At 44.5% G+C, this 144,179-nt stretch overlaps 1 protein-coding gene across 1 annotated transcript in view; it reads right to left on the minus strand.

Moving 5' to 3' along the window:
* LOC134582635 (serine/threonine-protein kinase N2-like) overlaps positions 1 to 5,392 on the minus strand; it is a 20,435-nt gene extending 15,043 nt beyond the window's left edge. The window contains exons 1-4 of the mRNA XM_063439297.1: positions 5,356 to 5,392; positions 5,119 to 5,273; positions 3,210 to 3,300; positions 723 to 850 (exon numbers count right to left, since the gene is read on the minus strand). Coding sequence (XP_063295367.1) covers positions 723 to 850; positions 3,210 to 3,300; positions 5,119 to 5,273; positions 5,356 to 5,392 — 411 coding nt within the window. The remainder of the gene's footprint in view (positions 1 to 722; positions 851 to 3,209; positions 3,301 to 5,118; positions 5,274 to 5,355) is intronic.
* Positions 5,393 to 144,179: the final 138,787 nt, after the last annotated feature.

Below are 144,179 nucleotides of genomic sequence, written 5' to 3' on the forward strand. Positions count from 1 at the left end.
AGTAGAAAAAAGATGAAGGATCAACAGAACGACAGACATTATCTGCTGCCAAAAATATCTGGAAGTTGCTGTCTAACATGAGCTGATGTTCAAGGTTAGACACACAAGTCCTACGAGTGTGGCTCATACTTTCACTGTATTTATAAAGGGTGTTATAATTCCACATCATGTTCAATGTATAAAACTCAGGATTAATCACTAAAGTCTGAAATCTGAACTGCAAATATTTAAACTAAAAATAGTGATCTGGAGAAATTCCATCTCGGCTTTAGCCAGAGCTGCTCTATGTTTGTCTCAGTTTTGTAATTCAGATTTGAATTCTCTACAAGTTAGAGTTTATTGAAAAAAAACCGTAAATAACTTAAATGCTGAATGGAAAAGAGAAAACTAGTTGGCACGGATTTCCATAGATTGATATTATGCTATTGGCTTTTAATAAAACTAATGGGAATTAAACAATTGGGAGAATTTTAAATAGAGCACCATAGAGACAGAATAAAATACAGAACAAATGGTCCAATAAATACTTCAAACAATTGAAGTCTCAGAAGAGAGAATATAAATTGTTCATAAAGCAGATTTTGTTGGCGCTTTATAAGTCATAATAATATTCCATGGCTACTTGGCTAATGCCAATAAACTTCCAACCCCTTGACAGACATTGGAAGCCCATTATTCATTCTGGGGATGAAATGGTTAAGAGAATACACTTTGTAACTGACCTCAACAAGTGGCTTTCCATCCAATTTCTGGATGGCATGTTTGGCTCCTTCAGCCACGGCACGCTCGATCACAAATCGGTGGCTCAACTCCTCAATGCGTTTCTCCAACGGACTAATTGCAGGTGTTGCTAGGACACAAATTATTAAATTGTATTATATTAATGGTAAAAAGGAAATCGACATGGTAGTTTCAGGTGTCACAGTATTAAAAGGGTAATTTCTATAAGGTTTCTCTACATATTTCTATATGTCTCAGTGCACTGTTTCAAACACAAAACATTTTAACCGCTTTCCGACCACAGACAGAAATGTCCCATCAAGTTTGTCATTGCCTAAAGGAACCTTGGAAAAGTTCTGTCATTTATTAAAGTTAACCCCGGATCACCGCAATCGCGGGGTTAACGCTCCTCTGGTCTGTCTCGGTATTCAAGGCAGACCGGGAGCCCCCGATCGTGCTGTCCCTGCAGCTGTGATCGCTCTGACAGTCTCTGACTCTTCTGCGGCCAGTGTGAAGTGCATGGAGACGGATCAGTGATGATCTGCTTCTCCCTGTAAATAAAAGTTTTTAAGTTAAATCCCACCCCCTTCCACCTGCTTTAATATAATTAACCCCTTTCATGCCAATTGATCACTGACTACAGTGGTCAATTGGCAGGGACTACATTTTACAGTCATCAGATTTTTATTTTTTAAACCCTGAGGGTTAATTTTTTTTTTTTTTTTATCCACAGGGGTTACATTTATTCTATTAATTCATTAAAATATTTTAAAATTATATATTCAGCTAGCTGGGGTGCGTGGAAGTTAGTGGGGAATTGGTGAATTCGGTGTTAGGCTAGCTTGCCTGCTAAAAAGCTCCAAAGTGGGACATGGACACATCAAAACTCCATGAAAATTCACACTTAAAAACCTGTACTTGTCACGTCTCGTTTACAGCACTGTAACATCACAAAATAGTGTCTAGGTCATACATTGGGCATATTGGTTTACTCAGAAGATGTAACTGAGCATAATGTTGGGGATATTATGACAGTGACAAATATCAAGTGTAAGAAATATTTTTTTTCCTTTCACCATAAACATTGGCATAAATTAGTGAAAAAATGGTGACAAGTTAGGGCACAATATACGCCATATAAAATACCCTGGGGTATCTGCTTTATCAAATGAAAGCCCTTTGTGGGGTTAAACAGTTAAACTGCTATAATACTCCAAAATGAGACATAGGCCTGTCAAATCCATCTATGAAAATTCTAATTATAGAAACTGAAATGGCCTTGTCTCTTATATGGCATTGTAGATTCACAGAATAGTGCCAAAGGCATACAATGGGGGTATCATTATACTCATCAGATGTAGCTGAACACAATAGCACACACTAGCTTTACGAAATACACATTACAAAACCTTGTTATAGGTGTAGATGCCAAAATAGAGAAAAAACACACTTTTACTCCAATATTTAGCAGAGATTGGCGATGAAATCGCTACGTTAAAAGTGTCAAGATAACCGTGGGTAAATAGCCTGTGATATCTACTTTATATAAATATATACTTTTCTGTGGCAAATTTTTTTCTGTGATGGCTACTAAACCTACAAGAGAAACATACCAACTTCTAAAATTGTCTCACATTGAAATGTTATTTTAGTCCTTGATTTTGTGTCCTGTAACTTTCATAATAAGATGAAATCCTACACGTATTATGTAGTCTATAGATCAAGATACATAAAGGAATTTATTTTAAATTACTTTTTGTAAGCTGGACATAGTATGCACACGCTATCATTGCCAAAACTGTGAAAAAAAATGTTTTTTTTTTCCATTTTTGTTTAGGATTTTTGTTTTAATAATTAATCAGAATTTATCTACGTATATGTGACATCAAATCAAAGCCCCTTTTTCCCTCTAAAAAAAAAAACCCGGTATATATTATGTGTTGGTGCAATAAATGACAGAGATGCAAATCGAATTTAAAGACAAAGAGCAAAATTCAAAAATAGCTTGTGTCCTTAAGGGTAAGACAAGCTTTTGAAGCTGTGTCCTTAAGGGGTTAAAGGGATATGTTAGACACCCATTCTGGAATAACTTGTCTTATACGGTTTCTTGCAAGCATTATTTTCTTACATTATTTGCAAATAATATAAGAAATAACATTTGAATCATAGCTGAATTCCCTTTGTCTGACACTTCCAAGAGCTGTATGTTTCCCCATAAACCCTTAGAGGACTATGGGATATATACAGCTCTCTCATAACTTTCTATAAGAGAGCAGAACACAAACCACATTCACGCGCACCCTTCACGCCTGACACATAGATCACCACATTTAATAGCTGGAACCCATTAAATTCTGACAGAATTTTTTGACAGAAAAACAACCAACCTCCCCAGGCTTAACCCGTCAAAAACTTAAAATACTGTTTCTTTGTTTCCCAACAATTTTCCTTTACAATACACAGAACATATGACATCACTGAACCTTTACCTTTATGTTGGAGAATCAACATGCGCAAAATTTCTATTTTTATTTTGCTGTCATGGAGTATTTTCTGAGCATCACTGAGATGTTTCTGATCCTGTAAGCAGAAAAATCAAATGGATAATTAAGATAAACAAAAACTGGACGTTTAGGTTTATTACCCCACATCGCCATGTATACATGAGCCAAGTTTAATTTTCACTGTCCCTTAAAACCCTTTTAAAGAGACAATGAAGTCACCAAGGCACTTAATCTCAGTGAAATGGTCTGGGTGCAGAGTTCCTTTCCCTTTTAATCCTACAATGTAAAACATTGCAGTTTTTTTAGAAATTATTGCTAGGTTAAAGTCACCTTTAAAGGCTGTCATACTGACAATGATTAGAGGTGCTTCCACAGCAACAAGTAAAAATCGGTCATGTGTCGCGGAAGCTCATAGGAAAGCATCAGATCTCCAATGCAACCCAGGAGGAACATTGGATTGGACCATCAGGAATAATGCCACGTTTCCTCACTGATGTTGCGGGATGTAGAGAGGTGGAAAAGGTAAGTAAAACTTTACTATTATTTTTTATTGCACATGTGGGGAGGGGGACGATGACATGTATTTGACTAAGATCCAGCGCACTCATCCATTCACCAAACAGCAATCTCAAGGCTCATATAATGTAGTTGCTTTATTTAAAAACACCTAACCTGGGCAAAAATAATGGGAATTTAGTTACAGTATATGATCATACATTGCATAAGCCTGCCACAACGTCAATGTACCCCATTCTTGGCTGGTCCTAATCTAGCAACCTAATGTATGCTCTTATGAGATTAATCCACCTCAACTAGGCAAAAACATTGGAGTTGTGGCAGGCTTATGCAACGTATGATCATATAATGTAACCAATCCCCCATTATTTTTGACTAGGTAAGGTGATTTTAAATAAAACGGTTACATGTTAATACATAAATTATTGTTTAGTGAGTGCGCTGGATCTTGTATGTTGTATGAATTGGCCCCCAGCACCCTTATAAGTATGCATGTTTAGGTGAGTGCCTCCCTCTTGGTTTCTTGTATTTGACTAGAGACAGGGGCACCTCAGCATTAGGGATACAGGTTTGTATTTCTAACACTGTAATGTTCCTTGCATTTCTCCTCTATTGTTGGTCTTCACCTAGAGATTTAATACATTTCCCTCTTTACCACCAAATTACTTCATATTTTCAGAACGGACACACTATTTACAACAACGGCAAAAGGAAAGCTAACAAAAAGGATTTTGCAAATGTGGAAACTATACATCAACATATTGTACCCCTCCGCTATTAACAAACTATTTTAAGACAACGTCATGGTAGATGGAGAGGATGTTGGGGAATACTCGTTTCCCAATCACCTTGATCCCTAACTTATCTGAAATGCCAGCCCCTTCTAATTAGACAGAATGTGCTCACTGGGACGTTTCGATTTATCCTGTATTTTACTTTCATTCACTCTTATGGTATTTACTTATGGCTGCCTATTCCTTGCACGTCCTTTATATCCTTTTCTATCATGTCTTTCCATGTTTTTTTCACCCCCCCAATATGTCCTGTAAATACATTGATTCAAACTAATTTAAAAAAACGAGAGAGTTGTGTATATCTTTGCACTAAAAAAGGGGAAGGAAGAGCCTTGTACTATTCAGCTGAGAGAGAGCCGTAGGCGAACTCCACAAAATGATGTCTTTTAATTTCAGTCCGATCCAGGAGCAGAAAGAGTCCATCAGCTCCCGGATCCCCAGCCTGCTATCAACTAAAATTAGCTAGGATGCCATCACGAGTGGGAAAAAGTCACACATTGCAGAAAGTGGAAGGAGTTTTCTAAAATGTAAATTAATAAAGATATAGTTGATCTTTAAGATGAAATAAAATGTGCCCAACATACTTTGGAGCGGCCGGTAGAATACGCCTTTATCAGCTTTTCTGCTTCGCTCTTAACTTTGTACTCATCTTCGAGTTGTTTCTCCAAAATGGCTAACTTGTCCTCATCTTGTGAGGAGCATGAATCACTATCAGAAGCAACTGGAATCTGGGGACCATCTGCAAATTAATAATAAGACAAAATCAGAATTACAAATGGCAGCAGACAGTATCACTCAATCGAGGTTAATGAAAGACAGACATCGAAAAGTAAAACCACGATAGCTGAAGCAAGTCATGATAGCAGCATCTAGTCTACAGTAAGTCACAAAGTGGATATAAAAATGGTGTAAGCAGGTTAATGATGGGTAATCTGGTCACTTTAATGGGATATGTGATATGTATCCAATAAATATTTATACATTTACAGAACACACACACAAAGTGTTTTAATGTACCTGGGTGTTCCCCTGCTCCTTGCTCGATAACATCGATTACTTGTGTTCCGCTGACCTGAAAAGGCAGAAATTAAAAGAATCAGAAAAAGTCTCTTTGCCAGACGAACAGGATCACAAGTTATTTGTGGCTCTCAGTGTGGTTACTATGTGCTGGATTGTCTGCGAGGAATCTCTGGTCCTGTCTGGTGTGGTAGACTCTGCTTCTATTAATATGGTGCAGATTGCCTGTTCCTGTGCTGTTAGTATTAGTGTCTCAGTGCTGTCTTTCAGTCCGGATATATTTATTATATACATGTACAGGATATATGTGTGTGTATAAGCATCCTAATAATACTCTATAGTACTTTCACTTGACATACCAGTAACTGAAATGAATAAGGGTCAAGGAATTCATACCACAAAAACCGATACAGTGACCATATGCTGTCACTGTGCTTTGGACATTAAAAACTGGAGCCATGAAAGGGTTAAATATTGAAGAAAGAATAAAATGATAGACCTGAGTGTAACCTCCCCAGTGTTCCCCATTACTAATCATATAAAGTGTCCAATCTGTATTCTCTTTATCCCCCATCCTGGACTACACTGGGGATTTGGTTAACATGATAAAACTCTCAGTTAATTATATGAAGAACTGGAATCTCATACAGAAAATCAAGTCTTTTACTTACATCACAGCATACACATGGAAAACAGGAAAAAAATGTTCTACTATTTGCCATCTTTAGCCACGTGATCACCACAGCAGCTAAGCAGTGACTACTGTCTAAGCAGTGTGTACTGACTGAACTGTGCTCAGCAAGGATGATGTCACAGTGATGTCACAGCGAACAATCAGACCATCTGTAGCTATCTCTGCCTTTCTATACTCCGTATAGGAGGAAATGCCCTAAATACTTAAAAATGTAAATAAAATGCATTCCCCAGTGGAAATTAAAGTTTAAAAGTATATATATATATGTATACACACACACACACAGTGAGGGAAAAAAAGTATGTAATCCTCTGTCGATTTTGAACATTTGTCCACTGACAAAGAAATGATCAGTCTTTAATTCTAATGGTATGTGTATTTTAACAGTGAGAGACAGAACAACAGAACAAAACAAAAGTGCAGAAAAACGCATGTCAAAAAAGTTATAAATTGATTTGCATGTCAATGAGTGAATTAAGTATTTGATCCCCTATCAATCAGCAAGATTTCTGGCTCCCAGGTGTCTTTTATACAGGTAAAGAGCTGAGATTAGGAGCACTCTCTTAAAGGGAGTGCTCCTAATCTCAGCTCGTTATTTGTATAAAAGACACCTGTCCACAGAATCAATCAGATTCCAAACTCTCCACCATGGCTAAGACCAAAGAGCAGTCCAAGGATGTCAGGGACAAGATTGTGCACCTACACATGGCTGGAATGGGCTACAAGACCATCGCCAAGCAGCTTAGTGGTGCGATTATTTGCAAATGGAGGAAACACAAAATTACTGTCAGTCTTCCTCTGTCTGGTGCTCCAGGCAAGACCGCAAAAACACAAAGCCAAGGCAACAAAGGAGTGGCTCAGTCTCCAGACGTTAATCCCATAGAAAATCTGTGGAGGGAGCCGAAGGTTCGAGTTGCGAAATGTCAGCCTCGAAACCTTAATGAATTAGAGAGAATCTGCAAAGACGAGTGCGACAAAATCCCTCCTGAGATGTGTACAAACCTGGTGACCAACTACAAGAAATGTCTGACCTCTGTGACTGCCAACAAGGGTTTTGCCACCAAGTACTAATTCGAAGAGGTCAAATATTTAGCAAAACATACAAAAAGATGGGGTAGACCACCAACTCCAAAAGAGGAGGTGGGATCTACTCCAATCCACAGATACCTCCAAATGTAAGTATAGCTAAAAAATGGTGGGGACCTTTATTGACAATCAAAAAAAATATATATAAATTAAATTAAAGTAAAGTCAAAATTGCTAGATACCCAAATGAACTCCAAAAAACAACGTGTAGCAATCATGAGAAAAGTGAAAACTTCACCTAGTTAAAATACCCGGTAACTAATGTCATGAAGACAAAACATAGGTAATTAGGGGCTAAACGTAGCTCATACTATATGGGCCTTAATAGATCCCCAAGTAACGTCACATTAACCCCAGACACCTGATGGTACCGTTGGAAACACCTCTAAAGATAGTGAGGACCCAACCCAATAGCCAAACACAAAAATCCCAGTAACTGTAAAGGAGGTAGAAGTCACTGGATAGGTTCCTATGGGTACTGGTCTACCTATTTAAATCAGTCGCAGAGGCAGTAGCTAGTGGACCTTACTAAGTATAAGTGGTAAACAGCCGGTATACTGAAGTGGCTGCTAGTGGCTGGGTGCAGAACTCAGTTGATCCATAGAAGTGAACGAAATTGGAAAAGGGGGCCGGACTTCCCCCCTAGTACATACCAAATTGCACCAGTGAAACCCATATAGGGGTAAAACGCCCTGAATGAAATAGCCTAGAGACACTGCACCCTAGTATTCCCTAGCCAGCTCACTAACTGAACTTAAAAATAGCTAAGCTACCTGCTGCTTCGAGGCAGCCTCAAGCTATCACTCATAAGTAGAACAGAGGAGCACAGTCCACTAACTTTGTTAGGTACACATAAGTACAGGCATCATGGTAACCCAGTTAAAGATAAAAATAAAGAAAAAAATAGTTCTAGCAAATAATATGCATCGGCATGGTACAGCTCGAAGCACGTTTCAGCGTTTACATACGCCTTTGTCAAGAGCAAGCCGGTCAATGAGAGGAAGACTCCTTATAAAGGGACGGAGGGAGACCCCTCCCCTTGTCAGCGTCCAATACGGACTGGTGGGTGGATCAGGAGGCAAGATGGGGCGTGTGAAAGTTCCCTCTCCCCGCCCATACTGCCAATCAAATGGCGGTAATGAACCACCCCTAAAATAGTCATATCCAAGCAGAGTTTTTCCAGTTGAGCTATTTTTTTGTGATACTTTTAATTCACTATAACTGAATTATACATAACAGTGTAGAATCTGCATTTGGCCACAGCAATAGGCAAAATACACAACATCAGCTAGAGCACCAGATTGCTCCCACATCATCATATTGCACCCACAGCACTTTATAAACGCCAGTAATAATAATAATAATAGAGAGACCCCTCTCCAGGGCACATTAACAGAGGCCATCTCAGTATTAGAGCAGAGCTTTCCAAACTTTTTACGTTGGTGGCACACTTTTCAGACATGCATCCTTTTCCGACACGCAGTTCTGTGCGCTCAGTGAGCGATTCCTGTCAGACCGGGTAGGGGAAACAGAAGCTCGACAATGCTAGAAAAAGTGATAGCAGGAGGGTAACATTGTGCAATGTGCTCCCTTTCCTGTCGGACACCTCTGTGCGACACACTCAAACTGTGTGGCCGACACACTAATGTGTTGCACCACAAAGTTTGGTAAGCTGTGCATTAGATGCATTAGGTGCATTTAGAAAAAAATCTATCTATCTTCACCTGTGTGTCTCTTACCACTTTTGTGTTTCTTATCCCATCTTTAGTCTTAAAGGACCACTCTAGTGCCAGGAAAACATACTCGTTTTCCTGGCACTACAGTGCCCTGAGGGTGCCCCCACCCTCAGGGACCCCCTCCCGCCCGGCTCTGGAAGAGGGGTAAAACTTACCTTTTTCCAGCGCTGGGCGGGGAGCTCTCTGCCTCCAATCCTCCTCCGTTCCGCCCCGTCGGCTGAATGCGCACGCGCGGCAATAGCTGCACGCGCATTCAGACGGCGCATAGGAAAGAATTTACAATGCTTTCCTATGGACGCTTGCGTGCTCTCACTGTGATTTTCACAGTGAGAATCACGCAAGCACCTCTAGCGGCTGTCAATGAGACAGCCACTAGAGGATTTGGGGGAAGGCTTAACCCATTTATAAACATAGCAGTTTCTCTGAAACTGCTATGTTTATAAAAAAATTGGTTAACCCTAGCTGAACCTGGCACCCAGACCACTTCATTAAGCTCAAGTGGTCTGGGTGCCTAGAGTGGTCCTTTAACTAGTTTTGTGTATCGTACCACCCGTTTATTGTGTTATCCTCCATTTTTTTCCATTCTGCCCAAAACCTCCTCCATATTCACCCCACACCTTTTGTCCCTTTTCTCATAATCTGCCCTCAAACCTTCACCTTTTTCTATATTCTCCAAACTTTGTGTCTCCTTTCTCAGTCCCCCGTCCCCCTACTTCTCTTATATAATCAGACATTCAACAGTGGCGTTGCTAGGGGGGGCATCCCTACATCATGCTGTGCCCCCCCAAATGGGCAACTTGCTGGCCATGTGTTTAAATTCTATTCCCTCGGACTGTAACAGTCTGTTACAGCCCGAGGGAATGCAGTGCTGGGTATTGTCTGTGGAAAGATGCTGGGGCACTGACAGGCTCCGCCCTCAAACCAAGCCCCGCCTCCTGTACAAAGGCCCACCCCTTGCTGCTGTGTGTGTGTGTGTGTGTGTCGCCTGCTAGTGAGGAAGCTTTTGTGTGTGTATGGACTCTGCAGTCTGTGTGTGTATATGGATACAGTGCGAACTATCGCACTGTTTCAAGGGAAATGTGTTTGTTTTTTTAATAATCCCTGGTGGAAAATAATAAATCCTCCACCAGGGATTATTAAAAAAAACAACAACACATTGTGTCGGGGTTGGGCTTAACATGCGGCAGGGGCGGGGTTACACTGTGGCGAGGGTGGGGTTAAATGTGCCCCCCTACTTTTGTCCCTGGACCACCATGTGCCCCCCCTAAAAATGAATCCTAGAGACTCCACTGGGAGCTAGACATAATAGCAGGAGTATGGGGAAGGATGAGACATGCAGGACAGCAGGATAATGGAGAAGGAGGAGCCAGGCAGGACAGCAGGATAATGGGGAAAGGAGGAGCCAGGCAGGACAGCAGGATAATGGGGAAAGGAGGAGCCAGGCAGGACAGCAGGAGAATGAGAAAGGATGAGCCAGACAGGACAGCAGGAGGATGGGGAAGCAGGAGCCAGACAAGACAGCAGGAGGCTCTAGAAGGAGGAGCCAGGCATGACAGCAGGAGGATCCAAAAGGAGGAGCCAGGCAGGACAGCAGGAGAATGGGAAAGGAGGAGCCAGGCAAGACAGCAGGAGAATGGGAAAGGAGGAGCCAGGCAAGACAGCAGGAGAATGGGAAAGGAGGAGCCAGGCAAGACAGCAGGAGAATGGGAAAGGAGGAGCCAGGCAAGACAGCAGGAGAATGGGGAAAAAGGACAGGTAAGGCAGCAGGAGGATGGGGAAAAAGGACAGGTAAGACAGCAGGAGGATGGGGAAAAAGGACAGGCAAGACAGCAGGAGGATGGGGAAAAAGGAGCCAGGCAGGACATCAGGAGGATGGGGAAAAAGGATTCAGGCAAGACAGCAGGAGGATGGGGAAAAAGGAGCCAGGCAGGACAGCAGGAGGATGGAAAAGGAGGAGCCAGGCAGGACAGCAGGAAGATGGGAAAGGAGGAGCCAGGCAGGAAAACAAGAGAATGGGGAAGGAGGAGCCAGGCAGGGAAGCATTAGGATGGGGAAGGAGGAGCCAGGTAGCACAACAGGGAGATGGAGAAAAAGTTGTCAGGCAGGACAGCAGGAGGATCCTATGTGAATAAGTTTTCCCCTCAGGATGTACTGCAAATCAGCAATAAAGTATTACATGCATTTACAGTAAAATAAACACAGGTACCCAGTATGGATACCTGGATGGTCAGGGTGCACTTCTCTTGCTGCTACCCCACTGGATCCACATCACCTGAGAACAGAGCACAGCACAGCACATAAAAAATAATAGCGGCCTTTGCATTGCTGGCATTTCAGCACCATCCATACAACCTTAAATACCGGCTGTGCTAGTAAAATACCAGTTAGGTGGCAACCCTACATGTGAGAGATTTATGAAAGTGTCTGTTCTAAACAGTGGTACAAAAATGTAAAAAGGGAGGAATCACCATTAGAATATGCCTGCTGGTTCCAGTGGCTTCATGATGATTGCCCCAATTCTAGTTCTTTTGAACACTCTTTATAACAGAACACTATGATATATGTTTTCTCCTTCACCAATGCAATGTGTGTCCTGTCTGCACCTGAACTGGATTGTGACGGTATTTGATAAATCCTAAATATAATGGATTGGCTAGTGATGCTTCTTTGGTCCACTATGATAGGATGCTTTAGTGTCTTAGTTCTCAAGTACTTAAAGTACTCAAGTTCCTAAAAATCCACTTATCCATCTTTCTATATAGCTAGCTAAATATGCTTTACAGCTTTGGCCATATAAAATTATATAGATATCTGTTGCTACAGTCAAAATAAAATATAGTTAAAATACTATATAACTCATAGAAAGGCTCTGCACTAACATAACATTAAAAACAAGCGCCCTTTAAAAATAAAAAATAAAATAGTCAGAGCACTATATCAGTTTAGTAGATATCCCATTTTTATAAAAATGGCCATTGATTTCCAATCAATCCCAGATGGGGTCCCTCCTGTACTATATACGTGTTTGGTAAATGGCTTGAAGGATCAGTAATACATCTACAAATTCGACATTCCTGGATGGGAGGCGGTGTCGCACATGAGAGCTACCCACATTGTAAATAGTTTCTTTCCCCAACATCATATGTTATAGGTTTCAATACAGACAAGCAGGTACTGTTTAGCCAATGTTCATGAAAACTGGTTCGTCTCTGCCACACAGTCACCACCAACCTTCACACACACCAGCACAATTCTACAGATCCACAGCACAACATACCCCATATGTTACATAAGATGTAATGGCATAATAAAGAGTACATGGGGTGGGAGAAGCCAACTCCTGAGACATGGGAATAAATCTATTTAACATATGCCTACATAATATATGAATATGTGTACAATTACCCGAATTGAACAATAGAATGCAATATCGAGGGGCGTGGCCAGCGACCGCATGGAGTAGTCGCATAGGGAGAGAGCTCCGCAACCACCGAGCACACAGCGTCACAAAACGAGCCACAAACGCAAGTTAAACGGACCCACCGGGTGCTGTAACATCCCTGACCACCATGGCACCGTCCAAACAACTCAAAATGACAGATCCGATCCGGAATAGCAAAAAAGATCGCCCGCGACAAAAACAAGATGGCGCCGATCCGGAAATACATCCTCTGAGCTTCGAAAATAATACGGAGAAGGAAAATGAGCAAATGCCCCACGGAGAAGCTCCAGTCACTAACCACAGCCTGCACATTATGCTGCAAGCTTTAAAAGAGTCCCTGAGAATGGATTTCAGACAGATCACTAAAGAAATCCGTGAAGAAGTCCAGGAATTGGGAGATCGCACAAACCGTTTGGAAAATAAAATGGAGGAACTCTGCTCAGCCCACAATGATGTGGAAGACCGGTTACAAACAATGGAAGAAGAACAAAAAAGCATGAAAATTAAAATGGCAGACATGGAAGACACGGTGCGGAGAAACAACCTCCGATTTAGAGGCATTCCAGACGCAATATCCACGGAAGCATTACCTCAATACCTGCGAACCATGTGCTCCACTCTAGCACCGCAGCTGGAGGCCGCAGCCTGGACCCTGGATAGGGTTCACAGGCTTCCTAGACCGGCCAGATTCACAGCGGACACACCTAAGGACGTGATAGCACGCTTTCACTACTACACGTCAAAAGAAGTTATCTTATCATCCACAAGGAAAATGGAACATCTACCGGAGCCCTACCAAAATATCAATATCTACGCAGATCTTTCAGCGTCAGCCATGGCTAAAAGGAGATAATTCATTAATATCACCAAGACCCTGCAAAATCATCAGATACCATACAGATGGGGCTACCCAACCAAACTACTGGTATGGCACAAGGGCAAAACAGAGGTAATTCTGGAACCTGAAGACGGCATGGTGAAACTTAAAGAATGGGGCCTACATCATAACATCGGACACCAATCCCCTAAGAAAACACAGCCGAAGAAAATGAGAGCTGAATGGTCCATGGTGGGCTCTCCCTCACGTCCAAATACGCACACCGAGGACTGATCGCATAGGCCCACTGTGACTCCCCGAATCCGCAGCATCACTTGAGTATCACTTACTAATGTTTATCCCATGTTGCTTTTGTTCTCTTTATGACATTACGTTATTTTATTTATTATTATAATATATATATATATATATATATATATATATATATATATATATATATTATTTATTTATTATTTATTTTAGTTATTTTGATATTATCTTTGAGGGTAAATGACATGTTGCTATGCAAACGTTTTATTGCTCCAAGGAATGTATACGGAATATGTATTTGTATGTGAATAGGGCACTAGAAGAATACGGCCTAATGCTAGTACGCACATAACACATATTTAGCCAAATAATGTATGACCAAGTAACAGCACAGTAACTAGCAACTATTAGACATAGGCCAGACGCGCGATGCATCCATGCGCCACTTAAGGGTAAATGACATGTTGATATGTAAACGATTTATTGCTCTAGGGTATGTATCCTTACTATGTATTCATATGGGAATAGGGCACTAGAAGCATACGGCCAAATGCTAGCACGCACTTAACGCATATTTAGCCACATAATGTATGACCAAGTAACAGCACAGTGTCTAGCAGCTATTAGACATAGGCCTGACGCGCGATGCATCCATGCGCCACTTAAAGGTAAATGACATGTTGATATGTAAAAGATTTATTGCTCTAGGGTATGTATCCGTATGGGAATAGGGCACTAGAAGCATACGGCCAAATGTTAGCACGCACATAACGCATATTTAGCCAAATAATGTATGACCAAGTAACAGCACAGTAACTAGCAGCTATTAGGCATAGGCCTGACGCGCGACGCATCCATGCGCCACTTAACTGATACGACTGCTCAAGAGAAGAAACAACCATATGTCTATTATGCAGACCATAGTGACATAATGGATCGATAGGGCTGAACAGCATAGGAGGTCTTAACTAGGAGAACTGTCATAAATGTCTAATACTGTTTGAACTTTAAGTGATGGTTCGGGGATCAAAACACAGGCTGCCAAAACAGCAACCCGCATCTACGAAGTGTTACTAGACCCCTTCAGACTAGGAGGCTCAATAGAATACCCTGTTAACAATACCAATATCGGTGGTTACTCTCACCCCCCACCCCTTTCTGCCCAACAAGGAGAGAGAAAGTTTCCCATCCGAGGCAGATCTTCTCCCTGCACAGGATGCAGGACAGGTTAAGTTTCCCCTGCCCAAGTTCCACTCCCCTGTTACATCCTGGAGTACTACGCTCAACGCTACCCACAAGTATCAGGCACAACACCCTAACACAGGCACACACAATATGCGGCACAATAGCCCATAAGACTCTGGCTCACACTGGGCATCCACAACACAACGGTACAGATCTATTGGGACAGATGAAACCCCACATTAAGCGAAACCAACATACACACCTAAAATGACGAATACAACGTTCAAAATATGCTGATTAAAGGAACACTATACTCACCTAAATCACTTTAGCTAAATAAAGCAGTTTTAGTGTATAGATCATTCCCCTGCAATTTCACTGCTCAATTCACTGTCATTTACGAGTTACATCACTTGGTTTCTGTTTATGCAGCCCTAGCCACACCTCCCCTGGCTATGATTGACAGATCCTGCATGAAAAAAAAAACTGGTTTCACTTTCAAACAGATGTAATTTACCTTAAATAATTGTATCTCGATCTCTAAATTGAACTTTAAATCACATACAGGAGGATCTTGCAGGGTCTAGCATGCTATTAACATAGCAGGGGATAAGAAAATCTTAATTAAACAGAACTTGCAATAAAGAAAGCCTAAATAGGGCTCTCTTTACAGGAAGTGTTTATGGAAGGCTGTGCAAGTCACATGCAGGGAGGTGTGACTAGGGTTCATAAACAAAGGGATATAACTCCTAAATGGCAGAGGATTGAGCAGTGAGGCTGCAGGGGCATGTTCTATACACCAAAACTGCTTCATTAAGCGAAAGTTGGTCAGGTGACTATAGTGTCCCTTTAAATGTGAAAGGGCTCAATAGCCCACTTAAATGACACCTAGCAGTCCAAACCATGCATAAATCCAAAGCTGCCATTATATGCTTCCAGGAGACCCATTTCTGTAAACGCAAACCCCCCCCAAATCCACTCCAAACAATACCCCCAAGTATTCCATGCGTACTCCCCACACAAATCCAGAGGGGTCGCCATATTTTTCCATAAAGACTGGCTGTTCCAAGAGATTAAAAAATTCACTGACCCAATGGGACGGCTTCTAATTTTGGTTGGCAGCCTCAATGGCATGCAGATTACCTCACTGTACGCGCCGAATGAAGCCCAAATCCCCTTCATTCGCAAAGCCTTGAAACAAATAGAATCCATAAAGCAAGGTCACACCATAATATGCAGGGACTTCAACTGCACATTGGACCCTGCCTTGGATATCAAAAGAGAACTTAACAAGCCACCCACTCCGCACGCTGTATCAAACTGCACTGAATTTACCAAACTACTCTTCTCCAATAACCTCTATGACGCTTGGAGATCCACATACCCAACAGAGAAAGACTACACTTTCCTATCGCAGGTGCATAGAACATACACTAGGATAGATCTCTGCCTGGTAGATAAAGCCACCTTGACCAACATTGAGGAAGTACGAATAGGGCAACGCACATGGTCAGACCATGCCCCACTGACCATCACGTTTCGAGCTTTATATCAAGCAAGAGGGAGAGGCAAATGGAGACTCAATGAGAGCCTACTAGACAATACTAAAGTACTAGATACAATTCTCAAAGAAGTATCAGAATACTTCTTGCACAACATGACAGACTCCATGCCAATACAAACTGTATGGACAGCTCACAAGGCGACCATACGCGGAGTATTTATTAGAGAAGGATCAAAGCAGAAAAAATACACAGACGACAAGTATAAAACGCTACAATCAAAACTACAATCCCTGGAAACACTGAACAAATCCAACCCAACTAAATCCACAAGAATACAAATTAACGAGATCCAGAAGCAATTGCAAACACTAGATCTTGTAACAACTGAGAGATGGATTAGATCACTAAAAGTAAAACACTATACTTTCGGCAATAAGGCAGGAAAAGCACTAGCTAACAAACTCAAAACTGAACAATTGCAATCCAAAATCCCATATATAGACTCTGCCACGAAAGGTAAACTATACAATCCCTTAGATATTGTCAATGAGTTATCATTACACTACGAGAAACTGTACAATTTGAAAAACGACACCAACCTACCACAACCAAATACCAAATACATAGAATCCTTCTTAAAGGACCTACCCCTGCCGCGTCTCACACCACAAGCAAGTGCACAACTAGACACCCCATTCACTGAAGAAGAAATCCGTAAGGCCATCCTGTCCCTGCCCAAACAAAGCCCCTGGCCCAGACGGATTATCTAATTATTATTATTATAAAACTGAGGCAATGCTCACACCTCATCTCACCAACCACTGCGAAAACTGCAGATATAAAACTCTATGCTAAACTTTGGGCAACACGACTGAAAACACACATACCAGATTTGGTCTCAGAAGAACAGGCAGGCTTTGTCCCGGGCAGGCAAGCGGGCGATAACACCAGACATTTCATAAACTTAATCAATTGGGCGAAAACTAGCTGCCAAACAGGTACGGTTCTAGAGCTCGACGCCGAAAAGGCGTTCGCTTAAATTGGGAATACATGGAAGTAACACTTCGCAGAATGGGTCTCACACCTCAAACGCTAACAGGGATAATGGCCCTATACAAGTCCCCATCAGCGAGAGTATTCAACTCGGGCTTCCTCTCAGATACATTCTCAATTAGCAATGGCACTCGCCAGGGGTGCACGCTATCCCCACTCCTATTTATATTGTGTTTAGAACCGCTCATCCTACATATTAAGACCCATCGAGGCATAGAGGGTCTCTACCCCAGCAGGTGTCCAAAAATTAGCGCTTTTCGCTGATGATGTGCTCCTATTCCTTACAAACCCCACACTCTCTATCCCAAACCTGATGAACCTCCTTACGGTATACGGTCACAATTCCTACTATAAAAATAACTTTAAAAAAAACACAGGCATTGCCGATAGGCGTCCCTTCCAATACGCTCCACATACTTAAAACGCGTCACCCCTTCGATTGGAGGAAAACCTCCCTAAAATATCTAGGAATCAACCTGACCAAGTCAACCTCACATCTCATCCCGGAAAACCATACACCACTCATATACAAACTACAGACACAGCTAGATGTATGGCAAAGTCTGGAAATATCCTGGCTATGAAGGGTAAATGTCGTCAAGATGATGGCACTTCCTCTCGTCCTATACTTATTCCGCACCATACCTATAGTATTGGGAGACAAACTTCTAAAAAAAAATTCCAAAACCTCTTTAACACATATATATGGAAGAAAAAAAAAACAAGAATAGCCAAACGACTAACATGGTTGTCACCTAATAAAGGAGGTCTGGGTGTCCCGAACGTCAGAGCATATTACAGAGCAGCGGTTATGACTCAAGGGCTAGACATACTCTCCCGTCCCACACCACCAATATGGGTCCACTTAGAAAATGCATGTATACGGCCATATACTTTAGACTCCCTGCTACGCTCATTTACACTATGGGACACCTCAAAACATAAACCTATGGGAAGCACTAAATTTCTGATATGCAGCTGGAGGAAATGGGCACAAACCCTCACAGGAATAGGCAACACTCTATATTTTGCTACTAACTATCTCGGAGCTCTCAGAAAATATTAATATGAGCCCATGGATCCAAAAAGGCATCATATCAGTGTCACAGCTTTATACAGATAAGGGACTAAAACCCTTCCCCGACCTTCAGAAGGAATTCACACTACCATCTAGAGATTTATACCTGTACATTAGACTTAAACACATTCTTCATACGCTCCAAATGACACGTTGCGACACCTCCCAACTCACTCACTTTGGTTTATGCTGCACGAATGTTGTAGAATTATTAGACCCCTTATAACCTATAACCATTAATAGGCCCCTTATAAACTATATAATCCTTACTGGGCCCCTTTAATACTATATTCTCATATTCAGCTCTCAGGCCTCATAGTTTAAGCTTTACAAGATTCCTTTGTTCGTAGAAACAGCATGTCAGCAGAAAGTGCTAGAATCTTCTGATTAAATGAAACACTGTAGCAGATAGCCTTGATAGAATGTATAATTGCTAAAGAAGCCTCGAGATGCTAACCTTGAAAAGACTAAGGTACCAGTCACTCCTTATGGAAAGCTGCCAAGCCCCCCTCCCATCGAGAAAGCTCCCTCGTGCTAGCAAAGATGGCGCTGAAACCTGGAGGAGCTCATCATGACGTTAGTTATGACATAAGACGTAACACCCAACAGGGAGGGCATCTGACTGACCACTTTACACCTTTAGCCAATTGACAATGTTTTCTTACTTTTTATCTTGATTTTACAATGATGTAATTTTGCCTTTAAAAGAGCTTGCAAGCCTGCTTTTTACCAGATGCCATTAAATTTTCTGAAGTTATTTTAACCTGAACTGCATGTGTCAGTGTGAATTACTTCTGCGTATACGCAATTTAATCATCTCAGATTTGGACAGGAACAGATAGTCATTCAAACATATTTGTTTGCTTAAAATAATCCTTTATCAATTTGGCGCATCCAACGTGGGGGCTGGGTTATGCCCTGCTAGGACAGCCGTCTGAGAAGACGTGGGGTAGGTTGGTCCTGGGGGAAGGAAGGAGATTGATCACCTCTGAATACACTGTAGAGTGCACCTGTCCGGTATGTTCCAGCCCCTGTGATTTACCTGCCTCAGCGTCTGAGATTGGCTGCCAAGAGGACATCAAAGTCAGGTAATATCTTGCCCAGAGACCCCTATACCTTACCTGTTGACTATCTGTTGCCTGAGTGTGTTTGGTTTGTTTTGTCTCTAGTATGTGCCCGGGTTGAGTGATTGCCTGTTTACCCCTTTTAGGAACCACGTGGCTGTGGTTGTAAGGAAAAAAGGGGGGTGGATCTGTGGAAGTTTTCCTGGGGATCTTCTGTTTGCCTGTTTTCCTCTTTTAGGTGCCGAGTAGCTACGGCAGTAAGGAAAAAGAGGGGGGGGGAATTTGTGGAGGGGTGTAGACTCACTGCCTCATGGGGGTTTCCCATAAGTGTCACTTTGACTGCTAGCCTCATTGGACATCACTTTACTCTGCTTGTTGTGTGCAGAGAGGTGGAACACTGCAGCCTCGAGCGCTGACGCTGGGTGTTCCAGTTTAACTTTTATGGCAGGTGGATTCAGGCTGGTATTGCTGTTTCCATCACCACGTGGTAGTGGTACTTGCGGGTGGGTCTGCAGGTGTACTACGGGATTGAGTTAGGTGGCTTTTGCCACACGTGTAAGGAAAGGGATTTTTGTTAACCCTGTTTAAACTTATTTGAACTGTGATGCATGCACTGTATTTTACTTGAAATGTTGTCTTAATTGTCTGTCACACAGATTCCTGTGTTTACTTTTATCTTACTCTCTGTACTATTTTCACTTCCCCCTCCTGTTTCTCTTTCTCTGATGAGAGAAGTGATTGGTCACACACTTCTTGCCACGCTCCAATCCTTTGGTAGACGGAATCAGTGACTAGTCTACGTTTTGGGAAGACGTACGTTGGAATTTATTCTTGCGTAGCAGTCGAGCATTGTAGACGTTATCTTTCAATATATCTCTCTCTCCCTCTCCCTCTCTCCCTCTCCCTCTGTCTCCCTCTCCATCTCTCCCTCTCTCTCTGTCTCTCTCTCTCTCTCCCTCTCCATCTCTCCCTCTCTCTCTGTCTCTCTCTCTCCCTCTCCATCTCTCCCTCTCTCTCTGTCTCTCTCTCTCCCTCTGTCTCTATCTCTCCCTCTCCCTCTCTGTCTCTCTCCCTCTCTGTCTCTCTCCCTCTCTGTCTCTCTCCCTCTCTGTCTCTCTCCCTCTGTCTCTGTCTGTCTCTCTCCCTCTCCCTCTCCCTCTGTCTGTCTCTCTCTCCCTCTCCCTCTGTCTGTCTCTCTCTCTCCCTCTGTCTGTCTCTCTCTCTCTCTCTCCCTCTCCCTCTGTCTGTCTCTCTCTCCCTCTCCCTCTGTCTGTCTCTCTCTCTCTCCCTCTCCCTCTGTCTGTCTCTCTCTCTCTCCCTCTCCCTCTGTCTGTCTCTCTCTCTCTCCCTCTCCCTCTGTCTGTCTCTCTCTCTCTCTCCTTCTCCCTCTGTCTGTCTCTCTCTCTCTCTCCCTCTCCCTCTGTCTGTCTGTCTCTCTCTCTCCCTCTGTCTGTCTCTCTCTCTGTCTCTCTCTCTCTCTGTCTCTGTCTCTCTCTCTGTCTCTCTCTCTGCCTCTGTCTCTCTCTATATCTGGGATGCCTTATATAGAGGATATGGGACAGAAATTAGGAAAGCCCAGTAAGGGGTGGTTTGCGTGTGATTTGGTAGAGGATAGAGAAGGGGAAGAGATGGTTAAGAAGGTGGATAAGATTGCTAAAGTGTGTGGAATTACCGTACCTCCGTGCGGCAGATTGCAGCCAGAGAGCTGGCGTAAGTTACTGACAGAGAAGAAGGGAAAGCTTTCAGATCATGATTTAGTCCGGACAGCTGAGGCTTGGTACCGGGTGGCAAAGGCTATTCAGCAAGAGGGATGGATTGAGGAAGAGGTAGATCATAAAGGTGTAAAACTGTTTGTGTACTACAAAAATTTTGTTCCAGGGAAACTCTCCCAGCCAGCGCTTAGTTGTGGCGCACACGAGGTGACCCCGAGTGAAAAGCAACTGACCATAGCTCCCGCTCCTAGTCCCCTCTCTGCCACTGCCCCCGTTTACCCAGTCCTGAATGCTGATGGATCCATATTTTCCCCACCATCAGTCCCACAACTCCCATCATCCTCATCCAACCCGTCACCCCGTCCATCTCCCTCCAGCCCCTTCCACCCCTCCAACATGACGTCCCTCCGCCCGTCCCCACCTACACGCCCCCGTGCCCGCCCATTCTCCACTTCTTCTCCCACTGCCCCATCCCCTCTGCCTGTCCCTCCTCCTTTCGCCTCCCCTATTTCCCCTGCCCCACCTTCTCCTCCTCCTACCCCTCCAGCCCCGCCCACTCCACCCTCTTCCCCACCTACTCCAACCGACTCTCATCCCTCCTCTTCCACATCCTCATGCCCATACCCTCTGTATCCTTCCGCCCTTCCTAGTCCCTACTCGTCACCTCCGCCCTACGCCTACTCCACCCAACTGTCCTGGCCCCTCTCATATCCCTATCCGTCACTTCCGCCCTACACACCCACTTCCCCTGTGCCTCCCGTAGTCACGCAGTCAGCCCCTCTTACTCCTGTCCTTGTCATGCCCACATCCAACATGGCCGCCACTTCCTCACTGAACCCAAACGTCACTTCCTTCCATGCCTCCAATATGGCGTCCCCCAGTAACACAGCACCTCTTATACCAGTCCTTCCGAATGATCTACTTCCATCAACTCTTAGTACACCGGCAGCCCCAGCCGGAGGAGTGCCACTTCTGCCCCCAGCCTTGACACCCCAAGTAGTGCGTCCCCCAGGCATCCGGGTGACACAAGCAGATGAATCTAGCTCGGCCAACTCGTTTGGCTCTGGCCACTCATTTAGCACTCATGGCTACCAGGTGCCACCGGACGCCAGGGAATCTTCACCCCAATCATCCCGGCGCTCTTTAAATGACCCTTTTGGCCGCAGGCTTCAGGGAGGTGAGGCCCCTGTAATGTATGTCACCTTTAACCCAACACAAGCCAGTACACTGATGAAGTCACTTCCTGACCCTGAAAAACAGCCCATGCCCTTCTACAGGGCAATAGTTCAGATCCAACAAACTTACTCCGCCGCTTGGCGAGACTTACTGAGCCTTTGTGCCATTAAAGCTGGGGATGCCTACTGGCCTAGCATTGCCCGTCACCTCTGTACTACCTGGTTAGTAAGTGACACAGATTATATGTCCGGTATTGAGTTCTGTGACCAGCTTAAGACCTGGGCTAAGGATAAGCTTGCAGATTTAGCAGCAGGCCTTAACGACATTATTCAGGAAAAAGGTGAATCTGTAGAAAGATTTCATGCTAGACTTTTCCAAGTGTTCACTGACCTAGGGTTTGAGCTCAGTATTAAGATACATGCTCAGATGCTTTCCGGTGCCTTTGTCCAAGGCATCAAGGACTCTATACGTAAGGGTATTATTGCTGCCCGCCCAGAGTATAGAGTGGTTCCCCTTGATAAGCTGCTCCTAGTTGCCAGAGGCTTAGAAGCTGCACAGGTTCCAAGGAGACCCCATCCCACTCCCCTTATGGTATCACGTCCCCCCATCCCCAAAGGCACTAAGCCTGCAGATGGAATCTGCTTCAACTGTGGAGAAAAAGGCCATTTTAGGAGTGACTGTCCTGCACCCCTTAAACCCCAAAGATCTAACAGGCCCAAATCTACCACTAAGGCCCCGGCACCTCCTTCACCTGATTCAGCCCAAGAAGACTAGGATATTGGCAAGCCTGTATCATTAACCCCTGTTATGGCAGTATCTGCAGGGGAACACGGGGGGCCATTAGCCACTGTAACTTTACCCATTGAAGGCCACCCCACCACATTCCTTGTTGATACAGGTGCAGCCCGAAGTGTTCTGCGAGAACAAGACCTGCCTGATTCTTCCTTTTTGTCCAATATTGATGTCTCCTGTGTGGGAGTGGATGGTCTTCCAAGACAAAGCCCATTAACTACTCCTTTGCGGGTTGGCAGCTGCTCTAGTCTGCTTGCCCGTTTTGTGGTGTCATCCACATGTCCCATTAACCTGTTAGGTGCTGATGTACTTTCCCGCCTACAGGCATCAATCACTTTCACACCTGATGGCCAAGTGGAATTATCTTCAGCCCTCTCTGACTCAGATACCTCAGCCTTATGTTCCTTACCCCTGATGCTTCATCTAGAGACTCCACAGGGCTATGCAGAAGGCATGAGAGACAATTTCCCCGAATCTCTAATGAACAGTGTCCCCAAGACTTTGTGGTCCTCAGGCCCAGAGGACATAGGCCATCTTAAAGTCCCACCAGTGATGGTCAAGCTTATCTCAGGGGCAAAGCTACCAAGAAAGTCCCAATACCCATTGAAACCTGCCCAGGCGGCAGCCATTTCCAAACAAGTCCAGGCATTACTTGAAAAAGGGGCTCTTGTTAAATGTGAATCTCCATGTAATACTCCTTTATTTCCTGTGAAAAAGAAGACGCCCAAAGGTGAACCAGAGAAATACCGAATGGTCCAGGACCTCAGAGCAGTAAATGAGGCAACAGTCCTGGACACCCCAATTGTGCCAAATCCGCACACACTCCTCTCTGGCGTTCCACCTTCTGCCAAATGCTTCACAGTGATTGACCTGGCCAATGCATTTTTCAGTGTTCCCCTGGAACCAAGCTGTCAATACCTGTTTGCCTTCACACATGAAAAACAACAATATACATGGACTGTTATGCCCCAAGGGGCACATAATTCCCCAAGCCAGTTTGCAAAAGCAATGAGTATCATCCTTGACCCCTGGCAGTCTGACCATCCAGAGGTTGTCCTACTCCAATATGTAGATGACTTGCTCCTTTGTGGAGATGATGTTCCCACAATAGAAAAATGCTCTCTGGATCTCCTCTGTTATCTTGCAGATCAAGGATGTAAAGCGTCTCTCATCAAACTTCAATTCTGCCAGCCTACTGTGATCTTCCTAGGCCACTGCCTGTCACATGGCACCAGACACCTCACACGTGACCGTGTCAGAGCAGTGTTGGCCATTCCACCTCCAAAGAGCACAAAATCCCTACATGTTTTTCTAGTCCTCATCTCATACTGCAGAGCCTGGATCCCTGAGGCCTCTCTGCTCATGCAACCCTTGTAGGACGCTCTCAAATCAGACCCCTTCTGCCTGTCACCAGAGGCACTTGACAACTTCTACACTCTTCAGCGAGCAATTGCCTCTGCCCCTGCTCTTGGCCTACCAAATTATGACAAGCCTTTCAAATTGTTTGTGTCTGAAAGACAAGGCCATGCTACAGGCGTCCTCACTCAACCACATGGTCCTGGCGGACGTCAGAGGCCTATTGGATTCTTCTCCTGTCAACTGGATATCGTAGCCAGAGGCACCCCTTCCTGCCTTCGTGCTGTCTTCGCGGCTCAAGAACTTATTGACTGTACTGGGGACCTAGTTCTTGGTCACCCTCTTACTGTTTTGGCACCTCATGACATTTCTGCAATAATCAACCAAGTCCAAATCAAACATGTCACAGCTGCCAGACACCTTCGACTCCAGTGTCGTCTTCTACTGCCTGACAACGCCACCCTCCAAAGATGCCAGGTTCTAAACCCGTCCACTCTTCTGCCACTCCCTGAGGGGGTACCTATTATGGATTCATCATGGATGAAGGATATGTCCTACTCCTTACACACACCCTGGCGAAACTGCTACCCAACTTGCCTCCCTGTGACGGGCCTGAATATGCTTTTTGCACCATGTGGTACAAACCAACCATCAACCCTGAACCTCGCTATGAGGATGAACTTTTTCACTTGGTTGAGATAACACTCACCTTACAGGACTTTTACTATGATACTGAAGGTAACAGCATGACTTTAGTCCAACTGCCACATGAACTTAAACATCTGTACCATCATTGGGACACAGCTATTCCACACGTCCCTGTAACCAAGTCAAAGACTAAGTCATGGGGTGATCTTGGGCCCATGGCAAAACTATGGGCCACCATGGATGATTTACAACTCCAAGAAATAGGTGTTGCCAAGTATGCATCAACTGAACGTGAACCTGTAAGAGCATGGCCACGTTACTTTCTGGAAGAAGAATTTGAAGACCTGGTCATACAGCATGACTATGACCCAGAAACCCCCCATGACTGCTTTGAACAGATGAAAGTGGAAACCACACATCTACCAACTGTGCATGAGCATCCACTAACAGATCCTGACATCACCCTGTTTGTGGACGGCTCCAGATATGCTGATGAAGAAGGAAAATATCATACAGGATATGCCGTCACCACAACAGATGAAATTATTGAGTCATCATCACTACCTTCAACAAAGTCTGCACAAGAAGCTGAATTACAAGCTCTAACTTCAGCATGCAAGATTTCTGAAGGAAAGCGCGCCAATATCTACACAGACTCAAGATATGCACTGGGCGTGGCTCATGACTTCGGAGTAATTTGGAAAACAAGAGGATTTCTTACCACTGCCGGTACACCAGTCAAGCACAGTTTTGCAATCAAGGAGCTGATGGATGCCCTCCTACTTCCAGAAGAAGTGGCTGTTTTGAAGATAAAAGCACATGGGAAGTTGGACTCAGATGAAGCAAAGGGCAACCATCTAGCTGATCAAGCTGCAAAGCAAGCTGCAAGAGGACCATAGGAAGTGGAAAGAAGAGTGTCCGGAAATGAAGAAATTCCAAGAAAAGAAGAAACTCCAAGGAATGAAGAAATTCCAAGAAAAGAAGAAATTCCAAGAAATGAAGAAACTCCAATATTCACTCTGCAGACTCTTCCAACCGACCTAAAGATCTTACGAGAACAACAGGCTACAGTAGCCCCTGAGGAAATACAGAAATGGAAGAAGAAAGGAGCAGTCCTAAAAGATGGAGTATATTACAACAACCTCAGATTCTGTCTCCCTAAGAGTTTGTACCCAGCAGTTGTTCAATGGGCACATGGCCCTGCACACTTATCAAAAGATCTGATGAATGCTCTTGTACAAAAGTACTACGAAGCTCCTGGAATTACCACGCTAACCAATAACTACTGTAAAGCTTGTGTCATCTGTGCCAAATGTAATCCTGGGAAAACAGCTAAAGTCCCCTCGAAGCACCTGGCTAAGCCCATGTATCCATTCCAAAGAATCCAGATAGATCATATCCAGATGCCAAAGAGCGGCAATTACGAATATGCACTAGTGATAGTGGACATGTTCTCAGGCTGGCCAGAAGCCTACCCAGTGATTAACATTACCGCCAAAACAACAGCACGACGTCTACTTACAGAAACTGTGTGTAGATTCGGATTGCCAGAAGTCATTGAAAGTGACCAAGGCCCGGCCTTCACAGCATCAGTTACCAAAGAAATTTGGACTGCTCTAGGAGTAACTCTTGCTTTTCACACCCCTTACCACCCACAGAGTAGTGGTAAGGTGGAGCGTATGAATGGTACCTTGAAAACTAGAATGCTAAAAATGTCACAAGAGACAAAAATGCCCTGGCCAGAAAGCTTGTCAATAGCCCTGTTCAGCGTCAGACATACACCCAGGGGAAAGCCCTCATTGTCCCCTTATGAGATTCTATTTGGTACTGCACCCAGGCTAGGTTGCTATTTTCCCCAACAACTACAGCTTCAGACTGATGTTTTAGTAGATTATGTTACTGAACTTGCAAGTGCCTTAAACAAAATCCATGCCCAAGTTTTCTCTTCAATTCCAGATCCTGATTCTGACACAGGCAACCACAGTCTGCTACCCGGTGATTGGGTCCTAGTCAAGAAATTTGTGCGAAAACACACTCTGGAACCAAGATTTGAGGGACCATTCCAAGTTCTCCTGATCACCGCTACCTCTGTCAAGCTGGCTGGTAGGCCACATTGGATTCACGCCTCTCACTGCAAAAAGACACCTGCTCCAGAAGAAGCTGATTCCGCACAACCATGTACTTCTGGTACCTAATCCCCTTGATTGGTCTCCTTAAAGCACAGCAGGTGGCCATCACTAAAGATGCTAGTGGGTACACCTTCTGGTATAATTCATCATGTACCCGTGTGGCCACCTTTACCTTTGATTACTGTGATATTGTAGATTGACCATTTCCTAAATCACAGTTTCAAGCCATTTATAAAGATATACCACAAACAAAAGACCCCTACATTTGTGTAGTTGACGAACAATGGGGGCACAATTGTAACCATTAGGGGGCGGCGGGATGGAATACCGGGCCTGCCTGGGGTTACAAACCAAAAAGTGCTTTATCAAAAGTAGATGATCATGGTAGATCCCTCCTCCAAAGAATGACTTTAAGAAAGCCTGGAGGAAGTACACCTATGAAATTAATGTTAAATATTGAACATCCTGGCCCAGAGGATGCTGGTCAATATGTAATGGGAATGTACTGGAGAAGGGGTTCCTATAACAAACTAGGACATTTCTACCTCAATGATATGTGTCACTCTCCAGAGTGGCAAGGAGCTGTACATATGGTCCCAAATCCGCTGAAACCACATATCCAGTCCTTTAGAGACATGATGGCCATTGCCAACCCTAATTTTGAAGATACCATGGCCGCTGAAACTGGATTTAATGACATTAATTTGTGGTTAGAGTGGATGAGATATAATGCCAACAAGCATAATAGAACCGCATGTTATGTATGTGGTGGTGCCCGACCTCACCTTGGCACCGTTCCCCTAATCCTCCCTTTAGAAATAGAAGAGTGTTTCTTGAGTCTTTTTGCCTACCGCTATGATTTTAATAGATCCCTCTGCGAAGCATGGACAGTAGAGTACCCTATCCTAGTAGGAAGTGTTAAACCCCCAGATGGAATTACAATCTATAAAGGTAATTACACTTGTTACACCATGTATGAGGGGATCGGTAAATTTATGGGTAACTTTTCCAAAGGTTATTGTGCTACCTACAGAACTGTTCCTGTGCACCTGTTACAACACCATACTAGGTCACTAGGAGATATTTACTGGTTGTGTGGGGATTTACAATTAAGGTCTAGACTGGAGTCTGAGTGGTGGGGAGAGTGTACCTTAGTCAAAGTCATCATGCCCATCCACATTATTTCTGATAATCACCCTGACACTCATAATCCAGCACACACATCAGCCAGAGCCAAACGGGAAACCCCAGTAAAAGGCAGTTTTGACCCACATGTTTATATAGATGCCATTGGGGTACCTAGGGGGGTACCTAATGAATTTAAAGCTAGAGATGAAGTGGCAGTGGGGTTTGAATCACTCTTCACTATAGTCACTGCCAATAAGAACCTTAACTGGATAAATTATATCTATTACAACCAACAGCGCTTTGTTAATTATACCAGGGATGCCCTCCAGGGTTTAGCCGAACAACTACAAGCCACATCCCAGATGACCTTTCAGAACAGACTGGCCTTAGACATGATTCTAGCCGAGAAGGGGGGTGTATGTAAAATACTACCCGACACCATGACTTGTTGCACTTACATTCCAGAAAACACAGGCCCTAATGGTAAGGTCACTTTGGCCATAGAAAAATTAAATAAACTCTCAGAAGAGTTGAAAAAGAATTCTGGGGTGACAGATCCCTGGGAAAAATGGTTTGGTTGGATGACTGGTTGGCAAAAAGCATTAGTTCATATTGGTATGGCTCTACTAATTTCTCTTTTTGTTCTCGCTCTTCTCGTTTGTTGTGTCCTCCCATGCCTCAGAAAATTCCTCCAGAAGACTGTAGACCAAACGACACCAACCTTTACTCATCTGGAAATTGGTGATCAAGATCAAGATCTCACATCGCCCTGCATTCCGCTACAATCTCTTCCCTATGACGACAAAGTGCAAGAGTTTTAGGTAGGGAACCAGCTTAGGGACAGCGTCCGTCTTTATGGATAGACTGCCGTGCGGAGATGTGGTGGACAAGCCACTGCGGGATACCAGCGGAGTGAAGAAAGTTCCTGACCGTATTGACGGATGAGCTGTAGTCTATTAGGGACAGGAAAGGGACAGAATTGCACTTTGCACTAACACCAAAGTAGCGGACATGGGGTTTTATGTGTCTTTGGGCTAACAAATCTTCTGATATTAACAAATAAAGTTTATCTTCTTTTAGCAATTAACACTCTATAGGGGGGACTGTTGTAGAATTATTAGACCCCTTATAACCTATAACCATTAATAGGCCCCTTATAAACTATATAATCCTTACTGGGCCCCTTTATTACTATATTCTCATATTCAGCTCTCAGGCCTCATAGTTTAAGCTTTACAAGATTCCTTTGTTCGTAGAAACAGCATGTCAGCAGAAAGTGCTAGAATCTTCTGATTAAATGAAACACTGTAGCAGATAGCCTTGATAGAATGTATAATTGCTAAAGAAGCCTCGAGATGCTAACCTTGAAAAGACTAAGGTACCAGTCACTCCTTATGGAAAGCTGCCAAGCCCCCCTCCCATCGAGAAAGCTCCCTCGTGCTAGCAAAGATGGCGCTGAAACCTGGAGGAGCTCATCATGACGTTAGTTATGACATAAGACGTAACACCCAACAGGGAGGGCATTTGACTGACCACTTTACACCTTTAGCCAATTGACAATTTCTTACTTTTTACCTTGATTTTACAATGATGTAATTTTGCCTTTAAAAGAGCTTGCAAGCCTGCTTTTTACCAGATGCCATTAAATTTTCTGAAGTTATTTTAACCTGAACTGCATGTGTCAGTGTGAATTACTTCTGCGTATACGCAATTTAATCATCTCAGATTTGGACAGGAACAGATAGTCATTCAAACATATTTGTTTGCTTAAAAGAATCCTTTATCACGAACAAACGGCCACAAGCGAAACATTTATCCCTCTGCTACAGGGCACTCAACGATAGGGACCCGCTGACTAAACACAAATATATATTACAATGGGAGAACGACCTTCGCATCAACACCCCCATCCCGATCTGGTTACAGGCCATGCAGACAACAAAAAAGTCATCCCACAGCCTATCCATGTGGGAGGCCTACACAAAAATGATAATGAGATGGTACTTAGTACCGACCAGGTTAGCAACTATGTACACGTCGATCTCACACTTATGCTGGAGATGTGAAATACATACTGGCAATATGCAACACATATTCTGGGATTGCCCACTATTGGAGAATTTCTGGAAAACTATTGGCAAAGCGGTTAACAGCATATCGACTCACAAGATCCCGTTCACACCAGAATGCTACCTTCTCCACATATCCCCTGAACTTCTCTCTGACAGGTCCAACCATGTCATTTTAAACACCCTGACAGCAGCAAAAACTAGTATAGCTGCCCATTGGAAAAGCAAACATGTGCCTTCTCCCACAGAGGTCTGGAACAGACTTGAGACTATAGCGGACTTTGAACAGATGGCATACAGACTGGACGGACAAACTGACGCTTATGCCAAAACATGGCTTAGCTGGACAACCCACAATGTAATGCTGAAAAAAATCACATAGGGAACACATCATATGGGCTGAATATGCCCTCCCCCTCCCTACCCTTACCCCGTATAAGGACCTGTTAGGTAGACCTAACGAGCAAACACAGAACTTACCAAGCTGTACAAATTATTCGCTGCTCGACCGACCCAAGATAGAGAGGGTAGTTCAAATGTAGTTCAAATGTAGATCAATGCTATGATGCAATATGTACAACTGACTAATCTTTCTATGGCATGTGCCAATAAACCGCACTCAACGTCTGATGTCAATGATTGCCAATAATTGTCTATGATGTAAACACAATGCAGTTGCTGATTCGTTGTGTACTATGGATGTAATGTTATCCCCCTCCTCCTTTTCTTTCCTTCTGTACCCCCATGTATTTACTTTTCTGCAAAACCAATAAAAACTAAACATGGAAAAAAAAAAAAGAATGCAATATCGATTTTTTGTTACTGTCTAAAGTTGTAATGTGCTGTTGAACAACTACGATGCCACTTAATACTCACTTTGACGTCACCAAAGTTGTTGTAACCTGTGTATCAATAACAATTGTAAAAGGCGAGTTCTAATATGTACCACAGCCTGTTTCATATTATATGTTGCCCTAAAGGCACATTATACTATGGGTTACCATTTTGTTTATTGTACTGCGCTCTATATTATGTGTTTAACTTATTGACGTACTACAAAACGAATGACGATGTTATGAATGTACCAAAAACCGGTCAATTATGTCGACAAAGTAATACCTGCTTTATAAATTCCATTTTCCCATTTATTTTCTGTACCCCATATACTTTTACAAAAAAACAATAAAAATTGTTTCTGACTGTCCTGGGACAGCAGGGAGCGGTGGCCATCTTTGATGTGGCAAATCATGGCAGTGCCCCAGTTTTGTTCTCGCAGAACCCTAGGGTTCCGCGGAACACCAATTGGAAAACGCTGCATTAGAATGAAATAAATGTAATGTTAAATGAAAACCACATGCATTTATCACATTTACTTTTTGCCCCCCCCACAATATTATTTTAAAAGCGCCAGCAATTTCAGCTGCATTGTACAATAGATTCACAAGATCTATAAATAAATTAAAAGGACACTCCTTCGCCCAAATACAAAATAAATAAAAAAACGCTGTTTTGTAGATATAGCCCATATGCAAAAATACTGTGTTTAATTAAGCATTTTTGCTTGCGGTATATCAAAAATCAGCTTGTAAAAGCTGTAGATCCTTTGCGTTCTCTATGTTGTTCTCACGCAAAAAAAAAAATCAATAAAATACAAGTTGAAAAAAAAATGAAAACAGTTTGCTAAACCTGCAGACCTCTTGTCAGCATCCTTTGCAAGGTCCCCCTCCCCCCCCCCCCCTTCTAACCCTGCCAGACTTTCTGTGTCTGTCCAATCACAGACTTCCCAATGCAGCTCCATGAGAAGTCTTTGCAAGGCAGGTGTTCTAGGCAATTGCTGCTTGGCTTGGCTGACATAGGGTGATAGCACTGGAAGAGAGTGATGGAGGTGGCTGGACTGGCAGAGAGTGATGGAGGTGGCTGGACTGGCAGAGGGTGATAGGAATATAATAATGAAAAGAGGAGCACAACCAATCAAAATGCAAAAAACTTTATTGTACAGGCATACATATAACAAGTATCAACAAGGACATCATAGAGTATCAATATACTTAAACATATCTACCCAATATGTAAGCAATGACTAGGACCAAAGAAAAAAAGATCAAAAAGAAGAAAATTCTGATCTAAATAAATCAACAATACGTGGTGTAACCACTGATGCAACAAAGCAAGGTTATGATACCTGTATAAGATAGAGAACCACAAAATACATACCAAACACAGACCCTATCAAGGAACATGAGAAGAGGGTGAAATAGCCCCCAATGTTTCGGCGCTATCAGCCTTTATCAAGGGAGCATGCTTCACCCTCTTCTCAGTAAGGTTTTTGAATTTTTATTGGTTGTGCTCCTCCTTTCATTATTAAATGATTATATTAGTAGCTCTTTGGAAATGGAGCTTTTGGAGTGAGCACCCTTTTTGTGTATTAGTTTTCTTAGTCCACCGTTAATGGCTATTAATCGGGTGTGCCTATCTTTCTTTTGTTAATACAGATGGTGATAGGGATGGCAGAAAGTGGATGGCAGAGGGTGATGGGGTGGCAGAGGGTGATAGGACTGGCAGAGGGTGGATGGCAGAGGGTGATGGGGTGGCTGGGGTGGCAGAGGGTGGAACAGACGGTTACTCACCTGACTCTCTGGCCACCTCTCACAGAGAGGCAGTGAGTGAGAGTATGTATGTCAGCGAGTGTGTGTCTCAGTCAGTCAGTCAGCGAGCGAGTGTGTGTCTCAGTCAGTCAGTGAGCAAGTGTGTGTCTCAGTCAGTCAGTGAGCGAGTGTGTGTGTGTGTCTCAGTCTGTCAGCCAGCGAGTGTGTGTGTGTCTGTCAGCCAGCGAGTGTGTGTGTGTCTGTCAGCCAGCGAGTGTGTGTGTGTCAGCGAATAAGTGACATGAGGGGGCGGCAAAATGGATCTTTGTCTAGGATGTCAGAAATCCTTGCACCGGCCCTGAATGTAGGCTCTAAAACTTACCTTTAATCCAATGCCTGGTCAGTCTCTTGGGAGCAGACACTCCGCCCTAGAAAAGATGACTGTTGTACAATCCAATGGTTCCCATAGAAGAGTACTGGGGAGAGGGGCACAAGGGAAAACTGGAAAAATTCTCAAACTATTCAGCTCTTTTTGATATTCTAGTTAACATTTGCCATTTTCTTATAATTTCTCCAATATTCCGCTATAGCGAATTAACCCATGAATCTTTACAATATATAAGGCAAACTTACTAATACAAAGTCCTTTCCATTTCCGCTGGGAGTTCTGATTACTGAGTTACTTACGGCAAATCGTCCTTGATCAGTTTATGAAAGGATTGTTGGGGCAGTGGAGTTCCTTCCAAGATAACTTTCCTAGTGTAAAGAGCAAGGCATGTCAATGAAGGTTTTTAATGAATCAAAAAGGTTTACTAAATAAATAGTTTCATTAATCACCACAAAAACGGTTGCACCCGTGTATCACTTTCATACTGAAGTCTTCACATTCTATTTATTATAATCAGCAGCTTACACACAAAGGAGGAAATCTTGGCACAAGGATTTACACTGCTGGAGTCTGCAAGTCTATACGGAATTATAAAAACAACTGAGACGTAACAACACATTGGTTGGGACTATAATAACTCTTAAAGCTGCACTGTCATTCCCCAACCGCTCCTCTTCTCTTCCTCGCTGAGGATCTGTTCTTTTTTTCCAAACTGATCTAGTTTTCTTTAAAGGAACACTATAGTCACCTAAATTACTTTAGCTAAATAAAGCAGTTTTAGTGTATAGATCATTCCCCTGCAATTTCACTGCTCAATTCACTGTCATTTAGGAGTTACATCACTTTGTTTCTGTTTATGCAGCCCTAGCCACACCTCCCCTGGCTATGATTGACAGAGCCTGCATGAAAAGAAAACTGGTTTCACTTTCAAACAGATGTAATTTACCTTAAATAATTGTATCTCGATCTCTAAATTGAACTTTAAATCACATACAGGAGGATCTTGCAGGGTCTAGCAAGCTATTAACATAGCAGGGGATAAGAAAATCTTAATTAAACAGAACTTGCAATAAAGAAAGCCTAAATAGGGCTCTCTTTACAGGAAGTGTTTATGGAAGGCTGTGCAAGGCACATGCAGGGAGGTGTGACTAGGGTTCATAAACAAAGGGATTTAACTCCTAAATGGCAGAGGATTGAGCAGTGAGGCTGCAGGGGCATGTTCTATACACCAAAACTGCTTCATTAAGCTAAAGTTGTTCAGGTGACTATAGTGTCCCTTTAAAACATAATTAAACATAGTTATAAGAGCTTCCAAATCACACACAGAAGAGAAAATAGCACAGCCAGTAAAAAAAAAAAAAAACAGGGACAAAACATTTTTTTAGATACATACATGAGAAAAGGAAAGTAAAACAAGGATTAGTTAGATTAAAAACAAAATAAGGAAGGTATGTAGAAGAGGATAAAGGTCTAGCTGACTGCCTCAATGAATATTTTTGTTCAGTATTTACAGATGAAAATGAAGGAAATGGGCCTCATTTAGGGAAAGGACAAATGAGTCATATGTTACATGTGAGTTTACAGAGGAAGAGGTTCTATTTCAACTGTCAAAAGTAAAGACAAATAAGTCAATGGGACCTCATGGAATACACCCAAAGTTATTAAAAGAGCTTAGTGGTGTACTAGCAAAACCATTAACAGATTTATTTAACCAATCATTGATAACAGGAGTAGTCCCAGAAGATTGGAAGTTAGCGAATGTTGTGCCCATTCACAAGAAAGGTAGTAGGGAGGAGTCGGGCAACTATAGGCCAGTAAGCCTTACTTCAGTGGTGGGGAAAGTTATGGAAACCATGTTAAAGGATCAGATTGTTGGACATCTAAAAACACATGGATTTCAAGATCAGAGACAACATGGGTTTACTTCAAGGAGATCATGCCAAACTAATCTTATTGATTTATTTGATTGGGTAGCTAAAATAATAGATCAGGGTCTTGCAGTAGACATTGCTTACCTAGATTTCAGTAAGGCTTTTGACAATGTTGCACATAGAAGGCTTATCAATAAACTGCAATCTTTGGATTCCAATATTGTTGAATGGGTAAGGCAGTGGCTGAGTATATTCGAAGCATGGGCTTGTCACCAGTGGATCGCCGGCGGGGGATACCCAGCGAGCAGCTAAGTCCCTTGTATGGTGGGGACGTACTATGCCGCCCGTCGGTGATTAGAGCCGGGTCCCCAAGGACGGCATAGTACGCCCGCCGTCCTTAAGGGGTTAAATGAATGTGCTTAGTTTCCTGAAATCTGTCTAAAGACACAAGCAGGATATCAATTACTTTTCCATTTCCCATTAACCTTTTTAAATACAACCAATACCTGCATAACTTGATTTTAACCGTCAGTCACGTTCAGCCATGCCTTTAACGTGGAATATTTCAAACTGTGTGCAAATCAGAAACATTACAAAAAACAAAAACAAAAAAAAAAAAACCTAGCAAAGAGAAATACAGACCTAGGAGAATTGTTTTATTATTGAAAATTATATCAAGCCATATCATCTTCACCTTTATTACATAAAAAAAAAAAAAAAAGGAGGGCAACACATAACAGTATAAGGTAATCTGCACACAGGGCATACGTTTCCTACGTTCGCTGTTTAGAAGTGACTGGAGAAAATATATATACACACATACACACACAGGTATATGTATATTATTGGAATATTTATTTTTCAATTCAAAATATTAGTCCTTTTAGGGTAATTACAGTTGCAAGAAAAAGTATGTGAACCCTTTGGAATGATAAGGATTTCTGCACAAATTGGTCATAAAATGTGATCTGATCATCATCTAAGTCACAACAATAGACAATCACAGTCTGCTTAAACTAATAACACACAAAGAATGAAATGTTGCCATGTTTTTATTGAACACACCATGTAAACATTCACAGTGCAGGTGGAAAAAGTATGTGAACCCCTAGACAAATTACATCTCCAAGAGCTAATTGGAGTGAGATGTCAGCCAACTGGAGTCCAATCAATGAGATGGGATTGGTCACAGCTGCACTGCCCTATAAAAAACACACACCAGTTCTGGGTTTGCTTTTCACTAGAAGCATTGCCTGGTGTGAATGATGCCCTGCGCAAAAGAGCTCTCATAAGACCTACGATTAAGAATTGTTGACTTCCATAAAGCTGTAAAGGGTTATAAAAGTATCTCCAAAAGGGGGGCGGGGCCGGACCGCCGAGCGGGAAAGTCGCATGAGAGAGCAGCTCCTGCTAATTTACAGCCAAAACCGTGCATAAATCGACGAAAAATGTTAATTTTGGACCGACAGCAACAGTACTCAATGCCGAGGAGGTGCTGGTTCCAGGGAGAGGACGGCTATTCAAGTTTCAGTCCCCTGGAGGGAAGGTCGCCGTCAGACCGGGCGAGGCCTTCACCGGCGGTGAGTGGGGCAGACGGCCGCTGCCCCACTATCCTGCCAGAAAGCACCCGGCCAGAGACCCATCCCCGGGCGGAACCGGCCCCGTTTCCCCCCCCTATGGGCCGGGGGGGTGATCCCGGTCCTCACCCAAAGGCTACACGAGCAAGGCCCAGGGAGATTGTCGCCCCGCATGGGGACCCGGGCGCACTACCTAAAATGGCGGACGCCATGTGCACTGCAGCGGGAGAAACGGGCCACCACCACAACGAGCCCTCAGCAATGATCAGCACTGCGGGTAGGAGCCTTGATGTAGCGGAGAGGCCTGCGACCCTCATACCTCGCACCATAGCTCACCAAGCGAGGTCTACACTATCCCGCCACCGAGAGACACCACGGGTAAGCGGGGCACGTAGTGGGACGAAACTGCTGAATGTGCTTACCTACCATGGCGTACAGGGACTACTACACACAGCGACATGCCCTCACAAACTGACCACAAGCTTGCCCGCTGACCATAAGCTCTGCAAGGCGGCAGCCCAAACGAAGGGGCGCAGACGACACCAAGCAACAGACCTCCTCGGACTTAAAATGTATCCCAATGGACGACCCGGGTGGCCTGCAGGACACCAAACACTGGACTCTGCCCAAACTCCCACTCTGGTGGAAAAGTGTACCCGGCAACCCTATCTAGCCCAACGAGACATCAGCTGTGCAAGAAGCGACGCATATCGAAGAGGCAGCTTCTCCGTCCCACGGACATTTCCCAGGGCCTACACCAGCATGCGCAAATCAGACCAACCTGGGTGATACCACTCATCTAGACCCATCTTAAGAGCATGTTAAACCTCAGAACTCCTGAGTAAATATATTGAGGCTAATACATGGTTAAACATAGCCCACCTAAATGCCACGTATAGCCTAACCAAGCGCATGACCTTTATTTTGGCCTACCACTTATAAAAAAAAAAAGTGCATGACTTATCGACACCCTGATGTAACTAATGTATCGTAACCTACATATGGAATGCCGTTGGGGTACCATGTGTATGCCTGTAACAAACATCGCAAAAAAAAAAAAAAAGTATCTCCAAAAGCCTTGCTGTTCATCAGTCAACGGTAAGACAAATTGTCTATAAATGGAGAAAGTTCAGCACTGCTGCTACTCTCCCTAGGAGTGGCCGTCCTGTAAAGATGACTGCAAGAGCACAGCGCAGACTGCTCAATGAGGTGAAGAAGAATCCTAGAGTGTCAGCTAAAGACTTACAAAAGTCACTGGCAAATGCTAACATCCCTGTTAGCGAATCTACAATACGTAAAACACTAAACAAGAATGGATTTCATGGGAGGATACCACAGAGGAAGCCTCTGCTGTCCAAACAAAACATTGCTGCACGTTTACAGTTTGCACAAGAGCACCTGGATGTTCCACAGCAATACTGGCAAAATATTCTGTGGACAGATGAAACCAAAGTTGAGTTGTTTGGAAGAAACACACAACACTATGTGTGGCGAAAAAGAGGCACAGCACACCAACATCAAAACCTCATCCCAACTGTGAAGTATGGTGGTGGGGGCATCATGGTTTGGGGCTCCTTTGCTGCGTCAGGGCCTGGACGGATTGCAATCATTGAAGGAAAAATGAATTCCTAAGTTTATCAAGACATTTTGCAGGAAAACTTAAGGCCATCTGTCTACCAGCTGAAGCTCAACAGAAGATGGGTGTTGCAACAGTACAATGACCCAAATCATAGAAGTAAATCAACAACCGAATGGCTTAAACAGAAGAAAATACGCCTTCTGAAGTGGCCCATTCAGAGTCCTGACCTCAACCCGATTGAGGTGCTGTGGCATGACCTCAAGAAAGCGATTTACACCAGACATCCCAAGAATATTGCTGAACTGAAACAGTTCTGTAAAGAGGAATGGTCAAGAATTACTCCTGACCGTTGTGCATGTCTGATCTGCAACTACAGAAAACGTTTGGTTGAAGTTATTGCTGCCAAAGGAGGTTCAACCAGTTATTAAATCCAAGGGTTCACATACTTTTTCCACATGCACTGTGAATGTTTACATGGTGTGTTCAATAAAAACATGACAACATTTCATTCTTTGTGTGTTATTAGTTTAAGCAGACTGTGATTGTCTATTGTTGTGACTTAGATGATGATCAGATCACATGTTATGACAAATTTGTGCAGAAATCCATATCATTCCAAAGGGTTCACATACTTTTTCTTGCAACTGTAAATTATACAGCAAGGCATACTCACATGCAGACACAGACAATCTTACTGATGCACACAAATAAGCTCATTGACAGACAATCTCAATGACACACACGCAAGCTTACTACAGACAAGCTCACTACAGATAGGAGCAGACACACCCATGCTCCCTACAAACAAGCGCACTAACACACACACGATCCCAACAGACAAGCTCACTGACACACATACAAGCTCACTCAATAGCAGGCACACACACAAACTCACTAGCAGGTGCATACACACAGAAGCTCACTCACTAGCAGATGCACACACACATACACAGAAGCTCACTCACTCACTAGCAGATGCGCACACACACAAAGACATCCACAGACACAGAGGCAGGCACCCACACACACACACAGGGACAAGCAGACAGCCACACACAGGCAGATAGCCACACACTCACACAGGCACATAGCCACACACTCACACAGGCAGATAGCCACACACTCACACAGGCAGATAGCCACACACTCACACAGGCAGATAGCCACACACTCACACAGGCAGATAGCCACACACTCACACAGGCAGATAGCCACACACACACAGGCAGATAGCCACACACTCACGCACACACAGACAGTGTCACACACACACACACAGTCATACATACACATAGAGGCAGACAGTCACACACACACACACACACAGGCAGACAGTCATACATACACACACAGACAGTCACACTGACCTGCTTCTTACCTCCACATCCCTTGGAGCTCCTGGAGACTGGTTGTTGGAGAAGCAGGGACTCCTTCCTGCTTCCCATGCTGCATTAACCAGGCCCCCCTGCCGCACGCTAAGGCCCGCCCCCGCCGCAATTTTTTTTTTTTTATTCCGTCCGGCCATGTGTGAGCTGTGCCGGCCGCCTGGCTCCCCCTGCTCCCATGGGGTCCTGTCCACACAGCTTACACATAGCCGGCCGGGATTACAGGAGCCTGTTCAGTTCTGAATGGAGCTGTCAGCCCAGCCCCAGGTGCCGAGGCCCACCGGGAAATTTCCCGGTATCCCGGTGGGCCAGTCCGGCCCTGATTGGGGGTATTCTTAACCTGACAGCTTACAGATTGGTGAGTGCAGGCAGACACTTAGCAAGAACACCAATCATTTTACTTTCAATCTTCCACCCTGTGACACAAAAAAGTAAAATATAAGGGATGACAATGTTAGAGTTTATGAGTTTCTCTTTACCGTACCAGGTGTTGTAAGCCTTGCCATGCATTCCCCCGGATATCACAGCCAAACGTCATGTGTCCCCTGAAAGTAAATATCACTGCAAGGAACTTTAAATATAGCTCTACCCACCTTAATTCAGGTCCTGGCCCATTTTGTATTATAACTTGATCTACACAGTTATGTGAATGGAGCTAAATCGTATCCATAGATGGGTGTTAACAAGAATAAACAAACTTGGTGAGGTCTGATTTTTGTTACACAAACGGGAGAGATTTGGTTGGTTGTATAGAATGAAGGAAGTGTATACATTTCTACAAACAGGACAGATGGACAGACATACCTCTGATGGAAAACTAAGACCCAAAATGTATTAAAGAGATTTCTATTACTATCTGTACTTTGGGTTTGAAGTAAGAGAACATATCAGATGCTTGACCTGATCCGACCTGGATGACATCTACGCATTCTGAACGTGTCCAAATTGTATGGTTACAAGTACATGTCTGTTAAATAATAACATATTAATAATCTGTTAGACACAGAGATCAACAATTAAAAAACACTTAATGTTCTCCACAACAGCAGAAGGCCCCTGGATGCCCCTAAACTAATGAATATATGATCAGTTCTAAGCAGAGCAATATACACTTTTCCCTACTTGGTCCATGATTTGGCAGAGTGTTTCAGCTTACCAGTCTTTCAGATCCTGGCAGTGACGGGTATGCAAGGAGTACTGGAATTTCAATATATCCAAGTCGATAACAACGCTCGGTAAAATCTTGCTCCAGGAAGCCAATGCACTGGTAATCCTCAGTACAAAATACAACAATGACACTGTGTACACGGGATAGGTTCTTATTACAGAAAATACTCAACTCTCTAGGAATCAGGCACAAAAATGCACATGGCAGAGAGTTGTGAAGGGTGTTACATGTTTTAAGACAAAAAAAAAATTAAACCTCGAAAAAAAATCCAGCAAATACTTTTAAAAATGGCTAATAATAAAATGAAAGCTTTGAGAACAAACTGATGATGCAGAAAGAACAGTCGTGTGAATATAAAACGTAAAGATCAACAAATTACAAAATATAAACAAAATTTTTAAAAAATTACCAAAATGCAGCAATATAAAGTAGTTATTGTCACTAGATGACAGAAAAAGCAAATGTACATCACTCAAATACATTGACTTTCCTTGAAAATTGTCACATTTTAAAAATCTTATAATGGCAGCACAATTAGAGGCTGGTTATAAAATGGAGCAAACAAAACTATTTTAGAGGGATTTCACCTTTATTAATATGAATAATAGTTAATAATAGTCCTTACCTGCAGTCAGTTGTGTCCTATCCAGTGTGATGTCTGCTGCAAACAGATGTGAACATAGTTGTTATAACAGAGACAGATAAACAGTGACAAACAGGTACAACAACACATAAAACATTATGAATCTGTAAAATGTGTGGGGGTTAGCAGAATTTGGCAAATTGCTGTTGACACTAATCAGGCTACTATCTCTCAATTCAGAGACACTAACAGAGTTATTTACTAAAGAGGGAATTAAAGTCAATTTCAAATCTAAGGCCAGAGTAGCTGAACTGGAAGCATACATTTCTTTCCAGCTGAATTTTCCAGTGTGGGTATTTTTATCTTAAAGGGGCACTATAGTCACCAAAACATCTTTAGCTTAAAGGGACACTAGAGTCACTAGAACAACTACAGCTCAGAATTTTGTTCTGGTGAGTACAGACAGCCCCTACATGCATTATGCAAACACTGTCTTTTCACAGGTGGGGAGAAACACACTGCATGGAGGGGAGGTGAGGGGGGGTTCAAGAGGGTATTAAGGTGGGGAGAAAAACCCTTTACAAATAGAAAATTGCAGACCAATATCTCTCCTGATAACCGATATCAAGCTTTTGACATTGTCAGTTGGGGATTCATGAGGAAATCCTTACAATATTTTGGTATACAATATCAGATGCTTCAAGGCAAGAACAGTCGGACATGGTATTTTGGCTGAATGGTTCCCGATAAACCATTAGCAATGAAAATAAGAAATAACCAAGATATAAAAGGCTTTGTTATCAAACAAAATCAACTTAAAATTAATCCATATGTGGATGATGTTCTTCTAACCATAACCAATCCAGAGGAATCATTACCAAATCTTATGGAAGAATTTCGTGAATACAGTAAAGTCTCTAACTACTAAATTAATATAGAAAAATATATGATTCTTCCTACAAATATAAAAAAAAAAAAAGATCAACACAATCTGCTCAAAAGTCTCTATAATTTTGATTGGATTAAACACAGCTTTTCATATTTAGGTGTTAAAATCACCCCATAAAATCAAAATAGACTACGGTACGGTAATTGAAATAAACTTTCTAGAGATGCTAAAATCAACAAACCCTTCTCTTAAAGAATGGAGGAAGGTGGAACTATCATGGTCGGTTCGCATCAACCTTGTTATCAGTATCATTCTCCCTAGATGGTTATATATCTTCCAAATTATTGGCTTATGTTACAATCTAGCCTAACAAATTTCATATGGAAAGCAAAGCAACATAGGATTAGCACAAAGATTCCATCAATGAATAACAAAACAAGAACAAGAACAAAAGAGCTATAGAATTTCCAAATATGAAAAAGATATATCAAGCCAGTATAATGACCCATATATACCGACTACAAATCCAAAAACATAAATAAAAGAATGAATTATGTTGGATCATAATCATTTATCTTCAATTATATGGAATGTAAAAAGAAAAAAATGTTAATTTCTTATCTAAAACAACAAAGTATAGTATTAAGTGAAATATTAGAATCCTGGATAACTATCAAAAAGATAACTTAAGAATTTCCTAGAAATTAAAGGAGTACTATAGTGCCAAGAAACAAACTTGTTTTCCTGGCACAATATGGTCATTAGGCACCCTCACGGCCCCCCTCCCGCTGGGCTGAAGGGGTTCAAACCCCTTCAGCCACTTACCTTTCTCCAGCGCCGGGCTCCCTCGTGGGGACGTCTAGCGTCGTTTAGGCGAACAAAAGTCGCCTTCAAGACCAAAAGTTCCTCTACTGGCTGTCTGGTAGACAACCACTTGAGGAGGAGTTAAAATATTTATAAATATTGCAATAATTACCACTCTTGTTTTACGGGTGATGGGAGTTTGCACCAAGACCACTTCAATAAGCTGAAGTGGTCTGGGTGCCAAACAGTGTCCCTTTATGGCGGAAGTATTTTTATGTCAATTTTAAATGTGTCGGTTACGGCTTTATCATGTAGTAACAGCGAATTCATCACCGGAACATGGGTGGCATTACAGTCTCCACCGTTGATGAGGTGAGTGTGTTGGAAGAGTAGTAAATGTGCCTGAGAGGAATCCCATAAAGGTTGGTCTGGATAGGTCAGAGCATACAGCTAGCAAAGTGTGAGCTGGCATGTGCCTATATTCCTGGTCTGCCTTTTGGGTCTGCTACTGTCGATGTGTCAGTGAGCACCTTCTTATACATGCTTTCCTATGGGAAAAGCAACAACAACAACATCCCTCATGACAAAGGACTACAAGCCACTTCTTATTATTTAAATAGGTCCTCTAAATATAGCCCACAGCAAATTAAATTGATTTTGTCACTTCTAGAATTCGTCTTAACTCACAACTATTTTGTGTTCAATGGGGTGTACTATCTACAACTACGTGGCACAGCCATGGGCACGGCTTGTGCCCCTAGCTATGCAAACTTATATCTGGGGTGCCGGGAAGAAAATATCTTTAAAGATCCAACAATCTACCAATTCCACCAATTTATATTTAAATGGGTAAGATACATTGACGACATCTTAATATTCTGGACAGGCTCTGTGTCCAACTTCACTGATATGGTGGAACTGCTCAACAACAATCAAATTGGGCTACGACTAACACACGTAATACATAAAACGCAACTCGAATTCCTGGACCTCAAAATCCTCTTAAACTTGGATGGTACAGTAGATACTGTTCTACACAGGAAAATCACTGCTTCTAACAGTCTCCTCCATTGGAACAGTTGCCATCCGTACCGCCTTAAGGCTGGAATACCATACGGACAATATCTGCGAGTGAGGAGAAACTGTTCTAATGACGAGTCCTTTAAAATTGAAGCAGACAAATTAAGAACTCGCTTCAAAAGCCGTGGGTATCCTAACAGAATTCTAAAAAAAGCGTTACATAGGGCCTCTACCCAAGATAGAAGCTCTAGTCTCCACTCTCAAAAAATTCCTCCATCTAATCAACTCATTAGGTGTGTTGGGACTTTTGATAGACAATGGACACCCATTAAAGAAATATTTTCTCATAATTGGCCTATCTTGCAATACGATACTGACTTAAAACCTGAATCAGTTCAATATCCCAACATCACAGCACGTAGATCTAGGAATTTGAGGGATTGTTTGGTACACAGCCACTTGGAGAAAGTAAGTGGCCCAAAAAGTTGGCTCAATGCACCTTTGGGAATCCATAAGTGTGGGCACTGCAAGGCCTGCCCTTTCATAAATCAGTCAAAATTTGTTAAATGTACCAAAACCCAAAAGGAATTCCAGATTAAACATTTCATAAACTGCAGTACCACACGTGTCATATACGTCATTACATGCTCATGCGGCAAGCAGTACATTGGCAAAACTTACCAAGAACTTAGGAGACGAACTCTACAACACGTGAATTCTGTGAAAAATCCTAATTTAAGCACCCCTGTAGCAAATCATGTAAGGAATTTTCACGACGGCAATCCTAACCATCTTTCTTTTCAGGCTTTGGAAAGAGTGATTCTTAATTCCAGAAAAGGGAACTATAACCGAATACTTCTCTAAAAAGAATCCAGATGGATTTATGAATTTAAAACTTTAGCCCCTGAAGGTTTGAATGAAGAATTTAATTTTACCCCGTTTATACATTCACAGTAAAGGTTCCACTTCTGTTTCTTTTAATTGGGTACTACCACCAGTATATTGTTTTGGATCTGCACCAACGGACAACATGTCCCTCTTTTTCCCCTTCCCCCCTTCCCCCCCTTCTATAGTAGTAACCCAGCAGGGACTTCATTCACATCTATCATTGAAGGGTGGTACAATTACTCAGTACTGTACGCTACATGTTGCAATTGTTACAATAGTGTTATCATTATTTTTCCCTAAGTACTTTGACTCCCAGAGTGATCATATTATTTTGGGCCACTACTATTATTTTCACTAAAAGTATCTCTAAGGCTGACATGCATATTACATTAAGTGTCTAATGTACAGGGGACACAATACCCGATACCCAGCATAGTAAGCCGATCTGCTTACAGCCGCACACACCACGGCATCTAATACTATCAAACGAAACTTGGAGGTGCCTTATTGAATGTAGGAAGCACATTGAATATGACCGAATTGTGTTCAACACCCGGTCATCCTGAAGAAATCGGCTTGCTAAACTTCTTACTACATTCAAATTACCATTTTAATTCACTAACTCGGAGGTCCCTCATTTGTAAATATACCATGTCATGGCAATAGAGTCTCAGTCAACGTCATTCATTTATTATCCTCTTATTTTTTCATTATTTTTTAATGTTTCCCACGAGCGATCATGACGAGAGTGAGGGTTAAATCCCTTCACAACTTTGGACTCAATTTATGGCACTAAATACTGTGACGTTCAACTTTTAATCACACTAAGTCCTCTGTAGTCTGAACATAACTAGAATAAAGGGATCTAACTCTCTGTCAGTAGGCTATGTAAGCGTACTATTTCACTGCCCCCTTCGGGTGGGTTCCAATTTAATTTTCTTTATCTAACTCTGCGGTACACTTTGTATATATTAAAACATCTTTGAGCTTCTATAATTGCAGTCAATGTAACTTACCAACATTGACTAACTGTCTCTATAAGAGCGATCGAGCTTTAAACTCAGAAAGGGTTACACACCCTTTCAGCTTTGGACTTATCTTACGTCACAAAATTCCTTCACTGCCATTGGCCAATCGAAACAGCGTTTTTTTTTTTTAACCCTCCAATCAGGTGACTGTATCCCCTTTAAATACTTGGCCATATACCACACATCGGTTCCCCTCTGATGAGTTGTGGGCGAAACGCGCGCGTCAGGGGACATAGGTGATTCTGTGCTAACTTGCAGTGTGGGCTCAAGACCGCTTTTGCGCCTACTACCCTCTGAATCCCGTTCACTGAATACTGGCTTGGCTATACTTAGAGGTTTTTTCCTCCATGATTTTAGACCATGTTTATGTTAATTTGGTTTAGCCAATTCGTCAGCTTCTACTCTAGCAGACCACAATTGCAACATTGTCTTGTTGCAGGTCTGTAATCTCGGAGGTACACTGAAAACTTGTGAACAGGTCCTCCTATTTTGCTACATTATTGCTACGTAAATGCTACTTAGGTTAATACGCAGCATCTATTAGTTTTTGCAGAGGCTGCAACTACATTACGTGATTGGTCTACTAAACTGGACCAGGGGGACATTGGTGACTCTGTGCTATCTTACAGCCTCTGAATCCCGTTCACTGAATACCGGGTGAGAAAACTATACAGCCCGATTTAATCCACAATCAGGTCCCTCACAGGATGCCTGTGCACTAGTCATCTGATCTGATTGGCGATATTCAGAGGTTTTTTCCTCCATAATTTTAAACCACGTCTATGGTAGTTTTTTTGTTCAACCAATTCGTTAGCTTCTGCTTCAGCAGACCACAATTGCAACATTGACTTGTTGCAGGTCTGCAGTCTCGGAGGTACACTGCAAACCTGTGAACAGGTCCTCTGATTCTGCTACATTATTGCTAAAACTGTACCTAGTCTACACACAGGCTTCACATACTTATATTACGCTATATCCATTACCAATTTATAGTGGGAATAATTTGGCTATTATACCCTATTCTCACATGTATATAAGTTTATATTCACTTTTTGGTTTGTATATAGTACATGTATTTATCTCTTTTAAATGTATTTAATAAAAGTTAATTTTTAATCAGGGCACTCAATTGTTCCTCTTTTTGTTATTACTACCGTGGTAGTTTTTGGTGGGTTAAGCCCACTTTAGAGTGTTTCCCTTTATGCTTCCATTCCTCCTTTTTTTTCTTCCTGCTTTCCTATGGGGTTTTGGGTGACACTGGATGTCTCCATGCATAGAGTGAGCATGTCCAGTGTCAGGCGACCAAAAGTTGAGTTAATTAGATGAGCAATGAATTAGAAAACTGGAGGATCAGACAAATGAGTAGGTTGTAGGTATACAGGTCATTAACTTATGGTAACAGAAGAGGAACGACTTATTTTGAATTTTGGTATTTATTTTGAATCTCTGTCTAAGTATATTAACCTCTATCTGTCTCTCTCTGTCTGAGTATATTAACCCCTATCTGTCTCAGTATATTAACCCCTGTCTCAGTATATTAACCCCTGTCTCAGTATATTAACCCCTGTCTCTCTGTCTCAGTATATTAACCCCTATCTGTCTCTGTCTCAGTATATTAACCCCTATCTGTCTCTCTGTCTCAGTATATTAACCCCTATCTGTCTCTCTGTCTCAGTATATTAACCCCTGTCTCTTTGTCTCAGTATATTAACCCCTGTCTCTTTGTCTCAGTATATTAACCCCTATCTGTCTCTTTGTCTCAGTATATTAACCCCTATCTGTCTCTCTGTCTCAGTATATTAACCCCTATCCGTCTCTCTGTCTCAGTATATTAACCAATATCTGTGTCTCTGTCTCAGTATATTAACCCCTATATGTCTCTCTCTGTCTCAGTATATTAACCCCTATCTGTGTCTCTGTCTTAGTATATTAACCCCTATCTGTCTCTCTGTCTCAGTATATTAACCCCTATCTGTCTCTCTATCTCAGTATATTAACCCCTATCTGTCTCTCTATCTCAGTATATTAACCCCTATCTATGTCTCTCCTTGCTCTCCTACTTGTGTCCCCCCCATCCCTCAATTACCTGATCTGATGACTGATTACAGGCTGGAGCTGAACTTGCTGCCTGATGGAGTTCAGAGCTGCTCCCCCGCGGAATCAGAGAGTAGAGAGAGGGGGAGGTGATGTCACTTCCTATCCCTGCCTCTCTCCACACAGCGCCACCTACTGGCCGGCGCCGGTATTGCAGTGGAATTTCCATCAGCAGCGTCTGGGAAACCAGGGCAACCGTGCTAGGCATCCCGTCACCATAGCAACCAAAGAGGAGGTGAAATGCTGATGTCAACATACGTCAATCAGAGTACTAGCCGAGCAGGAATACTTCAGAGGCCCCTTTGGAGGTGACTACAAGAAGGTATTTATTTGAGGAGGTTTTTGGATAGTAATGTCACTTTTATTATAATTTTCATAGAGCAGATATATTATATGCATTGTGAGTATATACATCAGAGCACTATCACTTTAATTATTTAGTTTAGACACTGAATTGAATTGTATTTATCACATTAATATTGCATTATATATTCCCAATGCTCTTACAGCAGATTATTAAAATACACTTTAGTTTATTTAGCACTAGCACTATTTAATCTGTCTCCACGTTGGAATTAGTGTAGGACCCACCGATATTGGGGTACTGTGAAGTATTGGAGGGTTTAATGCAATATGGCAATACGGTTGAACTGAATCTTCATATTTGTTCGCTAAGATGATTTTAAGTAGCCTTATAAAATGCAAAACATTATTTTTATGTGTGCGCTGTCCTTAATCTGTAATATAATAATAATAATAAGAGCTGGAATACTAGCTGGTCAAGATTACTAGCAAAGCTGGAGTACTAGCCTAGAGCTGGAATACTAGCCAAGAGCCGCAGTACTAACCAAGCCGGAATACTACCCGAGAGCTGGAATGCTAGCTGAGCAGGGGTACTAGCCTAGCATGAGTACTAGCCAAGAGCCGAATTATTAACCGAGTCGAAATACTAGCCAAGAACCGAAGTACTAGCCAAGAACCAGAGTACTACTCGAGATGGAGTAAAAGAGTAAAAGTACTAGCTAAGCAAAAGTGCAAGCCATGAGCCGAAGTACTAACTAAGAATCAGAGTACTAGCCAACAACCAAAGTACTAGCCAAAATTAAAAGTACTAGGCAAGGAAGAATACTACTCAAGAGCATAAGTGCTAGCCAAGCAAAGTACTTTCCTAGCAAAAGTACTAGCCATGAGCCAGGAGTACAAGCAAAGAGCAAAAGTACTAGCCAAGCAAAAGTGCTAGGCGAGCAAAAGTACTTGCCATGAGCCAAAGTACAAGCCAAGGGCCAGAGTACTAACACAGAGCTAAAGTACTACCCATCAGCCAAAGTACTAGCCAAGAGCAAAAGTACTAACAAAAGAAAGTACTACTCAAATTGGAGTACTAGCCAAGCTAAGGTACTAGTCAAGAACCAAAGTACTAGCCAAGAGCAAAAGAACAAGCCAAGCGCAAAAGTACTAGCCAAGCTGGAGTACTAGCCAAGAGCCAAAGTACTAACCAAAGAAAATGCTACCCAAATTGGAGTACTAGCCAAGAGCCAGAGTACTAACCAAGAGCCAAAGTACTAGCCAAGAACAAAAGTACAAACCAAGCGCAAAAGTACTAGCCAAGCTGGAGTACTAGCCAAGAGCCAAAGTACTAGCCGAGCAAAAGAACTATCCATGAGCTGAAGCAAAAGCCAAGAGCCAGACTACTAGCTAAGAGCCAAAGTACAAGCCATGAGCCAGAGTACTAGCCAAGAGCAAAAGTACCATCCAAGCAAAAGTACTAGCTGAGCAAAAGTACTATCCATGAGCCGAAGCAAAAGCCAAGAGCCAGAGTACTAGCCATGAGCCAAAGTAATAGCCAAGGGCCAGAGTACTAGCCATGAGCTAAAGTACTAGCCAAAAGCCAGAGTTCTAGCCAAAATTAAAAGTACTGGGAAATTAAGAGTACTAGCCAAGAGCCAAAGTATGAGCCAAGAGCCAAAGTACGTGTCAAGAGCCAAAGTACTAGCCAAAAGCAAAGGTACGAGCCATGAGCCAAAGTACTAGCCAAGGGCCAGAGTACTAGCCAAGAGCAAAAGTACTACCCATGAGCCGAAGAACTAGCCAAGCTAAGGTACTAGTCAAGAACCAAAGTACTAGCCAAGAGCAAAAGTACTAGCTAAGAGCAAAAGTACAAGCCGAGAGCCGAAGTACTAGCCGAACTGAAGTACTAGCCAAGAGCCCAAGTACTAGCCAAGAGCTGAAGTGCTAGCCAAGGGCCAGAGTATTAGCAAACAGCCAAAGTACTAGCCATAAGCAAAAGTACTACCCATGAGCCAAAGTACTAGCTGTTGCACTTACCAGCACCTATGGGTCGCCACCGACGTACCGACCCACAGCAAACACCACGGAGCTCCCAGCAGAGCCAGCCGCATGGCCCGATGGATGGGTTTCTTCAGCCCGCGGCCGAAACCAGCGGGGAAGCTGGCGGATCCAAGATGGCGCCGGCGGCTTCTCCTCCTCGGAAACCGCATGGCGCGGCGCTGGAAAGGATCGGAGAAGAGCTCCGTTCCCTAGCCACAGCGATGGCTACCAAGGCCGACCTGCTAATCCTCACCACTACCATACAAGATGCTCTGAGATCAGAAATGGCAGGCATCAGGAAGGAGGTGACGACCCAGGCAGTCCGCTTACAGGACATTGAGCGCATGCAGGAGACCCACGCCACGAGACACACAGCCACAGATACTGCCTTAACCCGCCAAGGTGAGCTCATACTATCCATGAGAAGGGCAGTTGAGGACCTGGATAACAGGGGGCGCAGGTGCAATATTAGGATCCGCGGGGTCCCTGAGGCAGAGGAGAGGGAAGAAAATGTAGAGGAAACCCTCACGGGCCTATTTCACCTGATACTTGGGGAAGCCACGCCACTTACCGTCACATTTGACAGGGCACACAGGGCACTATGCCCCCTGTCGCCGGAGGAAGGCCCCCGAGATATAATATGCTGCCTACATTCTTTTAAAACAAAGGACGCCATTATGAAGGCCTCCCGCTCCCGCCAATCCTGGGCATACAGAGGAGCAGCGATTACCCTGTTCAACGACCTCTCACCTATCACGCTGGAAGCCCGGCGGGCCCTAAAACCTGTCACTACAGCCCTGCGGGAAAGGAACATCCCCTATAGATGGGGCTTCCCCTTCGCCTTGCTTGCACGTCACCAAAATGGCTGGGCCTCAGCCCGTTGGCCAGAGGAGGTTCCGAGGTTTCTAGAGGACTTGGGCCTACCCCCGATGCCTATCCCTGACTGGATATTAGGCCCATTAAGGGGTGCGCCCCGCCAACAACGCATACACCGGAGACGCGGGATTGACCCTCCATGGGGTCCAGCACCCCGCAGGCGTAAAGCCCCGGAACAACCAGGACACTAGAGACACCTTCCCCGGAGCCCCTCGCCCCGTGACCCTCGTCTCCCGGTCCAACACTGATTACCTTCCACACAGCATGACTCTTACTACCGCCCCCTATACTGCTCTCTGGACGACGCCTCAGCTTCTCAACCGGGGTGGGTTATAGCATACTTTATCACGAGTAAGAGAATTGACACCACTACTGCCCTCTTTGCTTCACACAGGCTTTGGGCGGGGATGTTGGGCTCCATTTTTTATATTTAGCTGCTCGCTACCTCATCGCACGGACAGAAGTCATTCCGCAATCCCTGTACTCTCCTTGGAGAATTCTCACATACTGGGTGGGAACATGGCTGGGGAGGGGGACAGGGGGTCTAACCACATTACGGAAAAACGGCCGCCCGGGGCACCCAACTCAGGGCACATACCCACCGAAGCGGAGGCTACCCGGCAGTGCGCGAGGCCGCACTCAGCAAGACTACTGAGACTGCAACCCGTAAGAGGCCTGTGGCGAGGACATACCCATTGATATGTGTTATATGCCTAAATGCACTGGTGCGCATCCTGCCCGATGGCCATTGTGGATCTGCGGTCCTTACGGACGGGATCTGCTTCACTGTCTCTCATTGGTTGTCCTCCGGCCTAACCGGCGCGATCCGTTGGCTCGACTACCCACACATGTATCCCACACTATGACAAAGCTCACTTCATATTTTGTTACTCTGTTTGTATTACATGTTTAGCTGCACTGGCGCGCGCCCTGCCCGGTGACCGCTGTGGAGCTGCGGTCCCTGTTGGCGGGATTTGCTTCAGTGCTTCTCATTGGTTAACATCCGGCCTGGCTGGCATGATCCGCCGGCTCGACTACCCACACATGTCCCCCACGCTATGACAAAGCTTAATAAGTGGTTTGTTTCTTGATATGTATGCCTGGCCTGGGTGATCTGGGGCGGGTCCTGCCCGGTGGCCAAAGTGGATCTGCGGTCCCCGCGGGCGGGACTTGCCTCACGGTTTATCATTGGTTGACCTCCGGCCTCGCCGGCATGATCCGTCGACTCGATAGCCCACGCATGTATCCCACACTGGGATGGAACTTGATGCATATTGTGTTCCTTTGTTTGAGTTATGGGCCTAGATGCACTGGCGCACATCATGTCCGGTGGCCGCCGCGGATCGGCGCCCCCCCCAGGCGGGATCTGCTTCACTGTTTCTCAATGGTTGTCCTCCGGCTTAGCCATGCCTCTGGAGGAAAGGGGGAACACGAGATGGGGAGGTGAGGGATGATAGTTGACGCCCAAATCACCACACGGAGATACCCCGGGTGAGAAAGCGTGGAGGGCCGGGGGAGGAATGGGGGGGACTGACCATGTTTAAACATCTCACGGGAGCGGACATGCGGGAGATCCACTTAATAGGTCAACTTGAGGACGGAATGAGCAACCGGGGGACGACAGAGAAGCTGACTGGAGGGGAATGGGATCTCACGGGGGGGGGGGGGGGGGTTGAGGGGAGGATGACTAAGACCTTGCCGTAAACGGACGACAGGCTATCCGCATCTCCGACTGGGAACCAGTGGGAGGTAATGTTTCTCCTGTTAAAATCTGCTGTTATCACTGTTACAATGCTTCAGTGCGTACATGTTATTGCACAACTCGTTCAGAGGTGGCACCCTATGGTATTGACGCCATGGGGGCATGTGGTGGCGGTGGGGCGGGGACAACGGGAAACTCCTGGACGGCACATTTCCTTGACACACCCATCACGTACGCAGACGGGTTAGCCCGGACGTGACGGCCTTCCTGGATGAACCTATCAGCCCGGAGGAAGTGGCTGCAGCCCTAAAAAACACTAAGAGAGGGAAGACACCGGGCCCGGATGGGTTCCCAGCGGGCTATTACAAGGACTTCTCGGCGACACTAATGCTTTGGCTTACGAAAGCCATTAACACCATCACAGAGGGGGGACGTCTAGGCACGGAGTCACTGGCGGCTACCATAACGGTGCTGCTCAAACCGGGGAAGGACCCTGAGAACTGCAGCAGCTACCGACCTATCTCTCTGCTAAACGTGGACACAAAACTCCTCACCAAAGTGCTGGCCTCCAGACTACAGAGACTACTGCCCAGTATTATCCATGCAGACCAAACTGGGTTTATCCCCGGGAGAGAAGCAAGGGATAGCACTCTACGCCTCTTCTCGATTCAAGCTAAGGCACGAAAAACGAAACAACGCCTTCTCCTCCTCTCCACAGACGCCGAGAAGGCCTCCGACCGGGTAAACTGGTCATATATGATGGCTACACTGAACTCCATGGGCCTGGGACAAAAGACGATGTTATGGATCGCAGCGGTGTACGACAAACCCCGCGCCTCGGTTCGGGTTAATGGCGCTCTGACTGATAGCTTTGAGATCAATAATGGAACGAGACAGGGCTGTCCCCTCTCCCCTCTCTTATTTGCTATGTCCCTGGAGCCTTTCCTACAAGCGGTGAGACAAAATCAGGACGTCTGTGGATATACCTGGCAAGGAGTGGACCATAAGGTGGCCGTGTATGCTGACGACCTTCTCTTCTTCATTACCAACCCACGAATCACTATACCTTGCCTCCTTGCGGAACTGGAACGCTATGGCAAAATCTCGGGATTCAAGCTTAATTTATCAAAATGTGAGGTACTGAACGTGACATTCCCACCACACGAATACTCTGATCTAAGCGGGAATTTCCCGTGCAATGGCGCAATGAAAAGATGAAATATCTGGGTATTTGGGTAACCCTCAACCCCCAGGATGTCTACCGTCACAACTTCGCCTCCCTGTTGAGAACTATCACAACAGACTTGGAGAAATGGGCGTAGCCACATATCACCTGGCACGGACTTATAGCGGTACTCAAAATGAATGTGCTACCAAGGATCTTATATATGTTCCAAACCATTCCGCTAGCGCTACCAGCGAGCTTTTTTTCGACCCTGAAGTCGGTAGTCATACGCTATGTCTGGAGAGGGGAGAGGTCCCGCCTATGACATGAGATATTATGTAAACCCAGACTTCGAGGGGGCCTGGCACTCCCCGACTTTCAAAAATATCACCAAGCTGCCGCCCTGCAACGCGTCCTGGAGTGGCATGAAACAGAGGATCCGAAGCCATGGGTCACCCTGGACAGGGATGACTCCGGGACCAAACTTAGGGCGAACATATGGCGTGAAAATATAAGGTGCCGCGGAGGAACGGAGGCTGGGGACCCGGTGGCCCAGACGCTAAAAGTATGGTACTCAATCCGCACGCTACAGTCGATCTCCCCAAGCCCTAGCCCCATGATCCCGATCACACACAACCCCGGGATTGGAGGTGGCATACCAGCCGGGGCATGTTCATTCCTCACGGACGACAGATTTATTCCCATCCGGACGGTACTGGAGGGAAACAGGATACGCACGCTGGATTCCATGCTGGACGGACGCCCCAGAACACCCATGAGGATCATGCAATACCTGCAAGTGTTGCACTACTACAACTCTATCCCTCATAAAGAACTACTCCACAGGGAACTTACATGGTTTAAACACCGCTGTTACAGAGGCGCCCGACTGGATAGGGCGGTATCCACGCTATACCAGCATCTCTTGATAGGTGCTGACACAAACAACACTATCTTTAAGGGTCGCTGGGAATACCTCTGCGACAAGGCGTTCACAACGGCGCAATGGGACACAGCGCTCCTGTGGCAACACAAGAGCTCCTCTAGCTCATACTACCAAGAGGTCAATTATAAATTGATCTCTGTGTGGTATAGAACCCCGGTTGCCCTACAACGGATATACGCAACGCTATCACCGATGTTCTGGAGATGTCAAGTGGCGAGGGGCACCATCCTACACCTGTGGTGGGAATGTCAAGCGATTACACCATATTGGGAACAAGTTCACGCAGAAACCATGGTTATACTGGGAGAAGACGTAGAATGGTCGATGGAATTGGTTCTTCTGCATATTACCACACAATCCATCTCCAGATATAAAAAGTCGATTCTTCACCACCTACTGAACGCGGCAAAATCCCTCATCCCGGTATACTGGAAAAAAGCTGAAACTCCCACGATTTCAGAATGGCTTCATAGAGTGGGGGATATACAGGCAGCAGAAGCTCTGCAGGCATCCCTCACAGGGCGATCGACCAGGCACATGGAGATTTGGGAGCCGTGGATCTTGTACCAATCTAGAGATTGAATGGAAGATGGTGGCGGATCCCCTGAGGGGTGGGGAAGGGGGGAGCAACCTCACAACCGATCCAGCTCGGGACCGGACTCGGGGCGCACCCTCAGGCGGGATGAACCTCACCGTCGGACCGCACACCACTGACATAAGATAACTCGCATGTGATTATATATGGGATCTCGCAAATAGACCCATAACCACAATATAGGGCGACCAGACTAATAATCACCTACCATGGTTCTGACATATGCCCACAGACACAAACCTTTAAGTGAATACACTCAACTGCGTGAAGCCAATAGCGAATGGGTAACACAATGCCTGCCCGCGTAGCGCTCACATGGAGAAGAGGTTAACGTGGAGGAGGGGGCACCTCTACACCCCTACACCCTTATCTTCCCCACCTTTCCCTTTTAATCTTTCACTCTATTTCCTTGTGACATAACACCCAAACCAGACTGAAATGAATAATGATACTAGCTTAATGACCGACACTAGGTTTAAAAACATCACGACATCGGGACAATGATAAAGGGGAACATAAGGGGATAGCCACCTCTACAATGTTTTACTGTATATCATACAACCTTAATGTTACCATATCCATAATGTTAAAGTATTACTTCCTGCACTTATACCTGTTATGTTAAGTAATAAGCATAGTCTGATAACTCGATTGCTATTATGACCTGTATTATGCTGTACTGTAAGGGCCTGCGCGCCCAATATACCTTTGCCATGACCTCAATAAAAAAGATTATCCAAAAAAAAAGAACTAAAGTACTAACCAAGAGCAAAAGTACAAGCCAAGAGCCGAAGTACTAGCCAAGAGCAAAAGTACTAGCCAAGAGCCTGAGTGCTAGCCAAGGGCCAGAGTACTAGCCAAGGGCCAAAGTACTAGCCAAAAGCAAAAGTACAAGCCATGAGCCAAAGTACTAGCCAAGGGCCGGAGTACTAGCCAAGAGCAAACGTACAACCCATGAGCCAAAGTACTAGCCGTGAGCCGAGGTACTAGCCAAGCTAAGGTACTAGTCAAGAACTAAAGTACTAGCCAAGAGCAAAAGTACAAGCCAAGAGCAAAAGTACTAGCCAAGAGCCGAAGTACTAGCCGAGCTAGAGTACTAGCAGAGAGCCAACGTAAAAGCCAAGAGCAAAAGTACAAGCCAATAGCCGAAGTACTAGCCAAGAGCCAAAGTGCTAGCCAAGAGCAAAAGTACTAGACAAAGAAAGTACTACTCAAATTGGAGTACTAGCCAAGCTAAGTTACTAGTCAAGAACCAAAGTACTAGCCAAGAGCAAAAGTACAAGCCAAGAGCCGAAGTACTAGCCGAGCTGGAGTACTGGTACAAGCCAAGAGCTGAAGTACTAGCCGAACTGGAGTACTAGACAAGAGCAAAAGTACTACTCAGGTTGGAGTACTAGCCAAGAACCAGAGTGCTAGCCAAGAGCAAAAGTACTAGCAGAGCAAAAGTACTACCAATGAGCCTGAAGTACAAGCCAAGAGCCAGAATACTAGCCAAAAGCAAAAGTACAAGCCATGAGCCAAAGTACTAGCCAAGGGCCAGAGTACTAGCCAAGAGCCAAAGTACTAGCCATGAGCAAAAGTTCTAGCCAAGCAAAGTACTATTCAAGCAAAAGTACTAGCCATGAGCCAGATTACTAGCCAAGAGCTAAAGTACTTGCCAAAACAAAAAGTACTAGGCAAGCAAAGTACTATTCAAGCAAAAGTACTATCCATGAGCCGAAGCAAAAGCCAAGAGCCAGAGTACTAGCCATGAGCAAAAGTAATAGCCAAGGGCCAGAGTACTAGCCATGAGCTAAAGTACTAGCCAAAAGCCAGAGTTCTAGCCAAAATTAAAAGTATTGGGCAAGTAAGAGTACTAGCCAAGAGCCAAAGTACGAGCCAAGAGCCAAAGTACGTGTCAAGAGCCAAAGTACTAGCCAAAAGCAAAGGTACAAGCCATGAGCCAAAGTACTAGCCAAGGGCAAGAGTACTAGCCAAGATCAAAAGTACTAGCCGTGAGCTGAAGTACTAGCCAAACTAAGGTACTAGTCAAAAAACAAAGTACTAGCCAAGAGCAAAAGTACTAGCTAAGAGCAAAAGTACAAGCCAAGAGCCGAAGTACTAGCTGAACTGAAGTACTAGCCAAGAGCCCAAGTACTAGCCAAGAGCTGAAGTACTAGCCAAGAACCTAAAGTACATGCCAAGAGCCTGAGTGCTAGCCAAGGGCCAGAGTATTAGCAAAGAGCCAAAGTACTAGCCAAAAGCAAAAGTACAAGCCATGAGCCAAAGTACTAGCCAATGGCCAGAGTACGAGCCAAGAGCAAAAGTACTACCCATGAGCCAAAGTACTAGCCGTGAGCCGAGGTACTAGCCAAGCTAAGGTACTAGTCAAGAACTAAAGTACTAGCCAAGAGCAAAAGTACTATCCAAGAGCAAAAGTACAAGCCAAAAGCAAAAGTACTAGACGAGCTGGAGTATTAGCCAAGAGCAAAAATACTACCCATGCGCGAAAGTACTAGCCGTCAGCCGAGGTACTAGCCAAACGAAGGTACTAGTCAAGGACAAAAGTACGAGCCAAGAGCAAAAGTACAAGCCAAGAGCAAAAGTACTACCCATGAGCCTGAAGTACAAGCCAAGAGCCAGAGCACTAGCAAAGGGCTAGAGTTCAAGCCAAGAGCCAAAGTACTAGCCGAGCTGGAGTACTAGCCAAGAGCCAAAGTACTAGCCAAGAACAAAAGTACAAGCCAAGAGCCGAAGTACTAATCGAGCTGGAGTACTAGCCAAGAGCAAAAGTACAAGCCAAGAGCAAAAGTTCAAGCCAAGAGCCAAAGTACTAGCCGAGCTGGAGTACTAGCCAAGAGCAAAAGTACTAGCCAAGTGCAAAAGTACTAGCCAAGAGCAAAAGTACAAGCCAAGAGCAAAAGTTCAAGCCAAGAGCCAAAGTACTAGCCGAGCTGGAGTACTGGCCAAGCACCAAAGTACTAGCCAAGAGCAAAAGTACTACTCAAATTGGAGTACTAGCCAAGAACCAGAGTACTATCCAAAAGCCAAAGTTCTAGCCAAGAGCAAAAGTACTAGCAAAGCAAAAGTACTACCCATGAGCCTGAAGTACAAGCCAAGCCCCTGAGTACTAGCCATGGGCCAGAGTCATAGCCAACAGCCAAAGTACAAGCCATGAGCCAAAGTACAAGCCATGAGCCAGACTACTAGCCAAGAACAAAAGTACTACCAATGAGCTGAAGTACTAGCCATGAGCCGAGGTACTAGCCAAGCTAAGGTACTAGTCAATAACTAAACTACTAGCCAAGAGCAAAAAGTACTAGCCGAGCTGGAGTACAAACCAAGAGCCAACGTACTAGCCAAGAGCAAAAGTACAAGCCAAGAGCTGAAGTACTAGCCAAGCTGGAGTACTAGCCAAGAGCCAAAGTGCTAGCCGACATCAAAAGTACTAGCCAAAGAAAGTACTACTCAAATTGGAGTACTAGTCAAGCTAAGGTACTAGTCAAGAACCAAAGTACTAGCCAAGAGCAAAAGTAGAAGCCAAGAGCAAAGGTTCAAGCCAAGAGCCAAAGTACTAGCCGAGCTGGAGTACTAGCCAAGAGCAAAAGTACTAGCCAAGTGCAAAAGTACTACTCAAATTGGAGTACTAGTCAAGAACCAAAGTACTAGCCAAGAGCAAATGTACTACCCATGAGCCTGAAGTACAAGCCAAGAGCCAGAGTACTAGCAAAGGGCCAGACTACTAGCCAAAAGAAAAAGTACAAGCCATGAGCCAAAGTACTAGCCAAGGGCCAGAGTACTAGCCAAGAGCAAAAGTACTACCCATGAGCCAAAGTACTAGCCGTGAGACGAGGTACTAGCCAAACTAAGGTACTAGTCAAGGACCAAAGTACGAGCCAAGAGCAAAAGTACAAGCCAAGAGCAAAAGTACTACCCATGAGCCTGAAGTACAAGCCAAGAGCCAAAGCACTAGCAAAGGGCTAGAGTTCAAGCCAAGAGCCAAAGTACTAACCGAGCTGGAGTACTAGCCAAGCACCAAAGTACTAGCCAAGAGCAAAAGTACTACTAAAATTGGAGTACTAGCGACGAACCAGAGTACTATCCAAAAGCCAAAGTGCTAGCCAAGAGCAAAAGTACTAGCCAAGCAAAAGTACTACCCATGACCCTGAAGTACAAGCCAAGCCCCTGAGTACTAGCCATGGGCCAGAGTCCTAGCCAACAGCCAAAGTACAAGCCATGAGCCAAAGTACAAGCCCTGAGCCAGAGTACTAGCCAAGAACAAAAGTATTACCAATGAGCCAAAGTACTAGCCATGAGCCGAGGTACTAGCCAAGCTTAGGCACTAGTCAATAATTAAACTACTAGCCAAGAGCAAAAGTACTAGCCGAGCTGGAGTACAAACCAAGAGCCAACGTACTAGCCAAGAGCAAAAGTACAAGCCAAGAACCGAAGTACTAGCCGAGCTGGAGTACTAGCCAAGAGCCAAAGTACTAGCCAAGAACAAAAGTACAAGCCAAGAGCCGAAGTACTAATCGAGCTGGAGTACTAGCAGAGAGCCAACGTAAAAGCCAAGAGCAAAAGTACAAGCCAAGAGCCGAAGTACTAGCCGAGCTGGAGTACTAGCCAAGAGCCAAAGTGCTAGCCGAAATCAAAAGTACTAACCAAAGAAAGTACTACTCAAATTGGAGTACTAGCCAAGCTAAGGTACTAGTCAAGAACCAAAGTACTAGCCAAGAGCAAAAGTGCAAGCCAAGAGCAAAAGTTCAAGCCAAGAGCCAAAGTACTAGCCGAGCTGGAGTACTAGCCTAGCGCAAAAGTACTAGCCAAGTGCAAAAGTACTAGCCAAGAGCAAAAGTACAAGCCAAGAGCAAAAGTTCAAGCCAAGAGCCGAAGTACTAGCCGAGCTGGAGTACTAGCCAAGAGCCAAAGTGCTAGCCGAGATCAAAAATACTAACCAAAGAAAGTACTACTCAAATTGGAGTACTAGCCAAGCTAAGGTACTAGTCAAGAACCAAAGTACTAGCCAAGAGCAAAAGTACTACCCATGAGCCTGAAGTACAAGCCAAGAGCCAGAGTACTAGCAAAGGGCCAGACTACTAGCCAAAAGGAAAAGTACAAGCCATGAGCCAAAGTGCTAGCCAAGGGCCAGAGTACTAGCCAAGAGCAAAAGTACTACCCAAGAGCCGAAGTACTAGCCATGAGACGAGGTACTAGCCAAACTAAGGTACTAGTCAAGGACCAAAGTACGAGCCAAGAGCAAAAGTACAAGCCAAGAGCAAAAGTACTACCCATGAGCCTGAAGTACAAGCCAAGAGCCAGAGCACTAGCAAAGGGCTAGAGTTCAAGCCAAGAGCCAAAGTACTAGCCGAGCTGGAGTACTAGCCAAGAGCCAAAGTACTAGCCGACATCAAAAGTACTTATCAAAGAAAGTACTACTCAAATTGGAGTACTAGTCAAGCTAAGGTACTAGTCAAGAGCCAAAGTACTAGCCAAGAGCAAAAGTACTACCCATGAGCCTGAAGTACAAGCCAAGGGCCAGAGTACTAGCAAAGGGCCAGACTACTAGCCAAAAGGAAAAGTTCAAGTCAAGAGCCAAAGTACTAGCCGAGCTGGAGTACTAGCCAAGCACCAAAGTACTAGCCAAGAGCAAAAGTATTACTCAAATTGGAGTACTAGCCAAGAACCAGAATACTATCCAACAGCAAAAGTGCTAGCCAAGAGCAAAAGTACTAGCCAAGCAAAAGTACTACCCATGAGCCTAAAGTACAAGCCAAACCCCTGAGTACTAGCCATGGGCCAGAGTCCTAGCCAACAGCCAAAGTACAAGCCATGAGCCAAAGTACAAGCCATGAGCCAGAGTACTAGCCAAGAACAAAAGTACTACCAATGAGCCGAAGTACTAGCCACGAGCCGAGGTACTAGCCAAGCTAAGGTACTAGTCAATAACTAAACTACTAGCCAAGAGCAAAAGTACTAGCCGAGCTTGAGTACTAACCAAGAGCCAAAGTACTAGCCAAGAGCAAAAGTACAAGCAAAGAAACCGAAGTACTAGCCGAGCTGGAGTACTAGCCAAGAGCCAAAGTGCTTGCCGAGATCAAAAGTACTAACCAAAGAAAGTACTACTCAAATTGGAGTACTAGTCAAGCTAAGGTACTAGTCAAGAACCAAAGTACTAGCCAAGAGCAAAAGTAGAAGCCAAGAGCAAAGGTTCAAGCCAAGAGCCAAAGTACTAGCCGAGCTGGAGTACTAGCCAAGAGCAAAAGTACTAGCCAAGTGCAAAAGTACTACTCAAATTGGAGTACTAGCCAAGAACCAGAGTACTATCCAACAGCCAAAGTGCTAGCCAAGAGCAAAAGTACTACCCATGAGCCTGAAGTACAAGCCAAGCCCCTGAGTACTAGCCATGGGCCAGAGTCCTAGCCAACAGCCAAAGTACAAGCCATGAGCCAAAGTACAAGCCATGAGCCAAAGTGCTAGCCAAGAGCAAGCGTACTACCCATGAGCCGAAGTACTAGCCGTGAGCCGAGGTACTAGCCAAGCTAAGGTACTAGTCAAGAACCAAAGTACGAGCCAAGAGCAAAAGTACATGCCAAGAGCCGAAGTACTAGCCGAGCTGGAGTACTTGTGAAGCGCCAAAGTACTAGCCAAGAACAAAAGTACTACCCATGAGCCTGAAGTACATGCCAAGAGCCTGAGTGCTAGCCAAGGGCCATAGTACTAGCCAAGAACCAAAGTACTAGCCAAAAGCAAAAGTACAAGCCATGAGCCAAAGTACTAGCCAAGGGCCAGAGTATAAGCCAAGAACAAAAGTACTACCAATGAGCCGAAGTACTAGTCCATAACTAAACTACTAGCCAAGAGCAAAAGTACTAGCCGAGCTGGAGTACTAACCAAGAGCCAATGTACTAGCCAAGAGCAAAAGTACAAGCCAAGAACCAAAGTACTAGCTGAGCTGGAGTACTAGCCAAGAGCCAAAGTGCTAGCTGAGATCAAAAGTACTAACAAAAGAAAGTACTACTCAAATTGGAGTACTAGCCAAGCTAAGGTACTAGTCAAGAACCAAAGTACTAGCCAAGAGCAAAAGTACTACCCATGAGCCTGAAGTACAAGCCAAGAGCCAGAGTACTAGCAAAGGGCCAGACTACTAGCCAAAAGGAAAAGTACAAGCCATGAGACAAAGTACTAGCCAAGGGCCAGAGTACTAGCCAAGAGCAAAAGTACTACCCATGAGCCGAAGTACTAGCCGTGAGACGAGGTACTAGCCAAACTAAGGTACTAGTCAAGAACCAAAGTACTAGCCAAGAAGAAAAGTACTTCCCATGAGCCGAAGTACTAGCCGTGAGCAGAGGTACTAGCCAAGCTAAGGTACGAGTCAAGAACCAAAGTACTAGCCAAGAGCAAAAGTACTAACCAAAGAAAGTACTACTCAAATTGGAGTATAAGCCAAGCTAAGGTACTAGTCAAGAACCAAAGTACTAGCCGAGCTGGAGTACAAGCCAAGAGCCAAAGTACTAGCCGTGCTGGAGTACAAGCCAAGAGCCGAAGTACTAGCCGAGCTGTAGTACTAGCCAAGAGCCAAAGTACTAGCCAAGAATTAAAGTACAAGCCATGAGCCAAAGTACTAGTCAAGGGCCAGAGTACTAGCCAAGAAGAAAAGTACTACCCATGAGCCGAAGTGCTAGCTGAGCTGAAGTTCTAGTCAAGAGCAAAAGTACTACCCATGAGCATGAAGTACATGCCAAGAGCATGAGTGCTAGCCAAGGGCCAGAGTACTAGTCAAGAGCCAAAGTACTAACCACAAGCAAAAGTACAAGCCATGAGCCAAAGTACTACCCGATCTGGAGTACTACCAAGTGCCAAAGTACTAGCCAAGGCAGAGTACTAGCCATGGGCCAGAATCCTAGCCAAGAACCAGAGTACTAGCCAACATCCAAAGTGCTAGCCAAGAGGAAAAGTACTAGCCAAAAGCAAATGTACAAGCCATGAGCCTGAAGTACAAGCCAAGAGCCAGAGTACTAGCCATGGGCCAAAGTACTAGCCAAAAGCAAAAGTACAAGCCAAGAGTTAAAGTACTAGCCAAGGGCCAGAGTACTAGCCAGGAGCAAAAGTACTACCAATGAGCCGAAGTACTAGCCATGAGCTGAGGTACTAGCCAAGCTAAGATACTAGTCAAGAACTAAACTACTAGCCAAGAGCAAAAGTACAAGCCAAGAGCAAAAGTACTAGCCAAGCTAGAGTACTAACCAAGAGCCAACGTACTAGCCAAGAGCAAAAGTACAAGCCAAGTACCAAAGTACTAGCCGAGCTGGAGTACTAGCCAAGAGCCAAAGTACTAGCCAAGAGCAAAAGTACTAACCAAAGAAAGTACTACTCAAATTGGAGTATAAGCCAAGCTAAGGTACTAGTCAAGAACCAAAGTACTAGCCAAGAGCAAAAGTACAAGCCAAGAGCCGAAGTACTAGCCGAGCTGGAGTACTAGCCAAGAATAAAAGTACAAGCCAAGAGCCGAAGTACTAGTCGAGCTGGAGTACTAGCCAAGAGCCAAAGTACTAGCCAAGAATTAAAGTAGAAGCCATGAGCCAAAGTACTAGCCAAGAGCCAAGGTACTAGCCAAGCTAAGGTACTAGTCAATAACTAAACTACTAGCCAAGAGCAAAAAGTACTAGCCGAGCTGGAGTACAAACCAAGAGCCAACGTACTAGCCAAGAGCAAAAGTACAAGCCAAGAGCTGAAGTACTAGCCAAGCTGGAGTACTAGCCAAGAGCCAAAGTGCTAGCCGACATCAAAAGTACTAGCCAAAGAAAGTACTACTCAAATTGGAGTACTAGTCAAGCTAAGGTACTAGTCAAGAACCAAAGTACTAGTCAAGAGCAAAAGTACTACCCATGAGCCTGAAGTACAAGCCAAGAGCCAGAGTACTAGCAAAGGGCCAGACTACTAGCCAAAAGAAAAAGTACAAGCCATGAGCCAAAGTACTAGCCAAGGGCCAGAGTACTAGCCAAGAGCAAAAGTACTACCCATGAGCCAAAGTACTAGCCGTGAGACGAGGTACTAGCCAAACTAAGGTACTAGTCAAGGACCAAAGTACGAGCCAAGAGCAAAAGTACAAGCCAAGAGCAAAAGTACTACCCATGAGCCTGAAGTACAAGCCAAGAGCCAAAGCACTAGCAAAGGGCTAGAGTTCAAGCCAAGAGCCAAAGTACTAACCGCGCTGGAGTACTAGCCAAGCACCAAAGTACTAGCCAAGAGCAAAAGTACTACTAAAATTGGAGTACTAGCCAAGAACCAGAGTACTATCCAAAAGCCAAAGTGCTAGCCAAGAGCAAAAGTACTAGCCAAGCAAAAGTACTACCCATGACCCTGAAGTACAAGCCAAGCCCCTGAGTACTAGCCATGGGCCAGAGTCCTAGCCAACAGCCAAAGTACAAGCCATGAGCCAAAGTACAAGCCCTGAGCCAGAGTACTAGCCAAGAACAAAAGTATTACCAATGAGCCAAAGTACTAGCCATGAGCCGAGGTACTAGCCAAGCTTAGGTACTAGTCAATAACTAAACTACTAGCCAAGAGCAAAAGTACTAGCCGAGCTGGAGTACAAACCAAGAGCCAACGTACTAGCCAAATGCAAAAGTACAAGCCAAGAACCGAAGTACTAGCCGAGCTGGAGTACTAGCCAAGAGCCAAAGTACTAGCCAAGAACAAAAGTACAAGCCAAGAGCCGAAGTACTAATCGAGCTGGAGTACTAGCAGAGAGCCAACGTAAAAGCCAAGAGCAAAAGTACAAGCCAAGAGCCGAAGTACTAGCCGAGCTGGAGTACTAGCCAAGAGCCAAAGTGCTAGCCGAGATCAAAAGTACTAACCAAAGAAAGTACTACTCAAATTGGAGTACTAGCCAAGCTAAGGTACTAGTCAAGAACCAAAGTACTAGCTAAGAGCAAAAGTACTACCCATGAGCCTGAAGTACAAGCCAAGAGCCAGAGTACTAGCAAAGGGCCAGACTACTAGCCAAAAGGAAAAGTACAAGCCATGAGCCAAAGTACTAGCCAAGGGCCAGAGTACTAGCCAAGAGCAAAAGTACTACCCAAGAGCCGAAGTACTAGCCGTGAGACGAGGTACTAGCCAAACTAAGGTACTAGTCAAGGACCAAAGTACGAGCCAAGAGCAAGAGTACAAGCCAAGAGCAAAAGTACTACCCATGAGCCTGAAGTTCAAGCCAAGAGCCAAAGTACTAGCCGAGCTGGAGTACTAGCCAAGAGCCAAAGTACTAGCCAAGAACAAAAGTACAAGCCAAGAGCCGAAGTACTAATCGAGCTGGAGTACTAGCAGAGAGCCAACGTAAAAGCCAAGAGCAAAAGTACAAGCCAAGAGCTGAAGTACTAGCCGAGCTGGAGTACTAGCCAAGAGCAAAAGTACTACCAATGAGCCTGAAGTACAAGCCAAGAGCCAGAGTACTAGCAAAGGGCCAAACTACTAGCCAAAAGGAAAAGTACAAGCCATGAGACAAAGTACTAGCCAAGGGCCAGAGTACTAGCCAAGAGCAAAAGTACTACCCATGAGCCGAAGTACTAGCCGTGAGACGAGGTACTAGCCAAACTAAGGTACTAGTCAAGAACCAAAGTACTAGCCAAGAGCAAAAGTACTACCCATGAGCCTGAAGTACAAGCCAATGGCCAGAGTACTAGCAAAGGGCCAGACTACTAGCCAAAAGGAAAAGTTCAAGTCAAGAGCCAAAGTACTAGCCGAGCTGGAGTACTAGCCAAGCACCAAAGTACTAGCCAAGAGCAAAAGTACTACTCAAATTGGAGTACTAGCCAAGAACCAGAATACTATCCAACAGCAAAAGTGCTATCCAAGAGCAAAAGTACTAGCCAAGCAAAAGTACTACCCATGAGCCTAAAGTACAAGCCAAACCCCTGAGTACTAGCCATGGGCCAGAGTCCTAGCCAACAGCCAAAGTACAAGCCATGAGCCAAAGTACAAGCCATGAGCCAGAGTACTAGCCAAGAACAAAAGTACTACCAATGAGCCGAAGTACTAGCCACGAGCCGAGGTACTAGCCAAGCTAAGGTACTAGTCAATAACTAAACTACTAGCCAAGAGCAAAAGTACTAGCCGAGCTTGAGTACTAACCAAGAGCCAACGTACTAGCCAAGAGCAAAAGTACAAGCAAAGAAACCGAAGTACTAGCCGAGCTGGAGTACTAGCCAAGAGCCAAAGTGCTTGCCGAGATCAAAAGTACTAACCAAAGAAAGTACTACTCAAATTGGAGTACTAGTCAAGCTAAGGTACTAGTCAAGAACCAAAGTACTAGCCAAGAGCAAAAGTAGAAGCCAAGAGCAAAGGTTCAAGCCAAGAGCCAAAGTACTAGCCGAGCTGGAGTACTAGCCAAGAGCAAAAGTACTAGCCAAGTGCAAAAGTACTACTCAAATTGGAGTACTAGCCAAGAACCAGAGTACTATCCAACAGCCAAAGTGCTAGCCAAGAGCAAAAGTACTACCCATGAGCCTGAAGTACAAGCCAAGCCCCTGAGTACTAGCCATGGGCCAGAGTCCTAGCCAACAGCCAAAGTACAAGCCATGAGCCAAAGTACAAGCCATGAGCCAAAGTGCTAGCCAAGAGCAAGAGTACTACCCATGAGCCGAAGTACTAGCCGTGAGCCGAGGTACTAGCCAAGCTAAGGTACTAGTCAAGAACCAAAGTACGAGCCAAGAGCAAAAGTACATGCCACGAGCCGAAGTACTAGCCGAGCTGGAGTACTTGTGAAGCGCCAAAGTACTAGCCAAGAACAAAAGTACTACCCATGAGCCTGAAGTACATGCCAAGAGCCTGAGTGCTAGCCAAGGGCCATAGTACTAGCCAAGAACCAAAGTACTAGCCAAAAGCAAAAGTACAAGCCATGAGCCAAAGTACTAGCCAAGGGCCAGAGTATAAGCCAAGAACAAAAGTACTACCAATGAGCCGAAGTACTAGTCCATAACTAAACTACTAGCCAAGAGCAAAAGTACTAGCCGAGCTGGAGTACTAACCAAGAGCCAACGTACTAGCCAAGAGCAAAAGTACAAGCCAAGAACCAAAGTACTAGCTGAGCTGGAGTACTAGCCAAGAGCCAAAGTGCTAGCCGAGATCAAAAGTACTAACAAAAGAAAGTACTACTCAAATTGGAGTACTAGCCAAGCTGGAGTACTAGCCAAGAGCAAAAGTACTAGCCAAGTGCAAAAGTACAAGCCAAGAGCCAAAGTTCTAGATGAGCTGGAGTACTAGCCAACAGCCAAAGTTCTAGCCAAGAGCAAAAGTAGTAGCCAAGCAAAAGTACTACCCATGAGCCTGAAGTACAAGCCAAGAGCCTGAGTACTAGCCATGGGCCAGAGTCCTAGCCAACAGCCTAAGTACAAGCCATGAGCCAAAGTACAAGCCATGAGCCAAAGTACTAGCCAAGAGCAAGAGTACTACCCATGAGCCGAAGTACTAGCCGTGAGCCGTGGTACTATCCAAGCTAAGGTACTAGTCAAGCACCAAAGTACGAGCCAAGAGCAAAAGTACATGCCAAGAACCGAAGTACTAGCCGAGATCAAAAGTGCTAACAAAAGAAAGTACTACTCAATTTGGAGTACTAGCCAAGCTAAGGTACTAGTCAAGAACCAAAGTACTAGCCAAGAGCAAAAGTACAAGCCATGAGCCAAAGTACAAGCCATGAGCCAAAGTACTAGCCAAGAGCAAGAGTACTACACATGAGCCGAAGTACTAGCCGTGAGCCGAGGTACTAGCCAAGCTAAGGTACTAGTCAAGCACCAAAGTACGAGCCAAGAGCAAAAGTACATGCCAAGAACCGAAGTACTAGCCGAGATCAAAAGTACTAACCAAAGAAAGTACTGCTCAATTTGGAGTACTAGCCAAGCTAAGGTACTAGTCAAGAACCAAAGTACTAGCCAAGAGCAAAAGTACAAGCCAAGAGCAAAAGTTCAAGCCAAGAGCAAAAGTTCAAGCCAAGAGCCAAAGTACTAGCCGAGCTGGAGTACTAGCCAAGAGCAAAAGTACTAGCCAAGTGCAAAAGTACAAGCCAAGAGCAAAAGTTCAAGCCAAGAGCCAAAGTACTAGCCGAGCTGGAGTACTACCCAAGAGCAAAAGTACTAGCCAAGTGCAAAAGTACAAGCCAAGAGCCAAAGTACTAGATGAGCTGGAGTACTAGCCAAGAGCCAAACTACTAGCCAAGAGCAAAAGTACTACTCAAATTGGAGTACTAGACAAGAACCAGAGAACTAGGCAACAGCCAAAGTCCTAGCCAAACACAAGTACTACCCATGAGCCTGAAGTACAAGCCAAGAGACTGAGTACTAGCCATGGGCCAGAGTCCTAGCCAACAGCCAAAGTACAAGCCATGAGCCAAAGGACAAGCCCTGAGCCAAAGTACTAGTCAAGAGCAAGAGTACTACCCATGAGCCGAAGTACTACCCATGAGCCGAAGTACTAGCCGTGAGTCGAGGTACTAGCCAAGCCAAGGTACTAGTCAAGAACCAAAGTACGAGCCAAGAGCAAAAGTACATGCCAAGAGCCGAAGTACTAGCCGAGCTGGAGTACTTGCCAAGCGCCAAAGTACTAGCCAAGAGCAAAAGTACTACCTATGAGCCTGAAGTACATGCCAAGAGCCTGAGTGCTAGCCAAGGGCCATAGTACTAGCCAAGAACCAAAGTACTAGCCAAAAGCAAAAGTACAAGCCATGAGCCAAAGGACAAGCCATGAGCCAAAGTACTAGCCAAGAGCAAGAGTACTACCCATGAGCCGAAGTACTACCCATGAGCCGAAGTAATAGCCGTGAGCCGAGGTACTAGCCAAGCCAAGGTACTTGTCAAGAACAAAAGTACAAGCCAAGAGCAAAAGTACATGCCAAGAGCCGAAGTACTAGCCGAGCTGGAGTACTTGCCAGGCGCCAAAGTACTAGCCAAGAGCAAAAGTACTACCTATGAGCCTGAAGTACATGCCAAGAGCCTGAGTGCTAGCCAAGGGCCATAGTACTAGCCAAGAACCAAAGTACTAGCCAAAAGCAAAAGTACAAGCCATGAGCCAAAGTACTAGCCAAGGGCCAGAGTACTAGCCAAGAACAAAAGTACTACTAATGAGCCGAAGTACTAGCCGTGAGCCGAGGTACTAGCCAAGCTAAGTAACTAGTCAAGCACCAAAGTACGAGCCAAGAGCAAAAGTACATGCCAAGAACCGAAGTACAAGCCGAGATCAAAAGTACTAACAAAAGAAAGTACTACTCAATTTGGAGTACTAGCCAAGCTAAGGTACTAGTCAAGAACCAAAGTACTAGCCAAGAGCAAAAGTACAAGCCATGAGCCAAAGTACAAGCCATGAGCCAAAGTACAAGCCATGAGTCAAAGTACAAGCCATGAGCCAAAGTACTAGCCAAGAGCAAGAGTACTACCCATGAGCCGAAGTACTAGCCGTGAGCCGAGGTACTAGCCAAGCTAAGGTACTAGTCAAGCACCAAAGTACGAGCCAAGAGCATGCCAAGAACCGAAGTACTAGCCGAGATCAAAAGTACTAACCAAAGAACGTACTGCTCAATTTGGAGTACTATCCAAGCTAAGGTACTAGTCAAGAACCAAAGTACGAGCCAAGAGCAAAAGTACATGCCAATAGCCGAAGTACTAGCCGAGCTGGAGTACTTGCCAAGCGCCAAAGTACTAGCCAAGAGCAAAAGTACTACCTATGAGCCTGAAGTACATGCCAAGAGCCTGAGTGCTAGCCAAGGGCCATAGTACTAACCAAGAACCAAAGTACTAGCCAAAAGCAAAAGTACAAACCATGAGCCAAAGTACTAGCCAAGGGCCAGAGTACTAGCCAAGAACAAAAGTACTACTAATGAGCCGAAGTACTAGCCGTGAGCCGAGGTACTAGCCAAGCTAAGGTACTAGTCAATAACTAAACTACTAGCCAAGAGCAAAAGTACTAGCCAAGCTGGAGTACTAACCAAGAGCCAACATACTAGCCAAGAGCAAAAGTACAAGCCAAGAACCGAAGTACTACCCGAGCTGGAGTACTAGCCAAGAGCCAAAGTACTAGCCAAGAGCAAAAGTACTAGCCAAAGAAAGTACTACTCAAATTGGAGTATAAGCCAAGCTAAGGTACTAGTCAAGAACCAAAGTACTAGCCGAGCTGGAGTACAAGCCAAGAGCCAAAGTACTAGCCGTGCTGGAGTACAAGCCAAGAGCCGAAGTACTAGCCGAGCTGTAGTACTAGCCAAGAGCCAAAGTACTAGCCAAGAATTAAAGTACAAGCCATGAGCCAAAGTACTAGTCAAGGGCCAGAGTACTAGCCAAGAAGAAAAGTACTACCCATGAGCCGAAGTACTAGCTGAGCTGAAGTTCTAGTCAAGAGCAAAAGTACTACCCATGAGCCTGAAGTACATGCCAAGAGCCTGAGTGCTAGCCAAGGGCCAGAGTACTAGTCAAGAGCCAAAGTACTAACCACAAGCAAAAGTACAAGCCATGAGCCAAAGTACTACCCGATCTGGAGTACTACAAAGTGCCAAAGTACTAGCCAAGGCAGAGTACTAGCCATGGGCCAGAATCCTAGCCAAGAACCAGAGTACTAGCCAACATCCAAAGTGCTAGCCAAGAGGAAAAGTACTAGCCAAAAGCAAATGTACAAGCCATGAGCCTGAAGTACAAGCCAAGAGCCAGAGTACTAGCCATGGGCCAAAGTACTAGCCAAAAGCAAAAGTACAAGCCATGAGCCAAAGTACTAGCCAAGGGCCAGAGTACTAGCCAGGAGCAAAAGTACTACCAATGAGCCGAAGTACTAGCCATGAGCTGAGGTACTAGCCAAGCTAAGATACTAGTCAAGAACTAAACTACTAGCCAAGAGCAAAAGTACAAGCCAAGAGCAAAAGTACTAGCCAAGCTAGAGTACTAACCAAGAGCCAACGTACTAGCCAAGAGCAAAAGTACAAGCCAAGTACCAAAGTACTAGCCGAGCTGGAGTACTAGCCAAGAGCCAAAGTACTAGCCAAGAGCAAAAGTACTAACCAAAGAAAGTACTACTCAAATTGGAGTAAGCCAAGCTAAGGTACTAGTCAAGAACCAAAGTACTAGCTGAGCTGGAGTACAAGCCAAGAGCCGAAGTACTAGCCGAGCTGGAGTACAAGCCAAGAGCCAAAGTACTAGCCAAAAGCAAAAGTACAAGCCATGAGCCAAAGTACTAGCCAAGGGCCAGAGTACTAGCCAAGAGCCAAAGTACTAGCCATGAGCAAAATTTCTAGCGAAGCAAAGTACTATTCAAGCAAAAGTACTAGCCATGAGCCAGAGTAATAGCCATGAGCCAGAGTACTAGCCAAGAGCTAAAGTACAAGCCAAAAGCAAAAGTACTAGGCAAGAAAGAGTACTAGCCATGAGCCAACGTACTAGCCAAAAGCCAGAATACTAGCCAAGAGTCAAAGTACGCGCCAAGAGCAAAAGTACTATCCAAGAGCAAAAGTACTATCCAAAAACAAAAGTACAGGCCAAGAGCTGGAGTACTAGCCCAGAGCAAAAGTACTAACCAAAGAAAGTACTACTCAAATTGGAGTACTAGCCAAGCTAAGGTCCTACTCAAAAACCAAATTACAAGCCAAGAGCAAAATTACAAGCCAAGAGCTGAAGTACTAGACGAGGTGGAGTACTAGCCAAGAGCCAAAGTGCTAGCCAAGAGCAAAAGTACAAGCCAAGAGCTGAAGTACTAGCCAAGCTGGAGTACTAGCCAAGAGCCAAAATACTAGCCAAGAACAAAGTACTAGCCAAGAGCCGAAGTACTAGTCGAGCTGGAGTACTAGCAGAGAGCCAACGTAAAGGCCAAGAGCAAAAGTACTAGCCAAGAGCCAAAGTGCTAGCCAAGAGCAAAATTACTAACCAAAGAAAGTACTACTCAAATTGGAGTACTAGCAAAGCTAAGGTACTAGTCAAGAACCAAAGTACTAGCCAAGAGCAAAAGTACAAGTCAAGAGCCGAAGTACTAGCCGAGCTGGAGTACTAGTACAAGCCAAGAGCTGAAGTACTAGCCGAACTGGAGTACTAGCCAAGAGCCAAAGTACTAGCCAAGAGCAAAAGTACTACTTAAATTTGAGTACTAGCCAATAACCAGAGTACTAGTCAACAGCCAAAGTGCTAGTCAAGAGCAAAAGTACTAGCCTAGCAAAAGTACTACCAATGAGCCTGAAGTACAAGCCAAGAGCCAGAGTACTAGCCAAAAGCAAAAGTACAAGCCATGAGCCAAAGTACTAGCCAAGGGCCAGAGTACTAGTCAAGAGCCAAAGTACTAGCCATGACCAAAATGTATTGCGAAGCAAAGTACTATTCAAGCAAAAGTTCTAGCCATGAGCCACAGTACTAGCCAAAAGCCAGAATACTTGCCAAGAGCCAGAATACGTGCCAAGAGCAAAAGTACTAGCCGAGCTGGAGTACTAGCCAAGAGCCAAAGTGCTTGCCGAGATCAAAAGTACTAACCAAAGAAAGTACTACTCAAATTGGAGTACTAGTCAAGCTAAGGTACTAGTCAAGAACCAAAGTACTAGCCAAGAGCAAAAGTAGAAGCCAAGAGCAAAGGTTCAAGCCAAGAGCCAAAGTACTAGCCGAGCTGGAGTACTAGCCAAGAGCAAAAGTACTAGCCAAGTGCAAAAGTACTACTCAAATTGGAGTACTAGCCAAGAACCAGAGTACTATCCAACAGCCAAAGTGCTAGCCAAGAGCAAAAGTACTACCCATGAGCCTGAAGTACAAGCCAAGCCCCTGAGTACTAGCCATGGGCCAGAGTCCTAGCCAACAGCCAAAGTACAAGCCATGAGCCAAAGTACAAGCCATGAGCCAAAGTGCTAGCCAAGAGCAAGAGTACTACCCATGAGCCGAAGTACTAGCCGTGAGCCGAGGTACTAGCCAAGCTAAGGTACTAGTCAAGAACCAAAGTACGAGCCAAGAGCAAAAGTACATGCCACGAGCCGAAGTACTAGCCGAGCTGGAGTACTTGTGAAGCGCCAAAGTACTAGCCAAGAACAAAAGTACTACCCATGAGCCTGAAGTACATGCCAAGAGCCTGAGTGCTAGCCAAGGGCCATAGTACTAGCCAAGAACCAAAGTACTAGCCAAAAGCAAAAGTACAAGCCATGAGCCAAAGTACTAGCCAAGGGCCAGAGTATAAGCCAAGAACAAAAGTACTACCAATGAGCCGAAGTACTAGTCCATAACTAAACTACTAGCCAAGAGCAAAAGTACTAGCCGAGCTGGAGTACTAACCAAGAGCCAACGTACTAGCCAAGAGCAAAAGTACAAGCCAAGAACCAAAGTACTAGCTGAGCTGGAGTACTAGCCAAGAGCCAAAGTGTTAGCCGAGATCAAAAGTACTAACAAAAGAAAGTACTACTCAAATTGGAGTACTAGCCAAGCTGGAGTACTAGCCAAGAGCAAAAGTACTAGCCAAGTGCAAAAGTACAAGCCAAGAGCCAAAGTTCTAGATGAGCTGGAGTACTAGCCAACAGCCAAAGTTCTAGCCAAGAGCAAAAGTAGTAGCCAAGCAAAAGTACTACCCATGAGCCTGAAGTACAAGCCAAGAGCCTGAGTACTAGCCATGGGCCAGAGTCCTAGCCAACAGCCTAAGTACAAGCCATGAGCCAAAGTACAAGCCATGAGCCAAAGTACTAGCCAAGAGCAAGAGTACTACCCATGAGCCGAAGTACTAGCCGTGAGCCGTGGTACTATCCAAGCTAAGGTACTAGTCAAGCACCAAAGTACGAGCCAAGAGCAAAAGTACATGCCAAGAACCGAAGTACTAGCCGAGATCAAAAGTGCTAACAAAAGAAAGTACTACTCAATTTGGAGTACTAGCCAAGCTAAGGTACTAGTCAAGAACCAAAGTACTAGCCAAGAGCAAAAGTACAAGCCATGAGCCAAAGTACAAGCCATGAGCCAAAGTACTAGCCAAGAGCAAGAGTACTACCCATGAGCCGAAGTACTAGCCGTGAGCCGAGGTACTAGCCAAGCTAAGGTACTAGTCAAGCACCAAAGTACGAGCCAAGAGCAAAAGTACATGCCAAGAACCGAAGTACTAGCCGAGATCAAAAGTACTAACCAAAGAAAGTACTGCTCAATTTGGAGTACTAGCCAAGCTAAGGTACTAGTCAAGAACCAAAGTACTAGCCAAGAGCAAAAGTACAAGCCAAGAGCAAAAGTACAAGCCAAGAGCAAAAGTTCAAGCCAAGAGCAAAAGTTCAAGCCAAGAGCCAAAGTACTAGCCGAGCTGGAGTACTAGCCAAGAGCAAAAGTACTAGCCAAGTGCAAAAGTACAAGCCAAGAGCAAAAGTTCAAGCCAAGAGCCAAAGTACTAGCCGAGCTGGAGTACTACCCAAGAGCAAAAGTACTAGCCAAGTGCAAAAGTACAAGCCAAGAGCCAAAGTACTAGATGAGCTGGAGTACTAGCCAAGAGCCAAACTACTAGCCAAGAGCAAAAGTACTACTCAAATTGGAGTACTAGACAAGAACCAGAGAACTAGGCAACAGCCAAAGTCCTAGCCAAACACAAGTACTACCCATGAGCCTGAAGTACAAGCCAAGAGACTGAGTACTAGCCATGGGCCAGAGTCCTAGCCAACAGCCAAAGTACAAGCCATGAGCCAAAGGACAAGCCCTGAGCCAAAGTACTAGTCAAGAGCAAGAGTACTACCCATGAGCCGAAGTACTACCCATGAGCCGAAGTACTAGCCGTGAGTCGAGGTACTAGCCAAGCCAAGGTACTAGTCAAGAACCAAAGTACGAGCCAAGAGCAAAAGTACATGCCAAGAGCCGAAGTACTAGCCGAGCTGGAGTACTTGCCAAGCGCCAAAGTACTAGCCAAGAGCAAAAGTACTACCTATGAGCCTGAAGTACATGCCAAGAGCCTGAGTGCTAGCCAAGGGCCATAGTACTAGCCAAGAACCAAAGTACTAGCCAAAAGCAAAAGTACAAGCCATGAGCCAAAGGACAAGCCATGAGCCAAAGTACTAGCCAAGAGCAAGAGTACTACCCATGAGCCGAAGTACTACCCATGAGCCGAAGTAATAGCCGTGAGCCGAGGTACTAGCCAAGCCAAGGTACTTGTCAAGAACAAAAGTACAAGCCAAGAGCAAAAGTACATGCCAAGAGCCGAAGTACTAGCCGAGCTGGAGTACTTGCCAGGCGCCAAAGTACTAGCCAAGAGCAAAAGTACTACCTATGAGCCTGAAGTACATGCCAAGAGCCTGAGTGCTAGCCAAGGGCCATAGTACTAGCCAAGAACCAAAGTACTAGCCAAAAGCAAAAGTACAAGCCATGAGCCAAAGTACTAGCCAAGGGCCAGAGTATTAGCCAAGAACAAAAGTACTACTAATGAGCCGAAGTACTAGCCGTGAGCCGAGGTACTAGCCAAGCTAAGTAACTAGTCAAGCACCAAAGTACGAGCCAAGAGCAAAAGTACATGCCAAGAACCGAAGTACTAGCCGAGATCAAAAGTACTAACAAAAGAAAGTACTACTCAATTTGGAGTACTAGCCAAGCTAAGGTACTAGTCAAGAACCAAAGTACTAGCCAAGAGCAAAAGTACAAGCCATGAGCCAAAGTACAAGCCATGAGCCAAAGTACAAGCCATGAGTCAAAGTACAAGCCATGAGCCAAAGTACTAGCCAAGAGCAAGAGTACTACCCATGAGCCGAAGTACTAGCCGTGAGCCGAGGTACTAGCCAAGCTAAGGTACTAGTCAAGCACCAAAGTACGAGCCAAGAGCATGCCAAGAACCAAAGTACTAGCCGAGATCAAAAGTACTAACCAAAGAACGTACTGCTCAATTTGGAGTACTATCCAAGCTAAGGTACTAGTCAAGAACCAAAGTACGAGCCAAGAGCAAAAGTACATGCCAATAGCCGAAGTACTAGCCGAGCTGGAGTACTTGCCAAGCGCCAAAGTACTAGCCAAGAGCAAAAGTACTACCTATGAGCCTGAAGTACATGCCAAGAGCCTGAGTGCTAGCCAAGGGCCATAGTACTAGCCAAGAACCAAAGTACTAGCCAAAAGCAAAAGTACAAGCCATGAGCCAAAGTACTAGCCAAGGGCCAGAGTACTAGCCAAGAACAAAAGTACTACTAATGAGCCGAAGTACTAGCCGTGAGCCGAGGTACTAGCCAAGCTAAGGTACTAGTCAATAACTAAACTACTAGCCAAGAGCAAAAGTACTAGCCAAGCTGGAGTACTAACCAAGAGCCAACATACTAGCCAAGAGCAAAAGTACAAGCCAAGAACCGAAGTACTACCCGAGCTGGAGTACTAGCCAAGAGCCAAAGTACTAGCCAAGAGCAAAAGTACTAGCCAAAGAAAGTACTACTCAAATTGGAGTATAAGCCAAGCTAAGGTACTAGTCAAGAACCAAAGTACTAGCCGAGCTGGAGTACAAGCCAAGAGCCAAAGTACTAGCCGTGCTGGAGTACAAGCCAAGAGCCGAAGTACTAGCCGAGCTGTAGTACTAGCCAAGAGCCAAAGTACTAGCCAATAATTAAAGTACAAGCCATGAGCCAAAGTACTAGTCAAGGGCCAGAGTACTAGCCAAGAAGAAAAGTACTACCCATGAGCCGAAGTACTAGCTGAGCTGAAGTTCTAGTCAAGAGCAAAAGTACTACCCATGAGCCTGAAGTACATGCCAAGAGCCTGAGTGCTAGCCAAGGGCCAGAGTACTAGTCAAGAGCCAAAGTACTAACCACAAGCAAAAGTACAAGCCATGAGCCAAAGTACTACCCGATCTGGAGTACTACAAAGTGCCAAAGTACTAGCCAAGGCAGAGTACTAGCCATGGGCCAGAATCCTAGCCAAGAACCAGAGTACTAGCCAACATCCAAAGTGCTAGCCAAGAGGAAAAGTACTAGCCAAAAGCAAATGTACAAGCCATGAGCCTGAAGTACAAGCCAAGAGCCAGAGTACTAGCCATGGGCCAAAGTACTAGCCAAAAGCAAAAGTACAAGCCATGAGCCAAAGTACTAGCCAAGGGCCAGAGTACTAGCCAGGAGCAAAAGTACTACCAATGAGCCGAAGTACTAGCCATGAGCTGAGGTACTAGCCAAGCTAAGATACTAGTCAAGAACTAAACTACTAGCCAAGAGCAAAAGTACAAGCCAAGAGCAAAAGTACTAGCCAAGCTAGAGTACTAACCAAGAGCCAACGTACTAGCCAAGAGCAAAAGTACAAGCCAAGTACCAAAGTACTAGCCGAGCTGGAGTACTAGCCAAGAGCCAAAGTACTAGCCAAGAGCAAAAGTACTAACCAAAGAAAGTACTACTCAAATTGGAGTAAGCCAAGCTAAGGTACTAGTCAAGAACCAAAGTACTAGCTGAGCTGGAGTACAAGCCAAGAGCCGAAGTACTAGCCGAGCTGGAGTACAAGCCAAGAGCCAAAGTACTAGCCAAAAGCAAAAGTACAAGCCATGAGCCAAAGTACTAGCCAAGGGCCAGAGTACTAGCCAAGAGCCAAAGTACTAGCCATGAGCAAAATTTCTAGCGAAGCAAAGTACTATTCAAGCAAAAGTACTAGCCATGAGCCAGAGTAATAGCCATGAGCCAGAGTACTAGCCAAGAGCTAAAGTACAAGCCAAAAGCAAAAGTACTAGGCAAGAAAGAGTACTAGCCATGAGCCAACGTACTAGCCAAAAGCCAGAATACTAGCCAAGAGTCAAAGTACGCGCCAAGAGCAAAAGTACTATCCAAGAGCAAAAGTACTATCCAAAAACAAAAGTACAGGCCAAGAGCTGGAGTACTAGCCCAGAGCAAAAGTACTAACCAAAGAAAGTACTACTCAAATTGGAGTACTAGCCAAGCTAAGGTCCTACTCAAAAACCAAATTACAAGCCAAGAGCAAAATTACAAGCCAAGAGCTGAAGTACTAGACGAGGTGGAGTACTAGCCAAGAGCCAAAGTGCTAGCCAAGAGCAAAAGTACAAGCCAAGAGCTGAAGTACTAGCCAAGCTGGAGTACTAGCCAAGAGCCAAAATACTAGCCAAGAACAAAGTACTAGCCAAGAGCCGAAGTACTAGTCGAGCTGGAGTACTAGCAGAGAGCCAACGTAAAGGCCAAGAGCAAAAGTACTAGCCAAGAGCCAAAGTGCTAGCCAAGAGCAAAATTACTAACCAAAGAAAGTACTACTCAAATTGGAGTACTAGCAAAGCTAAGGTACTAGTCAAGAACCAAAGTACTAGCCAAGAGCAAAAGTACAAGCCAAGAGCTGAAGTACTAGCCGAGCTGGAGTACTAGCCAAGAGCCAAAGTACTAGCCAAGAGCAAAAGTACTACTTAAATTTGAGTACTAGCCAATAACCAGAGTACTAGTCAACAGCCAAAGTGCTAGTCAAGAGCAAAAGTACTAGCCTAGCAAAAGTACTACCAATGAGCCTGAAGTACAAGCCAAGAGCCAGAGTACTAGCCAAAAGCAAAAGTACAAGCCATGAGCCAAAGTACTAGCCAAGGGCCAGAGTACTAGTCAAGAGCCAAAGTACTAGCCATGACCAAAATTTATTGCGAAGCAAAGTACTATTCAAGCAAAAGTTCTAGCCATGAGCCACAGTACTAGCCAAAAGCCAGAATACTAGCCAAGAGCCAGAATACGTGCCAAGAGCAAAAGTACTAGCCATGAGCGGAGTACTAGCCATGAGCCGAGGTACTAGCCAAGCTAAGGTACTAGCCAAGAACCAAAGTACTAGCCAAGAGTAAAAGTACTAGCCAAGCAAGAGTTCTAGCTAAAAGCTGAAGGACTACTCGAGCTGGAGTAGTAGCCCAAAGACGGAGTCAACAAGTACTACTCGAGCTGGAGAACTAGTCAAGAGCAAAAGTACTACCCATGAGCCTGAAGTACATGCCAAGAGCCTGAGTGCTAGCCAAGGGCCAGAGTACTAGTCAAGAGCCAGAGTACTAACCACAAGCAAAAGTACAAGCCATGAGCCAAAGTACTAGCTGATTTGGAATACTACCAAGTGCCAAAGTACTAGCCAAGCTGGAGTACTAGTCAAAAGCAAAATTACTAACCAAAGAAAGTACTACTCAAGTTGGAGTACTAGCCAAGCTAAGGTACTAGTCAAGAACCAAAGTACTAGCCAAGAGCAAAAGTACTACCCATGAGCCTGAAGTTCACGCCAAGAGCCAGAGTACTAGCAAAGGGCCAGACTACTAGCCAAAAGCAAAAGTACAAGCCATGAGCCAAAGTACTTGCCAAGGGCCAGAGTACTAGCCAAGAGCAAAAGTACTACCCATGAGCCGAAGTACTAGCCGTGAGCCGAGGTACTACCCAAGCTAAGGTACTAGTCAAGAACCAAAGTACGAGCCAAGAGCAAAAGTACTAGCCGAGCTGGAGTACTAACCAAGAGCCAACGTACTAGCCAAGAGCAAAAGTACAAGCCAAGTACCAAAGTACTAGCCGAGCTGGAGTACTAGCCAAGAGCCAAAGTACTAGCCAAGAGCAAAAGTACTAACCAAGGAAAGTACTACTCAAATTGGAGTATAAGCCAAGCTAAGGTACTAGTCAAGAACCAAAGTACTAGCCAAGAGCAAAAGTACAAGCCAAGAGCCGAAGTACTAGCCGAGCTGGAGTACTAGCCAAGAATAAAAGTACAAGCCAAGAGCCGAAGTACTAGTCGAGCTGGAGTACTAGCCAAGAGCCAAAGTACTAGCCAAGCTAAGGTACTAGTCAAGAACCAAAGTACTAGCCAAGAGCAAAAGTACAAGCCAAGAGCCGAAGTACTAGCCGAGCTGGAGTACTAGCCAAGAGCCAAAGTACTAGCCAAGAGCAAAAGTACTTACCAAAGAAAGTTCTACTCAAATTGGAGTACTAGCCAAGAGCCAAAGTACTACCTAAGAGCAAAAGTACTAGCCAATCTGGAGTACTAGCCAAAAGCCAACGTACTAGCCAAGAGCAAAAGTAAAAGCCGACCTGGAGTACTAGCCAAGGACCAAAGTACTAGCCAAGTGCAAAAGTAGAAGCCAAGAGCCAAAGTACTAGATGAGCTGGAGTACTAGCCAAGAGCCAAAGGACTACTCAAATTGGAGTACTAGCTAAGAACCAGAGTACTAGCCAACAGCCAAATTGCTAGTCAAGAGCAAAAGTACAAGCAAAAGTACTACCCATGAGCCTGAAGTACAAGCCAAGAGCGAGAGTACTAGCCATGGGCCAGAATCCTAGCCAAGAGCCAAAGTACAAGCCATGAGCCAAACTACTAGCCAAGAGCAAAAGTACAAGCCAAGAGCAAAAGTACTAGCCGATCTGGAGTACTAACCAAGAACCAACGTTCTAGCCAAGAGCAAAAGTACAAGCCAAGAACCGAAGTACTAGCCGAGCTGGAGTACTAGCCAAGAGCCAAAGTACTAGCCAAGAGCAAAAGTACTAACCAAAGAAAGTACTACTCAAATTGGAGTAAGCCAAGCTAAGGTACTAGTCAAGAACCAAAGTACTAGCTGAGCTGGAGTACAAGCCAAGAGCCGAAGTACTAGCCGAGCTGGAGTACAAGCCAAGAGCCAAAGTACTAGCCAAAAGCAAAAGTACAAGCCATGAGCCAAAGTACTAGCCAAGGGCCAGAGTACTAGCCAAGGGCCAGAGTACTAGCCAAGGGCCAGAGTACTAGACAAGAGCCAAAGTACTAGCCATGAGCAACATTTCTAGCGAAGCAAAGTACTATTCAAGCAAAAGTACTAGCCATGAGCCAGAGTAATAGCCATGAGCCAGAGTACTAGCCAAGAGCTAAAGTACTAGCCAAAAGCAAAAGTACTAGGCAAGAAAGAGTACTAGCCATGAGCCAACGTACTAGCCAAAAGCCAGAATACTAGCCAAGAGTCAAAGTACGTGCCAAGAGCAAAAGTACTATCCAAGAGCAAAAGTACTATCCAAAAACAAAAGTACAGGCCAAGAGCTGGAGTACTAGCTCAGAGCAAAAGTACTAACCAAAGAAAGTACTACTCAAATTGGAGTACTAGCCAAGCTAAGGTCCTACTCAAAAACCAAATTACAAGCCAAGAGCAAAATTACAAGCCAAGAGCTGAAGTACTAGCCAAGCTGGAGTACTAGCTTAGAGCCAAAATACTAGCCAAGAACAAAGTACTAGCCAAGAGCCGAAGTACTAGTCGAGCTGGAGTACTAGCAGAGAGCCAACGTAAAGGCCAAGAGCAAAAGTACTAGCCAAGAGCCAAAGTGCTAGCCAAGAGCAAAATTACTAACCAAAGAAAGTACTACTCAAATTGGAGTACTAGCAAAGCTAAGGTACTAGTCAAGAACCAAAGTACTAGCCAAGAGCAAAAGTACAAGCCAAGAGCTGAAGTACTAGCCGAGCTGGAGTACTAGCCAAGAGCCAAAGTACTAGCCAAGAGCAAAAGTACTACTTAAATTTGAGTACTAGCCAATAACCAGAGTACTAGTCAACAGCCAAAGTGCTAGTCAAGAGCAAAAGTACTAGCCTAGCAAAAGTACTACCAATGAGCCTGAAGTACAAGCCAAGAGCCAGAGTACTAGCCAAAAGCAAAAGTACAAGCCATGAGCCAAAGTACTAGCCAAGGGCCAGAGTACTAGTCAAGAGCCAAAGTACTAGCCATGACCAAAATTTATTGCGAAGCAAAGTACTATTCAAGCAAAAGTTCTAGCCATGAGCCACAGTACTAGCCAAAAGCCAGAATACTAGCCAAGAGCCAGAATACGTGCCAAGAGCAAAAGTACTAGCCATGAGCGGAGTACTAGCCATGAGCCGAGGTACTAGCCAAGCTAAGGTATTAGCCAAGAACCAAAGTACTAGCCAAGAGTAAAAGTACTAGCCAAGCAAGAGTTCTAGCTAAAAGCTGAAGGACTACTCGAGCTGGAGTAGTAGCCCAAAGACGGAGTCAACAAGTACTACTCGAGCTGGAGAACTAGTCAAGAGCAAAAGTACTACCCATGAGCCTGAAGTACATGCCAAGAGCCTGAGTGCTAGCCAAGGGCCAGAGTACTAGTCAAGAGCCAGAGTACTAACCACAAGCAAAAGTACAAGCCATGAGCCAAAGTACTAGCTGATTTGGAATACTACCAAGTGCCAAAGTACTAGCCAAGCTGGAGTACTAGTCAAAAGCAAAATTACTAACCAAAGAAAGTACTACTCAAGTTGGAGTACTAGCCAAGCTAAGGTACTAGTCAAGAACCAAAGTACTAGCCAAGAGCAAAAGTACTACCCATGAGCCTGAAGTTCACGCCAAGAGCCAGAGTACTAGCAAAGGGCCAGACTACTAGCCAAAAGCAAAAGTACAAGCCATGAGCCAAAGTACTTGCCAAGGGCCAGAGTACTAGCCAAGAGCAAAAGTACTACCCATGAGCCGAAGTACTAGCCGTGAGCCGAGGTACTACCCAAGCTAAGGTACTAGTCAAGAACCAAAGTACGAGCCAAGAGCAAAAGTACTAGCCGAGCTGGAGTACTAACCAAGAGCCAACGTACTAGCCAAGAGCAAAAGTACAAGCCAAGTACCAAAGTACTAGCCGAGCTGGAGTACTAGCCAAGAGCCAAAGTACTAGCCAAGAGCAAAAGTACTAACCAAGGAAAGTACTACTCAAATTGGAGTATAAGCCAAGCTAAGGTACTAGTCAAGAACCAAAGTACTAGCCAAGAGCAAAAGTACAAGCCAAGAGCCGAAGTACTAGCCGAGCTGGAGTACTAGCCAAGAATAAAAGTACAAGCCAAGAGCCGAAGTACTAGTCGAGCTGGAGTACTAGCCAAGAGCCAAAGTACTAGCCAAGCTAAGGTACTAGTCAAGAACCAAAGTACTAGCCAAGAGCAAAAGTACAAGCCAAGAGCCGAAGTACTAGCCGAGCTGGAGTACTAGCCAAGAGCCAAAGTACTAGCCAAGAGCAAAAGTACTTACCAAAGAAAGTTCTACTCAAATTGGAGTACTAGCCAAGAGCCAAAGTACTACCTAAGAGCAAAAGTACTAGCCAATCTGGAGTACTAGCCAAAAGCCAACGTACTAGCCAAGAGCAAAAGTAAAAGCCGACCTGGAGTACTAGCCAAGGACCAAAGTACTAGCCAAGTGCAAAAGTAGAAGCCAAGAGCCAAAGTACTAGATGAGCTGGAGTACTAGCCAAGAGCCAAAGGACTACTCAAATTGGAGTACTAGCTAAGAACCAGAGTACTAGCCAACAGCCAAATTGCTAGTCAAGAGCAAAAGTACAAGCAAAAGTACTACCCATGAGCCTGAAGTACAAGCCAAGAGCGAGAGTACTAGCCATGGGCCAGAATCCTAGCCAAGAGCCAAAGTACAAGCCATGAGCCAAACTACTAGCCAAGAGCAAAAGTACAAGCCAAGAGCAAAAGTACTAGCCGATCTGGAGTACTAACCAAGAACCAACGTTCTAGCCAAGAGCAAAAGTACAAGCCAAGAACCGAAGTACTAGCCGAGCTGGAGTACTAGCCAAGAGCCAAAGTACTAGCCAAGAGCAAAAGTACTAACCAAAGAAAGTACTACTCAAATTGGAGTAAGCCAAGCTAAGGTACTAGTCAAGAACCAAAGTACTAGCTGAGCTGGAGTACAAGCCAAGAGCCGAAGTACTAGCCGAGCTGGAGTACAAGCCAAGAGCCAAAGTACTAGCCAAAAGCAAAAGTACAAGCCATGAGCCAAAGTACTAGCCAAGGGCCAGAGTACTAGCCAAGGGCCAGAGTACTAGCCAAGGGCCAGAGTACTAGACAAGAGCCAAAGTACTAGCCATGAGCAACATTTCTAGCGAAGCAAAGTACTATTCAAGCAAAAGTACTAGCCATGAGCCAGAGTAATAGCCATGAGCCAGAGTACTAGCCAAGAGCTAAAGTACTAGCCAAAAGCAAAAGTACTAGGCAAGAAAGAGTACTAGCCATGAGCCAACGTACTAGCCAAAAGCCAGAATACTAGCCAAGAGTCAAAGTACGTGCCAAGAGCAAAAGTACTATCCAAGAGCAAAAGTACTATCCAAAAACAAAAGTACAGGCCAAGAGCTGGAGTACTAGCTCAGAGCAAAAGTACTAACCAAAGAAAGTACTACTCAAATTGGAGTACTAGCCAAGCTAAGGTCCTACTCAAAAACCAAATTACAAGCCAAGAGCAAAATTACAAGCCAAGAGCTGAAGTACTAGCCAAGCTGGAGTACTAGCTTAGAGCCAAAATACTAGCCAAGAACAAAGTACTAGCCAAGAGCCGAAGTACTAGTCGAGCTGGAGTACTAGCAGAGAGCCAACGTTAAGGCCAAGAGCAAAAGTACTAGCCAAGAGCCAAAGTGCTAGCCAAGAGCAAAATTACTAACCAAAGAAAGTACTACTCAAATTGGAGTACTAGCAAAGCTAAGGTACTAGTCAAGAACCAAAGTACTAGCCAAGAGCAAAAGTACTACTAAAATTGGAGTACTAGCCAAGAACCAGAGTACTATCCAAAAGCCAAAGTGCTAGCCAAGAGCAAAAGTACTAGCCAAGCAAAAGTACTACCCATGACCCTGAAGTACAAGCCAAGCCCCTGAGTACTAGCCATGGGCCAGAGTCCTAGCCAACAGCCAAAGTACAAGCCATGAGCCAAAGTACAAGCCCTGAGCCAGAGTACTAGCCAAGAACAAAAGTATTACCAATGAGCCAAAGTACTAGCCATGAGCCGAGGTACTAGCCAAGCTTAGGTACTAGTCAATAACTAAACTACTAGCCAAGAGCAAAAGTACTAGCCGAGCTGGAGTACAAACCAAGAGCCAACGTACTAGCCAAATGCAAAAGTACAAGCCAAGAACCGAAGTACTAGCCGAGCTGGAGTACTAGCCAAGAGCCAAAGTACTAGCCAAGAACAAAAGTACAAGCCAAGAGCCGAAGTACTAATCGAGCTGGAGTACTAGCAGAGAGCCAACGTAAAAGCCAAGAGCAAAAGTACAAGCCAAGAGCTGAAGTACTAGCCGAGCTGGAGTACTAGCCAAGAGCCAAAGTGCTAGCCAAGAGCAAAAGTACAAGCCAAGAGCTGAAGTACTAGCCAAGCTGGAGTACTAGCCAAGAGCCAAAATACTAGCCAAGAACAAAGTACTAGCCAAGAGCCGAAGTACTAGTCGAGCTGGAGTACTAGCAGAGAGCCAACGTAAAGGCCAAGAGCAAAAGTACTAGCCAAGAGCCAAAGTGCTAGCCAAGAGCAAAATTACTAACCAAAGAAAGTACTACTCAAATTGGAGTACTAGCAAAGCTAAGGTACTAGTCAAGAACCAAAGTACTAGCCAAGAGCAAAAGTACAAGCCAAGAGCTGAAGTACTAGCCGAGCTGGAGTACTAGCCAAGAGCCAAAGTACTAGCCAAGAGCAAAAGTACTACTTAAATTTGAGTACTAGCCAATAACCAGAGTACTAGTCAACAGCCAAAGTGCTAGTCAAGAGCAAAAGTACTAGCCTAGCAAAAGTACTACCAATGAGCCTGAAGTACAAGCCAAGAGCCAGAGTACTAGCCAAAAGCAAAAGTACAAGCCATGAGCCAAAGTACTAGCCAAGGGCCAGAGTACTAGTCAAGAGCCAAAGTACTAGCCATGACCAAAATTTATTGCGAAGCAAAGTACTATTCAAGCAAAAGTTCTAGCCATGAGCCACAGTACTAGCCAAAAGCCAGAATACTAGCCAAGAGCCAGAATACGTGCCAAGAGCAAAAGTACTAGCCATGAGCGGAGTACTAGCCATGAGCCGAGGTACTAGCCAAGCTAAGGTACTAGCCAAGAACCAAAGTACTAGCCAAGAGTAAAAGTACTAGCCAAGCAAGAGTTCTAGCTAAAAGCTGAAGGACTACTCGAGCTGGAGTAGTAGCCCAAAGACGGAGTCAACAAGTACTACTCGAGCTGGAGAACTAGTCAAGAGCAAAAGTACTACCCATGAGCCTGAAGTACATGCCAAGAGCCTGAGTGCTAGCCAAGGGCCAGAGTACTAGTCAAGAGCCAGAGTACTAACCACAAGCAAAAGTACAAGCCATGAGCCAAAGTACTAGCTGATTTGGAATACTACCAAGTGCCAAAGTACTAGCCAAGCTGGAGTACTAGTCAAAAGCAAAATTACTAACCAAAGAAAGTACTACTCAAGTTGGAGTACTAGCCAAGCTAAGGTACTAGTCAAGAACCAAAGTACTAGCCAAGAGCAAAAGTACTACCCATGAGCCTGAAGTTCACGCCAAGAGCCAGAGTACTAGCAAAGGGCCAGACTACTAGCCAAAAGCAAAAGTACAAGCCATGAGCCAAAGTACTTGCCAAGGGCCAGAGTACTAGCCAAGAGCAAAAGTACTACCCATGAGCCGAAGTACTAGCCGTGAGCCGAGGTACTACCCAAGCTAAGGTACTAGTCAAGAACCAAAGTACGAGCCAAGAGCAAAAGTACTAGCCGAGCTGGAGTACTAACCAAGAGCCAACGTACTAGCCAAGAGCAAAAGTACAAGCCAAGTACCAAAGTACTAGCCGAGCTGGAGTACTAGCCAAGAGCCAAAGTACTAGCCAAGAGCAAAAGTACTAACCAAGGAAAGTACTACTCAAATTGGAGTATAAGCCAAGCTAAGGTACTAGTCAAGAACCAAAGTACTAGCCAAGAGCAAAAGTACAAGCCAAGAGCCGAAGTACTAGCCGAGCTGGAGTACTAGCCAAGAATAAAAGTACAAGCCAAGAGCCGAAGTACTAGTCGAGCTGGAGTACTAGCCAAGAGCCAAAGTACTAGCCAAGCTAAGGTACTAGTCAAGAACCAAAGTACTAGCCAAGAGCAAAAGTACAAGCCAAGAGCCGAAGTACTAGCCGAGCTGGAGTACTAGCCAAGAGCCAAAGTACTAGCCAAGAGCAAAAGTACTTACCAAAGAAAGTTCTACTCAAATTGGAGTACTAGCCAAGAGCCAAAGTACTACCTAAGAGCAAAAGTACTAGCCAATCTGGAGTACTAGCCAAAAGCCAACGTACTAGCCAAGAGCAAAAGTAAAAGCCGACCTGGAGTACTAGCCAAGGACCAAAGTACTAGCCAAGTGCAAAAGTAGAAGCCAAGAGCCAAAGTACTAGATGAGCTGGAGTACTAGCCAAGAGCCAAAGGACTACTCAAATTGGAGTACTAGCTAAGAACCAGAGTACTAGCCAACAGCCAAATTGCTAGTCAAGAGCAAAAGTACAAGCAAAAGTACTACCCATGAGCCTGAAGTACAAGCCAAGAGCGAGAGTACTAGCCATGGGCCAGAATCCTAGCCAAGAGCCAAAGTACAAGCCATGAGCCAAACTACTAGCCAAGAGCAAAAGTACAAGCCAAGAGCAAAAGTACTAGCCGATCTGGAGTACTAACCAAGAACCAACGTTCTAGCCAAGAGCAAAAGTACAAGCCAAGAACCGAAGTACTAGCCGAGCTGGAGTACTAGCCAAGAGCCAAAGTACTAGCCAAGAGCAAAAGTACTAACCAAAGAAAGTACTACTCAAATTGGAGTAAGCCAAGCTAAGGTACTAGTCAAGAACCAAAGTACTAGCTGAGCTGGAGTACAAGCCAAGAGCCGAAGTACTAGCCGAGCTGGAGTACAAGCCAAGAGCCAAAGTACTAGCCAAAAGCAAAAGTACAAGCCATGAGCCAAAGTACTAGCCAAGGGCCAGAGTACTAGCCAAGGGCCAGAGTACTAGCCAAGGGCCAGAGTACTAGACAAGAGCCAAAGTACTAGCCATGAGCAACATTTCTAGCGAAGCAAAGTACTATTCAAGCAAAAGTACTAGCCATGAGCCAGAGTAATAGCCATGAGCCAGAGTACTAGCCAAGAGCTAAAGTACTAGCCAAAAGCAAAAGTACTAGGCAAGAAAGAGTACTAGCCATGAGCCAACGTACTAGCCAAAAGCCAGAATACTAGCCAAGAGTCAAAGTACGTGCCAAGAGCAAAAGTACTATCCAAGAGCAAAAGTACTATCCAAAAACAAAAGTACAGGCCAAGAGCTGGAGTACTAGCTCAGAGCAAAAGTACTAACCAAAGAAAGTACTACTCAAATTGGAGTACTAGCCAAGCTAAGGTCCTACTCAAAAACCAAATTACAAGCCAAGAGCAAAATTACAAGCCAAGAGCTGAAGTACTAGCCAAGCTGGAGTACTAGCTTAGAGCCAAAATACTAGCCAAGAACAAAGTACTAGCCAAGAGCCGAAGTACTAGTCGAGCTGGAGTACTAGCAGAGAGCCAACGTAAAGGCCAAGAGCAAAAGTACTAGCCAAGAGCCAAAGTGCTAGCCAAGAGCAAAATTACTAACCAAAGAAAGTACTACTCAAATTGGAGTACTAGCAAAGCTAAGGTACTAGTCAAGAACCAAAGTACTAGCCAAGAGCAAAAGTACAAGCCAAGAGCTGAAGTACTAGCCGAGCTGGAGTACTAGCCAAGAGCCAAAGTACTAGCCAAGAGCAAAAGTACTACTTAAATTTGAGTACTAGCCAATAACCAGAGTACTAGTCAACAGCCAAAGTGCTAGTCAAGAGCAAAAGTACTAGCCTAGCAAAAGTACTACCAATGAGCCTGAAGTACAAGCCAAGAGCCAGAGTACTAGCCAAAAGCAAAAGTACAAGCCATGAGCCAAAGTACTAGCCAAGGGCCAGAGTACTAGTCAAGAGCCAAAGTACTAGCCATGACCAAAATTTATTGCGAAGCAAAGTACTATTCAAGCAAAAGTTCTAGCCATGAGCCACAGTACTAGCCAAAAGCCAGAATACTAGCCAAGAGCCAGAATACGTGCCAAGAGCAAAAGTACTAGCCATGAGCGGAGTACTAGCCATGAGCCGAGGTACTAGCCAAGCTAAGGTACTAGCCAAGAACCAAAGTACTAGCCAAGAGTAAAAGTACTAGCCAAGCAAGAGTTCTAGCTAAAAGCTGAAGGACTACTCGAGCTGGAGTAGTAGCCCAAAGACGGAGTCAACAAGTACTACTCGAGCTGGAGAACTAGTCAAGAGCAAAAGTACTACCCATGAGCCTGAAGTACATGCCAAGAGCCTGAGTGCTAGCCAAGGGCCAGAGTACTAGTCAAGAGCCAGAGTACTAACCACAAGCAAAAGTACAAGCCATGAGCCAAAGTACTAGCTGATTTGGAATACTACCAAGTGCCAAAGTACTAGCCAAGCTGGAGTACTAGTCAAAAGCAAAATTACTAACCAAAGAAAGTACTACTCAAGTTGGAGTACTAGCCAAGCTAAGGTACTAGTCAAGAACCAAAGTACTAGCCAAGAGCAAAAGTACTACCCATGAGCCTGAAGTTCACGCCAAGAGCCAGAGTACTAGCAAAGGGCCAGACTACTAGCCAAAAGCAAAAGTACAAGCCATGAGCCAAAGTACTTGCCAAGGGCCAGAGTACTAGCCAAGAGCAAAAGTACTACCCATGAGCCGAAGTACTAGCCGTGAGCCGAGGTACTACCCAAGCTAAGGTACTAGTCAAGAACCAAAGTACGAGCCAAGAGCAAAAGTACTAGCCGAGCTGGAGTACTAACCAAGAGCCAACGTACTAGCCAAGAGCAAAAGTACAAGCCAAGTACCAAAGTACTAGCCGAGCTGGAGTACTAGCCAAGAGCCAAAGTACTAGCCAAGAGCAAAAGTACTAACCAAGGAAAGTACTACTCAAATTGGAGTATAAGCCAAGCTAAGGTACTAGTCAAGAACCAAAGTACTAGCCAAGAGCAAAAGTACAAGCCAAGAGCCGAAGTACTAGCCGAGCTGGAGTACTAGCCAAGAATAAAAGTACAAGCCAAGAGCCGAAGTACTAGTCGAGCTGGAGTACTAGCCAAGAGCCAAAGTACTAGCCAAGCTAAGGTACTAGTCAAGAACCAAAGTACTAGCCAAGAGCAAAAGTACAAGCCAAGAGCCGAAGTACTAGCCGAGCTGGAGTACTAGCCAAGAGCCAAAGTACTAGCCAAGAGCAAAAGTACTTACCAAAGAAAGTTCTACTCAAATTGGAGTACTAGCCAAGAGCCAAAGTACTACCTAAGAGCAAAAGTACTAGCCAATCTGGAGTACTAGCCAAAAGCCAACGTACTAGCCAAGAGCAAAAGTAAAAGCCGACCTGGAGTACTAGCCAAGGACCAAAGTACTAGCCAAGTGCAAAAGTAGAAGCCAAGAGCCAAAGTACTAGATGAGCTGGAGTACTAGCCAAGAGCCAAAGGACTACTCAAATTGGAGTACTAGCTAAGAACCAGAGTACTAGCCAACAGCCAAATTGCTAGTCAAGAGCAAAAGTACAAGCAAAAGTACTACCCATGAGCCTGAAGTACAAGCCAAGAGCGAGAGTACTAGCCATGGGCCAGAATCCTAGCCAAGAGCCAAAGTACAAGCCATGAGCCAAACTACTAGCCAAGAGCAAAAGTACAAGCCAAGAGCAAAAGTACTAGCCGATCTGGAGTACTAACCAAGAACCAACGTTCTAGCCAAGAGCAAAAGTACAAGCCAAGAACCGAAGTACTAGCCGAGCTGGAGTACTAGCCAAGAGCCAAAGTACTAGCCAAGAGCAAAAGTACTAACCAAAGAAAGTACTACTCAAATTGGAGTAAGCCAAGCTAAGGTACTAGTCAAGAACCAAAGTACTAGCTGAGCTGGAGTACAAGCCAAGAGCCGAAGTACTAGCCGAGCTGGAGTACAAGCCAAGAGCCAAAGTACTAGCCAAAAGCAAAAGTACAAGCCATGAGCCAAAGTACTAGCCAAGGGCCAGAGTACTAGCCAAGGGCCAGAGTACTAGCCAAGGGCCAGAGTACTAGACAAGAGCCAAAGTACTAGCCATGAGCAACATTTCTAGCGAAGCAAAGTACTATTCAAGCAAAAGTACTAGCCATGAGCCAGAGTAATAGCCATGAGCCAGAGTACTAGCCAAGAGCTAAAGTACTAGCCAAAAGCAAAAGTACTAGGCAAGAAAGAGTACTAGCCATGAGCCAACGTACTAGCCAAAAGCCAGAATACTAGCCAAGAGTCAAAGTACGTGCCAAGAGCAAAAGTACTATCCAAGAGCAAAAGTACTATCCAAAAACAAAAGTACAGGCCAAGAGCTGGAGTACTAGCTCAGAGCAAAAGTACTAACCAAAGAAAGTACTACTCAAATTGGAGTACTAGCCAAGCTAAGGTCCTACTCAAAAACCAAATTACAAGCCAAGAGCAAAATTACAAGCCAAGAGCTGAAGTACTAGCCAAGCTGGAGTACTAGCTTAGAGCCAAAATACTAGCCAAGAACAAAGTACTAGCCAAGAGCCGAAGTACTAGTCGAGCTGGAGTACTAGCAGAGAGCCAACGTTAAGGCCAAGAGCAAAAGTACTAGCCAAGAGCCAAAGTGCTAGCCAAGAGCAAAATTACTAACCAAAGAAAGTACTACTCAAATTGGAGTACTAGCAAAGCTAAGGTACTAGTCAAGAACCAAAGTACTAGCCAAGAGCAAAAGTACTACTAAAATTGGAGTACTAGCCAAGAACCAGAGTACTATCCAAAAGCCAAAGTGCTAGCCAAGAGCAAAAGTACTAGCCAAGCAAAAGTACTACCCATGACCCTGAAGTACAAGCCAAGCCCCTGAGTACTAGCCATGGGCCAGAGTCCTAGCCAACAGCCAAAGTACAAGCCATGAGCCAAAGTACAAGCCCTGAGCCAGAGTACTAGCCAAGAACAAAAGTATTACCAATGAGCCAAAGTACTAGCCATGAGCCGAGGTACTAGCCAAGCTTAGGTACTAGTCAATAACTAAACTACTAGCCAAGAGCAAAAGTACTAGCCGAGCTGGAGTACAAACCAAGAGCCAACGTACTAGCCAAATGCAAAAGTACAAGCCAAGAACCGAAGTACTAGCCGAGCTGGAGTACTAGCCAAGAGCCAAAGTACTAGCCAAGAACAAAAGTACAAGCCAAGAGCCGAAGTACTAATCGAGCTGGAGTACTAGCAGAGAGCCAACGTAAAAGCCAAGAGCAAAAGTACAAGCCAAGAGCCGAAGTACTAGCCGAGCTGGAGTACTAGTACAAGCCAAGAGCTGAAGTACTAGCCGAACTGGAGTACTAGCCAAGAGCCAAAGTACTAGCCAAGAGCAAAAGTACTACTTAAATTTGAGTACTAGCCAATAACCAGAGTACTAGTCAACAGCCAAAGTGCTAGTCAAGAGCAAAAGTACTAGCCTAGCAAAAGTACTACCAATGAGCCTGAAGTACAAGCCAAGAGCCAGAGTACTAGCCAAAAGCAAAAGTACAAGCCATGAGCCAAAGTACTAGCCAAGGGCCAGAGTACTAGTCAAGAGCCAAAGTACTAGCCATGACCAAAATTTATTGCGAAGCAAAGTACTATTCAAGCAAAAGTTCTAGCCATGAGCCACAGTACTAGCCAAAAGCCAGAATACTAGCCAAGAGCCAGAATACGTGCCAAGAGCAAAAGTACTAGCCATGAGCGGAGTACTAGCCATGAGCCGAGGTACTAGCCAAGCTAAGGTACTAGCCAAGAACCAAAGTACTAGCCAAGAGTAAAAGTACTAGCCAAGCAAGAGTTCTAGCTAAAAGCTGAAGGACTACTCGAGCTGGAGTAGTAGCCCAAAGACGGAGTCAACAAGTACTACTCGAGCTGGAGAACTAGTCAAGAGCAGTACTACCCATGAGCCTGAAGTACATGCCAAGAGCCTGAGTGCTAGCCAAGGGCCAGAGTACTAGTCAAGAGCCAGAGTACTAACCACAAGCAAAAGTACAAGCCATGAGCCAAAGTACTAGCTGATTTGGAGTACTACCAAGTGCCAAAGTACTAGCCAAGCTGGAGTACTAGTCAAAAGCAAAATTACTAACCAAAGAAAGTACTACTCAAGTTGGAGTACTAGCCAAGCTAAGGTACTAGTCAAGAACCAAAGTACTAGCCAAGAGCAAAAGTACTACCAATGAGCCTGAAGTTCACGCCAAGAGCCAGAGTACTAGCAAAGGGCCAGACTACTAGCCAAAAGCAAAAGTACAAGCCATGAGCCAAAGTACTTGCCAAGGGCCAGAGTACTAGCCAAGAGCAAAAGTACTACCCATGAGCCGAAGTACTAGCCATGAGCCAAGGTACTACCCAAGCTAAGGTACTAGTCAAGAACCAAAGTACGAGCCAAGAGCAAAAGTACTAGCCGAGCTGGAGTACTAGACAAGAGCCAAAGTACTAGCCAAGAGCAAAAGTACTTACCAAAGAAAGTATTACTCAAATTGGAGTACTAGCCAAGCTAAGGTACTAGTCAAGAGCCAGTGTACTAGCCAAGAGCAAAAGTACAAGCCAAGAGCCGAAGTACTAGCCGACCTGGAGTATGAGCCAAGACACAAAGAATTAGTCAAGTGCAAAAATAGAAGCCAAGAGCCGAAGTACTAGATGAGCTGGAGTACTAGAAAAGAGCCAAAGGACTTCTCAAATTGGAGTACTAGCTAAGAACCAGAGTACTAGCCAACAGCCAAAGTGCTAGCCAAGAGCAAAAGTACTAGCCAGGCAAAAGTACTACCCATGAGCCTGAAGTACTAGCCAAGCTGGAGTACTAGCCAAGAGCCAACGTAAAAGCCAAGAGCAAAAGTACAAGCCAAAACCCTAGTACTAGCAGAGCTGGAGTACTAGCCAAGAGCAAAAGTGCTAGCCAAGATCAATAGTACTAACCAAAGAAAGTACTACTCAAATTGGAGTACTAGCCAAGCTAAGGTACTAGTCAAGAACCAAAGTACTAGCCACGAGCAAAAGTACAAGCAAGAGCCGAAGCACTAGCCGAGCTGGAGTACTAGCCAAGAGCCAAAGTACTAGCCAAGAGCCAAAGTACTAGCCAAGAGCAAAAGTTGAAGCCAAGAGCAAAAGTTGAAGCCAAGAGCAAAAGTACTAGCCAAGACCAATAGTACTAGCCAAGACCAATAGTACTAGCCAAGTGCAAAAGTACTACCCATGAGCCTAAAGTACAAGCCAAGAGCCAGAGTACTAGCCAAGGGCCAGAGTACTGGCCAAGAACAAAATTACTACCAATGAGCCGAAGTACTAGCCGTGAGCCGAGGTACTAGCCAAGCTAAGGTACTAGTCAAGAACTAAACTACTAGCCAAGAGCAAAAGTACAAGCCAAGAGCAAAAGTACTAGCTGAGCTGGAGTACTAACCAAGAGCCAACGTAGTAGCCAAGAGCAAAAGTACTGTCACGATTCCAGGAACCCAACACGCTAACAGACACACACACACAGAAAAGGTGCCGTACCGGACCTTAGAGTGGCCGGGCTAAGCACACACAGAATAGTCAGGAGACAAGCCGAGTCAGGGGAACCAGAAGACAGGATAACGATAAACAAGCCGAGGTCAAAGGGGTAGGAGAAAGACACAAAGTCAGTATAACAAGCCAGAGAGTACGTAACCAGAAATCACAAGTTCAGAATCAATACTATACAGCAAAGACCACAACAGGGCAGGGAGGAACGGGAAAGGTAAGTATAAATACCCTAGGTTTAATTCTGATTGTATAACTTCCAATCAGAATTAACAATCACACGTGGGAGATATGTGATTGTGGTACTGTTGCTTTAACGCCGGGTCACTCACGTAGAGGAGACGCCGCTCGCCGACAGGTAGGAGGAGGGGAGACCGCAGGCGGCGATGGACTGAGGGTGAGTGCTGCAAGTTGCGAGCAGCCTCCCCTCCTAGCCGCCCGCGGACCCCTGACATAACCACCCTCGAGGACCGCCCAACGAGCGGGAAGCCGAAGGCTTCAAAGGAAACCGCGCATGAAAGGAGCGTACCAAAGAGGGCGCGTTCACGTCAGAGGCAGAAACCCAGGACCGCTCCTCAGGGCCGTATCCCTTCCAGTCAACCAGATATTGCAAGCGACCCCGAGAAAAACGAGAATCAAGCAGGGCAGCCACTTCGAACACGTCACTAGAGACAGCGCGGAGGGAATCCGGACGCCTGAGAGGACCAGAGAATCGATTACAGAGCAGGGTCTTCAAAAGGGAGGTGTGAAAAGTGTTAGGAATACGAATGGAAGGAGGTAAGGCCAGGGAGTAGGACACAGGATTGACCCTACGCAATACCTTGTAGGGGCCAAGGAACCTGGGCGCGAATTTCATCGAGGGGACCCTGAGGCGGAGATTCTTAGAGGACAACCAAACCCTATCACCCGGAACATAAGAAGGAGCAGCACCTATACGACGATCAGCAAATCTCTTCTACAGTAACAGCCACTCGAGAAAGAGTAGCATGGACCTGATCCCACATCTTCCGTAAGGAGGTTAGGTGCTCGTCCAAAGCGGGTATTCCCTTATCGGAGAATACGCCGGGAAGGACAGAGGGTTGGAACCCATAAGCAACCAAAAAAGGACTTAAGCCAGTGGACGAATGAGTCACAGTGTTTCTGGCGAATTCAGCCCAGGGAAGGAGGTGAGACCAGTTGTCCTGGTGTGCATTTGTGAAGCAGCGTAAATACAACTCCACAGATTGATTCGCCCGTTCGGCAGCTCCATTGGATTGTGGATGATAGGAGGAGGTAAATGACAAGGAAATCCCCATCTCAGCACAAAAGCCCCTCCAAAACCGAGAGACAAATTGAGGACCCCTGTCGGATACGATATCCTGTGGTATACCATGCAAGCGGAAAACCTCGTTGGCAAACACCCGAGCCAACTGAACCGCAGAAGGTAGCTTTTTGAGTGGAATAAAGTGTGCCATCTTAGAGAACCTATCAGTCACAGTCAAAATTACTGTCATTCCATCGGATGAAGGAAGATCCACAATAAAGTCCATGGATAAGTGGGTCCATGGTTTCTTGGGTACGGATAGAGGCATCAGGAGGCCCGGGGGTTTAACAGTAGGGGACTTACACTGTGCACAAACACAACAAGCCTGCACATAATCCACTACGTCTTGCTTAAGTGAAGGCCACCAAAATTGTTGAAGGAGACCCTTGTATGTTTTGGTAACCCCTGGGTGACCAGCCGTTTTGGCGGTGTGAAATAAAACTAACAATTTCTTTCTATCTTTTTCTTTCACGTATAATCTATCAACAGGTGTCTCAGAGGGTGCTTGGGTTTGGTATGCCTTGATCAGTCATTTCTCCTCTCACTAAACTGACTAAAAAGGGTTTGCACCCCAGGGTTTAGCTGTAGGCACATTGAGTAAACAAACGGGACGTAAACGGACCATACAGTCTTGTTGACAGGATTCCCCCCAGGAGAGTATATCCAAACAACCCCAATCAAGTACCGGGTTATGCTTAACTAACCAGGGGAAGCCCAGTATGATGGAAGCTGTAGGGGAGTCAATTATTTGGAAGGTTATCCTTTCTTTGTGTAAGGCACCCACGGCCATAACCATTTCTTGGGTCTCATGGGTCACCAGAGGTTTCTCAAGTGGTCTACCATCTATGGCCTCAACGGCCAAGGGTGTGGCCTTTTGGATCAGATTCAAGACTGCGTTTTTAGCAAAGTTCTCATCGATAAAGTTATCTGCAGCACCTGAATCGATCAAGGCTTTAGTTGTAACCGTGGTTTGATTGACCAAAAGAGTAACCGTAATGAATGGTCTGGAGATGGACACATGAGGGGAAAAAACCATAACACCCGAGGCCGACCCCTCTCTAGGCCTTAGGTGCTGTAGTTTCCCTGTAAACTAGGACAGTTACTTCGGAGATGCCCCCTTTTACCACAATAACGGCACAAGCCCTCCCTTCTGCGGTACGTTCTTTCAGCTTCAGATAAGCCTACAGCACCTAATTGCATGGGTTCGGGAGGTTGTTGATTAGGGGGAGGTAATGCTAGTAGTGCATTACTGGGTAAAGCAGGTAACCCCTGTGTATTCATCCTTCTTTGACTACGCCTCTCTCTTATACGGTTGTCAATTAGAATGATATAATCTATTACATCATCCAGAAGAACAGGCAATTCCCTGGATGCTATTTCGTCTAATATGTAAGCGGCCAAACCCTCCTGAAAAGCTGTTACGAGAGAGTCGTTATTCCAAACCACTTCAGCTGCCAGAGTGCGGAATTCAATGGTATAATCCGCTACTGATCTACTGCCCTGTCGGATCCTAAGCAGAGCTTTGCCAGCAGAAGCAACCCGGCCGGGCTGATCAAACGTACGTTTGAAAGCTGTTAGAAAGTCTGCAAAGGACATTGGGGACTTGTTCTCCCACATGGGGTTGGCCCATGCTAGAGCTTTCCCTGACAAATGGTTGATCAGAAAAGCAATTTTAGTTCTGTCAGTGGGGTAGGAGCGCGGATTCATCACCAAATGAATATCAATTTGGTTGAGGAAACCACGGCACGATGCTGGATCACCGCTATAGCGCTGAGGTGGCGTCATGTGAACCATGTGAGCAGGAGCGGTTGCTGGATCAGAACTGGGTTCTGGCCCAGCAGCAACAACTTCTGGAACGGCAGGTTGCAAGTGGGCAGTACGAGCCAGTATGGTTTGTAAAGCCTGGGCAAACTGATCCATACGATGGTCTAAACCAGGGGTAGGCAACCTACGGCACTAGTGCCATGCACGGCACTCGAGGTGTCTTTGCACGGCACTCAAGGCTGCTAGAGCCAAACAGGCTCTGTCCTATCAGGAGTCCCAGTAAAACTTCAGATATCTGCTAATACGAAGAGGTGGTGAAGGACAATCCTCAATTTATGCATTGCAGCACATAAGTCACAGTAAGTGATCTCAGATCACTTCATCCCAGGACTTGTGAATGGGAATCCACACTGTATTAGAGCAGCTCGCAATTGTTGTTGCAGCTCCTGTCCTTAACTTGTACCTGGCTGGCCTGGTCCCCACTGGAACCCAGGGCAGCCACCCACACTGCTAGATATACACAGAAATGCAGAATAACTGCCCCCTCATACAAATAATACGAACAGCCCACAAACAAACATACACACAATCCGCACAAACGCAACACCACTAACAATCCACATACATGCACACAACCCCACATGCAGCCTCTCCCATGCAATACCCCAAACAGCCCCACACACTACCAAACACGCAATGTGACATATCCATCCACACAAACAATTCCACAAGCAGCTCCTATACACAGCCCACATTCATATGTATCATACTTGATACCACAAACTACCCCTGAACATATACAATATAATGACTCATATACGCACAAATACAACAATACAAAGCAATTACAGTATAAATAACACAAGCAGAATACGGCTGCATACACACCTCAATTTAAAAAATATAGGACCGGCACGCTAAGGGACATCACAATCCTATATCGGCACAGTTCTGCTACAAGGTTGCCTACCCCTGGTCTAAACCATCCATTCTAGCCTCCTGATTAACTAGGAGCTGTGGAATGTCAGCAGGTTCCATAATGGCCCTGTTGTAATGTCACGATTCCGGGAACCCAACACGCTAACAGACAAACACACACACAGAAAAGGTGCCGTACCGGACCTTAGAGTGGCCGGACTAAGCACACACAGAATAGTCAGGAGACGAGCCGAGTCAGGGGAACCAGAAGACAGGATAACGATAAACAAGCCGAGGTCAAAGGGGTAGGAGAAAGACACAAAGTCAGTATAACAAGCCAGAGAGTACGTAACCAGAAATCACAAGTTCAGAATCAATACTATACAGCAAAGACCACAACAGGGCAGGGAGGAACAGGAAAGGTAAGTATAAATACCCTAGGTTTAATTCTGATTGGATAACTTCCAATCAGAATTAACAATCACACGTGGGAGATATCTAAGCCTCCCACTGTGATTGTGGTACTGTTGCTTTAACGCCGGGTCACTCACGTGACCCCGGTGTTTGCATAAATTAACAACCTTCCAGCGTGCAGCGTTATACATTCTGCCGCTGGTGGGCGTGAAGGATGCGAGCGGCGAGCGGCGGAGAGGAGACGCCGCTCGCCGACAGGTAGGAGGAGGGGAGACCGCGGGCGGCGATGGACTGAGGGTGAGTGCTGCAAGTTGCGAGCAGCCTCCCCTCCTAGCCGCCCGCGGACCCCTGACAAGTACAAGCCAAGAACCAAAGTACTAGCCAAGAGCAAAAGTACTACCCGAAGAAAATACTACTCAAATTGGAGAAAAAGCCAAGCTAAGGTATTAGTCAAGAACCAAAGTACTAACCAAGAGCAAAAGTAAAAGCCTAGAGCCAGTACTAACAGAGCTGGAGTACTAGCCAAGAGCTAAAGTACTAGCCAAGAATTAAAGTACAAGCCATGAGCCAAAGTACTAGCCAAGGGCCAGAGTACTAGCCAAAAAGAAAAGTACTAGCCAAGAGCAAAAGTACAAGCCAAGAGCAAAAGTACTAGCCGAGCTGGAGTACTAACCAAGAGCCAACATTCTAGCCAAGAGCAAAAGTACAAGCCAAGAGCCGAAGTACTAGCCAAGCACCAAAGTACTAGCCAAGAGCAGGAGTACTAGCTGAGCATGAGCAGTAGCCAAGAGCTGAAGTACTAGCCGAGCTGGAGTACTAGCCAAGAACCAAAATACTAGCCAAGCTGAAGTACTAGCCAAGAGCATGAGTACTAGGTGAGCAGGAGTACTAGCTAAGAGCTGAAGTACTGCCTAAGAGCTGGAGTAATAGTCAAGAGCTAAAATACTAGCCGAGCTGGAGTACCAACCAAGCTTGAGTACTAGCTAAGAGGAGGAGTAGCTCCCAAGAGGTGGAGTACCATCCAAGAGCTGGAATACTAGACAAGCTGGAATACTAGCCTAGCAGGAGTACTATCCAAGAGAAAAAGTACTAGCCAAGAGCTGAAGTACCAGCCGAGCTGGAGTACTATCCAGGAGCTGGAGTACTAGCCGAGCTGGAGTATTAGCCAAGAGCTGAAGTACCAGCCTAAAGCTGAAGTACCAGCCGAGCTGGAGAACTACCAAAGAACTAGCCAAGAGCCGGGTACTACCCGAGCTGAAGTACTAGCCGAGCCGGAATACTACTACAGAGCATGAGTACTAGCTGAGCAGGAGTAGTAGCCAAGAGCCAAAGTAAGAGCTGAACTGGAGTACTAGCAAAGAGCCGAAGTATTACCCAAACTGGAGTATTAGCTAAGAGCAGAAGTACCAACATAGTTGGAGTAATAGCCAATATCACATTGCTGCCTGAAAGGAAAGCTGCAGCGGAATAGGCAGAGGGGACGGTACCTGCCTGGAAGAAGGGCTACAGAGGAATATGCAGAGGGGACGACATCTGCCTGGAAGAAGGGCTGCAGTGGATTAGGCAAAAGGGAAGATACCTGCCTGGTAGGAGACCTGCAACCTGGTCAGGTGGAAGAGCTCCAGAGAGACCACATTCAAGCCTTAGTGACTAGGGTTGAACCGCTCCAGGAAGCGAGCTGGGTGGAGGTACTCAGTCAGAGTACAGGAGCTCCGCCACAGACTGATTTCTGCAAGAGGTACTGTGGTGGCACACATTTGGAGGGTAATCAAGTTTCTTCTTCAACTTACAGTAAGTGATTTTACCAGTGTATTTTGACGTGTGCCTTGGTGTCAGTGTATGGATCTCTGCATGTCTGTCAGTGTGTGTGTGTCAGTGTATGGATCTCTGCATGTCTGTCAGTGCGTGTGTGTGTCAGTGTATGGATCTGTGTGTGCGTGAATCTTTGCATGTATGTCAGTATGTGTCAATGTAAACATGTCTGTGTGTCACCTGTGTGTATCTCTCATTATATTTCTGTGTATATATGTCTGAGGGCATCTTGTGGAAGCCACATAATTCACTGTGTTTAATTTGTGTATTTTTTTTCTCGTTATCTGTTCTTTCAATTGGATTTCTTATGGCTTCCAACATTGATCACGTGGATTGAAGAGATAAAGGAACAGGTACTCTAACACCTTCCATAATACTACTACTAATGGCATGTATTAAACCAGCACTGTTACCGTCTGTGTACTTCATCAAATTTGCAAAGACCACTGATGTTGAATCGCTGCTGGTGGGATGATGGATGGGGTCCCTACTTTGTCTCTTACTGGCTGGGGTCCCTACTGTACTTCTCTTAACTGGGTTGTAATTTCTGTGTAATACTTTATACTTATTTTAAAAAAAATGTATTTCCAATTTTAGATACAATGCACTCGGAATCCACATTGGATCCTGGAACTTCTCAGGTTTTGAATGTTGTTGAAAAGGTACTGTTTCTATTCTTTCTATTAAATTTTAGTTTAGCTAATTCTACAGCTGAACTGTCAACCACCCCTGAATATGATTATTTCACAAAGATAAAATCATTATAAAATACTCATTTTGACTGTGTTGGAGTTTCACAATAATCTCAGGAGATATACAGAGACAAAGCTGTCCCTACGTTGTCTCTGTATATCTCTTTACTGGGTTGGAATATAGTATAATTCCAACACAGTCAAAAAGTGTATTTCATAAAGATTCTATCTCTATGAAATAATCATATTTCAAGGGATGGGGTGATAGTGAAAATTAGTCCCTACTTTGTCTCTGTATATCTCTTGACTGGTTTTTAAATTGCTATGTCTATGAAGGATGTCATTGCTGTTCCCTCACACATGCATGATATTACAGTCAATTGTAATCAGGACCAGCCTTTGGCTTTTAGGCCTTTCACTCAGTCATCCCCCTTCATCCATGTATAGTGTGTGTGTATAGGGGAATTATTAAATGAATAATGATTTAAAAACAAATATTCATTCTTCCTTCCCTGTTGTTACCTTGTTGGGAGAGAGGCATGCTGATCTCTGGTGTTCCACTGTACTGGGAATCTGGTCTGCTCCTCCACCGGTTGCAGACCATGAGTAACTGTCTCGCGAGCTCGCACTTGCAGTGTCAGAGCTTTCCTGTGGTAATCCGCAGCAACGCTCTAAATGGCCTGGGCTAGGAAGACAGCTACTAATGGTCTTCAGCCAACAGAAGTGCAGGCCAGAGGTGCCATACTGCCTCTTCAGCATTACAGAGGGGCAGACTAAATATGTCACATAATACTGCGAGTTGTTATGCTTTGGAGCTCTGGATTTTCCTTATTTACCTTGACCTCTTTGGAATAAAAAACATTTATCACTGAACTCCACAGCAACAAAAAACCCTCACAGTACTAGGTGGTGTCTACCAGTTTATCACAGAACTCCCCAACAATAAAAGTCCCAGTAATATGTAATGTTAGAGTATGTCACAGAGCTCCACAACAATGCAACTACCAGTAATATGCCTATTAGTGTATCACAGAGCTCCCCAACTATAAAACACAGAGCAATGTGCGTTTTGTATGCTAGAGCTCCACGATAATACATATCACTATAATATGATGTAAAGTGTGTGTTGTTTGTGTGTGATATTTGTAATGGGTTTCTTGGCTGTGTACTGTGTGTGATGAGTATTTCATTCAGATAAAAATGTGCATGTATGCCCATGTGTATATTTTTGGAGAGTCACATGCACACAGTCCCACAGTCAGATGCACAGATTTATACATATACATTGTCATATACAGCAACATGCACACAGTCCCAGGCACATAGTCAAACTCACAGTTGCAGGTATATAGTCAAACATACAGGTACAGGCAGTCACACACAGGCACAGGCAGTCACACACATACACAGGTAGTGGAAGGCAGTCACACACAGGGCCGGCCTTAGGGGTGTGCGAGATGTGCGGCCGCACAGGGCGCCTTGGAGCAGGGGGCGCCGTGCGGCCGCACAGCCGGCTGGGATTAAAAAAAAAAAAAAATGTAACATGTGCGGCGGGGGCGGAGCTTACCGTGTGGCAGGGGCGGAGCTAATAGCGCCGGAAAACTGCTGCAGGGGAAGCAGGAAGGAGTCCCTGCTTCCCCACCAAACAGTCACCAGGAGCTGCACTGCCTCCACAATGAACTCCACAGGTAACTGTGTGATTGTCAGGTGAGTGTGTGTGACTCTCTGCCTGTGTGTATTACTCTCTGTGTGTGTGTATGACTGTCTGCCTCTGTGTGTCTGTCTGTGTGTATTACTGTCTGCCTGTGTGTGTGTGTGTGTGTGTGTATGACTGTCTGCCTGTGTGTGTGTGTGTGTGTGTGTATGACTGTCTGCCTCTGTGTGTCTGTGTGTATGACTGTGTGTGTGTCTGTGTGTATTACTCTCTGCCTCTGTGTGTGTGTCTGTGTGTATTACCTTCTGTGTCTGTGTGTGTCTGTGTGTGTGTGACTGTCTGCCTGTGTGTGTGTCTGTGTGTGTGTGTGACTGTCTGCCTTTGTGTGTCTGTGTGTGTATGACTGTCTGCCTGTGTGTGTATGACTGTCTGCCTGTGTGTGGGGATGTCTTCCTTTGTGTGTGTATGGCCGTCTGACTCTGTGTGTGTGTGTGTGTGTGTGTGTGTGTCACATACAACCAATACACGCATATCACACACTGTTAATACACCCATTACAAATGTCACACATAGCATACATATTACACACAGTCATCACACCTACTATCACATACACAAACATTACAGCATACATGGATGACCGGGGTGGGGGGGCGCTGTGAAGATTTTTCGCACAGGGCATCTAAATGCCTAAGGCTGGCCCTGGTCACACACATACAGCAACACACACACAGTTACAGGCAGATAGACACACAAACACAATTACAGGCAGACAGTTTCACACTCTCACACAATTAGACAGTCACACACACAGTTACAGGTAGACAGTAACACACACATGCAGTTACACGCAGACAGTCACACAGTTACAGGTAGACAGTAATACACACATGCGCTTGTATGCAGACAGTCACACACACACACACACACAGTTACAGGCAGACATACACACAGAGATACACACACAGTTATAGGCAGACAGTCACACACACACACACACACAGTTACCTTGTTCCAGGGAGGAGTAGAGTCAGTGCAGTTCCTGGACTCTGATAGTTGTTGGGAAAGTAGGGATTCCTACCTGTGCAGCAGTTACCAGGCATCGGCTTCTGGGCGCTATTTGCCCCGCCCCTGGTACCTTATTGTTTTCTTTGATAGTCCCGTGTGAAAAATTATAAAAATCTTGCACCCGGGTAGCCGGACCTGCTTTTGAACCCACTTCACAGCTAGGCATGTGTGAGCTATGTTAGCCGTATGGCGCCCCCTGCTGCCATGGCGCCCTGTGCGGCTGCACAGCTCGCACACCCCTAAGGCCGGCCCTGTCTGTGTTCGATATTGTAATAGACTTTTAGGGCTGTAGCGCCAGGAGTTGAAGAGGAGCTGACCGAGAAAGATGTTGGGATCCACGAGGGATTGGTTCGGGTAAGTAAACTCACCTCTACCCCCTCCCTCCCTTTGTGCTTTAAAAATATACTAAGACAACATAAGTAATATTTTGCGTTTGTATTTTCCATGCTATATACAACTGTGTCATAACTTGTATTTCTTTGGCATCTTGTTTTTAAAAAAACTGACCCAGGTTTATCTACGTAGGTAAATGAGGAAGACAGCATCCTGAGGCTTTACAACTTGGATTCACGGTTACCTATGACGAAGGAATCGCAGGCCCATTCCGTCATGTGCTGTTAATGCTATTGGTACACATTTCCCAGACAATGCATATGTCAGTGTTATTAAACTTCACGATTATAATGCCATTGATATGACTTATAATCTTTATCTATGCATTTTATTACCAAGTATGCATTGTTAATATTCAGCCAGAATTTAAATTTTATGAAAAATAAAGTTTATTAATTACATTTCTCCTTTTCAACCTCATTATTGTATATTGTGAGTTCTTTGGGTTTTTTTTGTGGTTATTATTATTATGTTTTTTTTTTTAAGAATACAACACATTTTCTTCAAATTTTATTTGTGTATCTACAGTGACATCTGTGTCGTGGTAAGTGTTTCAAAGTGTACAATGTATATTGTGAATGGCTAGGCGGGACTGTCAATGTCTGTGGACTTTGCCGAATTCACGAAATCCCCCAGACAGTGACATTGCTGATGCTCGTACGGTGGCCTTGGGGGGTAGGAAAGGGGAGAATTACATAACTGAACCTGTCCCCTGTAGGCGCCGTCCTCTTGATCGTACTGCTTCCCTTCAGCTCCTAGCGTTTCATCGTCAGGAGCAGACATCACTGCTGTACTCTTGCGCATGCATGAAAGTACATCAGTGAGGTCTATGGAGGATCCCACAACATCGCCGGATCCTCCATAGACACACCCAATTCTCTGCAGCCATCACTGGTAACGACTGTCAGGATTGACTCTTAGACTCCACCTTGAGTGTAAGGAAGTCAGACTGAGGAGAAATACAGAGAGAAATTAGAACCTGCTTTGTCTCTGTATATCTCTTAACTAGGGTTGGAATTTCTCTCTCTGAAGTTCCAGCACAGTCAAAATGAGTATTTCAATAAGATTCAACCTGTATCAAATACTCATTTTTCAGGGGTTGTTGACAGTGTCGCTATAGGCGTCAATTACAATGATGGCATTTACAGAATGCAATGATTTCTCTCTTGAGAAACCATGATCAATTTTGAATGAGGCCCACTTGTAATCTCTAACACAATTGTGAATGATTGCATTTTGCAAACTTTGCTGTTACATTTCCCCTTGTGGGTTTGTTGCAATTGTTAGGATTTATTTTTTTCAAACACAATAAAAGATACAAATTAAAGTAATTAGCAAACACTAAACGAACCCAGGAAACATGTTTACATTTCTAATTTTAAACTTTATTAATAGCATAAAACTTCATTCTTATACATTTGCTGGTGCAATGATTTTTGGCTACACAGGGAAAGATGCATATTGCCGCTCCCCCCACTTTTAACACCCTTCACCCCCCGATTGTATGGCTCCGTCATAGCTATCGTGAGCGCTGTAACAGAACCTTGTATAAAGGATAGCGGACCAGTCTCTTGTCCAGAGCCAGTCTTAGTACAGCAATGTAAACATTGCCAATTCCCCAAAACAGCAATGCTGTACATTGTAGGACTAAGGGGACAGGGACATTGCAATGAGCTGAAGTGGTCTGGGTGCCTATAGTGTCCCTTTTAATGTGTGTAACAGATCAGAAATAGTTGGTCCATGGTAAACCTGGACCCCTAGGCCCTGCCCCTTCCCCCACCCCCCCAATTACGCCCAACCCCCAATCACACTGACAGACCTTCTGACACATACACACACAGACGGTTATATAATAAAACATTTGGAGATACATACTGACACACAAATATATACTTATATACATTCAGACATACTGACACACACTCACACATACATACAAACAAACACACACAGACACATACACTGACAGATATACTGAAACACACACAGACACATACACTGACAGATGTATTGACACACACAGACATTCTGCCACACACACAGGGATACTGACACACACAGACATACTGACACACACAGACATACTGACACACACAGGCATACCAACATACACACCGACAGGCATGCTGACACACACACACTGACATACTGACATACACACACACACACATGCACACAGACAAACTGACACACACACACACAAACATACTGACACACACACACACAATCATACTGACACACACACACAGACATACTGACATAGCTGCAGGGCCGTCTATAATGTGAATAAGACCCTGGGCAAAGCATTTTCTTGGGCCCCCTAGGCCCTGCCCCTTCCCCCACCCCCCCAATTACGCCCAACCCCCAATCACACGGACAGACCTTCTGACACATACACACACAGACAGATATATTAAAACATTTGGAGATACATACTGACACACATACACTGACACACAAATATATACTTATATACATTCAGACATACTGACACACACTCATACATACATACAAACACACACAGACACATACACTGACAGATATACTGAAACACACACAGACACATACACTGACAGATGTATTGACACACACAGACATTCTGACACACACAGGGATACTGACACACACAGACATACTGACACACACAGGCATACCAACATACACACCGACAGGCATGCTGACACACACACACACACTGACATACACACAGACATACTGACATACACACACACATGCACACAGACAAACTGACACACACACACACACAGACATACTGACATACAAACACACAAACATACTGACACACACACACACAAACATACTGACACACACACACACACAGACATACTGACATAGCTGCAGGGCCATCTATAATGTGAATAGGACGCTGGGCAAAGCATTTTCTTGGGCCCCCTAGGCCCTGAACCCCTTCCGCCACCCCCCACCCCCCCAATTACGCCCACCCCCCAATCACACTGACAGACCTTCTGACACATACACACACAGACAGATATATTAAAACATTTGGCGATACATACTGACACACATACACTGACACACAAAAATATACTTATATACATTCAGACATACTGACACACACTCATACATACATACATACAAACACACACAGACACATACACTGCCAGATATACTGAAACACACACAGACACATACACTGACATACACAGACACACACAGACATTCTGACACACACAGACATACTGACACACACAGACATACTGACACACACAGGCATACCAACATACACACCGACAGGCATACTGACATACACACACACACACATGCACACAGACAAACTGACACACACACACACACAGACATACTGACATACACACACACATACATACTGACACACACACACATACATACTGACACACACACAGACATACTGACATATACACACACACAGACATACTGACATACACATACACAGACAGACATACTGACATACACATACAGACATAATGACACACACACACAAACATACTGACACACACACAGACATACTGACATATACACACACAGACATACTGACATACACACACACACAGACATACTGACATACACACACACACACAGACATACTGACATACACACACACACACACAGACATACTGACACACACAGACATACTGACACACACACATACATACTGACACACACACATACATACTGACATACACACACACACAGACATACTGACACACACACACAGACATGCTGACACACACACACACACGGACATACTGACACACACACACACACACACACACACAGACATACTGACACACACACACAGACATACTGACACACACAGGCATACTGACATACACACACACAGACACTGACATACACACGCACAGACATACTGACACACACACACACACACAGACATACTGACATACACACACACAGATATACTGACACACACACAGACATACTGACATACACACACAGACACTGACATACACACACAGACACTGACATACACACACACACAAACATACTGACACACACACACAAACATACTGACACACACACACAAACATACTGACACACACACACACACACATTTAGCCACCCTCCAGGTTCTTACCTTTTCCTGGAGGGTGGTTTCCCTGGGGTCCAGTGGCAGGCTGAGGCAGATGGGAGTTCTCCTCTGGAACTCCCCTGCCCCCTGCCTTTCTTCTCCCGCGCGGCTATTATGTCCGGTGGGAGGAAGTGACGCGCGGCACTCACTTCCTCCCAGCCGGTACAGGAAGGGGCCCGGTCGCGCTGTTTAAGCGTCACAGCGCCCAACCGGGCCCCTGCTTACACATGCTTACCGGGTGGCCCTTAGTGCATGGCCCCTTAGTTGGCGGGCCGGTGCGGCTCTGTGTAGCCGCACCGCCAGGTACTTGGGGGCTGCTCAAATCGCGGGGCCCACGGGGCAGCTGCTCTGGGGCCCCCCAGGAGCAACTGGGCCCGGGGCAGCTGCCCCGTTTGCCCTGCGCTAAAGACCTGCACTGACTATCATGCTAAGAATGTATGTCACTCAGTCACACAATGTTATCTTTTTGTGAATGTTCATCAAAACGTGAAGGTGGACGAGGCAGTAAGTTGACACCATAATGAAAAGATTTCTAGGGAGGCAGACCCTTAAGAGCTGTTCTAGAATACCATTTGATTGTGTCATGTAGGAACAGGGAATAGTCACTTAGATGGCTACTAGAGGTGCTTTCTGGGTCAGTGCGGTGGCCGGGTGCTTGAGCCTTGTGGTTGGGGCCTGCGTTGGGCCACCATCTTGGCTGTGCCTCGACGTTGCCGTACCCCTGTGAGTCGCTCGGCCCGTTGCCCGACCTTGGGCACGCTTAGCATAGCTGGGGCGGACCTGGATGTCCCCCACCGGTACAGGGGGGGGGGGGGGGGGGTTGGTAGGGTGCCTGCCGGGTCGTTTCGGAGCACTAAAGTCAGGGAGAGCGGCCGTCTCACCCCGCTTCCAGCCCCTGTAGGGCGCATTCGGCGTTTAGTGCCCCCGTCTCCGATGGGCGTCAGAATTGCTTCTTTTAGCTTCTGTGGTGCACCCCCAGCATAGGTAGTGTGCCCTGGGATGTCTATGGGTTTCGTTGCCAGGAGCTCATGCGGCCCGCGTCCTCTTTGCTTGGCGGCCAAGCTCCGCCCCCTTATTTGCTGTATTAGGTCATTTATCACCTCTAATAAAATACTCTAGCGCGATAAAATTAAAAACAGAGAAAGCCTACACTAGCATGGATGCAATCTGAAATACTAGACAAAGTTAAGATTACCATTAATAAGATAACCATAAAATTAAGGAATAATTTATGATTATAAGGAGCAATAAGAGTTTAATGCATTTTGTAAAAGAATAACAAGCAGAATAATCAATCCCCTGAATTGTAAAGTCATTCCCAGTCTCAAAAATATTCTGACATATTAGATTTATATATATGCACTCCTCAAATAATGAATATAAAGAGCAACGAATGTTCCAAATATGAATTTGTAAGCTATAAATCTTAATTCCTTAACGCAGACCCAGACTATAATTATAAGGAACAACGAAAATTCAAATAAACCTGTGAAAATATGGCTAACAATTTTTAGAACCAAAAAAACCTTCAATATATTTAACCTGAAAAGATCGTTATATTAATTTAACAAATATAAATATCTAAGTAATAGATCTCTATGTTTCTAATTCTAACCTTCTAACGAAATCCTTAATGTATCAGAAATGTAAACCACAGTAAGACAATGTATCAATGTGGGGAACATCATTAATGGATATACTATTTGGAAATTGTCATTTGCTCGTTATCTTTATACCGATATGGTTGCCAGAAATTTGCTATTATTAGAAAAAAGCATTTCAGCTCTATGAAGAACAGAAATATTTCATTTACTGATTACGATCTATGTATTGTGGGGATGTTTATGGGATGATAATATTAAACAGTCGAGAATTCGCTCAGATCTTAGAGATCGTTATCATTAAAGTGAAATGTATTCCATACAAATAAAATCACAATTTGTTATAAAAATAGATATAGTTTATTGTGACAAATAAAATACTAATAATATTAGGCAACATGCATGATAATAATAGGTGAATATTTAGTATAACATGAGTATGCAATACAATGGCTATGTTAAAACACGTTCCAATGGCTAACACATTACAAAGCTACAGCACCAACTGTCAAGACTTTAGATTTATGAGGGTACAGACAGAAACAGCAAAACTTCACACAGTGCAGCAAAAAGTCGTAAAACCTTGGCTAACAGATCAACTGAGTAACCCTTTCAGTGCTGGCTAGATCCTCCTAGGCATATAATATCCTATTCTCATGTAATTTTCAAATAAAATAACATTTAAACCAGCTCATTAATCATTTCCTGGAACCATCCAATAAGCATAATCTACCAGATCTATAAACCAAATTTTAATTTGCCTAAAAAGATATTTTATCTTATTTAGAGCAAATCAATACACCTGGATCAAGACACCTCTCGGTAACGGCATGAGAGAGAGGCATGGACCGCACATGCCGTATCTGTGGATGGTACTGGCGTGTGACAGAACACATGCACGAACTCCCTGCCCGCTTTTTCCACGGTATATAAAAAAAGAACAGGGAGCCTCAGGATATCGAGCTGATTTACCCGGCTGAGGAAGCCACGATATTAGTGGCAACACACGTTCCAGACTTGACATATTTATGTTTCATTTATTCAATTTTTTTTTTAAAGTTTGTTAATAAATTTTAGAATTTCTATCATCGATCCTGGTTCCCAGCATTTTTTATCCAGCACAGAAGGGAGTGCAGTACCAAATCTGCACAACGCCTAGAAATTGAGTCATTGTTGTATGACTCCAGATTTGTAAGTACCCACTTGGGTTTCTTTATTCTGCACTAGGAATATTACTTGGAAATACTGCACAATCGTTTGTATTCTTTCATCTCCCTTATAGAGCAAGATTTACACCGACAATAGGGGTGAGTCGCCTAAACGGACCCAAAGACAATTTAAACCAGAGCTGAGTCTAGCTCTCTGTTTGTGAGTGTATATACACCATAACTACAACAGATTACCCTATTGTGTATGATCTATGCTATTTAAAATTATATTTTTCTAGATATCTGTATATTTTGAACATATCAGAAGAATCTTGCCTCCTGACTAAGTTTGTCTACCTCCATGCTAAAACTTAAAAGGTGATTAATGAATTTTATGATTATTTAAAAGCGCTACATTCTTTTTTTGTCTTGCAATCTGCTTGACCCGCTTCAATCTGGATTCCACACTCGTCACTCTGTTGAAACAGCTGTGACCAAAATATATAATGATCTTTTCACTGCTAAATTCCATGGCCATTGCTCTATCCTAATTCTCCTCAACCTTTCTACTGCTTTTGACACTGTTGATCTTCAACAGCTTCTTCTCATCCTCTGTAATCTCGGTCTACGAGAAACCACTCTCTCCTGGTGCTCTTCTTGTCAGGGTACCTGTAGTCTCTACCTCAGAGGAGGTGAGAGACTTAGACGTTTATCCTCCCAGAGGGGTTGTTTCTTCCGTTCCTCGCGGTTCTCTCGGCCATTTACAAGCCGACCGCGAGGGATCCACTTCCTTATATGACGCGACGCTCAGTAGTCGACGTCATGACGCCAACCCGGTTCGACCTGTCAGTCAAGTCCCGAGCACTAATCAGGACTCGTCGGGGGCGTGATTACCCTCTAGAATCGAGGTATAAAGTAAGGCTTTCGGCATCTGCTCATTGCCCTGTCGTGGTTCTAGCCTGTCTAGTCACTCAGTGCTCTTGTATTCTAGTTGTCTCTTTGGTTCTGACCCGGCTTGTTTGTACTACCCTGTTTATCTCTGTTACCCTTTGACTCGGCTTGTCTCTCGCTTACCTGTCCTCTCGTTCCCTCGACCTCGGCTTGTTCCTAGACCATTCTCTACTTACTCCTTACGTTAAGTCCGGCCATTCTAAGGTCCGGTATACGTACCTACCACCTGTTTGTACTCTGCGTGTTGGATCCCTGTCCCGATCCTGACATTACGACAGGGCCAATGGATCCTGCAGGTACAAACACTCAGGTTGGTCCTTCTGACTCTAGGTTCGACGCCATGGATCACAGAATGGACCAGATGGCTCTAGCACTACAGGCGTTACTATCTCGTTCTGGTAATCAACCAGAGGAGATGTGTAATACTTCTATCTCTCCTGTGAGTTCAGGTCTAGAGGTAGCCACTGTAGGTGCTTCTTCCCGTATCACTCCACCTGTACGTTATGGTGGTTCTCCAGAGAAGTGTCGTGGTTTCTTAAACCAAATAGGTATCCATTTCGAATTACAACCCCGCTCCTATCCTACAGATAGGGCGAAGGTTGGATTTATTATCACATTACTTATTGAGAAAGCTTTGAGATGGGCCAATCCATTGTGGGAAAATGATAATCCGTTAGTATATAATTATAATGCCTTTGTAGCTGCTTTCAGAAGAACTTTTGACCCTCCAGGTAGAAAGGTCAATGCAGCTAGATTACTGTTGCGCCTTAGACAAGAAAACCTAACACTTGTGGATTATGCACTAGAGTTCAGGTCCTTGGCGGCAGAGGTTAAGTGGAATGAACAGGCTTATATAGAAGTATTTTTAAACGGGTTATCAGACATAATCCTTGACGAGGTTGCTACTAGAGAGCTTCCTGAAAATTTGGAGGATTTAATTTCTTTTATTTCTCGCATTGACGAACGTTTAAGAGAGAGGCAGAACACTCGAGAGAGAAACCGTAGACCTTCCTTTAAACTAGCTCCTTCATTTCAAAGTTCTGAATCCACAACCTCACTTTTTCCAGAACCTATGCAGATAGGCAATACTCGCCTCTCAGAAGAGGAGAGACAGTACAGGAGAAGGGAGGGGTTGTGTATGTACTGTGGAGTCAGAGGTCATTTACGCCTAAATTGTCCTAATCGCTCGGGAAACGCTCGCACCTAAGTTTCTCTAGAGGACAGGCCTTGGGTGTTTCTACTTTGTCCTCTAATCTTAATTATAAAGATCACAGGCTTCTGCTACCCGTTTCTTTAACTTGGGAGAAGGGAGTACTAGAAACTATGGCATTGATAGATTCCGGAGCTGCTGAGAGCTTTATCGACCAAGTTTTTGTTACCAAACACGCTATCCCATCCCAGTTAAGGGAGACACCCTTGGCCGTTGAGGCCATAGATGGTAGACCTTTAGTTGAGCCTGTTATTTTCCGTGAAACCATACCCGTTAAATTAACTGTTGGTATCTTACACGAGGAAGACATATCTTTATTGCTTACTTCTTCTCCTTCTGTTCCCATAGTCCTGGGGTACCCTTGGTTAAAAAAACATAACCCTATTATTGATTGGGAATTAGGGGAGATAATCTCATGGGGTCAGGGTTGTCAGGACAGGTGCTTACGGACAGTGTCACCGCTTTGCGCAGTTAACACACCGATTAATTCTACCTACTCTACAGAGGTACAAATACCGCCCCTGTACCTGGATTTAAAGGCAGTATTTGACAAAAAGAATGCTGATACTTTACCTCCACACAGGTCTTTTGATTGTAAGATTAATCTACTACCTGGTACTATGCCCCCCAGGGGTAATGTATATCCTTTGTCCACTAAAGAGAACTTAGTCTTAGAGGAGTATATTCGTGAGAACCTTCAAAAAGGATTCATTAGGAGATCCTCCTCTCCTGCCGGGGCTGGGTTTTTTTTTGTTAAAAAGAAGGATGGTACACTAAGACCTTGCATTGATTATCGAGGTTTGAACAAAATAACCATTAGAAATGCCTACCCAATTCCTTTGATTACCGAGCTCTTTGATCGTCTAAAAGGCTCCAAGATTTTCACCAAGTTAGATCTCAGAGGGGCGTATAACTTGGTGAGAATTCAGCAGGGACACGAGTGGATGACGGCGTTCAATACCCGTTATGGGCACTATGAATACACAGTAATGCCTTTTGGCCTCTGTAATGCACCGGCAGTATTTCAGGACCTGATCAATGAAGTTCTTAGGGAATTTCAACATGACTGCGTTATTGTATATCTGGATGATATACTTATACACTCTAGAGAGATTGAGACTCACCACAGACAAGTCAGAAGGGTATTGCGCAAGCTTCTTCAACATGGCCTGTACTGCAAATTGGAGAAATGCAGCTTTGACCAATCCCAGATAAACTTTCTTGGTTATGTGATTTCTGGGGAAGGGTTTAAGATGGACCCGGATAAGCTCCAGTCCATTTTGGATTGGCCTTTACCCAGGGGCCTCAAGGCCATTCAGAGGTTTATTGGATTCTCCAACTATTATAGGCGCTTCATTAAGGGTTACTCTTCAATTATAGCTCCTATTACCAATATGACCAGACAGGGGGCTGACACTAAGAACTGGTCTACTGAAGCCCTTCTTGCCTTCAAAACACTCAAGGAACTGTTTGCTTCTGCACCAATTTTAGTTCACCCTGATACGACTCTGCCTTTCCTACTCGAGGTAGACGCCTCAGAGACAGGTATAGTTGCTATCCTGTCCCAAAGGTTAGGTGTGGATAAGCCCTTACATCCATGTGTTTTTTTTTCCAAGAAACTATCAGGCCCTGAGAGCAGATATGACATTGGTGACAGGGAACTACTAGCAGTTATCATGGCTTTAAAGGAGTGGAGACATTTATTGGAGGGCACCTTACATCCTGTTACTATTTTGACAGACCACAAGAACCTGTCCTATATTGGGGAGGCCAAGCGCTTGTCCTCCAGGCAAGCTCGTCGGTCTTTATTCCTCACGCATTTCAATTACGTGCTCACTTATAGACCTGGTTCTAAGAATTCTAAAGCCGATGCTTTGTCTCGACAATATGAACCTTCTGCGATATCTGAGCCGGTTTTGTCTTCTATAGTACCCAGGTGCAATATTATCGCCAACACGAGTCTTAAGATTCACTCTCCGTTGCTTGGTCAGATCATGAAGTTGCAGCATCTGGTGCCTAGACAGACTCCTGGGGCAAGGCATTTCGTTCCTCCTGAACTCCAACTGGAACTCTTACAGTGTTTTCACAACAGTAAGGCGGCTGGGCATCCGGGTATTCGCAAGACATGTTCCTTGATCTCTAAAGATTTCTGGTGGCCTTCTTTACGGAAGGATATTAGGGATTTCATCGGAGCATGTGAGGTCTGTATGAAGACTAAGCAACCTCATACGCTTCCATGTGGGTTGTTACATCCCTTGAACATTCCAGAGAGACCATGGTCCTGTTTGGCTATGGACTTCATTGTAGATTTGCCTGTTTCTAAAAAACAGACTGTGATCCTCACGGTGGTTGATAGGTTTACTAAGATGGCTCATTTCGTGCCCTTAACTAAACTCCCGACTTCTCCTGAATTGGCGGAGATATTCGCGAGAGAGATTTTTCGCTTACATGGGATACCTTCCGAAATTGTTTCCGATAGAGGTTCCCAATTTGTTTCACGTTTTTGGAGATCCTTCTGTTCTCAACTAGGCATCAAATTTAATTTTTCTTCTGCCTATCACCCTCAGTCTAATGGAGCTGCTGAACGTACCAATCAAAAGATTGAACAATATTTGCGTTGTTTTGTTTCTGAACACCAGGACGATTGGGTCGGTTTGATTCCTTGGGCGGAGTTTGCACACAATAATCTCGTTTGTGATTCTACTCGTTCCAGTCCCTTCTTCATGAATTATGGCTTTCATCCTTCCATTCTTCCCTCGGTTTCTCCTTCCCAAGGGGTACCGTCGGTTGATGGTCATGTTGCCAATTTGAGGAAGTTGTGGGATCAGACTCGACAAATTCTTCTACATAATTCCATGTTGTTCAAGAAACACGCTGATAAGCACAGAAGGGCGGCTCCGGTTTTTGTTCCAGGTGATAGGGTATGGTTGAGTACTAGAAACATTCGTTTGAAGGTTCCTTCTATGAAATTCGCTCCTCGTTACATTGGCCCTTACAGGGTTCTGACTCGAATTAACCCAGTTGCGTATCGCCTAGCTCTTCCAGCTGCCTTACGCATTCCTAACTCCTTTCATGTTTCTTTACTGAAACCGCTAGTCTGTAACAGATTTTCCTCCACTATATCCTCTCCTCGCTCTGTTCAGGTTGAGGGTCAGGAGGAGTATGAAATCAACTCCATCATCGATTCTCGAATCTCCCGGGGGAAGTTACAATATCTTATTGACTGGAAGGGATATGGTCCTGAGGAGAGGACTTGGGTACCTCAGGAGGATGTACATGCTCCTCGCCTCCGCAGGGCTTTTCACTCCCGTTTTCCATCTCGTCCCGGTTCCTTCCGCCCGGTGGGCGTTTCTGAGAGGGGGGGGTACTGTCAGGGTACCTGTAGTCTCTACCTCAGAGGAGGTGAGAGACTTAGACGTTTATCCTCCCAGAGGGGTTGTTTCTTCCGTTCCTCCTTATACTTCCTTATATGACGCGACGCTCAGTAATCGACGTCATGACGCCAACCCGGGTCGACCTGTCAGTCAAGTCCCAAGCACTAATCAGGACTCGTCGGGGGCGTGATTACCCTCTAGAATCGAGGTATAAAGTAAGGCTTTCGGCATCTGCTCATTGCCCTGTCGTGGTTCTAGCCTGTCTAGTCACTCAGTGCTCTTGTATTCTAGTTGTCTCTTTGGTTCTGACCCGGCTTGTTTGTACTACCCTGTTTATCTCTGTTACCCTTTGACTCGGCTTGTCTCTCGCTTACCTGTCCTCTCGTTCCCTCGACCTCGGCTTGTTCCTAGACCATTCTCTACTTACTCCTTACGTTAAGTCCGGCCATTCTAAGGTCCGGTATACGTACCTACCACCTGTTTGTACTCTGCGTGTTGGATCCCTGTCCCGATCCTGACACTTCTTACCACTCCCAGCGCTCTTTTAGTGTTTCTTTCTCTGGCTCTGCCTCTTCTCCCCAATCCTTCTCTGTTGGTGTTCCCCTAAGGTCTGTCCTTGGTCCCTTCGGCGTCCAGTATCATTTCTATGCAGATGACACACAAATGTATCTGTCCTTCCCTGATTTCTCACCACTCCTCTTGACTCGTGTCTCTGACTGCCTCTGCTATTTCCAACTGGATGGCTGCTCATTTCTTCAAACTTAATCTGTCCAAAACAGAACTTCTTGTCTTTCTTCCCCCAAGTGTTGCTACTTCATTGTCTGTGTCCCTTCAAGTCAATGTCGCTACCATCCTCTCTACCTCTAAGGCTCGCTGCCTAGGTGTTCTCGTTGATTCCGAACTCTCATTCACCCCTCATGTCCAATCAATTGCCAAATCCTGACGCTTCCATCTCAAAAACATCAAACCCTATTTTAAACCTGATACGGCAAAGGTGCTTGTCTATGCTGCCTTCCTCTCTCGCCTTGTCTAATGTAATTTGCTTCTCAGTGGTCTAGCGTGTTCCCAAGATGCCCTTTTACAGTCTATAAAAAAATGCGGCGGTGAGGCTCATCTTCCTGTACACCTGCACCTCCCACACCTCCCACTTTGTCAGTCTATACATTGGCTTCTCGTAAGATATAGGGCTCAATTTAAGATCTTGATACTTGCTTAAAATCCCTACACAATGCTGCTCTGACCTACTTATCCTCACTAATATACAAATATGTCCCATCTAGGCCCCTACGCTCTGCTGGAGACCTACGTCTAACCTCTGTTCGTACTCCTACCTCTGATGCTCACCTTAAAGACTTCTTTATGGCCACACCTCTCTGTTAGACTTTCACCCAATCTCCACTCCTTCAAAAAGTCTTTGAAAACGTACTTCTTTTGGAAAGCATATCAATCAAACTGTCAACAGCTTTCACTCCCCGCACCCTGATTCCTCTCCTGAAACTGTCATTAAAACAAAACACTAAGGCCTCCATGAAAACTATCCTAGCAACCTACTTTTCTACCCTACCCTTACCTTTTGTGTCACTATACCCCACTCCCTCTAGCTAGCATGTAAGCTCATTGAGCAGGGTGCTCAACCCTTCTGTTCCTGTGCGTCCAACTTGTCTGGTTAAAAAATATGTGTCTGTTAGTCCACCCATTGTACAGCGCTACTAAACTTGTTGGCTGTTTATAAATAATTATTATTATTATCGCCATTTATATAGCGCCAACAGATTCCATAGCGCTTTACAATATTATGAGAGGGGGATTTAACTATAAATAGGACAATTACAAAAAAACTTACGGGAACAATAGGTTGAAGAGGACCCTGCTCAATCGAGCTTACATTCTATAGGAGGTGGGGTGTAAAACACATTAGGACAGGAATTTGCAATCAAATAAGGCGGGCTGCCCTTTAGGAGAGCGCAAGAGACAGGTATGTGAGGTAGAGGTTAGTCTTGGAGGCCATAAGCTTTCCTAAAGAGATGGGTTTTAAGGCACTTCTTAAAAGATGCAAGACTAGGGGAGAATCTGATGGCGGTAGGCAGGCTATTCCATAGGAAGGGAGCCGCCCGCGAGAAGTCCTGCAAGCGTGAGTTGTCCGTAAGGGTGCGGACAACGGACAGGAGGTGGTCACGGGCAGAGCGGAGAGGCCGAGAAGCAGAGGCGGCTCTCTAATTAGGCGGTTTAGGCGGCCGCCTAAGGCCTCGCGCTGGCGGGGGCCTCGCGGCCGCCTAAACCGCCTGTTGGCAGAGTGTGTCAGGTCCTCGGTCAGTGACCGAGGACCTGACACCAGGAGGGGGCCCGGCGGCTTGCCCGGTATGCCGCCGGGTGCGAGGCCCCTCCTGGCTGCCCGGCCAGCCACCGCAGACACTGGTCTGCAGCTCCGCAGTGTGCAGAGCTGCAGACCATGTGATTCGCGAGAATTGGCCAATCAGAGCGTTGCCGCGGGTTACCACGGCAACGCTCTGAAATCTCGCGAGATTACACAGTCTGCAGCTCTGAGGAGCTGCAGACCGTGAGCAGTGGCCACCGGACCACCAGGGAGCCCACTGGACCACCAGGGAAAGGTAGGCTCTCCCTCCCCATCACCCCCCACCCCCCTCAGGCTCACCCCCACCACCCTCAGCCTCACCCCCACTACCACCATCACCCCCCACCACCATCACCCCCACCACCCTCAGCCTCACCCCCACCACCCCTCCCCACCCTCACCATCACCCCCACCACCCTCAGGCTCACCCACCACCATCACCCCCACCACCCTCAGCTTCACCCCCCACCACCATCACCCCCACCACCCTCAGCCTCACCCCCACCCCCACCACCCCTCCCCACCCTCACCATCACCCCCACCACCCTCAGCCTCACCCCCCACCACCACCATCACCCCCACCACCCTCAGCTTCACCCCCACCACCATCACCCCCACCACCCTCAGCCTCACCCCCCACGACCACCATCACCCCACCACCCTCAGCCTCACCCCCACCACCATCACCCCAACCACCCTCAGCCTCACCACCCACCACCACCATCACCACCCTCAGCCTCACTCCCCACCACCATCACCCCCACCACCCTCAGCCTCACCCCCCACCACCCTCACCCCCACCACCACCATCAACCCCCACCATCCTCAGCCTCACCACCCACCACCACCATCACCCCCCACCACCCTCAGCCTCACTCCCCACCCCCATCACCCCCACCACCCTCAGCCTCACCTCCACCAATATCACCCCTCCTCAGCCTCACCCCCACCACCATCACCCCTCCCCACCCTCACCATCACCCCCCACCACCCTCACCATCACCCCCCACCACCCTCAGCCTCACCACCATCACCCACCATCACCACCCTCAGCCTCACCACCATCACCCCCCACCACCCTCAGCTTCACCCCCACCACAATCACCCCTCCCCACCTTCAGCCGCACCCCCACCACCCTCACCATTACCCCTTCACCCTCACCCCACCACCCTCAGCCTCACCATCCCCCATAAACCCCCGCCACCCTCAGCCTCACCTCCCACCACCCTCAGCATCACCCCTCACCACCCTCAGCTTCACCACCCACCACCACCCTCAACATCACCCCCCTCAGCCTCACCCCCCACCACCCTCAGCATCACCACCCTCAGCATCGCCCCTCACCACCCTCAGCATCGCCCCTCACCACCCTCAGCATCGCCCCTCACCACCCTCAGCATCGCCCCTCACCACCCTCAGCATTACCCCCCACCACCCTCATCATCACCACCCTCAGCATAACCTTTATTTTTTTTAAAAAAGGACTGTCTGGGTGAGTATGCAGAGATTTCCCCTGGATGATTTGGGGTCATCACAAGTGTTTTTGCCCCAACAGAAACACCAGCTCAATAATTTGTTTGCAGCTGCTGCAGAAGCTTTTTGGGAAATCAGTTACTAGCACTACTAGTTACCAATCAGCTAGCCTGTGTCTAGCAAAGCTACAAAAAAGAGATATGCTTACTATATAATACACTAGAAGAACACACCCCCCAAAAAGTGTACCTCACACACACTACATAGAATATGCACAAATACGTATATATAAACCCGAGGGTGATATATACAAATAGAGGGTGGTATGGAAACAATACAACCTGAATATGGCTGATAATGAACGTGGAATCTATAAAATGGCAAAAATACTAAATATGGTGAAGTAAATAAGGCAAAGATAAATTTTGCTTTTGCTTTTTGCCTTATTTACTTCACCATATTTTGTATTTTTGCCATTTTATAGATTCCACGTTCATTATCAGCCATATTCAGGTTGTATTGTTTCCATACCACCCTCTATTTGTATATATCACCCTCGGGTTTATATATACGTATTTGTGCATGTGTCTAGCAAAGCACTTTAGAAGTTAGGGGGATCTACGTTTTGGCCACACTACATAATGAGTTTGCCATATTAATTTCAAATGATTGAGTGGCTAATGGGGGCTGTGCACTGCATTACACTTGGCACCCAAATGGCTCTGCTGGTTACAGCACGCTGAACTAGCCAAGGAGGTTTGCTTTACACATTGTATTGGTCAGTACTAGGACTGGGCAGATAGAATGTTAGCTTGAGGAGCAGAGCAGCAAGCAGAGGATGTCAGCCATTCAGAACCTGGTGTAAAGTAACAATGTAGCAAACATTACACACCATATACACACACACAGGGCTGGCTGGAATGTTGCACTGCAACTCATATTAACCTCAGCCAGGAGTTTGGATGAACCTTATGAAGAAGATTTAGCTTTAAAAAGTTCAGAATATTTTTTTTTTTTTATTGCAGGTACAACAGTCAGCAAGTTTATTTAATATTTAAACAGCATTTCAATGATTGAGAAATTAAACTAAATGTGATTTAATGGCAGCAAACTAACACAATGAATAATAGTAAAGTTGAGGTTACCTTCTCTCCAGTGACCACATGCAGACTCTCTCTGACCTTGGCGAAGGACCCTTCCCCCCATAATAATAATAATAATGTATGACGGGGTGTATCTAGTCCCTGGCACAAAAGTGATTATATCTCTGAATGTACAGTGTTTCAAGTAGAAATGCTGAACATCCAAACTCCTGCCACCATGACAACTTCAAATCACTGAACTGGTCATGGTGGTTGGAGTAACCCTTTATGGCCAAAATAGTAGAACTTGAAAAAGTTAAAATATATAATATTGTTTTAAATTTCAATCATAGTTTAACCATTAAAGTCCCATAAAACAATTATTTCTAAATTGTATATACCCATTATTAAATTAGTTGTATATATTTTTTTTATTTTAATAAATGTATCCATTTTACTCTGTGGTTTACTATGGACCCACCATTTCTAAACTGTTACAGACTGTAAGATATCTTATCTCCTGGTGCCATCTTGTGGCCATTTAGGGTAATTGCATGTCTCCATTTGAAAAGCTTCATCTCTTGCAATGTGTAATAAATCTTCTAAAAATCTAATTCTACAAATCTAATAAACTAATAAAATCAATAATTGAATTGTTAGATGTTTTGTGAAATAAACCTGTTTAGTTCTTTTTTTCTTACCAGAGAGCAAGTAACATTGATTAGTCACAGTGTGAATTAGCATTTCCTGTATCTGAGAGCCATCTTGTGGCCATTTTTAAGAATTGCACCTTTAATAATTTCCAGCTAGTCCACAAATCTTGCTATTTATTCATCTAAGTGAGCTGTATAGCATGAGCACACACTGCCTGCAATGGCTCTGCTGTGAGTGTTTACCTGTGCATAGAGCTGCCAGCTTAGTGGGAATAGTTCTATGTGGGTACCAGTCACAGCATAGCTGTACATCCCCATATCATGTCAAAGAGTAGACGGATGGAATTGGGTGCCAACATTTATCTGATTATCAGGGAATTTCCATGGTGTAAGGCACTTGGTTACATTGTGTGGCCCTTCTCTGACAGTTCAACATCAGACTTTAACCCACTTGCTGCAATCCAGGTGGCTGTCACTAGTGGTAACTGTGGGCCCAGTCTTGCAATAAAAAAATATTCTCTCAAATTATAATATTTGGCTGAATTCAACATAACATCCGTGAGTTTTCTCATCCACATTGGAACATTATCAATTTTATTTTTTATTTTAGCTGTATATATACACACTATGTCGGCATGGTGTATTATGGGAACTATGTTGGGGGGGGGGGAATTAAAGGACTTGCCCCCAGGCACCCCATAACCCTGCTATGTCCCAGTGTAGTAAGTTCAGCTGTGGTCCTTAAGCCTGGGAACAGTCTACCCTATTCCTGTAACAAACAAACTACAGATCACCCAGGAAAATTGATCAGCGTAAATGTTTGTCTGTGTGACAACCTCCCCTAAAAGATCATCCCCCAGGAACCGCTACATAAACTCTAATGACTATTTTAATCACTTTTTCTTCACTGGGACACAAAGTATCAGTTGGATCTGTCTGTCTCCATTTTATAACACAGAGAGAGGAAGAGAGATGCGGTTCAGATGACTTCACAGCACAGTAATCACTGAATCTGACTGTCAGTGTGATCACATGAGCTGGGACACCATGATTTGCTATTACTGCTCTGTCTCAGACCCCGAGACACCCAGCAAGAGCAATAACCCGGAGGATAGCCAGCGGAATTTCTGCTGTGTGACGGTATTATTTTACAAAGATAACCATGACGGAAAAATTCACTTAATAAAGACACTAACTTAATTCATGGTTTTTATTTTAGACTACAATCTGCTCTAAATGCATTTCTGATGTTTGCAACCCTGTCTTGTATAAAAAAAAAAAAACCCAGACAAAACAAAATTCTCAATCTATGTTATTTGGCTAAAGTCATTGCACATAATGTAGGGGTATGCCTGGACTCCAAATATGAAATTTTCTTCAACCCCTTTAAAGTTGAATAAATTACTATGATAAACTGCTGCATGGCTCAGGGATCTTAATGATCTCATCCTGAAACCCTGATATGGAAACCAAACTATGTTGATCTTTTTTTTTTTTTTTAAGTAATGTTTTCACGTTTTTCAAGCAACACACTGTTTAGCGAATAAATCGCAAGATTACATTAGTCGACACTAATTGAAATAATGAAGTGGTGCAATTCCTCAAAATGCCCACTAGATGGCTCTCAGGTACAGGAAATGTTACTAATTTGTTTTCAGATAAGTAAAAAAAAATACAAAAGTTTAATCCACAAAAGATCAGACAATTCACATATTAATATTAGATTAGCAGAACTAGATTTTTAGAAGATTTATATATTGCTCGAGTTGAGGCTTTTCATATAGAGACATGCAATTAACCTAAATGTCCACAAGATGGCACCTGGAAATAAGGAATTAGCTTAAAGGGATTCTATAGTGGTAGTAATACAAAGTTGTGTTTCTAACACCATAGTGCTCTTTGGTCCCCCGCCCCCTTCCTCTCAGCCCCATGCAGCACATAAAAGGTTAAAAAAAAAATTTATTTACTCACCTGGTTCCAGCACCGATGTCACTGGTCGTGGGGTCGCTGCTCCGCCTCCTCCGATGGGGAGGCCTAATGCGCATGCATGACGAGAACCATGAGTGCTTTAGGGCCTCCCTATAGGAAAACATTTCCCCAATGCTTTCCTATAGGAATTTAACTGACACCGGATGTCCTCATGCCGAACGCGAGGGCATCCAGTGTCATTTAGGGGACTTAGAATCCGGTGAACTCCCAGAAGCACCACTAGTGGCTGTCTAGTAGACAGCTACTGGAGACAGTCTTAGCACAGCAATGTAAACATTGCCATTTCTCACAAACTGCAATAGTTTACATTGCAGGACTAAGGGGACAGGGACATTGCACCCAGACTACTTAAATGAGCTGAAGTGGTCTGGGTGCCTATAGTGTCCCGTTTAATGTGTTTAACAGATCAGAAACTGTTGGTCCATAGTAAACATAGACTAAAAAAATACACATTTATTACAAACACAACTATCTAAATAATACATATACATATATAAATATTTGTTTTATGGGAATTAAAATACAAAGCCATGATTACAAAATAAGTATGTTATCTTTCTATGAATGTTCATGAAAACGTGAAGGTGGAGGAGGCAGTAGGTTGACACCTTCAGAGTTGTTCCAGAACGCATTTTGATTGTGTCATCTAGGAACGGAACCGGGATAGTCACTCAGACGGCCACTGGAGGTGCTTTCTGGATAAGTACAGCACAATATGCAGCACTGACGTTCAGCGTCTCCACGCTTTGCATGAAGATTCTGAACTTTTCCCATAGAGATGCAGATTCATTTAATCTCTATGAGGAGATGCTAATTGCCAGCACGGATCCCATGTGAAAGCTTTGGATTGGCTGCGATCATCAGTTATTATTATTATTATATTTATATAGCGCCATCAAATTCCGCAGCGCTTTACAATGGGTGGACGAACAGACATGTAGTTGTAACCAGACAAGTTGGACACACAGAGGGGTTGAGGGCCCTGCTCAATGAGCTTACATGCTAGAGGGAGTGGGGTAAAATGACACAAAAAGGTAGGGATAGTATTAGACTAGTGACATTTGCAGAAGAGGAATCAGTCAGGAGCTATTAACAGTTTAATTGGTACACTTTTATGAAGAAGTGGGTTTTTAACCATTTTTTAAGGAGTGGAGACTGGGTGAGCATCTAACGGAGGAGGGAAGCGAGTTCCACAGGAACGGTGCAGCCCTCAAGAAATCTTGAAGGGCCTAGACGGGACATACTTGTGTATAAGGGAGGATAGATAGGTGGGAGCAGCATTATGTAGTGATTTGAAAGCAAGAACCAGAATTTTAAAATGAGCTCTATATATTAAAGGAAGCCAAAGTAGGGACTGACAGAAGGGTGAGGCATGGGAGGTGTGGGCGGACAGGAAGATGAGCCTCGCTGCTGCATTCATTATGGACTGTAACGGCGCAAGTTGGGAGCACGTAAGACCACTGAGAAGCGGATTACAGTAGTCAAGGCGAGAAAGGACAGTGGAACGGACGAACACCTTAGTCGCATCTTGCATTAAGTAGGGGCGGATGCGCACAATGTTTTTGAAATGAAAATTACAGGATTTGGCGATAGATTGATCATGAGGCTTGAAGGAGAGGTCGGAGTCAAAGAGAACACCAAGGCAGTGAGCCTGCGTGGTGGAGCTGATGGTAGCACCGTTGAGTAACAACACTTGAGGGAGGAAAGACCAGAATTTCAGTTTTGGTCAAGTTTAGTCAAGTTTAGTTTAAGGAAGTGGGCAGCCATCCAGTTAGAAATAGTGGAGAGGCAGTCAGAGACACTAGTCAAGAGGGACAGGGAGAGATCAGGAGAGGACAGGTAGATTTGCGTGTCATCTGCATAGAAATGATATTGGAAGCCAGAGGAGCTAATGAGTTTACCAAGGGAGGCAGTATAGATGGAGAACAGTAGGGGACCAAGGACTGAACCCTGGGAACAGAGAAGAGTTGGGGAGAAGAAGCAAAGCCAGAGAAAAAAACACTGAAAGAGTTCTAAAGATTTCAGCAAACTAGGCGAATCAGGGATGGGGCCAGCGCTGGTAGACCCGCTCAGAGATGGAATTAAGGTGAATTTCTATCCTATTTAAGAGAGGCAGTGGGGAGGCAACCTATATAGTGTTTTTAACACTATAGGATCTGGAATACACGTTTGTATTCCTGACCCCATAATGTTCCTTTAATATATAAACACGGATTTTGATTGAGGTACCAATAAATATAAGCTTCATTTTATTAATAATTTACATTTTTATTCCTGTGAGTGGTTGTGTAGGCTGGGCCCAGTGCACTGCTTTGCTCCGAGGGCCTATAATGCTGTTAAGATGGCCCCGCCCATCCCTCCATGTCCTATCAGTAGCTCTATATCAATCTTAGTAAAGATTTAGAACAGCACAGCAGGGATCTAGCTGGAAGGGGGCTGCTCTCAGCTGTGCTATAACTGCAACACTAAGCTACATTGCTATGTGTGTATATACATCACAGGATGCCCACAATTACCACTAGTGACAGCCACCTGGATTGCAGCAAGTGGGTAAAGTCTGAGCGATCAGGGAAGGGCCACACAATGTATCCTCTAGAATGTAAGCTCATTGAGCAGGGCCCTCCACCTCTCTGTTTCTGTACGTCCAGTTGTCCGGTTACAATTACATGTCTGTTAGTCCACCCATTGTACAGCGTTACGGAATCTGATGGCGCTATATAATAAAATAATAATAATAAAATAATAAGTGCCTTACACCATGGAAATTCCCTGATAATCATATAAATGTTGGCATCCAATTCCACCTGTCTACTCTTTGACATGATATGGGGAAGTACACAAGATGGCTCTCAGATACAGGAAATGCTAATTCACACTGTGAGTAAACAATGTTGCTCTCTGATAAGAAAAAAAAAATCAATAAACAGGTTTATTCCACAAAACATCTAACAATTCAATTATTGATTTTATTAGTTTATTAGATTTGTAGAATTCGATTTTTAGAAGATTTATTACACATTGCACGAGATGATGCTTTTCAAATGGAGACATGCAATTACCCTAAATGGCCACAAGATGGCACCAAGAAATTACCTTACTGTGTGTAACATCAGAAATGGTGGGTCCATAGTAAACCACAGAATCAAAAGGATAAATGAATTACAATAAATAAAATAATACATACAAATAATTTAATAACAGTAATTTTGTTATATAGAAATACTTGCTTTATGGTTAAACTAGGATTAAATAAAAAATAAATAAATAATAATAATAAAAAATATATATATATATATATATATTCACAGATAGATAGATTACCAGATAAGCGACACACACTCTCTAGACTCCATTGTGGCGTTTATCTCCTTTTGCCACCTTCACTTAAAGTTATCACTAAACACCATAAAACTCTACCTCACAGGAATACAGCATCACATCTTAAGTGCCTACCCTAGCACAAACCCTTTCATGTCTACCTATCCCGTTAAGAATTTACTGAAAGTCATATTGATACCGGAGAAACTGACGGAAGCCAAGCACAGAGAGATGGACACAGGTTTCTTCAGGAAGGAAGAGATTCTTTATTGGATCACCGATCGGGACTCAGAGGGACTAGCGTCACCAAAATACAGCAAAGTCTGAGTACTGAATACATAGAGTACATTCCTTATATAGCACTGTAGCTCCTCCCACAATTAACTACACCCACACATACCCTTAACCTATTTAATGAATAGAGTCTAAACTCATCCATCCGGTCTAACCACGTGGCTCATCTGATACAAAGGAGAGGGACGCGTAATTCCAGTTCTTACATTCCTGCACCTGGTCAGTACAGTGATGACAGTATCTTAGCTACGTGTAATTAACCAACTGATACTACAAACACATATACATACATATGCCTTGTGGCAATCTTAGCCTGCTAAACTTGTATTTTACTGGAATTACATCACATTCCCCCCTTTGATGCCTCTGATATTTCACAATTACTTGAGGCATCACTTAACCTTGGTTTGCATATACCTCAGGTTACCATGAACCAGACCAGACTTTTCTTATGATGTGAATCTTTTCAACACTCATCTTCCTGCATAGTTTCTCCCTGATCTAAAGCCTTATACTTATATATGGCCATTATCTGTGCAGCAGCCTTCCTCTCTGCTATAGTTCCTATCAGGCTTTGCACAGACCTAACTACTAAGGGTATAAGACACGGCAGGAGTAGACACAACATTAAAATTAGTAGGACTCCACCTACCACTGCCTTAAGCCCTCCAAACCACTCATACCAGCTACCAAACCAACTACTTGGATTGTACCCTTTCCATACCTGAGTAGGCACATGCGCTAGTTTAACCATATGGCTAGTAAGCTCAGCTATTGCTTGCCCTTCGTCATCTATTTGAAGACAGCAATTACTTAGGTTAAACTTCCCACATACACCTCCCTCTACTGCCAAAAGGTAATCCAAGGCTAATCTATTTTGGTAGACTGCTGTCCTCATCCTGGTGTTATGCTTCGCTAGAAGATTGAGCGCTTGTGATGTCTCATTTGTGATAATCTCAACCACCGCCTGTAATCTTATAATACGGTTGAGCATATAAATAGGGGTTCTATAACCAAAGGTACCATCCTCAGCCCACGTGGCTGGCCCATAATAATCTATGATACGCTGGGGAGGCCATTCATCATCTTCCCAGGCGCCTATCTCTATGGGTCCCCTTTTCTTCCTATGATTCACATCATACACTTTAACACCTAAAGTCTCACCTGTTTCAATCGGTAACAAGAAGAAGGATGGTTTGAGCATACCCAACACACATGCCCCTTCCCAGTCCTGTGGCAGCTCCGAATAGGCTTTCTTACCACAGATCCAGTACAAATTTGCTGGGGCTCTCCAAGTAGATGTGATGGATAGATCAAACCACACATCCTTTAAATTGGCATATCTAGCAAACGGGTTAGATGGTTCTGAGACATTTGAAGCCGACCACCAAGTTGTATTCTTTGTATCATCATCATAAGCTTTTTGCCCTAGACAAGTTAATTCTCCTACAGAAGTATTATACATCATTCCTTTCCTTGCTATGCAAACATAACCTATGATGGAGGTCTTTAATCTCCACTCAGATTTACCTCTAACACTCATCTGATAATCGGCTTGTGAAGATATTAATTGGTCAACTGCCTCAGAACCGGACATTACCTCCTTTGCTTCCCAAGGCCATTGGTCTCCCATGTTAGTACCTCCACACACATAGCAGTTGGTAACATTAAGACTACCGGCAATACTTTCAGCTAGATCAATGAACAGGTTTTTAGCATTATGGGGGATCTTATTATCTATACTCATCTCTTCGTAAAAGGAATGGTATACTTGATGAGTCTGGGAGGATACCGTATCAGTCTCTATTCCTATAAACAATAATGTCCCAGGATCTAAACCCGTCCCGTATATTTGAAACCCAAATAAATTTCCATACTTATCTAAGAACTTGTCGGGGTTATTAATGAGTATATGGACTGGGTTGCATTCCATAGACTTACAATAAGGGCTAGTCGGCAACTTAGTCACTATCATGTCTTTGTCTACTGTCTGTCCCCAAGTTGCCCACCCCACACAAGACCAATATGGGCAAAAGTTATAATCTCTATTTGGGCATCTAGGACTTACATATTTATTTTTGCTACTGGGACAAATATATTTATCGTTAGACCCATACGTCCTCTCCCATCTAAGATCCCCACATACATTCCACGGCTTTCTACCACTCGATATCGCTTTACACGCATCAAATAGCAGAACACCCGAAGAATGTACGGATTCTAACACCGTTTTATTAATTAGGGTCCCCTGAGGATCTCCATTCCTGAGAGTCAACCAAATTGTACGAGGTTGATACTCCGGACTGAAGCACTTAGGTTCTCCTACTCCTAAATGGCACACACTATAATCTATATTTAAGTATCTACATCTCGATACATCTCCTTTACACTCGTATTGTGAATGCCAAATTAGGGTTTGGGAAATATGGTTACCTGTTCTCGTAGTCTTAATGCATACCTCACAACTAGGAGTGTCGGTACCTCTACCTTCCTGAATATAAAAACACATATAAATAAACACTATCAAAAGCACATCTTTCGCCGTCATCCTCAGTCTTCGTCCGTGCGATGGCGCCTCAGCTTCCAGGATGTGAGGGGCTGCAGGGAATGGAGTTCTGCTCATCTTCACAGGTGTCCCTTCGAGACTTTCCTGGCTTATACACTATGTGATGGTAAGCGGACAGGCTTTATTATGGCCTTCTCACTCACACCTGTAACAATAAAATTTGTAATCCACAATAATTCCTCGTTACTCCGACTGAGTAGTGCGTTTTAACCGGATCTTGCAGGGATTCTCTGGATCTGCTGTAACTTGCCAAGAATCGACTGCTGCTGGTTTAACCCTGGAGTGATGTATCCACGGAGTCACTTCTGCTACTTTTATTGCTGTAGGGGTAGACAAGAGAACAACATAAGGACCTCTCCACTTGGGCCCTAACGGTACAGTATTCCACTCTTTAATCCACACTTGGTCTCCTGGATGATAACTATGAACAGGGGGATAAATATTCACAGGTAATCTATCTTGTACCCATTTCTGTACCTCCTCCATAGTCTTACCCAACTCTACAACCTGCTGCCGGGTAATTCCTTCTCCCAACTGACTCAAGTCCCCCCTTAAGTTACCAAGTACGGGAGGTGGTCGCCCATACATGATTTCAAAAGGAGAGAGGCCCATCCTTCTGGTAGGGGTACTGCGGATTCGCAATAAAGCTATGGGTAAGAGAACGTTCCACTTAAGTTGGGTTTCCTGACACATTTTAGCCAACTGGTTCTTTATAGTTCTATTCATTCTCTCTACCTTACCAGAACTCTGGGGTCTATATGCAGTATGAAGCCTCCACTTTATACCAAGCATATGAGTCAGTTGTTGTAGGCACTGGTGAACAAAAGCTGGACCATTGTCCGATCCTATAGAACAGGGTAGTCCATATCGGGGTATTATTTCTCGTAGCAGGAATCTCACAACTTCTCCTGCTTTCTCTGTACGAGTAGGACATGCTTCTACCCAGCCTGAATAGGTGCACACAATTACCAGCAGGTAACGATGTCCACCCGATTTAGGCATCACTGTAAAGTCTATTTGTAGATCGGACATGGGGAGTCCCCCCATAAACTGAACTCCTGGTGGCTTTACTGGTCCTTGTCTTGCATTATTCTTAGCACACGTTACACATCTGCGTACAATGGCCTGAGTCAAGTTGGACAATCTTGGTATGTAGAAATGTTTTCTAAGAGATTCTTCAGTACTGTCTCTCCCAGAATGTGTCCCGTTGTGATAATTTTGGACAATTTCTACCGCTAGCGATGCTGGTATAACTATTCTTCCATCTTCTAGCTGATACCACTTGTTCTCCAGATACTTTCCCGGTTCAGTCTTTAACCACTCCTCTTCTTGAGCTGTATAAACTGGAGTCCATTGGGACAGTGGAGTTGGTATAAGAGCAGCTATATGCCCTACATACTCCTGTCTTCCTGATTCAGCAGCACGCTTAGCTGCACTATCTGCCATCCGATTTCCCTTGGTTACATCACCATCTCCTCTCAGATGCGCTCGACAATGTATGATACCGACTTCTTTCGGCTCCCACACTGCTTCCAATAGTTGTAGGATTTCAGCTGCGTACTTGATTTCTTTGCCTTCTGAATTCAGTAGTCCTCTTTCTTTATTCAAAGCTCCGTGGGCATGAGTGGTTAAAAACGCATACTTAGAGTCCGTATAGATATTTACTCTTAAACCTTCAGCCAATTGTAACGCTCGTGTTAGTGCTATTAATTCTGCCTTTTGTGCTGATGTTCCTTTCGCCAGTGGCCGAGCTTCTATCACCTTGTCTATTGTTGTCACTGCATATCCTGCATAGCGGATCCCTTCTTTCACATAACTACTGCCGTCGGTGTAATATTGAACATCGGGGTTCTGGATGGGAAAATCACGAAGATCTGGTCTACTTGAGAATACTTCATCCATTACTTCCAAACAATCATGTTGACTTTCAGTAGGTTGTGGCAAAAGGGTAGCTGGATTTAAGGTGTTTACAGTCTCTAAATGCACTCTTGGGTTTTCACACAACATTGCTTGATACTTGGTCATACGGCTATTACTAAACCAATGATTTCCTTTGTAATCCAACAACGTCTGTACTGCATGTGGGACTCGTACATAAAGTTCTTGACCCAGAGTGAGTTTATCGGCTTCAGCTACTAGCAGGGCGGCTGCAGCTACGGCTCTTAGACAAGGTGGAAGTCCGCTGGCCACTGCATCCAATTGTTTAGACATGTAGGCAACAGGTCTTTGCCATGATCCCAAGTACTGTGTCAATACTCCCACAGCCATTCTTCTTTGCTCGTGTACATACAGGTAGAATGGTCGTGTGTGATCAGGTAGACCTAATGCTGGGGCACTCATCAAAGCCTTCTTCACATCTTCAAATGCCGTTTGCTGTTCTTGGGTCCATAGGAAGGGGTCGTGCTCTGTACCTTTGATAGCTGCGTACAGAGGTTTTGCTAGTATCGCATAACTGGGAATCCATATCCTACAGAAGCCTGCTGCCCCCAAGAATTCTCGCACTTGTCTTCTATTCTTGGGTATTGGTATTTGGCAGACAGCTTCTTTTCTCTCTGGCCCCATAATTCTTTGACCTTCAGAGATATGGAATCCTAGATACTTGACAGTTGGCAAACACAACTGAGCCTTCTTTCTAGACACCTTGTATCCTGCCTTCCAGAGAATGTGTAGTAGATCGTGCGTTGCTTGCTGACAGATTTCTTTTGTAACTGCTGCTATCAACAAGTCATCTACATATTGTAACAATACACACTCTCCTGGGATGGACTCGAAATCCAATAGATCTTGACTTAGGGCTGAACCAAATAGGGTAGGTGAATTTTTAAACCCTTGGGGCAGTCTTGTCCAAGTCATTTGGCGTTTTGAGCCCGTTACAGCGTTCTCCCATTGGAAAGCGAAAATACATTGACTTTCTGCGGCAATTCGGAGGCAAAAGAAGGCATCTTTGAGATCTAAGACTGTGAAGTAAGTAGCCCCGCCCGGAATTAAAGCAAGCAGGTTATATGGATTGGGTACAACTGGATGTATGCTAACAACCGCATCATTGACTGCTCTTAAGTCCTGCACAGGTCGATACTCATCTGTGCCGGGCTTTTGAACAGGCAGCAATGGGGTGTTCCAGGGGGAAGTACAGAATTTTAGGATACCATACCGTATGAACTTATCCAGATAGGATTGGATGTTCTTCTTAGCCTTCTGCGGAATGTGATATTGTCTTAGGCTCACTGGATAAACCCCATGTTTCAGTTCAATTTTTATTGGTGGAATATTGCGGGCCAGTCCTGGTGGGTTGTTCTCTGCCCAAACTCCTGGTATGTTAAACAATGTCTCATCACTCCTAGGGTTTTGGCTAGTCAACACTGTATAAAGTCGCCACTCTTCTTCCTTTGGTACGGATAAAGTCATAATACCTGAAGGTCCATTAAACTTTAAAGATGTTGTTCCATCTGGTAGGAACGTAATCTGCGCTTGTAATTTGGATAGCATATCACGTCCCAGCAATTGGACTGGACATTCAGGCATATAAAGGAATTGGTGTTTTACTACGTGGCCTCCCAATGTACAGAGTCGACTTTTAAGAACCGGTCTTTCAGCACTTCTTCCAGTTGCTCCTATCACAGTAATAGTCCTTCCAGATGGAGGAGCAACTAGATTAGTCACCACTGAATGTTCAGCACCAGTGTCGATCATGAACGCACTCCTTTTCCCCCCTATTGATACATCGACCATAGGCTCCGCTCGACCAAGGGGGATGGAGCCCGGTCGGTATCAATAGTCCTCCATGACCGTGTCAGCCAATCCTACAAAGTCCCTACCTTCTTTATCGCGAGACCTTTGCGCTGCTGGAATATACCTGTCTTCCCTAACACTTCCTCTGTTCCCATTACTCCCTCTATAACCATTACTCCCTCCGGGACCTCCTCTACCTCTCGCTCTGCCTCTAAAGTTTCCGTAGCCTGCCCTGGGTTGGTCTCTCTCGTACTGCTCTCTTTGCGGACATTCGTTCCTCCAATGCCCTTCTTCCTTGCAATACGCACACTGATCCCTACTCAAAGGCTCCCTACTCCATCTATTATTGCCTCTATCTGGGCCCCGTTTATCTACGCCTGCGATCGCTACCGCTAGCATATCAGCCTTTTTACGCATCTTGCGCTCCTCCTCTTTCTTGCTTTCTGTTTCCCTATTCATATAGACCTTATTAGCTACCTCCATTAGTTGGGAGATTGACATACCTGCAAACCCTTCTAACTTTTGTAGCTTGCGCTTAATATCTCCGTAAGCTTGGCTGACAAAGGCGGAGTTAACCATTCGGGAATTGTCTGCGTCTTCCGGATTAAAGGGGGTGTACAAGCGGTACGCCTCCAATAATCGGTCATAAAAGACACTGGGCGCTTCATCGCTTTTCTGGATCACCTCAACTGTCTTCGACATGTTAATGGCTTTCTTTCCTCCGGCTTTCATGCCAGCAATTATAGCGTCTCTATAGGCTCTGAGTTGAACCATATCAGCACCATTTACGTTCCAATCGGGATCAGTGTTGGGATAATGTGTTGCGGCCCATGCTGCTGGATTAGCTTGGTTCAAAGCACGGGCTCTATCCTCTAATGCTTTAATGGCTGCTTGATTTATTCTTGTCCTTTCCTCATTGTTAAATAAAGTCATTAATAACTGCTGGCAATCAGCCCATGTCGGATTATGTGTCTGTACTATTGAGGTGAACAGATCAGTCATGGCTTGTGGTTTCTCAGTATACGAGGAATTATGGGTCTTCCAGTTTAAAAGGTCGGTAGTGGTGAAAGGGACATATACGAAGACAGGGTCAGCGTGTGCCATTTGACCTGCGGCATCGATATAAGCTGACCCGGGATTTAAGCGAAGAGGCATCTGATAGTGCTTTAATTGTTGGGCACCAGTCAACTGTCGGGTTTGGATGGGGCTACGTAGGGAAGCGTCAGTCATGGGTTCCGGTCGGGGAGATATAGGGTATGGGGATGTGGGAGGTTGGTTTTGGGAAAAGGTAGTGAATAGAACACTTCGGGCCGAGCTAGATGAAGCTTGACCGGAAGTCTGAAGTGGCGCCAAATCAGGATATTCGTTTCTAATGGGGGTGGGTTCTGGTTCCGGAAGGGGAGATTTAGTACGAGGGGGGGTGGATCCTGTACTGGAGGAGGAAGCGGAAGTGGATGAGGGTAATGAGGGAAGGGTTACAGGACTTCCTGTATTTGCGTCACTTCCTCTTACCGGAAAGTAAGGGGGCGGCAAAGGGATCTCGGACTCAGGGGGCGTGTCCAAAATGGGCCTAACACCAGCCCTAGTGGACGAACAAGTCCTAGCTACCATGAGGCGACACTGTTCCTCGTGGCATGTCCGGAGCCATTTTGGCGAGTCATTTACGGCCTGTCTCCAACAATCAATATAAGGAAACTGGCCGTAAAGTTCAGGCCTACCTGATACAGCCACGTGTAAGCGCTGTACCAGAGTTGGATCCAAACTGCCACGTGGCGGCCATGCCGCAACCAAAGTAGGCCACTCCCTAGTGCACAAAGTGACCAAACGTACAGGGGACATCTTAACCCCAAAATCACAAACTTTGAATCCCTTTTTAAAATTCTTAACCATACATCCTAAGGGATCCGGAATCGTTGACTGCGACGCGCCCATATTTAACAGTGGAACGTCGTCGACAACGATTACTATACACGCGTACTATTCAACAGTCACACCCGTTTCCTCTGGCAACAGCACCACGTGGTATGGTTACCAAGTGAAACGTACACCATAACAATAAACACTCAGGGAATTCCCGTACACACACAGCTGCTACACCAGTCACTATATAATCAATATTATGCCCTTTGGCGTAACTACACAGTCACCCACGCTATAATTCTCTATATACGAATTACCCGTCTATAACACACCCAATAACATCGTCTTTTACAAATAGCGGTTACAGTACGGTTAGCATAGGTCAAAGCACAAGTTAAGGTCACAATACAATTATTAGTGGTTATGGTGTTAAAACATGCAATGGACGACAATGATTAGTACTTATTATACAATGTCAGTAAATATACAGGGTTATGGTACCGTGCACTATAATACAGCAACACACTATTAACACTCTCGCTAGACGGCTGAGCTCGCGCTATCTAACAAGATATACACTTTACTAAAACAATCGTTAACACATTTACAATTCCCAACTAAACTATTGGCCAGTACCTTGAATGGACTACCTAAAACTATATACACCCGTTTTGGTTAGCCACACTGCCCAATCACCACATATACATAGCGAGCTAGAGATCCGAATTTACACAGGCGCCTCTTAGTCGCACTATACAACGAGCTAGAGATCCGAATTTACACAGGCGCCTCTTAGTCGTACTATCAAAAGTCTAGTGGGTTCCAAATTTACACGCCTTCCCACTTAGCCCAGATAGGATGAGAACTAGCGAACCGAATTTACACAGGCGCCGCTTAGTCTCCCGGTCCCTCCGACCTAGCGAACGTAATATACACCCTAGAACGCTAGTCTAGACAAGACACCGGTGTCCGGCTAGGGCTATCTTACACCAGGACCCCGCCTGACTAACCAAATCAAACGGTCTGACTAAAGAGCGTTCGATCGAGCGGTGCGCCTTCGCTCCTTCCCTCCGACAGAGGGGGCAGATACAGATTCAAAAACCCCTTTGGGCCTACCGCACAATCGGTATACCCCTAGCGGGTCCTGCCGTCTAAAACAGCAGTTATCTTACCTCCTCGTTCCTGAACCTGAGTTCACACTCATCGACGGGGACACCCCAGCACTTCTCACGTAGAGGCCGATGATCTCCTGGACAACAGACCAGTGGCGCCGAGACGAAGGGAGGTCCACGCAGAAGTTCAGGGGTGCAGCCGTAGAGAACGTGGGCAAAGATAGACCGTCTCACGCCTCTGCCTCTCAGCTACCGTTGAACGATGAGCTTCCCGGCCAATGCACCAAATGATACCGGAGAAACTGACGGAAGCCAAGCACAGAGAGATGGACACAGGTTTCTTCAGGAAGGAAGAGATTCTTTATTGGATCACCGATCGGGACTCAGAGGGACTAGCGTCACCAAAATACAGCAAAGTCTGAGTACTGAATACATAGAGTACATTCCTTATATAGCACTGTAGCTCCTCCCACAATTAACTACACCCACACATACCCTTAACCTATTTAATGAATAGAGTCTAAACTCATCCATCCGGTCTAACCACGTGGCTCATCTGATACAAAGGGGAGGGACGCGTAATTCCAGTTCTTACATTCCTGCACCTGGTCAGTACAGTGATGACAGTATCTTAGCTACGTGTAATTAACCAACTGATACTACAAACACATATACATACATATGCCTTGTGGCAATCTTAGCCTGCTAAACTTGTATTTTACTGGAATTACATCACAATATAACTCTTAGACAAACCCACTACCACTACCAGACCCCTTCCAGAATCCCTTGGAGTAATTTGAGCACTGTTAAAGTGAGATTTCTGTGAGAATAGCAAATTTTATGGCTTGACTGGTGTGTGTATTTGTGTTTAACAATGTATTAACTATCCACCTACTCCAGGTGGAAGGGGTTTTCATCCACACTTTTTTCACCACCACAACTCTTTTGGTAAGTAATATATATATATATATATAATAAGTAATAAATGTAGGCTTGCACTCACGGTCTGTAGATAGGTAAAATTTCTTGTTTATTTCAATTCATTAAAATATAGTTGCTGCCATCATCATCAACGTTTCAGCCACTCCTGTGGCTTTCATCAGGACCAATCCAGCATATAAACTTGGTCCTGATGAAAGCCACAGGAGTGGCTGAAACGTTGATGATGATGGCAGCAACTATATTTTAATGAATTGAAATAAACAAGAAATTTTACCTATCTACAGACCGTGAGTGCAAGCCTACATTTATTACTTATTATAATTTTTTGGCTATGGCTTTTTAAGCACCCGGCACTTTTCAGGATTTTGAGTGTGTGTGCTGGGTAACACTGTATACTATATATATATATAATTATTATTTTTTATTGTTTTGTTTTAAATTCTACTATATTTGCCATAAAGAGTTACTCCAACCACCATGACCAGTTCAGTGATATGAAGTTGTCATGGTGGTAGGAGGCTGGATGTGCACCATTTGTGCTTGAAAAGCTGTAAATCCAGAGATGTAATCACTTGGTGCGAGGGGCAAGTTACACCCCTGTGTTCTGGGCTGCCCAATATCAAATCTGTATAAAAATTACACCTGCCGTCAGTGAGCACAGCATGCTGATAATAAAGTTAATGAAAGGTAACGGTAATTATCTTCTTCCTTGAAGGCTTACTCTCCCTTCTATCACTGTTTGTTTCTACTAATTACCATCCCTCCCTCTCCACTTCCTCCCCTTGCTGGCTCAGCACATGTGCTCTAAGCAGGAAAAACAGTCCAATCAAAGTCCAGGTTATAAAGGCCCAATAAGGCATTGTGAGTCAATATGTGTTAAAAGGGTTGGAGTAACACTTTAGGTGTAAAATCAGTTTTTTAGTTCACTTTACTTTTGTAAATAACTGGCAGACTGCAATACTGCAATACTGTTACAATAAAACTGTAATCTACAAAACATCTGGCATTTCAGTGGACATATAAGGGGTTAAACCCGTGGGAATGCTTTATTATAAAATCTGTTTGTGTTTCAGGTTGTGATTGTGGAGTTGTTTTGTTTGTAATTCGAATTTAATCAGTACAGCCTGTAGCTTTGATTAAGTTATTGCTGCTCAGACACTCTGACACCAGGGATGAGTGTAATTTAATTTAACGTGTTATTGTTATTGGTTGCTGTTCCAAGTCCTGTCACTATTACTGGATATTAGTTTTGCCCTCCCCTTGTGTTTTCCTATATATACATTACCTTCATTAAATATCCATTGCTCTTCCCTTCACTAAGTCTTGTCAGGTGTTTGGGTAGAGATATAAAGAGCTATCCCACGCTCCCTCAAGTGGCCGGCTGAGGGTTGTAGAAGAAGAATAGAGCCCTTAAAGACAGGGAGAAGGGATGGACGCTGTAGCAGGTTCAGCTCTGGTCCTCAAGCCTTAAATCCAGTCAGCCATATTCCTGTTATAAGCATGCTACCTGTCATACCTTGTGTCCCGCGCTGTCCCAGTTACGCCGTCCATCCTCTCCTGTCGGACGGTGGATCGCTGGCGGGCGTTGCGCGCGCACACCTCCAGGGGCGCGCGCGCATCAGGGAGAGCGTCCGCGAACGCGCATCAGGGAGAGCGTCCGCGGACGCGCACACGCGCGCAAGGTAACCGTCAGGGGTAGCGTATAATCTACTCTTAAAGAGATAGTAGCCAATTGCTACTACCTATTTATACCTCCCGCAATTCTGTCCCTGCCTATCAGTATTCACCTTACCCTATATTAACCTCCTTCTGACATCACTTCCTTGCCCTGTCTTGGTTTATTATAGCCCGAGAGTGCGTTCTGAGTAGTTGTCTTTTGTTTGGTTCCTGACTTCGGCTTGTTTATCGGTTATTCTCGTTTCTGGCTCCCTGACCTTGGCTCTGTCTATTCACTTTCCCGTATCTCTGTATTCCTGACCTTGGCGTGTTTGACTATTCCTATCTCTCATTCCTACGTTAAGCCCGGCCACTTTAAGGTCCGGTAATCCGTCTTTCTGTGTTCGCCTTTATTGTTCTCTGGTTTGCGTGTTGGGGAGTATTAACCTTGACACTACCCATCACCCAGGATGTCTGTGTGAGAGTTGCACAATGGTGACTCCCAAACTCACAAAATCTGCAAAGAATCTGTAAACGACACTCAGGGCTGTTGCAGGGATTTTTGCCGGCCTAGGCAAAAAAAAGTTTGCTGCCCCATTCACTCCAGGCTTGGATCAATGTAGGGACAGGGACACTTTAGTATTTGGAATACAGGTTTATATTCCTAACACTGTAGTGAAGGAATTAAAACAGTTAATCTGTCAGTATTGTATAAGTTGAATTATTTTGTAAATGTAGGAGCAAGCTCTTTTGCAGAACCGCTTACAAAACATAACTGAAAGGAAGTCACAAGCTATAACAGTTTCTATGTAAAATGATGCGCTTAGCCACAATGTACATGTGATATTTTGTAAGAATAGATTATTGAATATTGAACGTAACAGCAGAAACTACTTCCTCTTTTATGTATCTCGTGTAACCTTTTTGTAACCTTTTGTAACCAATGTTCGTGACAAACACTGTATAAATATAGAGCATTTTGAATACATTGTCAGAAGACTTTTGGAAAGCAACTTGTGTGTGTCTCGTTATTATGTTTCCATAATTCTTCCCTGAATATTCAGCTGACAATCGAGGGTTGGAGAATAGTGACCAGAGGGATTGAGTCACCAGAGTAGCAGATTTACCTTTCAGCTTGGTGTTAGAAGTGGGATTGTAGCCAAGCCATTGCGGTGAGTAGTAATTCCTTGTGTCTATCTTGACGCCCTGAATCTATGATCCCCGTGGTTTTGTAAGTCTACATCATTTTAGGAAAGGTTATTTAGTATATGTGTTTCATGTGACTCAGTTTACATAAGGTCCCGTTAAAATTAGTCTAGTAAGGGAACTAGACAGAGATATATATATTTCTAGTAAGTGAACTAGATAGGTCTAGTAAGAGAACTAGACAGTAATAGACTATATTTCTAGTAAGTGAACTAGATGGGTCTAGTAAGAGAACTAGACAGTAATAGACTGAGGTGTCTATAAGTAAATAGACAAAGGATTTAGTATATAAGTGAATATACTTCGATAAAAGAAAAAGTGTACACAGACAAATAGGTTCACCTTGTCCACCCTCTAATTGTCATTAGTTAAGTCTGGTGGGGGTTGTGAGTGTGAATAAGTGTTTGAAAGATTTGTCCTAGGAATGGGAAATAACCATGTAAGAATATGAAGTAGTTAATATGTATTTTATGCTTAGATAAGGTTTATAATCATTAGTGCTGACTGTAAGGATATGAAATAGTTAAACTCTTTTTGCGTTATTCTTTCTGTCACATAGAAGTATAAGCTTATTACTCTGTTTTATTGTAAGTTATTTTACATGGGATCTGTGTGCCTGGTATGATTGTTACTTTAATACTATAAGCCCACTACACTTTCTATGAGAGTGGGATAATGTAAATGTGTTGCATTGTTTGCATGATAAGCTCAGTATTTTTATACTGAGACAAAAAGTCACTTCATTAGTATTTGAAAGTTAATTCCCCATATGGGATTAATTGTATAGAACACCAATCAGCACATCTTCTCTGCCCTGGGTGTTTGTTGCAAAGGATCCATACTGTAAATATGATTTTGTTTGTAAATAAGAGAGCAACATTTACATTTTCAGCGGTCCAACACATGCTTCATTTTGTGCTGTAAGCTAACCTTTTTATTGCTACAGATGCTTTAAATAATCCAGTGCAAATGTTTTGTGTCTTCTATATCTCACATTATATGTGTTCTTTTAAATTGTGGTATATAGCCTGGATCAGAGATCATGGACAAAGGTTTCTACCTGTGTTACTAAGGCTCTTGGAGACTGACCGGTCTAAGGTTTGCCATGCCTTTCAACATGGTATAGTATACATTTTTTAAGTCTCTGAGAGTTCTGAGAGGCTCTGTGTTGTGATCTGATATAGCTATATGGGAATGGAGATTTGGAGGTATTAGTTAAAAGGACTGCTTTTATATTGTGTCTACCCGTGTTTCCTAGGAGGGACACATAGTGTGTAGTTGCATGCCCATGAATGTGTTTTCTGTATTGGCATATCTGCTGTGTATCCATTATGTGTTTCTACTACATCTGTTTTGTGAGATGACGTGTAATATTACATTGGATGCTGAGTATGAGTTATATGGTTTGAAATGAATTGGTGTGTCATGTGTTTTATGTATTTTATTATCCATTGTGTAGGAGTTTAACTAGCAGAGTGATTTGCATATCATTAACGTAAGCATTTAGTGTTTTTACAAAAGGTGAAATGCTGTCCAGCCGGCTAGAATGAAACAATTGTATGCTATCGCTCCTGGAGCAAGAAAAGCGCTTGTTACATCCCACGTGAAAGGGGCCCCGCAAACTTCTGCTGTTCAAATCGTGGATCCAAATTGATTAATCCTGAAAGTCATTCTTTTACTGATAAAACGGATTGAATGGACAAGATGCCTCTCCCTCATAAAGGAGTTCTAATAGGGGAGGATTGTCCAGCTCAGAGTTAACTCTACTTTTAAAGTATATTGCATTGTTTGTGTCAAAGTAAGATTCATCTAGTATGCCTCATTGATTATGGGGTAATAAAAACATGGTATTTTTTTAATAGAGATTAGACAATTTCTGAAATTTATAAGTGAGGTAATTTTAATCTCCTAAACTACTGTATTATATTTGTATGGGTAAATTGAAAGCATTTTGCAGATCCAGAAGAGGATTAATAAATAATATAATAATCTCACTAGGTGCCAAATTATGCAAAGAGGCCATCCAAAGTACGCACTAACGGGTTAAACTTGTTTTCTTGATAAGCGTATAACATTTAGTTTTGTGGTTAGACTTTTGATACTCAATTTGAAATATGTCCCAACTACATCCTTGCACGGCACCAGGTACAGGAAGCAATATGCGTTTTAAAAATTTGCAAGGTCTTAGTGTTTTCAATATATTATAACAATGACAAAGTACCTAACCGCATGTCTGCATTACGGTCATGACACAGACTGTCAGTATTGCAAGTCCTATATGAAGGCTATGCTTTCATTGTCGATGTATATACCCCTAGACAACCTTGCTTTATATACACAATTTAACTATCCATTTGTTGGGGATAAAATCAGCTATACACGAAACCCTCTTTGTTAGATGGATATTTTGTCGGAGCCACACCCTCTTAGATAGACAGGATCCTGG

This window comes from Pelobates fuscus, chromosome 13 (assembly GCF_036172605.1).
Source record: "Pelobates fuscus isolate aPelFus1 chromosome 13, aPelFus1.pri, whole genome shotgun sequence".
Lineage (NCBI taxonomy): Eukaryota > Metazoa > Chordata > Amphibia > Anura > Pelobatidae > Pelobates > Pelobates fuscus.